At 46.3% G+C, this 144,179-nt stretch overlaps 2 protein-coding genes and 1 long non-coding RNA gene across 3 annotated transcripts; all 3 read right to left on the bottom strand.

Moving 5' to 3' along the window:
* Positions 1–35,211: 35,211 nt before the first annotated feature.
* On the bottom strand, positions 35,212–42,057 carry LOC143963865 (olfactory receptor 10AG1-like). The gene is made up of 2 exons (XM_077473601.1): positions 42,039–42,057; positions 35,212–37,245 (listed from the first exon to the last, which is right to left on the bottom strand). The coding sequence occupies exon 2, from the start codon at positions 37,237–37,239 to the stop codon at positions 36,268–36,270; it is 972 nt and encodes a 323-aa protein (XP_077329727.1). The 5' UTR covers positions 37,240–37,245; positions 42,039–42,057; the 3' UTR covers positions 35,212–36,267.
* A 16,504-nt stretch (positions 42,058–58,561) lies between these two features.
* LOC143962362 (uncharacterized) lies at positions 58,562–141,768 on the bottom strand. Its single transcript, XM_077471655.1, has 11 exons — positions 141,599–141,768; positions 138,720–138,766; positions 137,136–137,236; positions 131,413–131,440; positions 119,811–119,968; positions 114,934–115,092; positions 112,932–113,072; positions 96,952–97,087; positions 89,375–89,403; positions 69,903–70,043; positions 58,562–58,903 (listed from the first exon to the last, which is right to left on the bottom strand). The coding sequence occupies exons 2-11, from the start codon at positions 138,727–138,729 to the stop codon at positions 58,562–58,564; spliced, it is 1,245 nt and encodes a 414-aa protein (XP_077327781.1). The 5' UTR covers positions 138,730–138,766; positions 141,599–141,768.
* On the bottom strand, positions 73,395–86,288 carry LOC143961457 (uncharacterized). The gene is made up of 3 exons (XR_013270473.1): positions 86,180–86,288; positions 78,548–78,575; positions 73,395–73,556 (listed from the first exon to the last, which is right to left on the bottom strand). It is a non-coding gene; the product is annotated as an uncharacterized LOC143961457 (long non-coding RNA).
* Positions 141,769–144,179: the final 2,411 nt, after the last annotated feature.

Below are 144,179 nucleotides of genomic sequence, written 5' to 3'. Positions count from 1 at the left end.
CTGGGGGGGAGCCAAAAAGAACAGGGGTGGAGAGCACGGACAGTAGAGAGAACTGGGGGGGCTGGAGAGCACCAGGGGGGCAGAAAGAACAGGGGTGGGGAGAATGGGGGGCTGCAGAGCACTGGGGTGGGGGCTGGAGAGTGATGGGGAGAGCTGAAGAGCACTGGGGGGGAGAAAGAACAGGGGGGAGAGCACTGGGGGGAGTGGAGAGCACTGAGGGGAGAGCACTGGGGGGGAAAGAACAGGGGGAGAGAGAGCACTGGGGGGGAGAAAGAACGGGGGGAGAGCACTGGAGGGAGCGGAGAGCACTGGGGGAGAAAGAACAGGGGGAGAGAGAGCACTGGGGAGGAGAATGGGGGGAGAGCACGGAGGGGAGAGGACTGGGGGGAGTGGAGAGCACTGTAGGGGGGAGAACAGGGGGGGAGCACTGGGCGGAGTGGAGAGCACTGGGGGAAATAGGGAGGGAGAGAACTGGAGAGTGTGGTGGTGGAGGAGAGCACTGTGGGGGGGGGGGCAGGAGGGTGTGGTAGTGGAGGAGAGCACTGGAGGGGGGCAGGAGAGTGTGGTGGTGAAGGAGAGCACTGGGGGGGCAGGAGAGTGCGGTGGTGGAGGGGAGCACTGGGGGGGCAGGAGAGTGCGTGGTGGAGGAGAGCAGGGTGGTGGAGGAGAGCACGGGGGGGCAGGAGAGTACGGTGGTGGAGGAGAGCACTGGGGGGCAGGAGAGTGCGGTGGTGGAGGAGAGCACGGTGGTGGAGGAGAGCACAGGGGGAGCAGGAGAGTGTGGTGGTGGAGGGGAGCACAGTGGTGGAGGAGAGCACGGGGGGCAGGAGAGTGTGGTGGTGGAGGAGAGCACTGGGGGGGCAGGAGAGTGTGGTGGTGGAGGAGAGCACGGTGGTGGAGGAGAGCACGGGGGGGGGGGGCAGGAGAGTGTGGTGGTGGAGGAGAGCACTGGGGGGGCAGGAGAGTGTGGTGGTGGAGGAGAGCACTGGGGGGGCAGGAGAGTGCGTGGTGGAGGAGAGCATGGTGGTGGAGGAGAGCACTGGGGGGGCAGGAGAGTGTGGTGGTGGAGGAGAGCACGGTGGTGGAGGAGAGCACGGGGGGGGGCAGGAGAGTGTGGTGGTGGAGGAGAGCACTGGGGGGGCAGGAGAGTGTGGTGGTGGAGGAGAGCACTGGGGGGGCAGGAGAGTGCGGTGGTGGAGGGGAGCACTGGGGGGGCAGGAGAGTGCGTGGTGGAGGAGAGCAGGGTGGTGGAGGAGAGCACGGAGGGGCAGGAGAGTGCAGTGGTGGAGGAGAGCACTGGGGGGGCAGGAGAGTACGGTGGTGGAGGAGAGCACTGGGGGGCAGGAGTGTGCGGTGGTGGAGGAGAGCACGGTGGTGGAGGAGAGCACAGGGGGAGCAGGAGAGTGTGGTGGTGGAGGGGAGCACAGTGGTGGAGGAGAGCACAGGGGGCAGGAGAGTGTGGTGGTGGAGGAGAGCACTGGGGGGGCAGGAGAGTGTGGTGGTGGAGGAGAGCACGGTGGTGGAGGAGAGCACGGGGGGGGCAGGAGAGTGTGGTGGTGGAGGAGAGCACTGGGGGGGCAGGAGAGTGTGGTGGTGGAGGAGAGCACTGGGGGGGCAGGAGAGTGCGTGGTGGAGGAGAGCATGGTGGTGGAGGAGAGCACTGGGGGGCAGGAGAGTGTGGTGGTGGAGGAGAGCACGGTGGTGGAGGAGAGCACGGGGGGGGGGGGGCAGGAGAGTGTGGTGGTGGAGGAGAGCACTGGGGGGGCAGGAGAGTGTGGTGGTGGAGGAGAGCACTGGGGGGGCAGGAGAGTGCGTGGTGGAGGAGAGCATGGTGGTGGAGGAGAGCACGGGGGGCAGGAGAGTGCAGTGGTGGAGGAGAGCACTGGGGGGGGCAGGAGAGTACGGTGGTGGAGGAGAGCACTGGGGGGGCAGGAGAGTGCGGTGGTGGAGGAGAGCACGGTGGTGGAGGAGAGCACAGGGGGAGCAGGAGAGTGTGGTGGTGGAGGGGAGCACGGTGGTGGAGGAGAGCACGGGGGGGCAGGAGAGTGTGGTGGTGGAGGAGAGCACTGGGGGGGCAGGAGAGTGTGGTGGTGGAGGAGAGCACGGAAGGAGCAGGAGAGTATGGTGGTGGAGGAGAGCACTGGGGGGGCAGGAGAGTGTGGTGGTGGAGGAGAGCACGGTGGTGGAGGAGAGCACTGGGGGGGGCAGGAGAGTGTGGTGGTGGAGGAGAGCACGGAAGGAGCAGGAGAGTGTGGTGGTGGAGGAGAGCACTGGGGGGGCAGGAGAGTGTGGTGGAGGAGAGCACTGGGGGGGCAGGAGAGTATGGTGGTGGAGGAGAGCACTGGGGGGGCAGGAGAGTGTGGTGGTGGAGGAGAGCACTGGGGGGGCAGGAGAGTGTGGTGGTGGAAGAGAGCACTGGGGGGGGGGGCAGGAGAGTGCAGTGGTGGAAGAGAGCACTGGGGGGGCAGGAGAGTGTGGTGGTGGTGGTGGTGGTGGAGAGCAAGGGGGGGGGGCAGGAGAGTGCTGTGGTGGAAGAGAGCACTGGGGGGGGGCAGGAGAGTGCGGTGGTGGAGGAGAGCACTGGGGGGGGGCAGGAGAGTGTGGTGGTGGAGGAGAGCACTGGGGGGGGCAGGAGAGTGAGGTGGTGGAGGGAGCACTGGGGGGGGCAGGAGAGTGTGGTGGTGGAGGAGAGCACTGGGGGGGGGGCAGGAGAGTGAGATGGTGGAGGGAGCACTGGGGGGGCAGGAGAGTGTGGTGGTGGAGGGAGCACTGGGGGGGCAGGAGAGTGCGATGGTGGAGGGAGCACTGGGGGGGGCAGGAGAGTGTGGTGGTGGAGGGAGCACTGGGGGGGGCAGGAGAGTGCGGTGGTGAAGGAGAGCACTGGGGGGGGCAGGAGAGTGTGGTGGTGGAGGGAGCACTGGGGGGGCAGGAGAGTGTGGTGGTGGAGGAGAGCACTGGGGGGGGGGCAGGAGAGTGTGATAGTGGAGGCAGCACTGGGGGGGGGCAGGAGAGTGTGGTGGTGGAGGGAGCACTGGGGGGGCAGGAGAGTGCGGTGGTGGAGGGAGCACTGGGGGGGCAGGAGAGTGCGGTGGTGGAGGAGAGCACTGCAGTCCCCCCTCCCCTCGATCCTCCTATCCAGGCACTGTGGCACGGATGGGCATCTACTCCTCTGAATCACAGCGCTGGATGGCTCTGTGTTCGGCGGCCGCTCTGTAACACAGTCCAGGCCCCCCCAGACCGGCTCATGTGATTGGCAGAACGTGATTCTATCTACTATCACACGAGCAGGTCTCGGGGGGGGCGGGACTGTGTTACAGAGCGGCCGCCGAACACAGAGCCATCCAGCACTGTCATTCAGAGGAGAGAGCGGAGGATGCAGCCGCCAGCGGACTCAGAAAAAAAAATGCAGCATGGCGGCAACACCTTGGGGTTTCCAGGGGGGGGGCACTTGACCCCCCTTGCCCCCTGCTGCGGACGCCCATGGCTGGTACTAACACCTGTGTATCCAGCGACTCTTGCCTGTGATCCCATATCTCTAATAGGAACATCTGCAGTGGCCGAAAATGTAGACTTGCCCACTGTACCGCTGGGATTGCAGACATTAGCAACCCCAGTGTTATTAAACATGGTAGATTGGTCTGCATAGTTCTTATTTCTTTTAGAATTTTCCCTATTTTCTCCTTGGGTAAAAAAAACTCTGTTGGACTAAGTCTATTCTATATCCCAAATACTTTATTTGTTGGGTGGGTTGTAAGTTTGATTTGTCTACATTTACCAATCAACCTAGACTTTCTAAGAATGTATTTGAGGTTTTCTAATAACCTCCTGGGAGTTTTTGCAAACAGGAGAAGGTCGTCTAAATAGGCAATGATGGATATGCCCTTTAGTCGCAATGGTGCCAGAGCTTCCGCTAGAATTTTTGTAAAAATTCTGGGCGAAGATGATAGGCCGAAGGGTAGAGCCTGGAATTGAAGGTGTATGGTCTCCTTTCCTGTTTCTATTGCTAACCTTAGAAACTTCTGACAACTTTGATGTATTGATATGTGTAGGTACACGTCTTTTAAATCTAGTGACGCCATATAACAGTCTGGGGGTAACAGAGGCCGCATGGCGGACAGCAGGGTCAGGACGGTCCCCCAGCAGCTCTGCACGGGCTGAGAGGGAGGATTGGTGGCAAGCACAAGGACAAAGGCTCCGGCGCTGGGAGGGTCCGGGGGGAGGCAGAGGATTGCAGCGGCACGTCTAGGGGGGTCATGGCCGGGGGTCCGCTCAGGCGGGGGGGTGGGGGATTGGGAAAACGACAGGCGCATGCTACGGAGGGCCGGGGGGGGCGCTTTGGGGGGACTACTGCATGGCTCGGGCTCCCCTGCAGCCCTGCACGGGGCAGGGGGGCAGACAGAAGGACGTCGGCGCCTCCGGCCGCAGCTGGTCCTGTGGGCTGGGTCACAGGAGTCGCGGCGGGGAGGCGGACGCCCCCGGGCAGTAGCCGACGAGGGTCACGTGTGCAGAGTGGTGCCGAGGACGGCCCTTCTGTGCGAAAACCCAGGAGCAGAGGGACCCCTACGAGGAGTGGTGCACTGTCGGTGCGCCACAGAAGTGAGAGAGGTCGCACGGCGTCCAGGTCTCCATCACCTGGGGGGCTGCAGTCGGCAAGCGGTCCGGAGGAGGAAGGACGTTCCGAAGGAGAGCTGTCGGAGGAAGACGAAGTGTCCGGACAGTCGGTTCCTGCGCAGGCGGTCGGCGTAACGGCTGTGGGGACGGCTCCCAGTCAGCCCGGTAAGTCTTGTGACAACACTGCTTTTACTACTGCATTACAGTGTCTGTTAGGAGTAGTGTCGGGGAGTGGGGGCCAGGGAGTCCCCCCTGCTTCGCAGGTGGCCGCCACGTGCCAACCGCGGGTTGGGACTGGGAACACGGGGTCTGGGGGTCAGTTGCAGGATTTGCTGGAGGGGTTGAGAATGCTGGTGGGCCGATTTGATGGGGGTACGGGGCAGTCCGCAGGGGTGGTGCCGGGGGGAGGGCCTGCTTTGGGTGTTACAGGGGCTCCCTCTGGGGAAACGGGGGTTTCGCCTCCACTGGGGGCAACAGCTGCTCCCTCGGGGGTGTCGGCGGTTGCTGATGTGGGGGTGGGTACAAAGGGGGCCGCGGAGATGACCGCTAGGTCGGACATAGTGCGGACCGCGGACGTGGCCAAGTGTGAGGTGTATGTGTGCTTCGAGGGGCCACTGGGAGCACATCTGAAGCAGGAGGTTAGGGACAAAATTGTCAAGGGGGAATATGTGGAGATTTTTTCACTATTGCCCCTGGAGAAGTTCAACTTGGATTGGGTGAAGCCGGACGATTCCAAGAAAGAAGATAAGGGGAAGAGGCGATATAGGTTGATACCGCAAACGTTTGCCAACTGGTTGCAGGCGTTCGCGATCATGGCCAGTGTCATAGGAGAAAAGATATTATTATTTATTATTTTGTTATATGGATGCTATCGGGGAGGCTTATAGGGTTTATGGGGGTACTGCTTGGTTGAGGTACGACGAGCAGTTCCGCCAACGTAGGGCGGTCCGACCCACGCTGCGGTGGGACCATAAAGACATTAGCCTCTGGATGAGGCTCATGGCTTCGGCGAGGGCGCCAACACAGTTATTTCCAGGGGGGGCTGGGGGTATCCACTCCTCAGGATCGTCGGCCTGAAAAAAATTGGGAGTGTGCTGGCAATTTAATGAAGGCTCGTGCAAATTTGGGGGAACATGTAAGTTTAAGCACGAGTGCTCGGGGTGTGGGGGAACCCACACCCTCGCCAGGTGTTTCAAGAAGGGAAGACGTACCGGGGATCCTGCTCACAAGAGGGACGACGCCGGTGATATGGGAAAGGATGCAGCCTTTCCTAAATAGATACCCGGACCGGGCAGTGGCGGGGTTGCTGGGGGCGGTCTTCCGTCACGGTTTTAGGATTCCTTGTGGTTTGAAGGTGGTGCCCTTGCAGTCTGGGAACTTGCGGTCGGCGTTACAACATCCCGAGGTGGTGACAGACGAATTGGCTAAGGAGGTGGCGTTGGGGCACGTTTCGGGGCCATTTGTGAGCAAGCCCATTGGGGATTTGGTAGTGTCGCCATTGGGGGTGGTCCCGAAGAAAGAGCCCAACAAGTTTCGGCTGATACACCACCTGTCTTTCCCAAAAGGGGGGTCGGTGAATGATTTTATTGACCCGGAGGCTTGCGCGGTATCCTACACGTCGTTTGATGCTGCGGTGCGTTGGGCACCGCATTACGGGAAGGGGGCATTGATGGCGAAGTCAGACATTGAGGTGGCATTTCGGTTGCTGCCCGTGCACCCCGAGAGTTTTAGATTGTTGGGTTGCTGCTGGCAGGACCGATTTTATGTCGACAAGTGCCTGCCCATGGGTTGCTCCATTTCGTGCGCGATGTTTGAGGCGTTTAGCTCGTTCTTGGAGTGGGTGGTACGGGACGTGTCGGGTGTGGAGTCACTCATCCATTACCTGGACGATTTCTTGTGCGTTGGCCCTCCCTCTTCGAATGTGTGTGCGATTTTGCTTTCTACGTTGCAGCACATGGCGGAGAGGTTCGGCGTGACATTGGCTGCTGATAAAACTGAGGGTCCTAGGACTGAACTGAGCTTCCTTGGCATCGTAATTGATTCCATGGCTATGGAATGCCGGTTGCCAGAGGATAAGTTGCTGGACTTGCGGAGGGACATCAGGGAGATTCATGGTATGAAAAAGGTTTGGTTACGTTCGTTGCAATCATTGTTGCTTGCCGGATTATTCCCATGGGGAGGGTTTTCTGTAGACGGATGTCTGCGGCGACGGCGGGAGTCACCTCCCCAACTCACTTCATTTGCCTCACCAAGGCACACCGGGAGGATTTGAAAGTGTGGTATCAGTTCCTAGCAGATTACAATGGCAGGGCAATGTGGATGTCGGGCCCAGTGAGCAATTTCGACGTGGAATTGGTCACCGATGCAGCGGGGTCCACGGGGTACGGGGCCTTTTTCCAAGGACAGTGGAGTGCTGAACCTTGGCCGCGCTCCTGGGTCACAGCAGGCCTCGTGCGGAATCTGGTACTGCTGGAACTTTTTATGGTAGTGCTGGCTCTGGAACTGTGGGGGGAGGCATGTCGGAACCTTAAGCTGAGGCTGAACTGTGACAATATGGGGGTGGTGCAGGTCATCAATAGTATGTCGGCGTCTTCACAACCTGTCGTTCGGCTGCTGCGGCAGTTGGTGTTGCGTTGCATGCGATTGAATGTGTTTCTTTACGCTGTGCACATCCCGGGGGTGGATAACACACTGGCTGATGCTTTGTCTCGCCTTCAGTGGGACAAGTTCAGGGCCTTGGCTCCGGAGGCGGACGAAGAAGGCAGGTCTTGCCCGGGCTGGATGTGGGAACTGGTTTTGGAATCGCCGCAGGATGGATCAGAAGGTCGGTGAGTGGCGTGATGTGGGGGGCTTATACGAAGGTGTGGAAGGAATGGTCGAATTTGGTGCAGGAGGCGGGAGTGGAGCCGGATGGGTCAGCCACGCAGTTGTTGGTTTTGTATTTTGCGTCCAGAAACATGGAAGAGGGGCGCTCGGTGTCGTCTATCGAGAAGAAGATGGCAGGTTTGGCGTTTTTGTTTAAATTGAGCGGGCATGAGGATTGGACGAAGTGTTTTTGGGTACGGCAAGCGCTCAAGGGTTACCGGAAGGTGCATCGGTGGCAGGAAAAGCACAGGCCTATTACGTTTGCTAATTTGCTGGCCTTGATGCAACAACTGGGGTCGGTGTGTTCATCTTCTTATGAGGTGTCGCTGTTTTCGGCGGCTTTTTCGTTAGCGTTTTTTAGGGCATTTCGGGTAGGGGAACTGGTTAGCCCATCTAGGGCTGTGGCGGGGGGTGTTTTGATGGAGGATGTACACCTCAGGGAAGATAGGTTGTCGGTTACGCTGCGGAAATCGAAAACGGATCAACAAGGGAAGGGAGTACAGGTGTGTTTGTTTGCGTTGCCAGGGTGTGCAGCGTGCCCAGTGGAGGTGGTGGGGTGTTTTCTCAAAAGGAGGGTGGTTGGTGGAGGGCCTTTGTTGGTACACGAGGATAGGTCTTATTTGTCTAGATTTCAATTCGTGGCGGTCTTGCGAAAATGACTTGGTAACCTGGGGATGGACGGTTCGGCATATGCCTCGCACTCCTTCCGGACTGGGGCAGCCACGGAGGCTGCCAGGTGCGGGTTGGACGAGGCGGCAGTGTGTAAGTTGGGGAGATGGGAATCGAAACGATTCCGCAGTTACATTAGGCCAGGTTTGGTTTGGGAATGATTTTTCTGTTTAAAAAAAAAAAAAAGGAAAAGAAAAACAGGGGACATTTGCTGTGGTGGGGGAATTGCCTTGTTGTGTTAATTTTGGGTTGTCTGTTATTTTGTTTGGTCTTTTCGTTTCAGATGGAGGTTACCCATGTCTTGTCTGGATCGTGGGACATTCTTATGTCTCCTGGGGAGCCAGGAGAGGGGATGCCAGACCTGAGGGGAGACAGTTGGGGATATCCCGGATGGAGGCTCAGATAAGGTGGCTGGGTAGACCTGGGATGATGTGGGGAGGGGTGGTCCCGGAGGTTAAAAGGTATGTGAGGTTTGACGGCCGCCAGATGTGTTGGTGGTACACGCAGGGGGTAATGATTTAGGGGTGAGGACAGTCAGGGATCTGATCACGGACGTAAAGTCGGATCTGGTGTATCTGCGTTCGGCATTTCTGAACACATTACTGGTATGGTCGGATATGGTGGCTAGGACCGCATGGCGCATGGGCAGGTCAGTAGACAGGCTCAACAAAGCTAGGATTCGGGTGAACAAGGTGGTCGGGAGGTTTATGGTCCGTGAGGGGGGTTTGATAGTACGTCACTGGGAACTGGATAAGAATGTCGGCCTTTACCTAAGGAGGGATGGAGTGCACCTTACTGATGTGGGACTTGATTTATGGTCCCTGGGATTGCAAGGGGGAATATAGCAGGCCCTGCAGGTGTGGAGGGGCCCTCTAGGTTGAGGTGTCATCCTATCAGGCTGTGGCGGTGTTTTTGTCTGTTGGTCAGTGACGGGAGCGATAACGGAGGTGACTAAATGGGGTGGGGGGCTCATCAGTAGTATGGCCCTTCCGGTGTGTTCTTCAAATGATTGGTGAATACCGGTGGTTGCACTGCGGGAAAAGGGGGTGTCTCCGAGCGGCACAGCTGGAGGCCTATGATGGTTGATAAAGGTCCTGCAGTGTACTGGTGTGATTTATATGGATATATATATATATATATATATATATATATATATATATATATATATATCCGATGAAAGAGGAGATAGCTACGTCACTGACCAATAAACAGGGGTTGAAACATGTTGTTTCTCATGGTTGTAATTACTTTGTTTTATAAAGTTATTTTGGAGTTTTTTATGTTATTTGGTTAATAAAAGGCTGTTATGGCCATTTATACTCCATAAGAACGGTGTGGTCTCTTATTCAAAGAAGGTAAAAAAGGGGTATGATGGGTCTGTAACAGTTGGAAGGAAGTTTATCTGGGTTACACTAGTCAAGAGAAGCCCGGAGCGTGGTGACACGCAGGGGAACCTTAGAGCAGGGCTGGGCATGACAAGGTGCCCAGTTACGCCCAGGGGAGGAGTTCTGGGAGGAGCTCGGGGGGGATCGGCCGTATAAAAGAGGGGTGGAGCCGAAGGAAAGCCAGTCGGCAGTACTGTGTGCGAGGAGGCAGTTTTTTCCACCCACCCTCCCGTGTGTTATGCCGCGTACACACGAGCGGATTGTATGGCGTACTTAGTCCGTCTAAACACATTTCAGCGGACAATCCGCTCGTGTGTGGGCTTCAGCGGACTTTTTCAGCGTGCAGTCCGGAGTACTAAGAATTTCGGTTTTTCCGAAATTCTGTCCGTCGTACTTTGGTTTCAGCGGACAATACGGTCGTCAGTATGCTAGTTCGACGGACTAAAAATGGTGCATGCCCAGAAAGGATTTACACGGCGGAAGGGTGCTTTGCTGTGTCTTGGACTTCCTATTTCTAGTCCCATCGTACGTGCTGTACACGTCATCGCGCAAGCTTTCGATGGACTGTTTGTGCATCCGTGTGTGGTCAAGTCCATTCAGTGGAAAGTACGACGGACTGACGAACTAAGTGCACCATACAATCCACTCGTGTGTACGCGGCATTAGGCTGTTTAACCTTTATGTTTTGTATTGTTCTTACAGGTACAGGTACGGAAGGTCGTCATGACAGCTGGGGGGGAGCTTTGGCGGTGTTTTTGTTTGTTGGTCAGTGACGGGAGCGGTAACGGAGGTGACTAAATGGGGTGGGGGGCTCATCGGTACTATGGCCCCTCCGGTGTATTCATCAAATGGTTGGTGAATACCGGTGGTTGCACTGCGGGAAAAGGGGGTGTCTCCGAGCGGCACAGCTGGAGGCCTATGATGGTTGATAAAGGTCCCGCAGTGTACTGGTGTGATTTATATGGATATATATATATATATATATATATATATATATATATCCGGTGAAAGAGGAGATAGCTACGTCACTGACCAATAAACAGGGGTTGAAACATGTTGTTTCTCATGGTTGCAATTACTTTGTTTTATAAAGTTATTTTGGAGTTTTTTATGTTATTTGGCTAATAAAAGGCTGTTATGGCCATTTATACTCCAAAAGAACGGTGTGGTCTCTTATTCAAAGAAGGAAAAAAGGGGTATGATGGGTCTGTAACAGTTAGAAGGAAGTTTATCTGGGTTACACTAGTCATGACCTTTCCTGAGGGTTTCTGTACTCCAAATATGTGGGAGTAGAAGCCCTGTCCTCTTTCTTCTTTTGGTACTTTTATGATTACACCCTGTTTCCTGAGATCCTTTATGGACCTCATTAACCCTCTGGCTTTTTCTCCGTTTTTTGGAAGTTTGGTGGTGTAAAGTCTGTTTGGGGATGATTCTGAGAACTCTAGAAAATACCCTTCTCTTATTGTCCTTAAAAATAAACTGGCTGGACAATATGTTTTCCCATTGTGAGATGAAGGCCCCCAGTCTTCCTCCCACAGAGATGGCTTCATTGTTTATTACGGGTTTGCTCAGGAGGACGAAAAATCGCTCCTCCTTTGCTTTTCCCTCTCTGGACCCAAGGTTTTCTTTGGTTATCTGCCTTGGGTGTTGAGAAACGGGCTTTTGTGTCCCCTCTTTGCCTCTTTTTATTTTGTTGAGGTTGACTCCAAGCTGCTTTCCGCTTTAGCGGAAACGCTTTCTTTTTGTCCACTGTACGGTCCAGTACCTTTTCTAATCCTGGCCCGAACAGCAGGTCCCCTGTAAACGGGATCCAGCACAATTTGGCTTTGGATGCGCAGTCCCCCTGCCATGTCTTTAACCATAGGGCCCGTCTGGTAGAATTGGCTAGAGCCGAAGATCTGGCTGCCATGCGTACCAGCTCTGGCGATGCATCTGCGATATACACAATGCCTCGTAGAAGAGTGAGAAATGAGGAGAAAATCTGCTCCTTTGCAGTTCCTTCCTCGATATGTGCCTGAATACGATTTAACCAGAACTCTACATTCCTGGCCACCACTGTGACTGCCATTGCTGGTTTTAGGCTTCCCACTGTGGAGTCCCAAGATTTCTTTAACCCTTTCATGACTAAGCCTATTTTTGGAATTTGGTGTTTACAAGTTAAAATCCATATTTTCTACTAGAAAATTACTTGGAACCCCCAAACATTATATATATTTTTTTAACAGAGACTCTACAGAATAAAACGGCGATTGTTGCAATATTTTATGTCACACGGTATTTGCGCAGCGGTGTTTTAAATGCAACTTTTTGGGAAAAGGGACACTTTCATGAATTAAAAAAAAAAAAAACAGTAAAATTATCCCATTTTTTTTGCATAATGTGAAAGATAATGTTACGCCGAGTAAATAGATACCAAACATGTCACACTTTATAATTGCACGCACTTGTGGATTGACGACAAAGTACGGTACCTAAAAATCTCAATAGGCGACATTTTAAACATTTTTTACGGTTACCAGGTTAGCGTTACAGAGGAGGTCTAGTGCTAGAATTATTGCTCTCGCTCTGTCGATCGCGGCGATACCTCACATGTGTGATTTGAACACCGTTTACATACGCGGGCGCGACTTCCATATGCGTTTTCTTTGCTTTGCGAGCTCGCGGGGACGGCGGGCGCTTTAAAAAAATTTTTTTTATTTTTTTATTTATTTTATTTATTTTAAAATGACTAAATTGTTTAAAAAAAAAAAAAAAAAATTTGATCACTTTTATTGCTGTCACAAGGAATGTAAACATCCCTTGTGACAGTAATAGGCGGTGACAGGTACTCTTTATGGAGGGATCGGGGGTCTAAAAGACCCCCCACCCCTCCTTTACACTTCAGTGTATTCAGATCGCCAAAAACGGCGATTCTGAATACCGGATATTTTTTAAAAACCGGCGCCATTGGCAGCCGAGTAAACGGGAAGTGACGTCATGACGTCGCTTCCGTGTTTACTATGAGGAGACTGGAACGAAGCCGTTTACGGCTTCGTTCCAGTTCCTCCCCAGCGGCCGGAGGCAGCACAGAAGGAATCGGTGCTCCCGATCAAGCGGGAGCACCGTTAGCAGCGGCGGGAGGCGGCGGGAGGGGGGGACGTCCCCTCCCGCTCCTCCGGCATAACAGCCGAGCGGCCTTTAGCCGCATCGGTTGTTATGGCTGGATAGCCAATCACCCGCTGATCAAAACGGTACCGGGATGATGCCTGCAGGTGCGGGCATCATCCCGGTATACCCCCCGGAAGCCGAGTACGCAGATGTGCGTACGCTCGGCGGGAAAGGGTTAATAGAGAGTCCATTCTCTTATCCATTGCTTCTGATAAGACCCCCATATCCGCAAAAGCTAAATCTGTGTGCCGGGAGACTTGTGAAAAGGCTGCATCTAGCTTTGGGGTTTTGTTCCATACTGATGATTCGTCATCTGCAAATGAAAACCGTCTCTTTAAGGCTTTAGAAAAAAAAAATGGTTCTCTTTCTGGTTCCTGCCATTCTTTTTTAATTACCTCTATTAGGACCTTGTGCACAGGAAAATTCTTCTTTTCCTGTTCTCCTAAACCCTCATACATTTGATCGTGTAGGGATAAAGGTTTCTTTTCCGTTTGTATATCTAATGTACATCGAGTGGGGTAAGAACCATAAATGTATTTTGTGGTGTTTACTTTTCCCCTCCTACCTTCTATTTTGTACCCTAAATGTTTTTTCTTGTCATCTTATTCATGTACATTTATACTTCCTTACTAGTGATGGACGAACGTTTCGCCCGGCGGTCGTTTCGCGGCGAATTTCCGACATTCGCGGTCCGCACGTTCGAACGCCTTTTTCCGTCGTTCGCCGCGGCGGACTTACGTGTTTAATGTATACAAGAACTTTAACCTTTGGTGACACGTTTATCATGTGATACAGGACAGCCAATTGAGACATGACAGCACATGGACACTTGGACATTCCCCCTAACCTATAAATACACCCGATCCGGTGGCCATTTTACATTCTTTCTTCTGTTACGATAGGGACAGGTTCCTGTGTGGAGTAGGGAGAGATAAACCACTAGCTATTTGGTACACAAAAGTTCTTTTCAGGACTGGTATAGGTGTTAGGTGTTGATAGGTTTGCTGTGCTGCTGATTCTTGCAGCAGCCTGAGTGTCTTTTGTTAGTTTAGAGAAAGGGAAAGGACGGTGTATGCTACAGGGACAGCCAGATTAGTCTTTCATCATCATCATCATCATCATCATCATTAGCTGTTACTATCAAGGTCCACAAAAGAGCTGTTCCAGTAACCACTAATCGTTCTCTTTTTTTGCCAATTTGTATAGGGACAGGAAGGAAGCAGTGTTGTCAGGCAGTGAGGGTAATTTTAAAGACTTGCTGTTATTATTAGTTCCACAAAGGTTCTTTTCAGGACTGGTATCAGTGGTACAGTAATAGGCTTGTACATGTATAATATTCTTTCTTCCAAATATAGAAAGGATATTATACTTGACTGCTGCCCTTCTGCTGCAGTCTGCTAAACATTCACAACTCACTTGTTCCACAAAAGTTCTTATAAGGACTGGTAACTTGGTATAGGGTGCTACGGTACATAGGCTTGAGTGCGGTACAGTCTGCTGTTCTGTAAGGACCGCTATCGGTCCACAATAGATAGGGTTGACGTGCACCACTGCTGACCGCTGCCCTATACTGCAGCAGTCCTTCAGCGGTATAGGGACTGACGTACAGTCTGCTAATCACTAACACACAACCTGCTTGTTCCACAAAAGTTCTTATAAGGACTGGTAACTTGGTATAGGGTGCTACGGTACATAGGCTTGAGTGCGGTACAGTCTGCTGTTCTGTAAGGACCGCTATCGGTCCACAATAGATAGGGTTGACGTGCACCACTGCTGACCGCTGCCCTATACTGCAGCAGTCCTTCAGCGGTATAGGGACTGACGTACAGTCTGCTAAACACTAATACACAACCTGCTTGGTCCACAAAAGTTCTTATAAGGACTGGTAACTTGGTATAGGGTGCTACGGTACATAGGCTTGAGTGCGGTACAGTCTGCTGTTCTGTAAGGACCGCTATCGGTCCACAATAGATAGGGTTGACGTGCACCACTGCTGACCGCTGCCCTATACTGCAGCAGTCCTTCAGCGGTATAGGGACTGACGTACAGTCTGCTAAACACTAATACACAACCTGCTTGGTCCACAAAAGTTCTTATAAGGACTGGTAACTTGGTATAGGGTGCTACGGTACATAGGCTTGAGTGCGGTACAGTCTGCTGTTCTGTAAGGACCGCTATCGGTCCACAATAGATAGGGTTGACGTGCACCACTGCTGACCGCTGCCCTATACTGCAGCAGTCCTTCAGCGGTATAGGGACTGACGTACAGTCTGCTAAACACTAATACACAACCTGCTTGGTCCACAAAAGTTCTTATAAGGACTGGTAACTTGGTATAGGGTGCTACGGTACATAGGCTTGAGTGCGGTACAGTCTGCTGTTCTGTAAGGACCGCTATCGGTCCACAATAGATAGGGTTGACGTGCACCACTGCTGACCGCTGCCCTATACTGCAGCAGTCCTTCAGCGGTATAGGGACTGACGTACAGTCTGCTAAACACTAATACACAACCTGCTTGGTCCACAAAAGTTCTTATAAGGACTGGTAACTTGGTATAGGGTGCTACGGTACATAGGCTTGAGTGCGGTACAGTCTGCTGTTCTGTAAGGACCGCTATAGGTCCACAATAGATAGGGTTGACGTGCACCACTGCTGACCGCTGCCCTATACTGCAGCAGTCCTTCAGCGGTATAGGGACTGACGTACAGTCTGCTCACTTCCTTGACCCAAAAAAGCACACCGTACTATATGCCCCTACCCTCCTCTTTGAAGAGGTTGAGCGGTGTCATATTTCTACTGGGGCTGCTTATGATATCCCTGTGCTGTGCTGACTTCCTCCTGGGGGTTCTTATTATGAAGGGATCACACTATCCCTGTGCTGTGCTGACTTCCTCCTGGGGGTTCTTATTATGAGGGGATCACACCATCCCTGTGCTGTGCTGACTTCCTCCTGGGGCTGCTTACGGTGCTGCTGTCAGTGCTGTATGTCACGGTGCTGCTGTCAGCGCTGTATGTCACGGTGCTGCTGTCAGCGCTGTATGTCACGGTGCTGCTGTCAGCGCTGTATGTCACGGTGCTGCTGTCAGCGCTGTATGTCACGGTGCTGCTGTCAGCGCTGTATGTCACGGTGCTGCTGTCAGCGCTGTATGTCACGGTGCTGCTGTCAGTGCTCTGTATTACGGTGCTGCTGTCAGATGCCTCTATCACGGTGCATGTGTCATTCCGGTATGTCACGCTGCTGGTGATCATCTCCTGCACCCTCTTCTTTGCCTACCCTGGTCCCTGACCTTCCCTCTCCTCCATTGCCTTCATTAGCTCCATAGTCCTGAATTGTTAGAACAATTTCCCAAATAAAATAAAAATGCTTGTAGTTATCGATCCCAAATTCACCTCATACATGTATTATGTCATTGTCCAGATGGTGGGACTACGTTTTACCCCCTAATAATTACCACGTGGCCGCAAATTCGACATGAAGGTTTGCAAAGTTCGCCTCCCATTGAAGTCAATGGGGCCCGCGGCGAACGTTCGGTTTCGCGAACGTTTGGGTCCGTTCGCATTTCGCTTTCGCGAAACGTCCCGTCGGAAGTTCGTCCATCACTATTCCTTACAGACATATGTATTTCCTGAAGAAGCTCATTTAGAGCGAAACTAGTAGAAATACGTCACCACCTGTACCAGTCCATATATTGTTCAATGATTTTATTACTTGAATAAACTTTGTCTGTTTTTTAACTTTGGTTTAACCACTTCAGCCCCGGACCAATTTTCAGCCTAAGGACCAGAGGTCTTTTTACAATTTGGCACTGCACTGCTTTAACTGGTAATTGCGCGGTCATGCAATGTTGTACCAAAACGAAATTTGCGTCCTTTTCTTCCCACAAATAGAGCTTTCTTTTGATGGTATTTGATTGCCTCTGCAATTTTTATTTTTTGCGATATAAATGGAAAAAGACCGAAAATTTTGAGAAAAAAATCTATTTTCTACTTTTTGTTATAGGAAAAATCGAATAAACTCAATTTTAGTCAGGCCGCGTACACACGCGGGGACTGTTCGCTCAACTTTGTCCGCTGAACAGTGTGTGGGCTTTCAGCGGACAGTTTCAGCGGACAGTTTGACGAACAAAGTTTTTCGGAAATTCCGAAAAACTGTCCGCTGAAACTTGGTTTGAGCGAACAGTCCGCCCGTGTGTAGGCAACTTTCGAAATGAACAAACTGTTCCCGCTCTGAGGAAAGTCTGCTCATTTCGAGCGCGTCTCCAGGTAGGCGGGGCCCGCGAAGGAGACGTCGCGGGCCCCGCCGCCTGGTATGGACTTAAAGGGGAACCCCAACGCCGAAGAAAATCGGCGTGGGGGTCCCCCCAAAGTCCACAACAGACCCTTGTCCGAGCACGCTACCCGGCCGGCCAGGAAAGGGGGGCGAGCGAGCGCGCCCCCTCCTGAGCCGTACCAGGCCGCGTGCCCTCAACATGGGGGGTGCCTTGGGGAAGGGGGGGCCGCGCGGCCCCCCCACCCCAAAGCACCTTGTCCCCATGTTGATGAGGACAAGGGCCTCTTCCCGACAACCCTGGCCGTTGGTTGTCGGGGTCTGCGGGCGGGGGGCTTTAATAAGGGGGCCCCCGGATACCGGCCCCCCACCCTATGTGAATGAGTATGGGGTACAATGTACCCCTACCCATTCACCTGTAAAATAAAAGTACCCCAAAAAAAAACACAACACACGAGATAAAATATTTTATTGCACAGCTCCGGGGGTCTTCCGTCTTCGGGGGTCTTGTCCCCCTCTTCGGTTCTTCTGCCGGGCCACCGCACCTTCTTATAGCTCTTTTGAAGGCGGTGGCCCGGTCTTCTGTCGCCGCCGCCTTCCGTTCTTCTGTCGCCGCCTTCCGTTCTTCTGCCGGGCCACCGCGCCTTCTTATAGCTCTTTTAGAGGCGGTGGCCCGGTCTTCTGTCGCCGCTGTTGCCGCCGCCTTCCGTTCTTGTTCTTCTTCTTGTTCTTCTTCTTCTTCTCTAGGAGATGTTGACACGTCGCTCTCTCCGGCCGGAATGCCAGAGCCGCGCTGAGCGGCCACTTATATAGTGACAATGGGGCGGTGTCACATGGTATATGTCACATGGGTTGGTCACATGGGTTGATGTCACATGGGGACTATGACATCGTAAGGGGGCGGGGTCACCATGTGACCAACCCATGTGACATATACCATGTGACACCGCCCCATTGTCACTATATAAGTGGCCGCTCAGCGCGGCTCTGGCATTCCGGCCGGAGAGAGCGACGTGTTAACATCTCCTAGAGAAGAAGAAGAACAACAAGAAGAAGAACAAGAACGGAAGGCGGCGGCGACAGCGGCGACAGAAGACCGGGCCACCGCCTCTAAAAGAGCTATAAGAAGGCGCGGTGGCCCGGCAGAAGAAAGGAAGGCGGCGACAGAAGAACGGAAGGTGGCGGCGACAGAAGACCGGGCCACCGCCTGCAAAAGAGCTATAAGAAGGCGCGGTGGCCCGGCAGAAGAACCGAAGAGGGGGACAAGACCCCCGAAGACGGAAGACCCCCGGAGCTGTGCAATAAAATATTTTATCTCGTGTGTTGTGGGTTTTTTTTGGGTACTTTTATTTTACAGGTGAATGGGTAGGGGTACATTGTACCCCATACTCATTCACATAGGGTGGGGGGCCGGTATCCGGGGGCCCCCTTATCCCGATAAGCCCCCCGCCCGCAGACCCCGACAACCAACGGCCAGGGTTGTCGGGAAGAGGCCCTTGTCCTCATCAACATGGGGACAAGGTGCTTTGGGGTGGGGGGGCCGCACGGCCCCCCCTTCCCCAAGGCACCCCCCATGTTGAGGGCACGCGGCCTGGTACGGCTCAGGAGGGGGGGCGCGCTCGCTCGCCCCCCTTTCCTGGCCGGCCGGGTAGCGTGCTCGTTCCCCTTTAAGTTCATTCCAGGCGGCGGCCCCGCCTACCTTGACACGCGCTCGAAATGAGCGGACTGTTGCTTCGTGTGTGGGCGAGTCCGCTCATTTCAAAAGTTGCGCGGACTTAGTACGACGAACAAAGTTTGCCGTATTTGTCCGCTCAAAAAGTGCCGTGTGTGGGCGTGTTCGTTCATTCAAAAGTTTGAGCGGACTGTTTGACGAACTTAGTTTCGGCAGACAGTCCCCGCGTGTGTACGCCGCCTCATACATTTAGGGCAAAATTTATTCAGCCACATGTCTTTAGTAAAAAAAATGTCAATACGCGTATATTTATTGGTTTGCGCAAAAGTTATAGTGTCTACAAACTAGAGCACATTTTCTGGAATTTACACAGCTTTCAATTTACGACTGCCTATCTCATTTCTTGAGGTGCTAAAATGGCAGGGCAGTACAACCCCCCCCCCCCAAACGACCCCATTTTGGAAAGTAGACACCCCAAGGAAATTGCTGAGGGGCATGTTGAGCCCATTGAATATTTTTTTTTTGGCCCAAGTGATTGAATAATGACACAAAAAAAAAAAGTTTACAAAAAGTTGTCACTAAATGATATATTGCTCACACATGCCATAGTTATATGTGGAATTGCACCCCAAAATATATTCTGCTGCTTCCCCTGAGTACGGGGATACCACATATGTGGGACTTTTTGGGAGTCTAGCTGCGTACGGCACCCCTAAATCCAATCACTGCCTTCAGGGTTTCTGAAGCCCCGTACACACGACCGGACTTTTCAACATCCAAAGTCTGACGGAATGATTCCGGCAGACTATTCGATCGTGTGTGGGCTGCAACAAACTTTTGATTCGCAAAAGTCTGACAGACTTTAGAAATGGAACATGCTTCAAATTTTTCCGCCAGAACTCTGCCGGACCCAGTTCCTACCGAAAAATTCGCTCGTGTGTATGCTATTCCGACGGACTAAAACCAACGCTAGGGCAGCTATTGGCTACTGGCTATGAACTTCCTTATTCTAGTCCAGTCGTACGTCATCACGTTCGAATCCGTCGGAGTTTGGTGTGATTGTGTGAAGTCCACTCATTCGGAAAGTCCGTCAGAATTCTGCCAGAACTCCGTCAGAACTCCTTCGAAAGTCTGTCGGACTTAATCCCTCGAAAAGTCTGGTCGTGTGTACGCGGCATAAGGGTGCAAATTTCACTCCTCACTACCTATCACAGTTTCGAAGGCCATAAAATGCCAAAATAGCACAAAACCCCCCCAAATTACCCCATTTTGGAAAGTAGACACCCCAAGCTATTTACTGAGAGGCATGTTGAGTCCATGAAATATTTTATATTTTGCCACAAGTTGCAGGAATTTTACAATTTATTTATTTTTTTTGCACAAAGTTGTCACTAAATGATATATTTCTAACACATGCTATGGGCATAAGTGAAATTACACCCCAAAATAAATTCTGCTGCTTCTCCCGAGTACAGGGATACCACATGCGGGGGACTTTTTGGGAGCCTAGCCACGTACGGGACCCCGAAAACCAAGCACTGCCTTCCGGATTTAAATATAAAACGCTACCAAAAAAAACTGTTAGCGATCGCAGGGATCAGGCCTGACTCTGCGAACGCTGCAGTTATGTGTTTAGTGTTTTGTAAGTGACAGTGATCAATCGATACTGCACTTGGGTGGGCTGGGCAGAGGGGCAAAACGCAGGTGCCAGCAGGTATCTGGGCTGATCCCACTAACAATGCGTTTTTTTGGAACCCTAAACTGCTGGGGACGCTAGTATAGATCTGATCAGATCAGATATTGATCTGATCAGATTCTATACCACTATGGGAGGTTTATGCTTTGCGTGTGGGTGTTAGTGGTACTGGCACTAACCAAGCGCTGCCTGGGGTGACGCAGACCCTGACCCTAAAACCTAATTGATATCACCCGCCGGGTGATCAGGGAGTTAAACCTTTATTGGGTAATAAATGGTGGGTGCCCTGATGCTATAAAAAGCAAACTAACCAGAGTCACCCGTAACACTTATACGGTGATCACTGGTGAAAGGGTTAACTAGGGGCAATCAGGGGGTTCAAATTTTTATTAGGTAGTATATGGGGGTCCCTGGCGCTATATAAAAACCTGACGGGGAACCTAAATAACAAACTGGCTAACCAGCGTCACCAGTGACACTTATACGGTGATCGCTGGTGAAAGGGTTAACTAGGGGCAATCAAGGGGTTAAAACCATTATTGGGTAGTATATGGGAGTACCTAGCGCTATAAAAACCTGGCGGTGAACCTAAAAAAATAACTAGCTTCCTAGTGACACTAATGCAGCGATCTGAAAAATGATCGCTTAGTGACACTGGCAAAAGGGGGTGAAAGGGTTTGTGTGCCTATGTGTGCCTACATGTCAGCGTAGTGTTGGTGCACACTTACTTTTAGTCTTTTCCTCGTAGTCCGGTCAAAAAAAACGCCCTGAGGAGAATGACATCACTTCCTCCCTGCCTGTGTTTACTATACACAGTGGGGAAAGCTTCTCATTCGCCAGGAGCGATCGAGAGGGGATGGCCAGAAACCAACAGCCATCCCCTCATCCCGGATCGCTTCTGTAGCGAAACGGACAGCCGAATCCAGCGAGAGGGGGTCCGATCGGACCCCCCACCCGCTGGAAGGCAAGCACGTACATGTACGTGCTTGTGCCTGTACATGCCATTGTGATGACGTACAATGGCATGCGGCGGTCGTTAAGTGGTTACACTGGAGATAGTTCTTAAATTGGCTGTATGTTTGGGTTTGTCCTGCTGCAGAATAAATGTGGGGCCAATCATACCCCTCCCTGATGGTATGGCATGATGGAGAAGTATCTTCAGTGTAAAGAAGAAGAACAAGGAGTCCTGGAAGTGATGGGTTGGCCCCCACAGAGCCCTGATAGCAACATTATGGAGTCTGTCTACAATTATATGAAGAGATAGAAGGATCTGAGGCAGCCTACATCCACAGAAGATCTGCTGTCAGTCCTCCAAGATGTTTTTGAACAACCTACCTGCTGAGTTCCTTCAAAAACTGTGTGCAGGGGGCGTGGCTTAGCTATGGCGGCGTAAGGAAGCACAGACAGGAGCTCTGCACGGGACCGAGCCGAGAACCGCCCGCAGCATGCACGTAGCCGAGCCAGTTTCACATGCCAGGGGACCGCAAACACGCGCTGGCCACGGAGGATCGGAGGGGACCTGAAATTTCGCAATACTTTCTGCGGCAGGACCCGATCTCCTCGCCGGCCGCGCGGACCAAGATGGCGCCGCCGCGAGCTCCCCGGACGAGCGTTGCAAACACAGGCAAGAAGGGAGCTGCAGCAGGGGCCGCGACATCGGAGGAGGACTTCCCCCCTCTTGTTCCCCAGGCACACTCTCCTATTCAATCCCCATCTATCCTGGCCACTGACTCGCAGCTGCACACTGAGCATGCAGGGGAGGTGAGTGGCCTCTCAGAGGGATCCATTAGGGAGCTGGTCTCCGGCCTACCTACCAAACAGGACTTAAATGCCATGGCGGCTTCCATTGTTAATGCTCTCACGAGGGAACTACATGACCTCAAGCAGCAAGTTGATACAGTGGAGGAGAGGGTTAATGTTATTGAACACTCCAATGCCTCCACCGAGGCCCGCCTCACCACCCTGGAGACTGAACACAGGGCGTTCCGCCGCCATCTTGTGGATGTCCAGCTTCGCCTGGACGATGGCGAGAACAGAAGTAGGCGAAACAATCTGCGCCTCCGAGGTATCCCCGAGGCCACAGCGGGCCCAGATCTCCGCGCCACTGTTACGGCTATCCTGAACCAGGTTCTTGACAAGCCACCTACCGCGACGCTGGAATTGGACAGGGTCCATCGTGTGCCGGGCCCCAGGGCCCCCCCTGCAGCATCAGCGCCCTCGGCTCCTCTGGACTACCCGCGAGATGTCCTCTGCAGGGTGCATTTCTTCACCATTAAAGAAGAGATCCTGCGCCTGGCCTGGGACAAGGGCGCAATTGACTTCGACGGTGCCTCCATACGAATCTTCCCTGATGTCTCTAGGCAGACCCGAGTCATGCGTGGTATGTTGAGGCCGCTCCTGGATCTGATACGGGAAGCTGACGCCACGTAACGTTTGGGCCATCCCTTCCACTTGATTGTTCGGAACCGTGGTGCGGAGTTCCATCTTCACTCGCCTGACCAACTACCTGATTTGTTTGGCTTCATCGACAGGGCGGCCATCACTGTTCCGAATTGGTTTGAATATCTACTCACTCAGGATTCATCTGGCCCACCCTTGCCCAGGCGACAGCGGGTACGGCGGTCTCGTTCCCGTGCACCGAATCGAGAGGTCACCAGGCCGCATCCAACATCCTCTGAGGCCTGAACGTGATGTCGACCTTGTGGACTGGTAAGACTTTGCCTTACCCCCCCTTGATGGCCTGCCTGCGACATCCTGGCCCTCTCTCCGGACCCCATCTACCCAAGCCCTCCTGACTGTCAGGTTCGCCAGGCCTCGGAATGTGGCGGACCCCCTCGACCTACCAAGAACTCTGCCAGGGTGGCTGTATGTATCTCTCCCTCAATGTACTTTTTTTATTATCTCAGTTGGGCCGGTGCTGGCTCTCACACATGGGCACCCCCCTCCTCTCTCGGCCTGCACTTCTCCGTGTTAGGGGATGGGCGCTTTGCCCGGCGGGCCGGGGGAGGACGGGCCTCTTGCTTTGGGTAGCACCCCTTGGCCAGTACCCCCTGTCTGGATGATCATGTCTCTTTGGGGGGTGGGGGGGACTGTTGTATTGGTTGCGGGTGTATCCGCTGGGTCGTGCCCTCCCCCCCCCGTCCTGCGGGGCTTGTGCCGCCGGCCTCCCCGTGGTGGGGGGTGGTGGGGCTGGTTAGGCGGATGGGCCCTCTGCGGGATGACGGACGGTGTTATGTTTCTGTACTCAGATATGTTTTTACGTCCGTGACCCTATAGCCTCCCCGTATATGGTGAGTGTGGACATTACAGAGGGGGCCGCGCTCGGGCCCTGGCACCGGGTGGGTGGGGCGGAGAGGTTCTGGGTCTGTCTAGATGATGGGTGTGGGTCATGTGGGAGGGGCTTGTCCTGCTTGCTCGCAACGCGGGCACTTGATCTCGGTCACCGTGGATCTCTCTTTTTGTATAGCTAGATAAAACGATGGCACATATGTCCTCTCTCTATGTTACTGTTTTTTTTATGGTTCTCCTTGCTCTTATCCTGTGCATCTCCTGACATGTTTTTTGCATTTACTTGTATTTATATGTTATATTGTTGTTTAGTCTGTAGCTACATTAGTTCTGTTGCCCACCCCCAATTAGGGCGACTCCCTGCTTGGGCACCGCCGGTGCTTAACGGGGGTTTATTGAGCTTTAGCACTTGGTACTCAGTTTTCCCCATCCTTCCTTCCTTTTTACCCTTCCCTCCCTCTCCCCTCTTATCTTCCCTCCCTGCCTCTCTCTTCCCCTCCCTCTCTTCCTCTACTCCCCCTCCCCTGGGTGGTGGTGCCTCTTGGTGGGGTCTCTGGTGAGGTCGGGCCATCTTTTCTGTCCGTTACTTAGCGGTCGCAGCCGCATTTGACGGCACTATGGGTCTCCTGAAGGTCACCTCCCTCAATGCACGTGGCCTTAACGTCCCGGAAAAGCGCTCGCAGCTCCTGACTAGCTTGTGCAAAAGTGGAACCCACGTTGCCTTCCTACAGGAAACGCATTTCCATGGAGAGCGTATTCCGAAACTGACGAACGGGGCCTTCCCGACGGCATACCACAGCATATCGCCTATCTCCAAGTCCAAGGGGGTTAGCATCCTCCTGGCCAAGTCGCTGCCGTGGGTCTATGAGGCACAGCGGGTGGACTCCCAGGGCCGTTTCCTCCTTCTGAAGGGAAGGGTGTGCGATGTGCAGGTCACTTTCGCCAATGTCTATTTCCCTAATGTTGACCACCCGCAATTTCTACGGAAGTTGTTACCCCAACTGTTAGAGTTTTCGGAGGGTATACTCATCTTTGGGGGTGATCTTAACTTTGCTATGGACCCTTTGTTGGATGCTTCTCGTGGCGCCTCCCATCTCTCATACGCTCGGCTTAAGCGGATGAAAGCGGATCTACATACCCTACGCTTGGTAGATCCCTGGCGTCTACTACATCCGCAGGCCCGAGATTATTCCTATTTTTCCCACGTCCATCACTCCTACACGCGGTTGGACTACTTGCTGCTATCCCACAAGGATCTGCCTCGGGTAGTTTCGACTGCCATAGATGTTATCTCCTTCTCGGACCATGCTCCGATCCATCTGATGCTTCAGTTGGGCCCTGTGACTCAGACCCCCCCGTCGTGGAGACTAAACGAGGCCCTGTTGCAATCGGAGGAGATCCGCGCAGAGGTCTTGGCCTCGATACGGGAGTACTTCTCTGTCAACGTGGCCTCAGTTGCCAACCCGCTGACGGTGTGGGAGGCTCACAAGACGGTGGTAAGGGGCACCTTAATCCGCATAGGGGCTCGATTAAAACGGGAGAGGACACGTCGAGTGAATGAGCTTTTCGCCCTGATCTGCTCTTTAGAATGTGCCCACAAAGCCAGTCTTGCGCGATCCACCTATCAGGTCCTTTTTAAAGCACGCGAAGAGCTTCGCTTACTTATGTTCCATAAAACAAAGCAAAAATTGGCTTGGGCTCACCGCTCGATGTACGAATTTAGCAATAAACCCGGCTCCATGCTGGCTAGGGCTCTGCGAGGTCCTCGCACCAAAACTTACATTCCCCATATCCTGACGTCTACTGGCCAAAAAGCGACCACATCTTCTGGCATAGCATCGGAGTTCCGATCGTTTTTTGAAGGCCTTTACAATTTGGGCACCCCACAGTCCTATGTGGCCACGTCCGGCATGCCCTCACTCCCGGCTGAGGTTCAGATGGAACTGGAGGAGCCTATTACGATCACGGAGTTGGGGGCTGCGCTAGCTAGCTCGAAGCCGAAGAAGGCCCCTGGCCCTGACGGCTTCACTCCAACCTATTATAAAACGTTTTTTGAGACGCTTTCTCACCCGTTGGTCTCGGCTCTTAACTCGATTACGGATGGTAATTCCTTTCCGGTAGACACACTGCGAGCCTACATATCTCTCATTCCTAAAGAGGGGAAGGATCCACTTCAGTGCGGTAGTTACCGTCCGATAGCCCTCCTGAACACCGACCTTAAATTGTTCGCCAAGATATTGGCCAATAGGCTGCTCCCACATATCCCGGCTTTGATTCACAGGGACCAAGCGGGTTTTGTCCCACATCGGGAACCCCGGGATAACACCATTCGGGTGTTGAACCTAGTCCACGCGGCCAGGTCCTCGGCACGACCCCTTCTCCTGCTGTCCACTGACGCGGAGAAGGCTTTTGACCGCGTGGACTGGTCCTTTATACAGGCCACCCTGGAACACATAGGTCTTCGTCCCTCGATGCTTGGGTGGATCCTTTCCCTCTACTCTCATCCCACAGCTGCGGTCAAAGTGAATGAAACAAGGTCCGGTTTCTTTGACATCAGCAACGGCACTCGGCAGGGCTGTCCCTTGTCCCCACTGATTTTCATACTTTCGCTGGAACCCCTCCTGTGCAGGATTCGGGAGGACTCTGGCATTGCAGGTTTTCATAAATCCTCTGGGTCCCACAAGGTGGCCGCCTTCGCGGATGACCTAATCTTTTTCCTAACAGATCCTCTGAATTCGCTCCCCAACCTTCTCCAGTCCCTGCAGTACTACGGAGCCCTCTCTATGTTTTCGATTAATTTGACTAAATCATCCCTCCTGAACATTACGGTAGACAAGGCCATTGTCGGCCGCTTGCGCGCAGCTCCTCAGCTGCGCTGGGCGACCGATACTATTCATTACTTGGGTGTCGACATCAGTGCGGATCCCTCTAACTTCTACCAGGCGAACTTTACTCCACTTCTTCTCCAACTCAAATCCGATCTTCAACAATGGCATTCTCTTACTTTAACCTGGTTCGGCCGCTGCAACGCCATTAAGATGACCGTATTGCCTAGGATATTGTACTTGTTACAAGCCCTCCCCATCCGTCTCCCTCCGTCTTTCTTCAAGCGAGTTGACTCGCTGTTTCGTGACTTCATTTGGTCCCATCAAAAACCGCGCATCAGACTGCAGATCCTTCATATGGCTAAGCACAGGGGAGGAGTCGGTCTCCCAGACATCAAGGCGTATTACAGGGCGGCCCACCTTACTAGACTGGTCGACTGGTACTGCCATGCGGAGGCCAAGCAGTGGGTGGCGATGGAACTGGAAGACTCTGAGGGTATGGCCGGGTGCTGGCCATGGGTCGCTACCCCGTTACCGAGGGACCTAATTGACCATCCTACGCTAGGCAGTACCCTACGGGTGATCAGGGACGCCTTTCGCCGTTCCTCGATCTCCCCGATGCCCTCCCCATGGTGCCCATTTTGGGTAATCCTGACTTTCCGCCTGGCAGGCAGAACCCCGCTTTTGGGCGGTTGGCATCAGCGGGGCGCTCTCATTTTTATGACTTCTTGGATCCGGACGGCACACTTGCACTAGAAGCAAGGCTATCCACTTTAGACCCCCCATTGGACTTCTGGAGCAGTCTCCAACTCCGCAATTTCCTGCGCAGATGTGCAAGGACACCCGGCATATCACGCCCGCTCACGGAGCTGGAGCGCATCTGCTACCGCAGGGAACCGACTCGTCACTGTTTATCTCTGATTTACTCCTCGCTGATCTCTCCGGCTGCAGGGTTTGTCCCCCCTTATCTCGCCAAATGGGAGCTGGACCTCGGTGTCCAATTTACTAGCTCACAGCGGGAGAAGATCCTCTACTTCGCCCAGAAGTCCTCTATTGCCACTAGGGTTCAGGAATCCTGCTATAAAATTTTGACCCGTTGGTATAGGGTGCCCACCTCTCTACACCGTTTCTTCCCGCAGGTCCCCAGTCTATGTTGGCGGTGCAATGTGGGGGAGGGGACGATGCTGCACATTTTCTGGGACTGCCCCAAAATTCAACCTTACTGGGCGGAGGTGGCACGCACGAACGAACACCTGACTGGTGCTGCCCTGGAGGGAGACCCCGCGGCTTGTCTACTGCACCTCTCTAAGCGATCGATAAAGAAGTACAAAGCTTCTCTTACCATTCATCTCTTGAATGCCGCCAAGGCATGCATTCCCTTGTGTTGGAGATCGGAGATTCCGCCAACTAAATCCCTGTGGTATGCCAAGGTGAATGAAATCAGAAACATGGAAGATCTTACTGCCACTCTGCGTGGGGGGGAGGAGGCCTTCCGGGAGATATGGCGACCATGGCTACAATACATCTACACGGAAGCCTACCTCCGCGAGGTTGCTATACCTGATCAGTCTTTGTAGTGTACTCCGTTCTCTGATCAGGAGGCGCCACCACTCCACTTTCCTTTGCTTTGCTTCTCTGTTTTCTCTCCCATCCCTACCTTCCTGCTTCTTCACTCCCTTTGTTCCCCTTTCCTTTACCTGACTCGCCCCCCACCCTAGGCCGGCCCATCCAGATACTTTGAATATCCTATTTTTCTTTCTAGCTGGTGGTGGGTCAGTTTTCCGTGACAGGTATCAGTGAGTCTACTACAGTTTAGCCCTGGTGACTCAACTGGCGGTAGGAGATTGCTAAGATAACGGTCGGATGGTTCCCCCCGGGGCGGTGCACTGCTAGCCGTTATTCGTAATCATAACCACTTATGCTTATTACTGGGTGCACAGCCTCGGGATTTGAGATTTGATGTTTGATATCTGCTGTCTGATATTTGATGATGCTGTTGTTACGCCACACTGAATCCGGTTCCTGTCTCTGTTTCTTATCTTAACTACTGTCATTTTTTGTTATGGTATGTGAAATTGTTTCATTTTGGAAAATAATAAAGGAATTACAAAAAACAAAAACTGTGTGCAAGTGTACCTAGAAGAATTGATGCTGGTTTGAAGCCAAAGGGTGGTCACACCAAATATTGATTTGATTGAGATTTTTCTTCTGTTCACTCACTTTCCATTTTTGTAAATTGATAAAAAATAAACAATTAAAATATACATTTTTAAAGCATTCTTACTTTACAGCACTTCTTCACACCTGCCAAAAACTTTTGCACAGTAGTGTATAGCAATTTATTATCCATATTTCAAAAGGAAGACACATATTTGAAAACCATGGGGGAAAAAACACCCTTTAAGTCCACCCCATGCTAACTCCATAGGCAGTAATCTCATTTTCAAATGAGGACTATACAGGTGATGATAAAGCTGACCCTGATGGCCCCCCCACCAAATATCATGGACAGTGAATGCAACATTAACACATATTTATTTATTTATTAACAACGTGCCAACAATTTACTAAGCAATTTACATATTGTACATTCACACCAGTCCCTGTCCTCAAAAAGCTAACAATCGAAGGTCCCTAACTTACAGATAAAGACATGGATAAGCAAGTTTGGAGTGGAGGAACTTGACTGGCCTGCACAGAGTTCTGACCTCAAGCCAATAGAATACCTTTGGGATGAATTATGCCACGTACACACGATCAAACAAGCGGGTGAAAAAGTCTGGCAAACTCAAGTCTGCCAAACAATCCCCCCGTGTGTAGCCTCCGGCACACTTTTTTGACCCAAAAGTACGGCAGACTTAGAATGTAGTTTTACACTCCAATCTTCCCGCCGGACTCGCATTTCGGCGGACAATCCGGCCGTGTGTATACCAGCCCGCCGTACTTTTGAAATGAATGGACTTTTCCCGCCCGGAGAAAAGTCCGCTCATTTTGAGCGGGTCTCCAGGTAGGCGGGGCCCGCGAAGGAGACGTTGCTGGCCCCGCCGCCTGGTATGAACTTAAAGGGGAACCCCAACGCCGAAAAAAATCGGCGTGGGGGTCCCCCCAAAGTCCACAACAGACCCTTGTCCGAGCACACTACCCGGCCGGCCAGGAAAGGAGGGGCGAGTGAGCCCCCCCCTCCTGAGCCGTACCAGGCCGCGTGCCCTCAACATGGGGGGTGCCTTGGGGAAGGGGGGCCGCACGGCCCCCCCACCCCAAAACACCTTGTCCCCATGTTGATGAGGACAAGGGCCTCTTCCCGACAACCCTGGCCGTTGGTTGTCGGGGTCTGCGCGGGGGGGCTTATCGGAATCCGGGAGCCCCCTTTAATAAGGGCGCCCCCGGATACTGGCCCCCCACCCTATGTGAATGAGTATGGGGTACAATGTAAAATAAAGTACAAAAAAAAACACAACACACAAGATAAAATAATTTATTGCACAGCTCCGGGGGTCTTCCGTCTTCGGGGGTCTTCTCGCCAAACTCCTCCGCTATCTTCTTGTAGCTCTTTTACTAGCGGAGGAGCCCGGCATTCTTCTTCGTCGCTGCGAGCGCCCCCTCCCCCCTCCTGGTACGGCTCAGGAGGGGGGGGGGGGGGGGCGCTCGCTCGCCCCTCCTTTCCTGGCTGGCCGGGTAGCGTGCTCGGACAAGGGTCTGTTGTGGACTTTGGGGGGACCCCCACGCCGATTTTTTTCGCCGTTGGGGTTCCCCTTTAAGTCCATACCAGGCGGCGGGGCCAGCGGCGTATCCTTCGTGGGCCCCGCCTACCTGGAGACGCGCTCGAAATGAGCGGACTTTCCTCCGCGTGTGTAGGCGAGTCCGTTCATTTCAAAAGTAGGGCGGATAGTACGGCGGACTTAGTACACCGTATTAGTCCACTGAAAAAGTGACGTGTGTGGGCAAGTAGCCCGTTCGGAAAGTCCGACGGACAGTCTGGCGGGAAGTCCGCCAGACTAAGTACGTCGGACAGACGGCTACGTGTGTACGTGGCTTTAGAGTGAAAACTGCAAGGCAGGTCTTCTCATCCAACATCAGTGCCTGACCTGATATAGCTGCAAAGTGTGGGCCAACGCAATATTGAACCCTACAGACTAAGGCTGGATTCACACCTATGCATTTTAGTGCTTTTCACATTTTTCAGATTTGCACTACAGAATGAGTTCCATAGAAAAGAGTATTAAATGGACTGTAGTACAAATCTGCAAAATGCACTAAAACTGCATAAGGGTGAATCCAGCCTAAGACTGGGTTGCCATTAAAGTTCATGTGTCTGTAAAGGCAGGTGTCCCAATACTTTTGAGAATATAGTGTATATATGTATATACTCACCGGACACTTTATTAGTACCTAAACTTTATTAGGTGCTAGTATTGGGTCGGAGCCCCTTTTGCCTTTAGAACTGCCTTAATTCTTCATGGCATAGATTCAACAAGGTGTTGGAAACATTCCTCAGAGATTTTGGTCCATAGTGACATGATAGCATCACTCAGTTTCTGAAGATTTTTTGGCTGCACATCCATGATGCATATCTGCTGTTCCACCACATCCCAAAGGTGCTCTATTGGATGAGATGTGGTGAGTGTGAAGGCCATTGGAGTACAGGGACCTCATTGTCCAGTGGTGAGATGATTGGAGGTTTGTGACATGGGGCATTATCCTGCTGGAAGGAGCCATCAGAAGATGGGCACACTGTAGTCATAAAGGGATGGACATGGTCAGCAACAATACTCAGGTAGGCCGTAGCGTTTAAACAATGCTCAATTGGTACTAAGGAGCCCAAAGTGTGCCAAGAAAATGTCCTCCACACCATTACACCACCACCACCAGCCTGAACCATTGATACAAAGTAGGATGGATCCACACTTTTTTTATGTTGTGTCCTCCAAATTCTGACCCCACCATCTGAATGACACAGATGAAATCGAGACTCATCAGACAGGGCAATGTTTTCCAATCCTCTATTGTTCAAATTTGGTGAGCCTGTGTCAATTGTAGCCTCAATTTCCTGTTCTTAGCTCACAGGAGTATCACCCGGAGTGATCTTCTGCTGGTGTAGCTCACCTGCTTCAAGGTTTGATGTGTTGTGCATTCAGAGATGGTATTCTGAATACCTTTGGGTGTAATGAGTGGTTATTTGAGTTTCTGTTATCATACTATCATCTCGAACCAGTCTGCCCATTCTGATATCAACAAGGCATTTTCCTCCACAAAACTGCCCCTCACTAGATATTTTTTCTTTTTTGAACCATTCTCTGTAAACCCGAGAGATGGTTGTGCATGAAAATCCCAGTAGATCAGCAGTTTTTGAAATACTCAGACCCTCTGGCACCAACAACCATGCCACAGTCAAAGTCACTTAAATCCCCTTTCTTCCCTATTCTGATGCTCGGTTTGAAGCCTAAATGCATTAAAGTGGTTGTAAACCCTTACAAACCACTTTGACCTACAGGTAAGCCTAGATTAAGGCTTACCTGTAGGTCCAAGAAATATCTCCTAAACCTACACTTATTTACAAAAAGACAGGCACCGCTGTCTACGGCGCATACGCCGCAGACAGCGGCACACAGGCACACTGAGCAGGCCGCAGATCACGGCGATATGCTGCTCGTGACGGCTCCCGTGCACATGCGCAGGAGTGACATCATGCGCCGGAGCAGCGAGACCCGGAAGTCACTCTGGGATACATGGCAGCGGTGAAGATGAAGAAGGAGGACCGCTTCAGGGGCTTCGTTCTCAGGTAAGTTATTCATAATGAGCTAGTATGCTATGCATACAAGCTCATTATGCCTTTGCCTTGCAGGTTGCATTTAAAAAAAAAAAATTATAAAGTGCCTTTACTTCCTCTTTAAGTTTCTGCCATGGGATTGGCTGATTAGCAATTTGTGTTACCGAGCAAATGAACAGGTGTTCCTAATAAAGTGGCTGGTGAGTATACTGTATATACACACTATATAGTGGGGTTGATTTACTAAAACTGAAGAGTGCAACATCTGGTGCAGCTCTGCATAGAAACCAAACACCTTTTGTTTTTCTTTTGTTTTTTTTTGTCAAAGCTTAAAGGGGTTGTAAAGGTTTGTTTTTTATTTTCTAAATAGGTTCCTTTAAGCTAATGCATTGTTGGTTCACTTATCTTTTCCTTCGATTTCCCTTCTAAATGTTTTTTTTCTTTGTTTTCTTTGTCTGAATTTCTCACTTCCTGTTCCTCCTCAGTAAGCTGTTCAGTAAGCTGTTCTGGCTGACTAACCACCACTCGGATGATGGTGTGAAGTTTACTGAGGAGAAACAGGAAGTGAGATATTCAGACAAAGAAAAAAAACATTTAGAAGGGAAATCGAAGGAAAAGGTAAGTGAACCAACAATGCACTAGCTTAACCACTTACAGACCGGACCATTTTGCTGGTCAAAGGCCAGACCACTTTTTGCGATTCGGCACTGCGTCGCTTTAACTGACAATTGCGCGGTCGTGCGACGTGGCTCCCAAACAAAATTGACGTCCTTTTTTTCCCACAAATAGAGCTTTCTTTTGGTGGTATTTGATCACCTCTGTGGTTTTTATTTTTTGCGCTATAAACAAAAATAGAGCGACAATTTTGAAAAAAACGCATTATTTTTTACTTTTTGTTATAATAAATATCCCCCAAAAATATATATAAAAACTTTTTTTTCCCTCAGTTTAGGCCGATGTGTATTCTTCTACATATTCTTGGTAAAAAAAATCGCAATAAGCGATTATTGATTGGTTTGCGCAAAAGTTATAGCGTTTACAAAATAGGGATAGTTTTATAGCATTTTTATTAATAATTTTTTATTATTTTTTTTTTACTAGTAATGGCAGCGGTCAGCGATTTTTATTGTGACTGCGACATTGTGGGGGACCCATCGGACATTTTTGGGACCATTGTCATTTATACAGTAATCACTGCTATATAAATGCAGTGATTCCTGTGTAAATGACACTGGCAGTGTAGGGGTTAAGTGTTCCTAGAGGTGTGTTACTAACTGTGGGGGGGTTGGGCTTTCATTTAGTGAACACTGATCTCTGCTCCAATCACATGGAGCAGAGATCAGTGTCACTAGTTGCTAGGCAGAATGGAGAATGCTGTTTACACGGCATTTCCTCCATTCAGCCGTCCCGTGAGATGATCGCGGGTATGCCCGCGGCGATCGAGTCCGTGGGTCCCGCGACCGGACTCACGGGGGTCCTGACCAGTGCGGGAGCGCGCCGCCGTTGGCGCGCTCCCGATGGCAGGGCGGCATTGAAGATTGGACGTACATGTACGCCAATATGCCTGTCCATGCCATTCTGTCGACGTACATCGTCGTGCGCTGGTCGGGAACCGGTTAAAGGAACCTATGTAGAAAATAAAAAAATGAACCTTTACAACCCCTTTAATTGAATAAGCTGAAGTTAGAAGCTGATTGGCTACCATGCACAGTTGCACCAGATTTTTCACTCTCCGGGTTTAGTAAATCCTGCCAAGTGTCTTCCCATGGGTGAATCTCCATATGAACAATGGGTCCCTCAGATTGTTGGACTCATGAGACAAGTCTCCTATTGCATACAACCATATGCACCACACACTGTTACAAGGCTGTAAGGCCGTGTACACACGGGCGGACTGTTCGCCCAACTAAGTTCGTCAGACAATCCGACAAACAGTCCGTTCAAAATTTGCATGAACGGACTTGACCACACACGATGAGCAGACAGTCCGCTGAAAGTGTGCACGATGACGTGAACGGCACGTACGACGGGACGAGAAATTCAGCGTCCAATACACTGCAATGCAACCTTCGCCGTGTAAATCCTTTCTGAGCATGCGCCAAACTTAGTCTGTCGAACAAGCCTACACACGAGCGGACTGTCCGCTGAACCAAGTTTGGACGGACTGTCTTACGGAAATTCCGTAAGACTTTGTTCGTCAGACTGTCCGCTGAAACAGTCCGCTGAAGCCCACACACGAGCGGATTGGCCGCTGAAACACTGTTCAGCGGACTAAGTTGGGCGAACAGTCCGCCCATGTGTACGCGGCCTAAGGATTCCAATGACATAGTAAAGAACTTAGAGCCCATGGCTGAGAGAGGGGGACACAACAGACACACCAAGGCCAGTATCTGCCAGTATGTGTCCTTCTGTATTTAGAGGCTCGATCCCCACAATGAATCGAACTGTGGCACAAAATCAATCTAAACTCACACTTCAATGTATGGTTGTAATTAACTGAGTTCCCAGTATTCACAAAGTATATGGCAGCCACACTCTACTGGTACCATCCATACAGGGCCCTTATTACATGTCCGAGTAGTGAAAAAACTGTGGTGATCATGCACACATTAATACACATATATCTCCAAGTTGCCTATATAACCATATGGGATTTAAACTCTTGGTTGTGACCAAATATGTCAATCCCCATCACTATGCGTCCAAATCCCAAAATAATTTGTTCTTCCAGCACCATCCACCTCCATTTATTTAGGATCTCTTCACACTGCCCCCTTTAACCTCCTTGGCGGTAATCCCGAGTCTGGCTCGGGTTGGGATTTTACTATCATAAGCGGTAACCCCGAGCCAGACTCGGGATCGCATCGCTGGATACAGGGAGGACACAGGGAGAGTTACTTACCTTGTCCCCTGGATCCAACTATGTCCTCCGCGCTGTGTGATCGAGCCATCCTCTGCTCGATTCACACAGTGCCCAAATGCCGCCGAGCTCCGTTCCCTGCGACGTTACGGCACACGGGAGCGGAGAATGGCGCCAAATTCAAAAAAGTCAAAACACACACAGTACTGTAATCTTACAGATTACAGTACTGTATAAAAAAATGACACACCCCCTTTGTCCCTAGTGGTCTGTGCAGTGCCCTGCATGCACTTTTATATTATAAATACAGTTTTTTCTGCCTGGAATTTGGAGATTGTCCATAGCAACCAAAAAGTGTTTTCAGTGTTTTTGGATTTGATTACATTATTGAATAATTTTTATTATTATTTATTATATTATAAACTTTATCATACTCGGGATGTCTGCTAGACTCTGGTTTGAGCAGATTTAAGAGAGTTATTCCTAAAGCCTTGTACACACGGTCGGAAGAATCCGTCAGAATGTGTCCTATTGGACCGTGTTGTCGGATAATCCGACTGTGTGCGGTATGCATCGGACTGATTCCGTCGGAATATCCGTCGGACCCAATTTTCCAACTTGTTGGAAATATTTTCCGACCAACTGGTTAGATCGGACATACTCCGATCATGTGTAGAGAATTTTGATCGGACAAAGTGCCACGCATGCTCAGATCAAATTCCTACATCAAAGCTATTGGCTACTAGCCTGAATGTAGTCCCATCGTAACGAAATTACGTCATCACGTTCTGAATGATCGGATTTTTCGACGACTTAGTCCGGCCGTGTGTATGCAACAGTTTCGGACAAGATCCGACGGAAAAAATCAGACGGACAAAATCCGACGGATTTGGTTTTCGAAATCTCCGACCGTGTGTACAGGGGCTAAGAATTACAGGCCTATGATATAAAACGCCAAATTTCCATGCAAAATAATTGTACCGCTTTCAGCACCTAAAACCAGAACTAATCATACCGCCAGGGAGGTTAATAGGACTGAATTCTTCAAAAAAGTGTATGTGTCAAACACAAAATAAAAAATAATACTTGCATAATTAAAATGGGATTTAATTTTGGTTGGAATCGTTTTCATGGCATTATATAGATATCTATATAATATCAGGAGGAGATTGATCCCGGTATGATCAGCCTTGGTTGATTATAATGTCTTCCATTTAATCTTTAGGCTTCCGATTTCCATAAATCCTTTTTACCGCCAGAAAACACCTGAGACTTAATGTCCACAGCGCCTCTTTAATTTCTGTATTTCTCAGGCTGTATATTATGGGGTTAAGCAGTGGCGTGCCCATGGTATTAAGAAGTGATAAAGCTTTATTTACGTTCAAAGAATAATTTTTGGCCGATGACAAATAGACAACAGTGAGAGACCCATAGAAAAGACAGACAATGGAGAGGTGGGAACTACACGTGGAGAAGGCTTTCTGCCTCCCGGAGACAGAGGAGATCTTCAGAATAGAGAGAATGATACACACATAAGTCACACAAATGAAGAAAAATGGAACGGACACCAAAATAAAAGAAAAAACATTGGACTGTATCTCCAAAACCAAGACGTCAGAACAGGAGAGATCCAACAAAGGGTAAAAATCGCAAAAGTAATAGTCAATGACATAGGAACCGCAGAAAATTATCTGGGAAACTTTGATGGAAAAATTCAATGTTATGATAAAGCCCGACAACCAAGAGAAAAGGGCCAATTGATACTGAAGTCGGATGTTCATAATCATGGAATAGTGCAATGGCCTGCAAATAGCAATGTATCGGTCGTAGGACATCATCCCTAACAGGATAGCACTTACTGCCAATGATTCTCCATAGATCTGAAATTGGGTGAGGCAAGCGACCAGAGTTATGGAACCACCATTATTCAAGACCACGTACAACATGTTGGGCACTATTCCTGTACAGTACAAAATATCTGACACTGACAAGTTACAAAGGAAAAAGTACATTGATGAACGAAGACTTGGAGTGATCAACACTAAGACGATGGTCAATACATTTCCTGCTAGTATCAGAATGTAGATCACAAGGAAGAAGCCGAAAAGCAAAAATCTGAAATTCGTCAAACCCCTGAAGCCAACAAGAATAAAACTGGCAACTGAAGTTGAATTTTGTTTGAACATCTTTGCCTACAACACAAAAAAAAAGTTAAATTAGGAGCTTTTTTCCTCTGGTAATTCAAATTTTTTTTAATTTTCAGGTGTGTTTTTGTTCCCACATGTGGAACTTCCTAATCTTCGGAAAGCAATATCCTGCCTTCTGCAAGTACTGAGAATTCTGTGTTCAGATTGTAAAACTGGGTTTAGTGCTGTAAAGGTCAGCTACCCTTGAACCTGATATTTTTGGTTCTGGTTGAAATTGTTACTGGAAAATTGAACCAATGTAGAAAGTGTGGTGTATTATACAGGTGACCAAAATATAGACAACAGGTTACTTGCTTTATTCTTCAGCCAGGCAATACATGAAGTGAACCACAATGTGGGAAAACTGAGATGAGTTATGCAAATTTCACAATATGTGCTACTCGCAGTCTAACATAATCAAAGAATTCTAAACACTTGCTGACTTTTATAAATAATTTCTATAACTTTTAATAACTTTTGTACATTTTAATTAAGGGTTTATATAACCCTTTATAATAAATATAGTACATGTAATTATATATATATATATATATATATATATATATATATATATATATATATATATATATATATATATATATATATATACAGTACCTGTATTATTGAATTTTTATTTGGTTCATTTGACTTGACTGATCACTTTTGCTTTTCTATATTCTTTATGAAAAAAAGTATCTCCCAAAAGTGATTACACCCCTCACATTTTTGTAAATATTTTATTCTATCTTTTCATATGACAACACTGAAGAAATTACACTTTGCTACAATGTAAAGTAGTGAGTGTACAGCTTGTATAACAGTGTAAATTTGCTGTCCCCTCAAAATAACTCAACACACAGCCATTTATGTATAAACCGCAGGCAACAAAAGTGAGTAAACCCCTAAGTGAAAATGTCCAAATTGGGCACTAAATGTTAATATTTTGTGTGGCCACCATTATTTTCCAGCACTACCTTAACCCTTTTGGGCATGGAGTTCACCAGAGCTTCACGGGTTGCCACTGGAGTCCTCTTCCACTCCTCCATGATGACATCACAGAGCTGGTGGATGTTAGAGACCTTGCACTCCTCCACCTTCCATTTGAGGATGTCCCACAGATGCTCAATAGGGTTTAGGTCTGGAGACATGCTTGGCCATTCCATCACCTTTACCCTCAGCTTCTTTAGCAAGGCAGTGGTCATCTTGGAGGTGTGTTTGGGGTTGTTATAATGTTGGAATACTGCCCTGCGGACCAGTCTCCGAAGAGAGGGGATCATTATCTGCTTCAGTATGTTACAGTACATGTTGGCATTCATGGTTCCCTCAATGAACTGTAGCTCCCCAATGCCAGCAGCACTCATGCATCCCCATACCATAACACCCCCACCACCATGCTTGACTGGAGGCAAGACACACTTGTCTTTGTACTCCTCACCTGGTTGCCGCCCCACATAATTGACACCATCTGAACCAAATAAGTTTAACTTGGTGTCATCAGACCACAGGACATGGTTCCAGTAATCCACGTCCTTAGTCTGCTTGCCTTCAGCAAACTGTTTGCGGGCTTACTTGTGCCTCACCTTTAGAAGAGGCTTCCTTCTGGGACGACAGCCATGCAGACCAATTTGATGCAGTGTGCGGCATATGGTCTGAGCACTGACAGGCTGACCCCCCACCCCTTCATTCTCTGCAACAATGCTATCAGCACTCATACATCTATTTCCCAAAGACAACCTCTGGATATGACGCTGAGCACGTGTACTCAACTTTTTTGGTCAACCATGGTGAGGTCTGTTCTGAGTGGAACCCGTCCTGTTAAACTGATGTATGGTCTTTGCCATCATGCTGCAGCTCATTTTCAGGGTCTTGGTAATTTTCTTTTAGCCTATGTCATCTTTATGTAGAGCAACATTTCTTTTTTTTTTGCAGACTCTCAGAGAGTTCTTTGCCATGAGGTGCCATGTTGAACTTCCAGTGACCAGTATGAGAGAGTGAGAGCAATAAAACCAAATTTAACACATCTGCTCCCAATTCACACCTGAGACCTTGTAACACTAATGAGTCACATGACAATGGGGAGGGAAAATGGCTAATTGGGCCCATTTTGGAAATTTTCACCATTTCATTAATGGCTGTGTGTTGAGTTATTTTGAGGGGACAGCAAACTGACACTGTTATACAAGCTGTACACTCACTACTTTACATTGTAGAAAATTGTAATTTCTTCACTGTTGTCACATGAAAAAATATAATAAAATATTTACAAAAATGTGAGTGGTGTACATACTTTTGTGAGATACTGTATATATACATTTTTATAAAGAATACAGAAAAGCAAAAGTGATAAGTCAAGTCAAATGAACCATATAAAATTCAATAATACAGACCAAGTATAGTATTTGGGGAATCCAGCTGTCAAATAATAGAACCCTATAATTCAAGAATCAGTCCTGCAAGAATAATATTTTAGTAATTTTTGCAACCCGGCGAGCTGAATACAATATATCCATGACTTATTATAAGGCTTGGATACTCCAAATAAACTCAAAGGTCATTCTTACCTGCAAAAGAGAATAACAGCAGTTCATACATTTCCCGGTTTGTCTTTTGTCTTTAACCCATTCACCACCTATGTATAAATATGCTCTGCCCCTAGATCTTTAGCTTCTGTACCAGGTATTATAAAAAAACAAAGTGCACCATTTGCAAAATTCAAATACCATTTGCATTTTCAACATCCGCAGCTAGCTTTGCACGTCTTGTTTTTCAGGCCAAGTTTTTTGTATGGCCTCTCCTTCTATCCTAGTCAACTGGCTTGCCTTAATAATTCACTAATAAGATTGGCTTCACTTAATATCAGATTATAACATTGGCTTGCCTTAATATTACACTAATAAGATTGGCTTCCCTTAAAATCACATTAATAACATTGGCTTGCCTTAATATTACACTAATAAGTCTATAGATATCATGGCTAAACAATGCAAGTTGAGGTTGAGTCGGTAACTGAAGAACTGGCAAATCGTCACTCTACTAGATGTTCGGGGATAAAATAATGTGGGCACCCCTTAAAATAACTGCGTTTAGGTTTTTCCAGGAAAGGGTACTGTTAACACTACAGCATTTAAAGACATATTGGACAGTTGTATCCAGTAGCCATTGGTCACATTCAGCTGAATTTGTTCTGCAATGTTGAAGACATTTCATAACTTACCAAGCCACTTTTTCAGTTACAGTATATAAGAAATTAAGAAGTGGCTTGAAAAGCTACAAACATATAACAAGCCCAGTTGTATGTAAACAACTGCTACTAAATGTGGGGGTACTTATATCTGAAGATTTCAAAATTAGCAGTCTTGTCATGCAGTGTTAAAAGTGAACAGAATTCAAGATTGCATAACTAGAGGTGTTACCAGCAGGATGAAGGAGGGCCTGATTCCTCTATATAGATCTATCACTAGAGGGTTTACCAGCAGGAGGAAAGGGGTCCTTTTTCCTCTATATATATCTTTAGTTATCACTAGAGGGGTCATCAGCAGAAGGAAGGAGGTCCTGGTTCCTCTATATAGATCTTTAGTTATCATTAGAGGGTTTACCAGAAGCAGGAATGGGGTCCTGGTTCCTATATATAGATCTTTAGTTATCGCTAGAGGGGTCACCAGCAGAAGGAAATAGGTTCTGATTCTCCTACATAGATATTTCCTTATCACTAGGGGGATCACCAGCAGGAGGACAGAGGTACTGATTCCTCTATATAGATCTTTAGTTATCACTAGAGGGATCACCAGCAGGAGGAAACAGGTCCTGGTTCCTTTATACAGCTATATAGTTAAACCTAAATTATAATATTGTGCCCAGTTCTGGAGAATTCACTTACAGAAAGTTATTGCTAAGACAGAACGAGCAACAAAAATTATTAAAGATCTGATAGCTAAAATATTTCAGGTAAGATGTCAGCAACATATATCACCATGTGAAGGAAAGTCGGGAAAGAGGAGATGTGATTGAAACCTTTAAGTACATCAAGGGTCTGAATAAGTTTCCTTTTTGTATGCACAGCAATTTGTTACTGACAGTCAGCACCTTGGTAGTTTCATAGTTTCTAAGGTTGAATAAAGACACCAGTCCATCGAGTTCAACCTGAGTGTCTACAATTGTCCCTGTACATTGCACACTCACATTGGTCCCTACCCTCAAGGAGCCCACTATCCAAGATCCCCATTCATATACTAGGGCCAATTTTGGACAGAAGTCAATTAACCTACCTGCATGTCTTTGGATTGTGGGAGGAAACCAGAGTACCTGGAGGAAACCCACACAGGCACAGGGAGAACATGCAAACTCCAGGCAGGTAGTGTCGTGGTTGGGATTTGAACCAGTGACCCCTCTTACTGCTAGGTGAGAGTGCTAACCACTACCCCAGTAGTCTTGGTGCCCTTTGCTGGCTACACATAAACCCGGCCAGAGTTGTAATTACCCATCTGTAGGAGAGCAGGTCTGTATGTTATCAGCCCCACTTGGCTTCAGAAAAACATGAGTTATATATTTTTTGGAAACCAGAAACAGCTTTCTAGAGGTTTTAGTGGAAAAAGATGAGGAAGGGTCCATCAATAGAGGAGAAAGCTGCAAATGAACCAAACTGACCAACCTGGGAGAGGTTTAGAGAAAAGGTTTTGGAGTTGCTCCATGGAAGCTCCAAAAGAATCAAGACTTTTCTACAAAAGCCCCCCCCCCCCCCCCATTGACAAAATGCTATTTATTTCAGAAATAAAAAATAAAAAAAACATACCAGTACTTACTAGTATAGCACATGTCTCCAAATTGTGTCACGTAACTGTATACAACATGCTATATTTATATAAGATGGTAAGAGAAATAACAAAACATTTCACAAAGGACTTTATTTTTATCTGTCCCATGAGCCAAGCAGCATTGGGAGTGATAAATCTTCAGAGCCAATTAATATTGTATATTCATAGATGGTTTTGACCTCCAGAGCAAAGGCTAATCAACACGAAAACCAAATCATCTTTTTTTTTTAACCTTTGCAATCAATGTTTGTCAGTTTAAGTATGTGTTAGTGTTTTTTATAGATTTTTTTTTTCCTTATTCTGTTCACAAACAAAAGTTGAAATTCCGTTTTTAAAACTTTTTTTTTTTCTTGTCTTATTATTGTACACAGTGTCAGCCAACAGGTTGAACTCTAAGCTAATTTTCAAAGTGTTTTCCATGCTTTTCTGAAAAAACAAGGTCTGTTGTGTATAGAGCTCAATAGCACAGTCTGAGTTTTTTTTTACAAGCGGAAGTGTATGGGTCAGATCAATGATTCCTCACCTTTCCTACATGCCTGGTTAGGTGTATATAAAGCCAAATTATTTTCCTTAAATTACGATAGAGAAAAGAAGGGTCACTGTGTAGGTCACACTAGGAGGAACTACCTGCACTTTCCACCACAGAGGGGTGAGGGGAAATCCCCTCTTTGACAATTGTCACTGGAACAAATGTTCATATGGTAAGATTGCCCCTTATTTTTTGCACTATAAACAAAAAAAGAGCGACAATTTTGAAGAAAAAGCAATATTGTGTACATTTTGCTATAATAAATATCCCAATTCTTTTTTTTTTAAAAGCTATTTTTTTCTCAGTTTAGGCTGATATGTATTCTTCTACATATTTTTGTTAAAAAAAATCGCAATAAGCGTATATTGATTGGTTTGCACAAAAGTTATAGCATCTACAAGATAGGGGATAGATTTATAGCATTTTTATTATTTTTACTAGTAATGGCAGCGATCTGCGATTTTTATTGTGACTGCAACATTATGGCAGACACATCGGACAATTTTTGGAAGTTTTTGGCATTAATACAGCAATCAGTGCAATTAAAAAAGCATTGATTACTGTAAAAATTGTCACTGGCAGTGAATGGGGTTAACACTAGGGGGGCATTGAAGGGGTTACCTGTGTTCCCTGGGAGGTGATTCTAACTGAAGGGGAAGGGGACTAACTATAGGAAGTGACAGATCATGGTTCCTAGCCAATAGGAACACACAATCTATCACTTCTGTCAGAACAGAACAGGGAAGTGTGTGTTTACACACACTCGTCCCTGTTCTATGTCTCCGGCTCCTGATCGCTCGTAGCCCAACGGTCATCGCGACCGTCAGCCACGAGCATTGGCACCCCCACAGCACGCAGCATGCACGTGAGCACCTCCGGCGGCACACGCGCCTGCTATCCGGACCCCGCCGTAGGCTCTAATAGAAGTCAAAAAAGGTAAACAGCAGTTCACCCAGCTGTGTTAGAAAAGCAAATAAATATTGAACTGCCTCGCTGCCAATCAGGTGCTACCTGATTGGCTAAAACAACAAGCGCTGCGATTGGATGCCCATCAAGCATCCGATCATAGCAGAGGATGGGAAATTTTCAGTTTACATGCACCCCCCCCCCCCCTCCCAAAAAAAAAGTTTGAGCCCCAGCCGCCACTGCTTTTTGGTTGATAATCTACCCTTTTGGGGAAAAGGAAATGGTGAGCAGGTGACCTCCTGTGTTCACAATGCAGCAGGGAAGGTACTTGGGACGGGACTCTGAAGCTAGTGAAGACTACTGTATATTATTGGTGTCTACTACAGTGATTTCCTTTTTTTTTGCCTTGGCATACATTTTATGTTTGGAAGGTATGGGATCTACTGGCCTTGAGCTCTCTCTAGTCTCCTGGCAGCTTTATTAGTGTGTTTTACCTTGTCAGCATATTAACGCCATTTGTTTCATGCCATGTGGACATTTGGTTACTTGGTTGTCAGTCCAGTCTTTGTTTTTGCTGTTGAAAAGACATGAATATGATGTTTTTTTAACTCCAATAAAGCCTTGGCTTTGCCCTTTCCAAAATAATTAGTCTCTTATGCTTTTTTGGGCAAGGCTCTCTATTGGTTTGGGACTCTAATTCATGTCTACTTTTCACAGTCATGACTCCTCTGACAAAAATATCTTTACTTTTCTGCTGTTTTTACATGCGCAGTGCGGTGTACATTCTTTGAGTTCTGATCATTGAAGTATAATCAAATATTTCCTACATCCCAACCCTTTGCTCTTTTGATTGGCTAGGAGCTTGCTCAGTCAAACCTACTGGAAGTCCAAGAAAAAAACTGTTGTGTTTACAGCTCCCTTATTCCTCAAAACGACGCACGTACCCTCTATATCATTTTGAGGGCCAGTGACTCTGATGCACCATATTGGACTTGGGCAGGCCATATGTTATGCAACTTTCTTTCCTTCAACCGCAGGTTGAAGCAAATAATATTGCTTGATTTCCCCATCGACTGTGATTTACCCCGGTAGTACTATTGTATTCTGGCAATGGGGAGCATGGGGAACCTTCCCTACAATGATCACTGCTGGCAGCTATAGCCGCCAGTAGTTAACCGGGTGAAAAAAAAAAAAACGGGCTGGTTGCACTGAAGTTTATCAATGGATTGACTTCAATACAACCAATCTGCCCATAAATGGATCAAAATTTGTCTGCTTCCTGTTGGTCTGGCCTATTTTCCATCTGTCTACTGCCAGCCTTAGGCTACATTGAACTAGACCTGAACAAAAGATCAGGAAAACCTTGTTACTTATTTTTCCTTTTTACTCCCTTTTATTTTATGCAGCTTATTATTTATTTTGTATTATTGCTGAGTGTACTTGGGATTGCAGAATCGCGCAAAAACACAGGACGCGTTTGCAAAGCTATTATTTCTTAATGGCACCCTAAACACGGTTCAATTTTGCTGCGATTATTGAGTGACAAAACTGCACAAAAATAACACCGCCAAACGCTCCTGGTTCTGTGCCAAAATTTGGTACATGAGCTTCTTTGGAGTGAAGGGAGGCCTAGCCAAAAACGCGCCAAAAAAACATACGGAAACAAATGCATTGCAGCACATGTCCCCGCACTATTCTTAGGTGTAAATGGAGCCTTAAGCCGCGTACACACGGGCGGACTGTATGGCCAACTTAGTCCGCCAAAACACATTTCAGCGGACAGTCCGCTCGTGTGTGGGCTTCAGCGGACTTTTTCAGCGTGCAGTCTGGCGTACTAAGTATTTCGGAATTTCCGTGATACTGTCCGTCATACTTTGGTTTCAGCGGACAATCCGCTCGTGAGTAGGCTAGTTCGACGGACTAAGAATGGCGCATGCTCAGAAAGGATTTACACGGCGGAAGGTTGCATTGCTGTGTATTGGACTTCCTATTTCTAGTCCCGTCGTACGTGCTGTACACGTCATCGCGCAAGCTTTCAACGGACTGTTTGTGCATCCGTGTGTGGTCAAGTCCGTTCATTCGAAAGTATGACGGACTGTCCGTCGGATTGTATGACGGACTAAGTAGGCCATACAATCCGCCCGTGTGTACACGGCTTTAATGCTCTAAACCAAAACGTAACTAATCCCTGTCCCTTTGAGGTGCTAATGTATTTTACCTCTGTCGTATTCCTGTCTGGTGTGACAGTGTGTATTACAGCCTTTTTCTTAAAAGGCAGAATTTCTACAGCAGACACTGTGAACGGTGAATGTTTCCGATGAAATACGTGGTGGCAGCTACTGTGTGTGAAGAAAGGGTTAGCTGTGGAGTTAACCAACCCCAATGATCAGTGCTTTCAGTCTCCTGGTACTTAGATTGTTGCCCTGCATGCTGGAGAATCTCGGTGCAGGGTGAGGCTGACTGTGCCAACAGGTTAGTGACCCGACATTCGTCACATATTCAGGCTGGGATCTGACACCTTTGCCATCACAAGCAAACATTGCATTGCTATTAATTGGAAATGTGGGTGAGATTACTGCCCTTACCAAAATAGTATACAATAAAAAGCACACAAAAATCTACAAAATTGAAGCAAAAGGTGAAGCAAAGTGTAGCGCTAAAATTACAACATTATAGTTCATGTGCAATATATCATCTAATGCATATGGGTCATACAACAGTGATGAAAATTAAAGTGCTATGTGCAAATGAGTAAAAAATTCCACTGGACGGAACCAGATGAAATAACAAAACTGGAAGGTGAAATGAGTTCAAATGAAATGGGAATTGATGATAGAGTATGCCTGGAACAGTTCACACTGGGAGATAGACTCAGTAATACAATCCAATTCGGAAGCAAATGGGATAACCACAACCACAGTAAAATCATTAGGGATGGTTCATCCTCCACCCGGGGTAGGGGGTAAACACTCTTACCAGACGTTGTGGACTCACATGCCAGTGGCAATGGGTCAACCAAGCGGAGGAAACCAGGAAATGGAACTCAGGTGATGGACACTGGAACTCTAAAACCTATGGACTCACCTGCCAGTGGCAGTGGGTCTATGGAACTCAGGTAGAGGTAACTCAAGGTGCAGATAGTGTTTGAAAACACTCTCATCCGGTAAAAATATGGGGATCATGAAAAGAAAAAAAGCCTCCATATAGTGTAGGTCAAACAGATGGATTTAATAAAATAAGTACAAACATGAAGGTAAAGATGTGTTTGTGTATCTGTGACCACAATTTAAAAGCAATGTGAGGGGTTAGGCAAGCAAACTGACGCGTTTCGTCCCACTGGACTTCAACTGGGGCATTCGCCAGCTCCCCCACATTGCCTATATTTATAGAAAAGATGCAAATGAATAAGCCTATAGGAGTGGTGTATCTCCGCTTGTGGCATCAAGGTCCAAAAACATGGCCACTGGTGTGAGCTGCAGGCCTCATTCTGAGAGCCAATGGGCAGAACATAGTCTATCACATGAATCCATGCGTGACGTCCAAGCCTCATTCTGGTCAACACGCAGTAACGTCTGCTGGGTCTATGGCTGCGTGCGCACCAAACCTCAAATCAAACTGTACCAAGCCTCGTTTTAGACATAACACCACGATGGCTGCTCGCAACTAACTGCGTGAACTTCATGGCCTCAACATGAAAGCAACCGGAGCCAAAATAGGCAGGAATAAAATAAAGGGAATAGCCAAATTAGAATAAATTAAATGTCCTTATGTCCTCCACTGTATAAAGGCCTATGAATGCCATAATAGGATGGCAGATTTTATGACTGCTGGGACATTGGTATGAAGCGGTACCGGCTTTTTACATGGGCCAATAGCAGCAATCCCAATCACAGTTAGAAATGAAGACTCCATCCCAATGGTTATTAGCTTAACCGCTTCAACACTGGGAACTTTTTCCCCCTTCCTGTCCAGGCCAATTTTCAGCTTTTAGAGCTGTCACACTTTGAATGACAATTGTGCGGTCATGCAACACTGTACCCATAATACATTTTTAAAATGTTTTTAAACAAATAGAGCTTTCTTTTGGTGGTATGTAATCTCAACAGTTTTTTTTTTTTTTTTTGGCAAAAAAAGAGAAAAAATACAAAAATTTAAAAAAAAAGTTTTACTTTGTCAGAAATGTTTTCTCTTTCACTATTGTGCGCTGATGAGGTAGCACTGATGGGCACTGATGAGCACTGATAGGCAGCACTTATGGCCAATGATGGTGGCATGGATAGGCGGAACTGATGGACACTGAAAGGCAGCACTGACTTGCATCACTAATGGGCACAAATTGGCATCACTGTTGGGCACTGTTGAGCTGTCAGTGTGAGGCGAGGAGAGCCGATTACTGGAACTTCCTTGTTTACGTGATTGGACACAGCTGATCACATGGGTAAAGAGCCACGTCATCAGCTCTTACCAAGATCAGGGTAACGCCATGTCCCAGGGACACAGCAAGCCTGGGATCGCTTTGCTGCATGCCCCCTGCCAGCCACCTGCGCGGTGAGACTGGGGCGACGTCATATGATGTCGTCCCAGAATGAGTGAGGATTACATCTATATGGTGGGTGGGAGGTATATTGTTGATTGATATTGTTGATTGATATTGTTGATTATCCTGCACGCTGCTATGTAAAACAACAAAACCCCAATATGTGAATTGCATGCACCCACACAGGGGTGATGCTAGGTCTACAAAATATCTCGGGCTAGAGCCCATAACAGCGATGTCAAGAAAGTCATACACTTGGCGGGCATACACATGTATATATTATACATATACATTACATTATATATCATAAATTATCATTACATCAGGATCCCCAGAGCCCCTTTCATTACATCAGGGTCCCCAGAGAGCCTCCCCCTTACATCAGGGTCCCCAGAGAGCCTCCCCCTTACATCAGGGTCCCAGAGAGCCTCCTCTTATATTAGGGTCCCCAGAGAGCCACCCCTTACATCAGGGTCCCCAGAGAGCCTCCCCTTACATCAGGGTCCCCAGAGAGCCTCCCCTTACATCAGGGTCCCCAGAGAACCCCCCTACATCAGGGTCCCCAGAGAGCCTCCTCTTACATCGGGGTCCCCAGAGAACATCCCCCTTACATCATGGTCCCCAGAGAACCCCCCCCTTACATCAGGGTCCCCAGAGAGCCTCCTCTTACATCAGGGTCCCCAGAGAGCCCTCCCTTACATCAGGGTCCCCAGAGAGCCTCCCCCACACATCAGGGTCCCCAGAGAGCCTCCCCTTTACCTCAGGGTCCCCAGAGAGCTTCCCTACTTACATAAGGATCCCCCAGAGAGTGCAGGCAGTGAAAGATGATGTAATCACTCTGCTGCCCGCAGCTGCACAGTGAGGGTGGAACAGTGGTGAGAGATGATGTCATCTCTGTGCTCTCTTGCTCGACCGCCGGCTGGCTCTCGCATGATGCCTGTCTGCTCTCCGACTCTCCTGTGCTGCCGGTCAGCTGGTCCTGCCCGCAGGCTCTGTCATGCGGCCCGTCCGCTCTCCAGCTCTCCCGTTCTACCCGTCAGCTCTGTCATGCAGCCTGGCTGAAAAGAGGCCATGGCCCGGTGGTTGGGGACCCCTGCATGGACTCGGGGGTATAGGTCCCAGATTCGGGACTATAGCCCCAGAAGCCACCCCCTAGTGATGCCACTGCCACAGTGATATAAATTGCTTGGTGTTCTTCTTATCACACTTCACTAATCAGTGTCAAAAACATGCTCCACACTGTGTTAAAACCCCTTTGCCGGGTTTACTCTCATCTGGGCTATTTGACCACAGACACACAATGATATGGTCTAGTTGTCCCACCAGAAGGGACTTAAAGTAATCTTTCCCTATATCAAGGCAGCACAGATACTTCCTCCTCCTTCTTACTCGCTCCAGCACTCATCCACATAAATATAAAGAAACACCATACAATGTAAAAAACACTCAGACTGTGCACCAGACTATAATTGCACGTATCCACATATAGTAAAACTATTGCATCCACCAGTACAAATTTCCACGGTATGTGTAAATTCCTGGTGTTCGATGTTCGAGCTTTGTGACATCTAGCCCCTCCCCTATGTGTTATGCCACAGGGCCACATGGCTTCCTCAGGGTGATATGAGTGGCAGCCATGTTGCTCTCTAATTTATATGCAATCAGCCGGTGCCATTTTTTTGTAGTCCCGCTTATGTTTGTTGGTGTACAGCGCCATTTTTCTGTGTTCCTTATTCAGTTCTACTGTGTTACCAGGTGTCATTTTCCTTTGGCTTTAAATGATACATATACAGTTCCTTGCAAACGTATTCACAGCCCTTGGCTTTTTACCTATGTTGTTACATTAAAGCCTTTAGTTCAATGTTTTTTAATCTGAATTATATGTGATGGATCAGAACACAATAGTCTAAGTTGGTGAAGTAAAATAAAAAAATATATACATAAAACTATATTTCAGGAAAAAAAAAAAAAGATAATTGGCATGTGCGTATGTATTCACCCCCTTTGTTATGAAGCCCATAAAAAGCTCTGGTGCAACCAATTACCTTCAGAAGTCACATAATTAGAGAAATGATGTCCAGCTTTGTGGACATAATTTTACATCATGTTGCATGATCAGTCATTTTTGAAAGGCCCTAGAGGCTGCAACACCTAAGCAAGAGGCACCACTAAACAAATACTGCCATGAAGACCAAGGAACTCTCCAAACAAGTAAGGAACAATGTTTTTGAGAAGTACAAGTCATGGTTAAGTTATAAAAAAATCTTTGATGATACCTAGGAGCACCATCAAATCTATCCTAACCAAATGGAAAGAACATGGCACAACAGAAAACCTGCCAAGAGACGGCCACACACCAAAACTCACGGACAGGGCAAGGAGGGCATTAATCAGAGGGGCAGCATAGAGACTTAAGTTAACCCTGGAGGAGCTGCAGAGTTCCACAGCAGAGACTGGAGTATCTGTACATAGGACGACAATAAGTTGTACGCTTTATAGAGTCGGGCTTTATGGCAGAGTGGCCATAAGGAAGCCATTACTTATTTACAAAAACAAAATGGCACGTTTTGAGTTTGCGAAAGGCATGTGGGAGACTCACAAAATGTATGGTGGAAGGTGCTCTGGTCTGATGAGACTAAAATTTAACTTTTTGGCCATCAAAGAAAACACTATGTCTGGCACAAATCCAGCACATCACATCACCCAAAGAACACCACCTCCACAGTGAAACATGGTGGTGACAGCATCATGCTGTGGGGATGTTTTTCAGCAGTCGGGACAGGGAAACTGATCAGAGTTGAGGGAAAAAAGGATGGTGCTAAATACAGGGATATTCTTGAGAAAAACCTGTACCACTCTGTGTGTGATTTGAGGCTAGGATGAAGGTTCACTTTCCAGCAGGACAATGACCCCCAAACAGTCTATGCCCAGCCAAGGCCTGAGTTGACCTTGTGGGCTCGTTATATAGACGACATCCTCCTCCTATGGGAGGGCAGTGAGTCTGACCTCTCAACCTCTATGAATTCCCTTAATGGCAATGATAGGGGTATACATCTTAATTATGACGCCAGCCAGGAGACAATTCATTTCTTGGACCTTACGATTTCTGTCAGTGGAGAGCGTTTTGTCACCTCTACTTATTTCAAGCCCACTGACAGAAATTTGTTTATTCCCCAACAATAGTTGTCATCATGCCTCCTGGCTCAAGGCATTGGCAAAAAGTCAATATTTGAGACTTAGGCTCAAGTGCACTGAACACAGTGTGTTCTTGGCACAAGCTCAAAGAATTGTGTATAAGGGTTACTCACTTGAGTCTCTTACCAACACTTTAGAGCGTGTTGATAGAATTGATTTATTGAAAAAGAACACGGGAGGGTGTGTGAATGAAGCATTCCGCAACCCATTTATTACTAACTATTTATGTCAACATTCTAACATCAAACATATAGTGAATAAGCATTGGCACATTCTCAAGAATGACTCAGTCCTCAAGTCAATTTTGCCTGACAGACCTCAAGTGGTTTTTAGGGGTGCACCTTCTTTGAAGGACAAGTTAACTCCCAATATTCTGAATCCTCCCAGCATAAGACCCACCTTTTGTGGGATGTCAGATCTGCTCCATCAATGGGTGTAGGACTAGAAGGACTACTAGGTTTAGTTCCAGTTGTACCTCCAAGAGCTACACCATCGAGCCCTTTATCACTTGCTCCACTGTGGGAGATTTTTTATATGCTTCAATGTCCATGCGGCCTGCAGTATGTAGGCTGGACTAAGCGACCATTGCAGGTACGCTTGAATGAACATATTAACAACATACCCAATGGTTTTACCAAACACTTGGTATCAAAGCATTACCTTACAGTGCACAATAGGGATCCATCCAACACCATATTTTTGGGTATAGACAAATATAGGTCCCACTGGAGGAGTAGCTGTTTAGTCAAGAGCATCTCCAAGTTAGAGATGGCATGGGTGCATAAGTTGAAATGTTATACCCCTTTTGGTTTAAACATTGAGGTGGATGTCAATTCCTTCATTTTTAACTCCTAGTGACTTTCATTTTATTTTTATTTTTTAGCTTTATTGTAATTTTTATTATTTTTATTAATTTATTTTTCTCATTTTTACATCCATGATTAAGTGTATTGTTTGGATAAAATTGTGATTATGTTTTTTACAATTTTTTGTGACATTAATATGTGAACTTGATCTAAGTCCCGATAGCCGAGTGTTACTTCTCTGGTAGAAGAATCATTCATATTTTTGTCTATTTCATTTTCACTTTTAGGAAGTGTTAATTTCATTTTTACATATAGATATGCATCGTGCCATTTTAGGTATGGATTTATGAAACCACTTGGTTTTTATTATTATTGTAACTTATTCTGTAACTCAATTATCCGAAGTCCTTTTCCCATAGGGCCGTTATGTTTTGGCTTGGAGGTGTGTATTATCCTATAGGGTTGCACGCCTTTCCGCCTCGTATTATTAGCCCAGTACATTCATGTTTGTATTAATCGTATTATTATTGTTTTTCTTTGTAAGTAGGCCTGTATCTAACTGTGATTTTATGTATTTGAGATTTTATGCCCCCATAAGTGGATGCTCAGTCTTTGCCCTTTCTTTAACCACCTCAATACAGTGCAGTTACACCCCCTTCCTGACCAGACCAATTTTCAGCTTTCAGCGCTCTCACAGTTTGAATGACACTCTGTCATGCAACACTGTATCCATATGAAACTTGCGTCCTTTTTTCAACACAAATATAGCTTTCTTTTAGTGGTATTTAATCACTAGTGAGTTTTTTATTTTTTGTGCTATAAATAAAATAAAACGTAAATTTTGTGAAAAAAATGCCTTTTTCTTTGTTTTTGTCATAAATTTTTGCTAATTAGTAATTTTTCTTCATACATTTTGGCCAAAATTTATACTGCTACATATCTTTGGTAAAAATAACCCACATTAGTACATATTATTTGGTCTTTGTGAAAGTTAGAGAGTCTACAAACTATGGTGCCAATCGCTGAAAATTGATTACATCTGATCAGGCCTTCAGTACATCAGGTGTATCTCATTTCTTGAGACATTAACAAGTCAGGAAAGTACAAATACCCCCCAAATGACCCCTTTTTACAAAGTAGACATTCCAAGGTATTAAGTAAGTATCATGGTGAGTTTTTTTAAGTTGTCATTTTTTCCCACAATTCTTTGCAAAATTAAGATTTTTTTTTATTATTTTTTTTTACAAAATTGTCATATTATCAGGTTATTTCTCACATACAACATATGCATACAACAAATTACACCCCAAAATACATTCTGCTACTCTTCCCGAGTACGGCGATACCACATGTGTGAGACTTTTACACAGCCTGGCCACATACAGAGCACTAACATTGATGTACAGTAGGATCTTCAGACGTTCTACGAGCAAAAATGACGCATCTCATTTCTCAACCACCTATTACACTTTTGAAGGCCCTGGAGTACCAGGACAATGGAATTTCCCATAAAATGACCCCATTTTGGAAAGAAAACACCCCAACGTATAATCTGTGAGGCATAATGAGTCTTTTGAATGGTTAATTTTTTTCCAGAAGTTTTTGGAATATGTGGAAAAAAATGTAAACGCTTTTTTTTTTTACACAAAATTGTCAATTTATGAGATATTTCTAACACATAGCATGTATATAGCAAAAATTACAACCCAAATCACATTCTGCTACTCCTCCCGAGTATGGCGATACCACATGTGTAGGACTTTTACACAGCCTGGCCACATAGAGAGGCCGAACATTGAAGTAGTACGTTCAGGCGTTCTAGGAGCATAAATGACACATCTCATTTCATTCCTGCCCATCACACTTTTGAAGGTCCTGGACCACCAGGACAGTGAAATTACCCACAAAATGACCCCATTTTGGAAAGCAAACACCCCAACCTATATTTTATGAGACATGGGCTGCAAATAGGTACTGGGGTACTCTGATGGCCTGGTGACAGGTACTCGGGTACTCTGATGGCCTGGCGACAGGTACTCGGGTACTCTGATGGCCTGGCGACAGGTACTCGGGTACTCTGATGGCCTGGTGACAAGTACTCGGGTACTCTGATGGCCTGGTGACAGGTACTCGGGTACTCTGATGGCCTGGTGACAGGTACTGGGGTACTCTGATGGCCTGGTGACAGGTACTGGGGTACTCTGATGGCCTGGTGACAGGTACTCGGGTACTCTGATGGCCTGGTGACATGTACTCTGATGGCTTGGTGACTGGTATTTGGGTACTCTGAAGGGCAGTGACAGGTACTCATATGGACTGTGACAGGTACTCGGGTACTCAGATGAACTGTGACAGGTACTCGGGTACTCAGATGAACTGTGACAGGTACTCAGGTACTCAGATGAACTGTGACAGGTACTCGGGTACTCAGATGAACTGTGACAGGTACTCGGGTACTCAGATGAACTGTGACAGGTACTCAGGTACTCAGATGGATTGGGACAGGTACTTGGGTACTCAGATGGACTGGGACAGGTACTCGGGTACTCAGATGGGCTGGGACAGGTACTCGGGTACTCAGATGGGCTGTGACAGGTACTCGGGTACTCAGATGAACTGTGACAGGTACTCGGGTACTCAGATGAACTGTGACAGGTACTCGGGTACTCAGATGGGCTGTGACAGGTACTCGGGTACTCTGATGGGCTGTGACAGGTACTCTGATGGGCTGTGACAGGTACTCGGGTACTCTGATGGGCTGTGACAGCTACTCGGGTACTTTGATGGGCTGTGACAGGTACTCTGGTAGTCTGATGGGCTGTGACAGCTACTCGGGTACTCTGATGGGCTGTGACAGCTACTCGGGTACTTTGATGGGCTGTGACAGGTACTCGGGTACTTTGATGGACTGTGACAGGTACTCGGGTACCCTGATGGACTGTGACAGGTAGTCGGGTACTCTGATGGACTGTGACAGGTACTCGGGTACTCTGATGGACCGTGACAGGTACTCGGGTACCCTGATGTGCCGTGACAGGTACTCGGGTACCCTGATGTGCCGTGACAGGTACTCGGGTACCCTGATGTGCCGTGACAGGTACTCGGGTACCCTGATGTGCCGTGACAGGTACTCGGGTACCCTGATGTGCCGTGACAGGTACTCGGGTACCCTGATGTGCCGTGACAGGTACTCGGGTACCCTGATGTGCCGTGACAGGTACTCGGGTACCCTGATGTGCCGTGACAGGTACTCGGGTACTCTGATGGGCTGGGACAGGTACTCGGGTACTCTGATGGGCTGGGACAGGTACTCGGGTACTCTGATGAGCTGGGACAGGTACTCAAATACTCTGATGGACTGTGACAGGTACTCTGATGGACTGTGATTGACAGGTACTATGAGGGGTGGTGACAGGTCCTATTTATTGGGGGGGGCAATCAGTGTGATTGGTGTACACTAGGCGGTAACGGGATGTTACCGCAATCTCCTCCTCACACACGATCGGTGTGTGAGGAGAACAACCCGGTAACATCTCGTTACCGCGGTTTGTTTACATTTTAGTGATCGGCTGTGAAAGGATCACAGCCGATCACGTGGGTAAACAGCCGGCCAATGCTCGTGTTTGCGCGCATGTGCCGTGCACAGGCGGGGTGACCATCTGTGATCGGCCGTGATTTCATCACGGCCGATCACGTGGTAAACAGCCATAACCAATGGCTGTTCACCCCCTTCGGTGGCGAGAGGTGTCTCCGTGACACGCCGCCACCGAAGAAACAGGGATGCGCATGCACGATCGCGCGCATTCCCTGTTTAAATGGGAGGTCGTCATATGACGGCCTCCCGCCACAATAGGTGCGCCGCCTGGCTGTCATTTGACGGCCGGTGGTCAGCAACTAGTTAAAGGCATTTACATATGCACATTTAGTGTTCCTTTCCCACAGCCAAGATGGCGCTGTCTGACAACAATACGGACTCAGACTAAGCTTTGGCTAGGTGTGTTTTGTTATTTAAACTGTATGTAAGGATGCTGCCCATAGCCTGTGATGATATCCTTTGTAGTGACGAAACGCGTAGGGAGTAGCGGCGTGCTGACGTTAGTTCCGGAAGTAACAGACTGCTGTCGTGAGCCAGCCAGCTCGATCGTTCTCTGTTTACTGCTTTTAACCAACCATTTTGTAAGTGTGCAGTTGTCTTTTTGATTAATACATTTATAAAGGTTTTACACTATGCAAGCCTTCTTTTATCTTTATGGGGATTCAACCATCTGGCTTCATTGATATGATGATTATCGCTGCTGGGATTGAGGAGCTTTGTGCCTGCCATTGAGACCTAAGGCTGGGTTATAAGCCACTCACGCTCCTGGGTCCCCTGTAATAAGGGACCTTAAGGGACCACTCTGGTAAGCTGCAGTGTGTCTGTAGGTGGAGGCATCTTTCTCACTCTCTGCACGTAGTTTATGGTGTCAAGTTTTTCACATATTGTGTATGGACAGTATGGACTTATTTTGGATCTGTCTTTCTTTATTTGTTTTTTCATCAGATATTATATGTCATATGGACTCGCTTTTTTTTTTGTTAATTAGGACTCACTTGTTTATTATTACATTTTGTCATTAATGTTTTTATATTATTACATCTTTTGACATCACTGTGTCACTTTGAGATTGGGTTTCATTAACCCATCTATATATACACATAGTGTTTTTGCATTTTTATTGTTTTATATAATTCATTTTATTTTATTTTTTGTATTTGTATTCACATGATATTTGCATTGGATTTCATCTGTCTTTATTATTTGCATTTACCGTTTGCTGTTGGGAAACGTATTGGCCCAATTCCTTTGGTTTGGGATTTTTTATTATTGATCCTTAGCGCAGCTTCATTTCATGCAATGACCCCAAACACACTGCTAAAGCAACACTTGAGTGGTTTAAGGGAAAATGTGTTGGAATTGTCTAGTCAAAGCCCAGATCTCAATCCAATAGAAAATCTGTGGTCAGACTTAAAGATTGCTGTTCACAAGTGCAATCCTAGATTAGGGACTGGTATAGATGTTAACGGAGGACACCATACAAAAAATGGTGTAGGGTTCCCCTTAAACATATGTAGCACCCTCTAGGTATGTGAGTTCTAGAAGTAGGATTTTTGTAGGACAGGTAAATGTAGGCAGGCCTGGCTGTTTTGATCTGATCTGGGCTGGGAGTAGCTCTGGGTAGCAGCTGTGGACTCACAGGAAACATCCCTAAGACCTCCCTCTTCTTTCTAGAGTTTTTTGGAAAGTTCTGGAAAGAAAGGAGGAGAGGAGACGTGGAGCCGCCCGGTGTGTTTTAGGGAGCCCTGACCAATCCCCAACCTGGATTGGCAGGGGGTAGGCCTCCTTAAATATCCAGGGTCAGCCCAGCTGGGGAAGAGTTGTTCGGGTGGAAGAGCTGGAGATGGAGTGCTACTCTGTCTGGGCCTTTGAGGGAGCTCCCCAGTCTAGAGGAGGGGGTGACTTTAGGCCTGGGCTCAGGTATGGACAGGGCCCTCCAAGAAATCATGGGTGTGTCTTGGACAGGAGGAGCAAGAGAGGACAGCAGGAGAGAGCACTGTCGGGAAAGTCTCCAGGGAGAGGAACAACTGGTCATAGCCAGGAGGGCTGGTGAGTGACATGCACAGGCCTGAGAGGACTGGGAGAATGCAGTCTGGGATGAGTGCACAACCAGAGGAGTGGACTGTGGTGTTACGGCCAGAGCAGAAGGGCAGTTGCTGCCAGGAGGACTGGCGGGGCCTGAAGATGGGTTACTGGGCTCAGTAGCTGCATGTAGGACAGCTAGAATCAGAAACTTTCTATTTTGTTGCTACATTATAGGGGCCTGCGGTCCTTCCCTGCAAAGGGCAATTGCTAAGGCCTGGCGGAGCCAGTGTCAGGCCTAACCACTTTGTGCTAGCTGTGCCTGAAACTTCAAGGAGTGAAGATTAGAGAGGAAGCGATGTGCAGGAGGAGAAAGGAAAGAAGATTAGATTGGAAGTGATGTGTAGATGGAGAAATGGAGTGTATATACCGGGTATATAGCAAGTTCTACTAATTCTAATGGACATCCCATACTTCCCTTACCCCATTCAAGTTTAATCCCCTCAATAAAAATACAAAACAAAGTACATGGACTGTTCTATGTCTCAGAGTGTCTAAGAGGTGAATGCTGGGCTGGGCAGGGTGACTACAATACTCAGCAGCTCAAACCGGGGTGCCGCTACAAATACATACCAGACCCTTATCCTTGGAGGCTAAATGTTGTTACTGTATATGGATAAGCTGTATACACCATTATAGATAGGTCTTCAACATTAAAATCAGTTGACTGTTACTAACTACTATTAGATATACCATGAACTGGATAAATGAGAATCTACACAGCTAATGCCAACAATAAAAGTTTAATATTTGTAAACTGATATTACAATAATTACATTGTACTACAGTATATAGTGCCTTCAAAGTGATAATACATTTATTGTAATAAACATAGAACCAAACTGGGCACGAAATGTTACATCAATAGTCATCACAACCCCCAGAGTGTCCGCCCCCTCCACAATCTCCTCTGCCAACATCTCCTCCCCCACAGGCTCCTCCTCCAGAGTCTCCTCCCCCACAGGCTCCTCCTCCAGAGTCTCCTCCCCCACAAACCCCTCCACCTCCAAAATCACCTCCTCCGCCAATGTCCCAATACAATTCAGAACCTCCTCCATCGTTTCCTCCCCTCCTGTATCCACCACCGCTGAACCGGCTTCTTCCTCCATGATTCCCAGAAGAAGTGGTCTTGGTCCTTGAAACATCACCATGTCGTTCATTACTGTACTCTCTAAAAATAATTTTGCTGATCATAAGGAAGTCCTTGGGGAATAAATAAAAATAATAAATAGCCAGTACATTTAGTATACTGAAAGAGAAAAAATACATGAGAAAGCAGTGGGAGCAGAAAAAATGCTACATTTACTCCAAATAGCAAGTGATAGGCAGGAGAATATATACTGTACACACACATACACTCTCTTGGATGGTTAACCACTTTCTACCGGGTGGCAATCCATGGACGTTCTTGGCTTTCTTTAGTTATACCGGGATGATGCCTGCAGATTTTTTTTGAGCCAGAGATTCCCTCTGATGTAAAAGCCATCCTAGCAGCCCACTGGCGCCTCTCTCCGGGCTCTCCCATGTGACCAGATGGTCCACGACTATCTCAATGGTCGTGGGAGGCTGGAAGTGATGTCATGACTTCACTTCCAGTTTTGGCAAATGTAACCACTGCCATTTTTTGTTCTGGAAAGCATAAAATCTTTTTTTTTTTTTTAATCTTATGCTTTCCAGTGCAGAAGAGAGATCAGGTGGCTCCATAAAGAGGACCTGTCATGCCTTATTTCTATCACAAGGGATGTGTTTATGTTTTTTGTGAATCGGAATAAAAGTGATAAAAAAAAATTATAGGGACCTTTTAAAAAACAATATCATGCTAAAGCACTCAGAAGCGATTGCACACATAGGTCCTGTACACATATGTAAATGGTGTTCGCACCACATGTGAGGTATCGCCGTGAACTTTATAGCAAGAACAATAATTCCAGTGCTAGACCTCCTGTGCAGCTCTAAACTGGTAACCTGTAAACATTTGTCTCCTATGGAGATTTTTAGGCATCAGAGTTTGTTGCTATCTCACGAGTGTGCGCAATTTTAAAGCAGGGCATGTTAGGTATCTATTTACTTACCATAAGATCACCTTTTATACTTTACACAAAATTGGGTTATATATTGTGTTTTGTTTTAAAATAAAATTAATTTAAGTGTATTTCTTTTAACCACAAAATTACTTTTGCAAATTCCCTGCGCAAATACTGTTACATAAAAAATTGCAACACCTGCCATTTCTCTAGGGCCACAAACAAAGAATCATGAATCTCTAAGGTGCTCAGGGGCTTCCTATGATGCCATCTGCTGAGCTCTGTTGAGAGGTCTGGTGGGCTGGGTCAAAAATGCAGAATGGGCTGATCTTGAATATGTGTTACCTAGCCAATCATTGATGTTCTTTTCGTTGGTTGGCTGTGCCAATCTTTGGCACACATCCCAAGCAGACCTCTGAAAGAGTCTTTTGCTTAACCCCCTAACGTTCTGCTCCACCGTTTGGTTGCACACATTTTGAGTCACGCTAACTCATTGAAAAATGTGGACTTTAAAGGGTTAAAGGCTGTTGACTGAGATTTAAGTTCTGCACTGAAGCCCACACCTGAGGGTCTCAGTCCTTTGGGGCCACCAAATGCTACCTGAATAGGAAGACATTACCCATGCTGATCTGGCTGCTAAATGGATATCAGTGGATATACTGGAGCCACATTAGAATATCCACTGGTCTCGGACCTCACCCATGTTGATCCAGAAGCTGAAATTTTATCGATTGGGGCAATGGAGTAAAACCTGAATCACTACTGGTCTGATGCAATAGTCACCCAATCACCTACCTGGTACCTCTGTTGTATTGGATGGAACTACTGTCTACTGTATACAGAAGACATCTTGAGTTCCACCCAGGGATTGTCAACTTTGAGAAGATGTACTACTCTAAGTATTTCACCTATCCCTGTTCTCCTTTGTTGTACATAAAACCTTTAGGCTGGTTTCACATCTCCGACCGGAGCAGCTCACAGCAGGGGTCCCTGTTCTCCACTTCAGGTCTGATTTCGGTCCAAATTTTTGGCTGAATTCAGACCTGAAATGGACCAGACGACGCACAGGACTCTTGTGCAATTTGCTCCGCAGCCACCCTGGAGCTGTGTGAACTGGCTCCATAGAGAGCCAGGCACAGGCTCCTGACATGTGAATTGGATGCGGAGAAACATCCAATGCGCAATAGTGTGAACCCAGCCTTAAAAGATATCCACAGACTGGATATCGAGCGTTACAAGGGAGTGAGTATGTCTTACAACTTTAGTCGCTTCCTATGATGCCATCTGCTGAGCTCTGTTGAGAGGTCTGGTGGGCTGGGTCAAAAATGCAGAATGGGCTGATCTTGAATATGTGTTACCTAGCCAATCATTGATGTTCTTTTCGTTGGTTGGCTGTGCCAATCTTTGGCACACATCCCAAGCAGACCTCTGAAAGAGTCTTTTGCTTAACCCCCTAACGTTCTGCTCCACCGTTTGGTTGCACACATTTTGAGTCACGCTAACTCATTGAAAAATGTGGACTTTAAAGGGTTAAAGGCTGTTGACTGAGATTTAAGTTCTGCACTGAAGCCCACACCTGAGGGTCTCAGTCCTTTGGGGCCACCAAATGCTACCTGAATAGGAAGACATTACCCATGCTGATCTGGCTGCTAAATGGATATCAGTGGATATACTGGAGCCACATTAGAATATCCACTGGTCTCGGACCTCACCCATGTTGATCCAGAAGCTGAAATTTTATCGATTGGGGCAATGGAGTAAAACCTGAATCACTACTGGTCTGATGCAATAGTCACCCAATCACCTACCTGGTACCTCTGTTGTATTGGATGGAACTACTGTCTACTGTATACAGAAGACATCTTGAGTTCCACCCAGGGATTGTCAACTTTGAGAAGATGTACTACTCTAAGTATTTCACCTATCCCTGTTCTCCTTTGTTGTACATAAAACCTTTAGGCTGGTTTCACATCTCCGACCGGAGCAGCTCACAGCAGGGGTCCCTGTTCTCCACTTCAGGTCTGATTTCGGTCCAAATTTTTGGCTGAATTCAGACCTGAAATGGACCAGACGACGCACAGGACTCTTGTGCAATTTGCTCCGCAGCCACCCTGGAGCTGTGTGAACTGGCTCCATAGAGAGCCAGGCACAGGCTCCTGACATGTGAATTGGATGCGGGGAAACATCCAATGCGCAATAGTGTGAACCCAGCCTTAAAAGATATCCACAGACTGGATATCGAGCGTTACAAGGGAGTGAGTATGTCTTACAACTTTAGTCACATCACTTATCTGAAATGGAGGATGTCCCATGTTGTGCAGACAAGTGGATCCAGGAGTAACCTTCTGTGCACGGATGTCCCATCCAATTCCTGCTGATGAACTTTCAGTAGACATGTGCGATTCGTTTTGTACGAATCTCAAATTCGTATGAATTTCCCAAAATTCGTACGTTCGGGAGGATCCGAAATACGAATTGCCATGCGTCCTAATTCTGTACGCAATACGAACTTTTGTTTACGAATTTCGGATTTCGGATCAGTTGTCGTCGCATCGACGACTCAGTCATTATGCTTATTATGAGGGGCTCCTACCATCCCTGTGCTATGCTGACTTCCTCCTGGGGCTGTACCTCAGCTGTGCTTATTATGAGGGGCTCCCACCATCCCTGTGCTATGCTGACTTCCTCCTGGGGCTGCTTATTATGAGGGGCTCCCACCATCCCTATGCTATGCTGACTTCCTCCTGGGGCTGTACCTCTACTGTGCATATTATGAGGGGCTCCCACCATCCCCGTGCTGTGCTGACTTCCTCCTGGGGCTGCTTATTATGAGGGGCTCCCACCATCCCTGTGCTATGCTGACTTCCTCCTGGGGCTATACCTCTGCTGTGCTCATTATGGGGGGCTCCCACCATCCCTGTGCTATGCTGACTTCCTCCTGGGGCTATACCTCTGCTGTGCTCATTATGAGGGGCTCCCACCATCCCTGTGCTATGCTGACTTCCTCCTGGGGCTGATTATTATGAGGGGCTCCCACCATCCCTGTGCTATGCTGACTTCCTCCTGGGGCTGTACCTCTGCTGTTCTTATTATGAGGGGCTCCCACCATCCCTGTGCTATGCTGACTTCCTCCTGGGGCTGCTTATTATGAGGGGCTCCCACCATCCCTGTGCTATGCTGACTTCCTCCTGGGGCTATACCTCTGCTGTGCTCATTATGGGGGGCTCCCACCATCCCTGTGCTATGCTGACTTCCTCCTGGGGCTATACCTCTGCTGTGCTCATTATGAGGGGCTCCCACCATCCCTGTGCTATGCTGACTTCCTCCTGGGGCTGATTATTATGAGGGGCTCCCACCATCCCTGTGCTATGCTGACTTCCTCCTGGGGATGCTTATTTTTAGGGGCTCCCACCATCCCTGTGCTGTGCTGACTTCCTCCTGGGGCTGTACCCCTGTTGTGCTCATTATGAGGGGCTTCCACCATCCCTGTGCTATGCTGACTTCCTCCTGGGGCTGCTAATTATGAGGGGCTCCCACCATCCCTGTGCTATGCTGACTTCCTCCTGGGGCTGTACCTCTGCTGTGCTCATTATGAGGGGCTCCCACCATCCCTGTGCTATGCTGACTTCCTCTTGGGGCTGCTTATTATGAGGGGCTCCCACCATCCCTGTGCTATGCTGACTTCCTCCTGGGGCTGCTTATTATGAGGGGCTCCCACCATCCCTGTGCTATGCTGACTTCCTCCTGGGGCTGATTATTATGAGGGGCTCCCACCATCCCTGTGCTATGCTGACTTCCTCCTGGGGATGCTTATTATGAGGGGCTCCCACCATCCCTGTGCTGTGCTGACTTCCTCCTGGGGATGTACCCCTGCTGTGCTCATTATGAGGGGCTCCCACCATCCCTGTGCTATGCTGACTTCCTCCTGGGGCTGCTTATTATGATGGGCTCCCACCATCCCTGTGCTATGCTGACTTCCTCCTGGGGCTGTACCTCTGCTGTGCTCATTATGAGGGGCTCCCACCATCCCTGTGCTATGCTGACTTCCTCCTTGGGCTGCTTATTATGAGGGGCTCCCACCATCCCTGTGCTATGCTGACTTCCTCCTGGGGCTGCTTATTATGAGGGGCTCCCACCATCCCTGTGCTATGCTGACTTCCTCCTGGGGCTATACTCCTGCTGTGCTCATTATGAGGGGCTCCCACCATCCCTGTGCTATGCTGACTTCCTCCTGGGGCTGCTAATTATGAGGGGCTCCCACCATCCCTGTGCTATGCTGACTTCCTCCTGGGGCTGCTTATTATGAGGGGCTCCCACCATCCCTGTGCTATGCTGACTTCCTCCTGGGGCTGATTATTATGAGGGGCTCCCACCATCCCTGTGCTATGCTGACTTCCTCCTGGGGCTGTACCTCTGCTGTTCTTATTATGAGGGGCTCCCACCATCCCTGTGCTATGCTGACTTCCTCCTGGGGCTGCTTATTATGAGGGGCTCCCACCATCCCTGTGCTATGCTGACTTCCTCCTGGGGCTATACCTCTGCTGTGCTCATTATGGGGGGCTCCCACCATCCCTGTGCTATGCTGACTTCCTCCTGGGGCTGATTATTATGAGGGGCTCCCACCATCCCTGTGCTATGCTGACTTCCTCCTGGGGATGCTTATTTTGAGGGGCTCCCACCATCCCTGTGCTGTGCTGACTTCCTCCTGGGGCTGTACCCCTGCTGTGCTCATTATGAGGGGCTTCCACCATCCCTGTGCTATGCTGACTTCCTCCTGGGGCTGCTAATTATGAGGGGCTCCCACCATCCCTGTGCTATGCTGACTTCCTCCTGGGGCTGTACCTCTGCTGTGCTCATTATGAGGGGCTCCCACCATCCCTGTGCTATGCTGACTTCCTGCTGGGGCTGCTTATTATGAGGGGCTCCCACCATCCCTGTGCTATGCTGACTTCCTCCTGGGGCTGCTTATTATGAGGGGCTCCCACCATCCCTGTGCTATGCTGACTTCCTCCTGGGGCTGATTATTATGAGGGGCTCCCACCATCCCTGTGCTATGCTGACTTCCTCCTGGGGCTGTACCTCTGCTGTTCTTATTATGAGGGGCTCCCACCATCCCTGTGCTATGCTGACTTCCTCCTGGGGCTGCTTATTATGAGGGGCTCCCACCATCCCTGTGCTATGCTGACTTCCTCCTGGGGCTATACCTCTGATGTGCTCATTATGGGGGGCTCCCACCATCCCTGTGCTATGCTGACTTCCTCCTGGGGCTGATTATTATGAGGGGCTCCCACCATCCCTGTGCTATGCTGACTTCCTCCTGGGGATGCTTATTTTGAGGGGCTCCCACCATCCCTGTGCTGTGCTGACTTCCTCCTGGGGCTGTACCCCTGCTGTGCTCATTATGAGGGGCTTCCACCATCCCTGTGCTATGCTGACTTCCTCCTGGGGCTGCTAATTATGAGGGGCTCCCACCATCCCTGTGCTATGCTGACTTCCTCCTGGGGCTGTACCTCTGCTGTGCTCATTATGAGGGGCTCCCACCATCCCTGTGCTATGCTGACTTCCTCCTGGGGCTGCTTATTATGAGGGGCTCCCACCATCCCTGTGCTATGCTGACTTCCTCCTGGGGCTGCTTATTATGAGGGGCTCCCACCATCCCTGTGCTATGCTGACTTCCTCCTGGGGCTGATTATTATGAGGGGCTCCCACCATCCCTGTGCTATGCTGACTTCCTCCTGGGGATGCTTATTATGAGGGGCTCCCACCATCCCTGTGCTGTGCTGACTTCCTCCTGGGGATGTACCCCTGCTGTGCTCATTATGAGGGGCTCCCACCATCCCTGTGCTATGCTGACTTCCTCCTGGGGCTGCTTATTATGATGGGCTCCCACCATCCCTGTGCTATGCTGACTTCCTCCTGGGGCTGTACCTCTGCTGTGCTCATTATGAGGGGCTCCCACCATCCCTGTGCTATGCTGACTTCCTCCTTGGGCTGCTTATTATGAGGGGCTCCCACCATCCCTGTGCTATGCTGACTTCCTCCTGGGGCTGCTTATTATGAGGGGCTACCACCATCCCTGTGCTATGCTGACTTCCTCCTGGGGCTATACTCCTGCTGTGCTCATTATGAGGGGCTCCCACCATCCCTGTGCTATGCTGACTTCCTCCTGGGGCTGCTAATTATGAGGGGCTCCCACCATCCCTGTGCTATGCTGACTTCCTCCTGGGGCTGCTTATTATGAGGGGCTCCCACCATCCCTGTGCTATGCTGACTTCCTCCTGGGGCTGTACTCCTGCTGTGCTCATTATGAGGGGCTCCCACCATCCCTGTGCTATGCTGACTTCCTCCTGGGGCTGCTAATTATGAGGGGCTCCCGCCATCCCTGTGCTATTCTGACTTCCTCCTGGGGCTGTACCTCTGCTGTGCTCATTATGAGGGGCTCCCACCATCCCTGTGCTATGCTGACTTCCTCCTTGGGCTGCTTATTATGAGGGGCTCCCACCATCCCTGTGCTATGCTGACTTCCTCCTGGGGCTATACCTCTGCTGTGCTCATTATGAGGGGCTCCCACCATCCCTGTGCTATGCTGACTTCCTCCTGGGGTTGATTATTATGAGGGGCTCCCACCATCCCTGTGCTATGCTGACTTCCTCCTGGGGCTGTACCCCTGCTGTGCTCATTATGAGGGGCTCCCACCATCCCTGTGCTATGCTGACTTCCTCCTGGGGCTGTTAATTATGAGGGGCTCCCACCATCCCTGTGCAATGCTGACTTCCTCCTGGGGCTGTACCACTGCTGTGCTCATTATGAGGGGCTCCCACCATCCCTGTCCTATGCTGACTTCCTCCTGGGGCTGCTTATTATGAGGGGCTCCCACCATCCCTGTGCTATGCTGACTTCCTCCTGGGGCTGCTTATTATGAGGGGCTCCCACCATCCCTGTGCTATGCTGACTTCCTCCTGGGGCTGTACCTCTGCTGTGCATATTATGAGGGGCTCCCACCATCCCTGTGCTATGCTGACTTCCTCCTGGGGCTGCTTATTATGAGGGGCTCCCACCATCCCTGTGCTATGCTGACTTCCTCCTGGGGCTGTACCTCTGCTGTGCATATTATAAGGGGCTCCCACCATCCCTGTGCTATGCTGACGTCCTCCTGGGGCTGCTTATTATGAGGGGCTCCCACCATCCCTGTGCTGTGCTGACTTCCTCCTGGGGCTGCTTATTATGAGGGGCTCCCAGCCCAGCAGAGGTACAGCCCCAGGAGGAAGTCAGCACAGCACAGGGATGGTGGGAGCCCCTCATAATAAGCAGCCCCAGGAGGAGGTCAGCACAGCACAGGGATGGTGGGAGCCCCTCCTAATAAGCAGCCCCAGGAGGAAGTCAGCATAGCACAGGGATGGTGGGAGCCCCTCATAATGAGCACAGCAGAGGTACAGCCCCAGGAGGAAGTCAGCACAGCACAGGGATGGTGGGAGCCCCTCATAATAAGCAGCCCCAGGAGGAAGTCAGCACAGCACAGGGATGGTGGGAGCCCCTCATAATATGCACAGCAGAGGTACAGCCCCAGGAGGAAGTCAGCATAGCACAGGGATGGTGGGAGCCCCTCATAATAAGCAGCCCCAGGAGGAGAAGGCGCAAACTGGACCAGCGGTGCATGGCAGACAATCCGCTTCTCTCTTTCTCATCTAATGAAAATTCGTATTTCGGATAGGAAATTCTTCAACGGAATTTCGTATTTTGGATAAAAACCAAACTTCCATCAGCATCGACTGTCATATTGAGGTATATTTTTTGCCTTTAAATTCATCGTAACGAACGTTCATACAAGTTAACGAACCTGACGACAATTCGTATTTCGTACCAAACGGAAACGGAATTTCGAACACGAAATACGAATTACGAATTAATTTTAATACGAACCTTAACGGAACAGAATGAAATGAATTTATTGACGGTGCCCATGTCTAACTTTCAGGGCTGCAATGAGTGACAGCTTCAGGTCTTAAAGCAGAACAGCAGAAGAAATGATCCGAAGGGACCGGCCTCCTCTTCCTTCTTCCATTGAGAAAAGTTCTTCCATTGATTACATTGCTTGTAACAGTAACTTTTATCAATAGAGGAAGGAAGGGGTGTGTCAGACCATCTGTACTGCTGTTCTGTCTGAAGAACTGTTAGTCACTGCAGTGCAAAAAGTGCAGATACAGGAAGAGGACAGGAAATCCATGGACCGATTTCTCCAGAAATCAATATGTGGAAGGCTGCTGTGGCACCTCACTGACAGGAGTGATGGCAGGAGCCCTTCTATCAAAAGGAGCAGGGGCCTTGATGCTGCTGGGGGGATGCTGCTCTCTGCCATCCAATAGCAACCTACTGCGGGCAGAAGAGAGCAAACAGAACACACCTTCATCTCAACATAATGCTGCTGGGGAAGTGAGGAAGGACTGCCCTTCTATCTTCCCTTGTTTAGTAACAGATCACATGCCCAGAGATGGAAAGTACACAGAAGTTAAGGGGACAACTCAGCCCTAGACCTCCCCTCTCTCCTCCAAAGAGCCCCTTAACCTGCTTCCACCCTCAGAGCCCTTCAGCCCCCCTTTCTCGCTCAGAGCCCCCCTAGATCGCTTTAGTTACATGCACCCCTCAGAGCCTACCTTTCCTCCCCTCTACATTCCACTGACATAAATACCAAAGCAGTCCTCCTAAGACAGACACCACTGATGTAGGGACATTTTCCCCTCTATTAATATTGGTATTACATTGTGTTATATTATATTTTATTCAAAGAGATATTTTTTTCTAGCCCCAATGAAGGGAGTGTTTTTGAACCTCCGACACCTGTTGACTACTCTTTAGATTGTCCCCCTGACTTTTATTGATATAAAAGTTACATCTGGACATTTCAGCAGTGGTGTGTCGCATCAGTTTGCTTTTTTGTTCATCACTGACACTGACGCAGCACTAGTTTCCAATAAGCAAAATCATCAATGCAGGGACACTTTTTCCTTCCAGTGACACTACTGACACAGGGCCATTTTTCCTTCCAGTGACACCACCAACACAAGGCTATTTTTCCTTCCAGTGACACCACCAACACAAGGCTATTTTTCCTTTCAGTAACCCCACCGACACATGGCCATTTTTCCTTTCATTGACATCACCAACACATGGCCATTTTTCCTCCCAGTAGCCCCACTGACAAATGGCTAATTTTGCTCCCAGTAGCCCAACCGCCACATGGCCATTTTTCCTTCCATTGACATACACCAGCACAGGGCTATGTTTCCTTCCAGTAACCCCACCGACACATGGCCATTTTTCCTTCCAGTAACCCCACCGACATGTGGCCATTTTTCCTTCCAGTGACCCCACCGACATGTGGCCATTTTTACTTCCAGTAACCCCACCGGCACATGGCCATTTTTCCTTCCAGTAACCCCATCGACATGTGGCCATTTTTCCTTCCAGTAACCCCACCGACACATGGCCATTTTTCCTTCCAGTAACCCCACCGGCACATGGCCATTTTTCCTTCCAGTAACCCCATCGACATGTGGCCATTTTTCCTTCCAGTAACCCCACCGACACATGGCCATTTTTCCTTCCAGTAACCCCACCGACACATGGCCATTTTTTCTTCCAGTAACCCCATTGACACATGGCTATTTTTCCTTCCATTGACACCACGGACACACGGCCATTTTTCCTTCCATTGACACCACGGACACAGAGGCATTTTTCCTCCCAGTGACACCACCAATGCAGGGCCATTTTTCCTTCCAGTGACACCACCAAAACATGACTATTTTTCCTCCCAGTAGCCCCACCGACACATGACACAAATTTCCTTCAAGTGGCCCCACTGACGCAGGGCTATTTTTCCTTTGCATTTACACAACCAACACAGGGCCATTTTTCCTTCCAGTAACCCCATTGACACATGGCAAATTTTCCTTCCATTGACACCACCAACAGAGGGCCATTTTTACTTCCAGTATCCCCACCAACACTTGCCCATATTTTCTTCCAGTAACCCCACCAACACATGGCCATTTTTCCTTCCATTGACACCACCAACGCAGGGCCATTTTTCCTTCCAATAATCCCACGATACAGGGCCAATTTTCCTTCCAGTGACACCACTAAACATGAAATACTTGTGGAAGTGTTGTCACACTCACCATGTACAGGTAGGCACTCAGGATGAGCCCTTTCAGAACGGCCTCCATGTCTGATGGAAACTGGAAGACAAATTGTGAGGAATTTTTCTTCTTCACCTTGTTTATTTGGACACCAGGAGCAGATCCATACATACTACGTATCTAAGGGAGAGCGAAACCAAAATGAATTAATTTCCTTAAAATCCATGGATGGACAGAATAATATGCAACAGGAACTCAGAAACACTTTTTCATATTTAGCTGCCAGCAGTGTCAGCATGTGATTATTAAATTGGAAAATTGGCATTTTTAAGGAAGTTGGTGGGAGGAGCTGCTGAGCACTATCAGGGACCAGGAGAGTGACATTTCCGGAAGGGTTGGGTATTCTTTGATTTGAAAACTCAGGGAGAATATTCTTTACTGTTGTACCTTTTTATTACAGTGACATCTGCACCATTTCTTTTCTTGTCCTGGTGCCATCAGAACAGGAAAAAGGGGACATCTCCCCAGTGTAGACATAGCCATTGAAACTTGACCGATTTCTGACTCTTACCCACTCTGTCTCAAACTAACATCCCTTCCAAATATAGCCAGATTATGCACAAGGAAAACTAGGCAGACGACTAGGGCCAGGTGGATGCCCAAGTGGCCCAGCTACAACCTCCATGCTCCTGCAGTACAATAGGCACAGTGCATTTGGTGAAGGCTGTGCACCTGGGGGGGATACACTTGGCCTCAGATGGGGGCCATGACAATACAAATGGAACAGTTTCTCTGTGCCTATTATAACACTTGCCTACAGCCCAATTTACCTTAAAATGGATCTTCACTGCATCTGAGCACCACAAACCCAAAAATGCTATTTCCCTCTTTTTAAATATTCAAAGCAACCCCCCCCCCCCCTCCATGTCTCCATGCTTTACTTTGCTGAGAAATCATTTTGAAAAACACCCCCCCCAGCATTTCTGTCTGCGGCCATCTTGGGTAAGGGCAGATGATTCACGAAGCATTTACTTCCTGGATCCATCTGCCCTCAGCAGGGTGCTTAGCTGAGAAAACACCTCCTCCCCTCCTGAAGACTCCTGGGATGTATGACATCACCTGCCAAGGCCTGAAAGCCAGGAAGTGACTGAAGAAATGTAAAAAAAAAAAAAGTTTAAAACAAGTAAATATAATATAAATTCCTATTTATTAATGCTAGCAGCATAAGGATTAAAAATTGATAGAGTGAAGTTCCGCTTGAATCCACTTCTGATCCCTAACTTAATTAGAAGTTTTGGATATTTTGAATTTATTTTTTTTGCTCACGTCTCATGTTGTCAGGTCTCTGTTTCAGCCTACAAAACCCAACAAATAAAACATTTTATACATACAGTATGTTGAGAAACGTGACCCACCTTTATGGAGTTGTTCCATGCAGTTGTGTTGGACACTGGTAGACTTACGGTACACACAGGTTCATCCATTTTCCGCTAAATGCCAACGTTGAAGTTTACCAATGTGGAATTAATTTTAACATAACCAATTGTCTGTTCTGGGAGGGTGACCACTTTTAACTGTAAAGAAAGAGGAGAGGAACCATGGGGAAAAAAAAAAGAAAGCTGCACATTAAAGCACAGTTCCAGGACACAAAGAGAAGGAACACAATGCAATGCAAAAGTATTAATACCCCTTGACATTTTCCACATTTTGTCACGTTACAACCAAAAACATAAATGTATTTTATTGGGATTTTATGTGATAGACCAACACAAAGTGGAACATAATTGTGAATTATTTTACAAATAAATATCTGAAAAGTGTGGTGTACATTTGTATTCAGCCCCATTTACTCTCATACCCCTAACTAAAATCTAGTGGAACCAATTGCCTTCAGGAGTCACCTAATTCGTAGATAGAGTCCATCTGCGTGTAATTTATTCTCCCTATAAACACAGCTTTTCTGTGAAGCCCTTAGAGCTTTATTAGAGAACTTAAGTGAACAAACGGCATCATGAAGGCCAAGGAACACACCAGACAGGTCAGGAATAAAGTTGTGGAGAAGTTTAAAGCACGGTTTGGTTATAAAAAATATCCCAAGCTTTGAACATCTCACGGAGCACTGTTTAATGCGTCATCTGAAAATGTAAAGAGTATGGCATAACTGCAAACCTACCAAGACAACGCCGTCCACCTAAACTGACCGGCCGGGCAAGGAGAGCATTCATCAGAAAAGCAGCCAAGAGGCCCATGGTAACACTGCAGAGATGCACAGCTCAGGTGGGAGAATCTGTCCACAGGACAATTATTAGTCGTGCATTTCACAAATCTGACCTTTATGGAAGAGTGACAAGAAGAAAGCCATTGTTGAATGAAAACCATAAGAAGTCCCGTTTTCAGTTTGCGAGAAGCCATGTGGGGGACACAGCAAACACGTCGAAGAAGGTGCTCTGATCAGATGAGACCAAACATTAACTTTTTGGCCTAAAAGCAAAACGCTATGTGTGGCGGAAAACTAACACTGCACATCACCCTGAACACACCATCCCAACTGTGAAACATGGTGGTGGCAACATCATGTTGTGGAGATGCTTTTCTTCAGCAGGCAGAGGGAAGCTGGTCAGGGTTGATGGGAAGATGGATGGAGCCAAATACAGGGCAATTGTAGAAGAAAACCTGTTAGAGTCTGCAAAAGAATTGAGACTGGGGTGGAGGTTCACCTTCCAGCAGGACAGCGACCCTAAACATACAGCCAGAGCTACAATGGAATGGTTTAGATCAAAGTATATTCATGTGTTAGAATGGCCCAGTCACAGTCCAGACCTAAATCCAATTGAGAATCGGTGGCAAGACTTGTAAATTGCTGTTCACAGAAGTTCTCCATTCAATCTGACAGAGCTTTAGCTATTTTATGGGCAAAAATGTCCCTCTCTAGATGTGCAAAGCTGGTAGAGACATCCCCAAAAAAGACTTGCAGCTGTAATTGCAGTGAAAGGTGGTTCTACAAAGTACTGACTCCAAGGGGCACCATACAAATGCACCCCACACTTTTCACATATTTATTTGTAAAAAGGGTCGAAAACCATTTATCATTTTCCTTCCACTTCACTATTATGTGCCACTTTGTGTTGGTAGCACCTGCGACGTGTCCCAGAAGATTGCTGGCAGGGAGGGGTCGCCTAGGCAGCCAAGAAAAGGAAGAAGGAAGTGGGACAGGAAGTCCCACTAAAAAGAAGTTACCCACTCCCCCCCTCCAAAAAAATTACATGCCAATTGTGGCATGTAAGGGGGGCGAGGAGTGCTTAAAGCAGCAGTTCCACTTTTGGGTGGAACTCCGCTTTAAATTGACACAGGTAGTGCCTATTAGTTTTTGGGGGGTTTTTTTGCCCCATTCACACAGAATGAATTCCCATGCACTTTCACTGGGAAAACTGCCATGCAAATGTTTCCCGTGCGCAGTTTGCTTGCTTCCCATTGGTCACTTTGCTGTATATTAAATACTTTATTTTGGTGGTTTAGAAATTGGACTTACATTGTAATTACAAGAGGACAATTTTTCGCCAGAATGCAGCCATATCACCTCCTTCTTAAATTGGTCTCTGAGCTTTATGTTTGGGAACGGTCCACGACAACAGTCACAACTCCGGGGTTCCCGGTGCACCGTGAACAGAGTCTCCCCACTACAAATTTGAAAATCTGAACAGTAATTCATTATGAGAGGTTTGAAAGGTTTTTTCAAAGGTTTTCTCAGATCTACATAAACAATGAAACTAACAATCTTTGGATGTGTCATTGGATGCATTGTTTCTATTTGCATATTTATTCTGTATTGTACCTTGTTGCAATCATGAGTCTTGAGATGTGATACCTGGTGGTGTCTACTGTCCATTGTAGCAGTTCCATAGAATGGTTAACGACCCATTTAGAGTATTCTTATAGGGTAGGGCATGGGTGTGGTCTGTGATAGTTGCCCTGACATGCCACTAGAAGTCCCTATGGGGACTTTAGGGAAGCCACTGTGAATAAACATATATATATATATATATATATATATATATATATATATATATATACAGTTTCTCACAAAAGTGAGTACACCCCACACATTTTTGTAAATATTTTATTATATCTTTTCCTGTGACAACACTGAAGAAATGACACTTTGCTACAATGTAAAGTAGTGAGTGTACAGCTTGTATAACAGTGTAAATTTTCTGTCCCTTCAAAATAACTCAACACACAGGCATTTATGTATAAACCGCTGGAAACAAAAGTGAGTACACCCCTAAGTGAAAATGTCCAAATTGGGCCCAATTAGCCATTTCCCCCATGTGACTCGTTAGTTTTACAAGGTCTCAGGTGTGAATGTGGAGCAGGTGTGTTAAGTTTGGTGTTATTGCTCTCACTCTATCATACTGGTCACTGGAAGTTCAACATGGCACCTCATGGCAAAGAACTCTCTGAGGATCTGAAAAAAAGAATTGTTGCTCTACATAAAGATGGCCTAGGCTATAAGAAGATTGCCAAGACCCTGAAACAGAGCTGCAGCATGGTGGTCAAAACCATACAGCTGTTTAACAGGACAGGTTCCACTCAGAACAGGCCTTGCCATGGTTGACCAAAAAAGTTGAGGTTGCGTGCTCAGCATCATATCCAGAGGTTGTTTTTGGGAAACAGACGTATGAGTGCTGCCAGCATTACTGCAGAGGTTAAAGGGGTGGGAGGTCAGCCTGTCAGAGGTCAGACCATACGTCATACGCTGCATCAAATCAGTCTGCATGGCTGTCATCCCAGAAGTAAGCCACTTCTAAAGATGAAGCACAAGAAGGCCTACAAACAGTTTGCTGAAGACATGCAGACTAAGGACATGGATTACTTGAACCATGTCCTGTGGTCTGATGAGACCAAGATAAACTTATTTGGTTCAGATGGTGTCAAGCGTGTGTGGAGGCAACCAGGTAAGGAGTACAGTCAAGTGTGTTTTGCCTACAGTCAAGCATGGTGATGAGAGTGTCATGATCTGGGGCTGCATGAGTGCTGCCGGCACTGGGGAGCTACAGTTCATTGAGGGAACCAAGAATGCCAACATGTACTGTGACATACTGAATCAGAGCATGATCCCCTCCCTTTGGAGACTGGGCCTCAGGGCAGCATTCCAACATGATAACGACCCCACACACACCTCCAAGATGACCACTGCCTTGCTAAAGAAGCTGAGGGTAAAGGTGATGGACTGGCCAAGCATGCATCAAGCACTAAACACTATTGAGCATCTCTGGGGTGGAGGAGAGCAAGGTCTCTAACATCCGCCAGCTCCATGATGTCATCATGGAAAAGTGGAAGAGGACTCTAGTGGCAACCTATGAAGCTCTGGTGAACTCCATGCCCAAGAGGGTTAAGGCAGTGCTGGAAAATAATGGTGGCCACACAAAATATTGACACTTTGGGCCCAATTTGTACATTTTCACTTAGGGGTGTACTCACTTTTGTTTCCAGCGGTTTAGACATTAATGGCTGTGTGTTGAGTTATTTTGAGGGGACAGCAAATTTACACTGTTATACAAGCTGTACACTCACTACTTTACGTTGTAGACAAGTGTAATTTCTTCAGTGTTGTCACATGAAAAGATATAATAAAATATTTACAAAAATGTGAGGGGTGTACTCACTTTTGTGAGATATTGTGAGTATATATAATTAGGTTCTTATCACCACAATACACAGTGTTTAAACAGAAGCAGATAAGTGCTTAGCTCCAGCCCATTTCAAAGGACAACAGACCAGGCTCACCAACTAGCAAGGTAAGTAAAAAACATGCAAGGCTTTCAGCGAGCTCTGTGTCTTCTTTCACTGGGATCCAGCCTGTGAAGAACAGTTCTTTTCTCTTTAGACACTACCACCCCTTGAGCTAGCAATTTGTTGCCATTACTGGAGAAATGGTCACCTGTATGCTCTCTGTTGGACTATCAAGACTCAGTATGTAGCTGGTGCTTTCCCTCTGGAGAAGCCAGGCAGTGCATGGACTTTGCCCTTTAGGACTACCCATATTCCTTATTTGGAGATGCTGGACTCTGGGACGTTGATCTTGTAGGTATGGTACTTTCTGCTTAACTCTACACTCTCTGGATTCTACTATAGACTTGTGGTAGCCTTGAATCTGTGTGCCTTCACCCATCATGAGAGGCTGACCTGCATGTAAGCAAGATGCACTACAAGTTAGGCAATAGCGATATATTATAGGAAATTCCAAAACAATACAACTAGGCCCAGCTGGTAGGCACAACCATCCGGTTCCACTTATAAACTGTAATAGTGGTTTGAAGACTTGAAAGATGCTGATAGCATCTGCAACGAGGAGCGGAATGCGGCCTGGCCCGTCCACACCCAAAGTGAAGGCTTCCAAAAGCAAGGTAGATGTAGAGTAGTCACTTGCATAAAGCATGCCAAACCTGGGAGCCACAGTCTTAAATAGACTCTGCCTGACCCAAGATGGCCACTGAAGTCACATGGGGCACCAGCGTCCAATCGGACAGCTGTCTCCTTGTGACCACAGGAAGTCATAGAGCAACCAAGTTCCTCACAACTTCCTTCCCTTTTCTTCACTACTGCTTCTGTCATGCATCACCTGCAGTAGGGAGTACAGACTGCACCTGCCTACATGCACTTCACATGACTGAATTATAAACTGTTATAAAGACACTTCCTGGTGTGGACTGCTACTTCTAATCTACATAGGGACATCTCCTGGAAATAGTCCCTTTATTGGGGGTCACAGTTGGGTTCATTACCAGCTAAGCCAGGAAGGGTGTAATGCCGCGTACACATGACCAGACTTTTCAACATCAAAAGTCTGACGGAATGATTCCGGCAGACTATTCGATCGTGTGTGGGCTGCAGCGGACTTTTGATTTGCAAAAGTCTGACAGACTTTAGAAATGGAACATGTTTCAAATTTTTCCGCCAGAACTCCGCCGGACCCAGTTCCTACCGAGAAATCCGCTTGTGTGTATGCTAGTCCGACGGACAAAAACTGACGCTAGGGCAGCTATTGGCTACTGGCTATGAACTTCCTTATTCTAGTCCAGTCGTACGTCATCACGTTCGAATCCGTCGGACTTTGGTGTGATTGTGTGTGGCCAAGTCCGTGCATTCGGAAAGTCCGTCAGAACTCTGTCAGAACTCCGTCGAAAGTCTGTCGGACCTAAGTCCGGTGGTGTGTACGCGGCATTAGCCCTTGTACACACGGTCGGACATTCCGACAACCAAATCCGTCGGATTTTGTCGGATGGATTTTGTCCGAAACAGTTGCATACACACGGTTGGACAAAGTTGTTGGAAAATCCGTTCGTTCAGAACGTGATGACGATATTTCGTTACGACGGGACTACGTTCAGGCTAGTAGCCAATAGCTTTGATGTAGGAATTTGATCTGGGCATGCGTGGCACTTTGTCCGATCGGAATTCTCTACACATGATCGGAGTATGTCCGATCGGAGCATTTTGTCGGAAAATTTTACCAACAAGTTGGAAAACTTGGTCCGTCGGATACTCAGACGTAAACAGTCCGATGGAGACCATACACAGTCGGAATATCCGACAAAACGGTCCGATCGGACACATTCCATCAGAATCTCCTACCGTGTGTACAAGGGCTAAAAGCTTCCGGGGAGTGCTGCTTGTTGCCTGGCTGGGTTTCCCTGCAGGAGTTCCCTAAGTGAACAGTGCTGAAATCCTGAAGACATCATACCAAATCCATGGAAACCTAGGGTTGGGCAGGAATGGATTAAAGGATAGAATGGAATGGATTAAAGGATGTGTTTCCCGACTCCACAAAACTCTGAAGTTCCACCCAGTGCCTGATCAACAGATTTATTTTTTTCTGTGTTTGCCGAATACTCAATTTTTATTTGCTCTCATATAATCCTACCTAGTTTTGTATTTCACGTCTTTCTGCCTCATCCCCTTGACGGTTCAACCACTTTTTTTCCCAACCTCTTCATTCCTGACTACACTTTGCCTCTCATGTCTATCTGAGGATTTGCATGAATCCAACACCGATCTTGTTGGCTGTAGCCTCTGCCAACATTGAACATCTAGTGAACTCCGTGACTGCAGAAAGACTTCCAGCTCACCTAATTTCTATAAATGCACAAAATATAAATGGATACTAACATGTAAAGGCAATAACACCAGGGCTAGCTGATTCAGGGAATTCCCATTGGTCTCATGGGGAGTCCACCCAGTCAGCATTATGGACAACAGAGATACTGTAGGTTGTCTTCTTTAAAAGCTTCAATTAATTGTAATTAGGCTCTGACTGATTTTTTATTTTTTTGGAGCACTTTGCAAAACTTTACATGGTATGTAATAAAACGCCATCTCCGGGTATAACAATCACATATTGGCCTTTCTTTTGTGCTCTTCTATCTTCTCCAAGGTTTGCCTGAGGTTAAACATCAGGTCCTGGATACCTTGACCACTTTTGGACCCACGCCAATGCTTTCTTCTTAATGAATGGTTTCCATTTTTATTTTTTTTGTTAAATTTTATTGGGACACAAGTACTGAGTTGTCATGTGACTTCAGCCTTTTCTATTGTCTCTCTTTAAGCACTGGGAAATATGGGTCTCACGTTAACAAAAATTATGGCTAAGGCAAGGCCAATGTATTTTGCATTACTTCACTTACCTTCTCCTTTTAAAATAACCTCTTTCACCTAAAATAAGAAATCAAGGGCTTAGGCTTCTTTACAAGACATAGCAGAGCAATACATAAATACAGTTTTAACCTGTTGGCGCTGGCCGCACACAAATATGCGTCCTCTCTGTAGGTGGGCCTTGGCGCCAAGCAGCCACATATTTGCATGAATTGGTGTATACTGCCACACACAATTACGGCTGCTAACGGAAAGCTCAGTTTTGCTACTTGCGATTAAGAGCTTTCCTATCATGTTACCGCTATGACAGCCAATCACAGCTGTCACATGATCATAAACCCAGCTCCCCCGCCCGGCATCTGAAACTTCTTAAAGGGCTAGGAGGCAGCGGGTTATGTTCAACTAATGAAAAGTTTATACTGTATTGTAAACTTTTATTTTTGTATTCGTTCAATTGAACAGTGGCGGTGCGTCCATTAAGGGTGCACGGGTGCTGTCCCGTCTCTCCAGCCACCCCCCTCTATGACTAATGGATAGATTCATGCATTGCATGAATCTATCACTGCCCGCCGGCACCACACCCTATTCAGGCCTCCAGCCCCTTTTAAAATGCAGAGCATCTGAATTACAGTGGCGGGTGGTGTTTTTGAAACACCTGATTAGAGCCATAGGCTCTTATGGGCTTTAAAAAAGGTAAAAATGCGAGCGCAGAGCATTGCGCTTACAGTTTACCCAGGAGTGTTAGAACAGCGAATGAATATTCGCTTTCTTAACACTGAACCTCCTCTCAGCCAATCAGGTGCATGGGTCTGTTACTCATTCCTTGATTGGCTGAATGGACAGGTGCTGTGATTGGACACCTATCAGGAAGAGGGGAGGAGACGCATGGAGTACACAGGAGCTGCTGTCTGACCCGCTGCAAGGTCCCGCTGCTCGCCGCCATCACCCAAATGCTTGACCCGCCACTAAGACAGGGTAAGTGCAGGGCAGAGGGCGAGCGGGCGGGGGTCACAATGGCAAGATTTGATGGGGCACAGTGACACTATTTGATGAGTACAGTGACAGCATTTGATGGGGCACAGTGGCACTATTTAATGGGCACAGTGGCACTATTTGATGGGGCACAGTGGCACTATTTGATGGGCACAGTGGCACTATTTGATGGGCACAGTGACTGCGTTTGATGGCATAGTGGCTGTGTTTGATGGGCACAGTGGCTGCGTTTGATGGGCACAGTGGCTGCGTTTGATGGGCACAGTGGCTGCGTTTGTTGGGCATAGTGAGGGTGCAATTGATGTTTTTTTTCAGTTTGTTTGCGCCACCCCCAAAAAAAAATTTGAGCACCAGCCGCCCCTGTAATTGAAAAATACTAAAATAATTATTAAAAGAAGAAATTTGTTGCGCTATAAAGCTTAAGGTCAAGAAGGTAGCTGCTAACACAATATTGTTGGATACAATACAAAATAATCAAAAGGTTCAGTGTAACGCTTAAATAAATATGATAAACAATATAAAGAAAAAGTTCATAAACATTATTGCATGGTGAAATCTGTGCTTGTCCAAAAGATGAGAGAAGGAGACCATCACCAGCACCAATCACACTGACTCTTACCATCAGTACATTTAAAGGGATTGTAAAGTAAAAATAAAATAAAAATAACAAACATGTTATACTTACCTCCACTATGCAGCTCGTTTTGCACAGAGTGGCCCCGAACCTGCTCTTCTGGGGTCCCTCGGCAGCTGTCTCTGCTTCCTCCCGCAGGTACTTCTCACGTTCATACGAGCTCCCTCGCATGGTGAGAAGCACCTGCGGGCGTGCTCCCGTGGTACAGCCAGCAGCTATAGCCGCTCACTGTATCACACGGCCCTGCACCCTGTGTCATTGGATGTGATTGACAGCAGCGTGAGCCAATGGCTGCGCTGCTTTCAATCCATCCACTCCAGCCAATCAGCAGCCAGGCTGAGTGGTGAAGAGGACGGCGGGGGCGAGCGTGGGACTTTCGAGGGGTCAGTTAAGTAAAACGGGGGGACTGGGGGTGGCGGCAGTGTGAGATGTTTTTTCACCTTAATGCATAGAATGCATTAAGGTGAAAAAACATTTACCTTTACAACCCCTTTAATCATGCACATAAAGCACAACCATATACGTTTAAGTTCTGGATTTCCTCCTATTCTCAGACCGACTCAACAGTCCAATCTCTTCCAAATATATCATCAAATGGCACGTATGTGGATCTCAGCTCAATCACATCCCAAAAGATATATACCAAGGAAATAATATAATGGCCATATGCAAAAATGAAACAAAAATGGGGGGGCGGAGCCAGCAGCCGGAGCGCATTGTGGTGTGAGAGGAGAGCTCCGACACAGCGGGGATTCTAACGCGGCACACAGCGAACCTACAAGCCTCAAAATAGCATCCTCTGAATGGGGAACCTACCAGGCACACGCCGATCACCATGAGCAAGAGGAAGGAATGAGAAGGGCCACGAAAACTGACCGATTTCTTCCCTCCAGTAGCAGGCAGAGAGATCCAAGATGGCGCCCGCGATGCACACAGCGCTGCGGCCTCCCCTGGACACACAGCCCATGCAGCTCAGACGGACCTGGGTGAGTCATGCTCATTACTCCCCCCAATGCCCCCCTCCCCATTTGTGAGCCCAGTCAAACAGAAAAGAAGGATAGGGGAGGGTGAGGACACCCAGGCAGCAGAGGGGGATGGAATGGAGGAATCCTCCATATCTGCACAGCAGCTGGATACTTTCCCCACATCAGGGCAACCCATATTAGACACCACTATGAAGGAGATGCTACAAACACTGAGGGGGGCCCTGCAGCAAGACATGGCTTCGTTTGTACACACCACTAAAGCAGAGCTGTCTGCAGTTAAAGCTAGAGTGACATATGTGGAACGCAAAATGGAGCAATTCACTTTTGCACATAATGAACTAGTTGATGCTCATTTTGATGTTGAAGATTAAATAAAATCTATGCGCCTTAAAATGGCGGATATTGAAGACAGGGCACGCAGGAACAATGTGAAGTTTAGAGGAGTCCCGGAAACTGTTAAACCAGCTGAACTTACTGCCTATCTACAAAAGCTTATGACCACTGCTCTTCCAATGCTGGGACCTGCAGATGTTATCATTGACAGAGCACACAGACTGCCTAAACCCCCATTCTTATCTGAGCAAGTCCCCAGAGATGTTATAGCAAGAATCCACTTCTACCACGTGAAAGATCAGCTAATGCGATATGCTAGACAACAGCCGTAACTCCCGGATCCCTTTACAGGGATCGCTCTATATGCTGACCTGTCACAAGCTACTCTCACGGCTAGACATAATCTAGTCCCCATCACCAAGATCCTGCGTAACCATAAGATATTGTATAAGTGGGGCTTACCAGCTAAGCTCCTTCTGGAAATTAATAATGAATCGCATGTGATTGCTTCTGTAGAAAAAGGCATGGAACTACTCAAGAAGTGGCGTCTTCTACCGACCAATGGAGAAGCGGCGGACCCTGACCCCCTGCAGGACCGGCGGAACTACCACCGGCACCACAGACGGAACAGATAAGTACACGACTAGCACAACAGTGCTTTATTGCTGAGACCTCCTCTCCCAGCCTTTCCGCACTTTATCACCCAAGTGCCTATATTATAGTTGACTATCCAGGCATTGGTTCAACTAAGCACCCGCTGAACGGCTAATTGTGAACATTTATTTTCCCCCTTTAAGCATTTACAGGATGAACCCTGTATTCTGTTCATTGGACCTCCATACGGATGATCCTACCCAGTTATTTGTTGACCGCTCATGGTCTTGTTCCCAGTTCCTCGTTCCCCTACCATCTCTGTCAAACATGCTGTCATTTACTACTCACCTGATCATCTGTAATGACTACCTGGTCTCACGTCTAACTCTTACACCTGGATGGCAATGGATAGCTCACCTACCTTGGAATGAACATTAAACTCATGTCTCACAATGTGAGAGGCCTTAATAGCCCCCACAAACGTAGGGCGCTCTGGAAATCTGCTTCTGACATGCACTGTGATATTCTATGTGTGCAAGAAACTCACTTTGCCAGTTCTAATCCACCTAGATGCACACATAGGAAATTCCCACATGTATTTTCTGCAAACGATCAGACGAAAAAGAATGGAGTAATGATCGCCATAAGGGACACTGTAACCTTCTCTTTATTGCAGGAACACACTGACCCTCGCGGTCAATATATTATCCTGATTGCTGAAATTAATAATTCTGTGTATACACTGGTAAACCTCTATGCACCAAATGTGAAGTCTATACACTTTATACGTAAAGTGGTGCATAAGGCTAAAGCAATGCAGAAAGGTTACTTAATAATATGTGGTGATTTTAATGTAGTGCTTAATGCTGAACTTGACTCCTCCTCTGTGGCCCTCAAGCAGCGACCTTGCCTAGGTAACTTTTGCCATGAGGAAAGACTTTTTGATCCCTGGCGCTGCACGAGGGGCACTGAGAAGGACTATACGTATTACTCTACAGTACTTGATAGCTATTCAAGGATTGATTTTTTTCTCACGGATATGTATATCTTACAAAATGTTGTTAGAACTGATGTCCATAACATCACATGGTCGGACCATGCTTCAGTGACAATTGAAGTTGTGGACATCAACAAAACTGCTAGTAGACCTCTCTGGCGTAACAATACCTTTCTTCTGTCTCGTCCCCTTATTAGAGACGAGATAGAAGCAAAGATCAAGGAGTTCTTTCATCTCAATACTAGTGAGGAGTGCTCCCCGACTATGATATGGTGCGCTCACAAGGCCTTTACCAGAGGCGTCCTTATACAGATAGCCTCGAGAGAACGTAAGAAAAAAAAACAACGTATAACACAGCTCCACAAAACGATTGCTGAATTGGAGAGTCTACACAAAAACCCAAATACCACCTCCCCTAGCATACTCCAGCACCTTACTAAATGTCGTGAAGAGCTACGACAAGAACTTAAAGTAGACCGCGACATTTACTTCAAGAGAATGAAACTATCCTACTATTCACAAAATAACAGAGCAAGCAAACTCATGGCTCACCAGCTAAAAAAACGTCAGGCTAAAACTAACCTACCCCTCATCCGACATCACAGCTCACATCAGGTCTTCCGCAACCCTAAAGATATAGCGAACACATTCAAAGATTATTATCACTCACTATACAATCTTAGTCAGGACCCTGACACTCATCAGCCCTCTGAAATGGAAATTGACAAATTTCTTCAAGATCTTAAATTGCCCAAGATAGATGCTTCCACACTGCTCACATTAAATTCCCCCATTACTTGCGAGGAAGTGGCCACAGTAATCAAGTCGCTACCCATGCACAAATCCCCAGGGGCAGACGGCTTCTCGGCCGAATACTACAAGGCATTCACGACGGTCCTAACCCCTAAACTAACAGATATCTTTAACTCAGCTACTATCACGGGTTCCTTCCCAAAGGAAATGCTACAGGCTATCATAGTCACGATCCCGAAGCCAGGCAAAGATAGCTCCCTCCCCCAGAACTTTAGGCCGATCTCACTTTTGAACTCGGATCTTAAAATTTATGCTAAAGTGCTCGCCAACAGACTAATGGATGTTACCCCCTCCCTTCTAGGATTAGATCAAGTGGGCTTTGTTAAAGGCAGGCAAGCACCGGATGGGACAAGAAGGATGCTCAACCTTCTACGATACACTGAACTTAACAAACTCCCCAGCGCTTTCTTATGCCGCGTACACATGAGCGGATTGTATGGCGTACTTAGTTCGTCATACAATCCGACGGACAATCCGTCGTACTTTCCACTGAACGGACTTGACCACACACGGATGCACAAACAGTCCGTCGAAAGCTTGCGTGATGACGTGTACAGCACGTACGACGGGACTAGAAATAGGAAGTCCAAGACACAGCAAAGCACCCTTCCGCCGTGTAAATCCTTTCTGGGCATGCGCCATTCTTAGTCCGTTCAACTAGCATACTGACGACCGTATTGTCCGCTGAAACCAAAGTACGACGGACAGATTTTCGGAAAAACCGAAATACTTAGTACTCCGGACTGCACGCTAAAAAAGTCCGCTGAAGCCCACACACGAGCGGACTGTCCGCTGAAATGTGTTTCGACGGACTAAGTACGCCATACAGTCCGCTCGTGTGTACGCGGCATTAGCCTAAAGCCCCATACACACTATCAGTTTTTCTGCTGAGTTTTTCCTTCAGATTTACCAAAACCATATAATATGAGGTCAAACTTTAGAAGTTTCAATGTGTATGCAATCAGGCAGGCCCTTGCACTACATGGTTTTGGTAAATCTGAAGGAAAAACTCAGCAGACAAACTGATAGTGTGTATGGGGCTTTAGATGCAGAAAAGGCCTTTGATAGGGTGAACTGGCCATACCTATCTAAGACCCTACAAAAATTTGGACTGACATGCCAAATACATACGGCTATAATGTCTTTGTATTCCTAACTGTCTGCAAGAGTTTACAACTCAGGCCTTCTCTCTGACCCCTTCAACCTTACTAACGGCACTAGGCAAGGATGCCCGCTATCCCCTATTATATTCTCGCTCGTCATAGAACCCTTAGCAGAGAGTATTAGAAACACTGAATCCATACAGGGCATTAGAGTAGGATCGGAGATACATAAAATAGGCCTCTTTACTGACGATGTCATCCTCACCGTCACAGACCCTGTGTCATCCCTTACATCCATTCAAACCCTGATAAACAATTTCGGGAAAGTATCCTTCTATAAGGTTATAAGGTCAATACAAATAAATGCTATGCACTGGCGCTCAATATGCCAATCAGCACTCAAAAATGAAAAAAAATGTTCTCTTTGTGCAGATATCATAAAACTCAAAAATGTATTCCATAAACCCAATACATGTAAACTCACATTTCATGAATAAGTTACAAGCATAAAGATAAGAAAGTGACCGGCACTTCCTACGACCAAAATGAAGGCCACTCCCGAACTCCTCAGCTCACTCTCAGCATGTCATTAGTCCCTCATACAACCCAACGTTTCGTCACCATTGTGCATCTTCAGGGGCGTCCCTGAGTTCGGGAGTGGCCTTCATCTTGGGGGTAGGAAGTGCCGATCACTTTCTTATCTTCATGCCTGTAACTTATTCATGAAATGTGAGTTTACATGTATTGGGTTTATGGAATACATTTTTGTGAATCACTGAGATTTCACTGTGCAATATTTATGAACTTTTTCTTTATATTGTTTAAAATAATTATTGCACGTTTGGGGTCCATGTTCTTCTTAAACAGGAAACCTACTCATGCACTTTTAAGTGTCTAAAGCAAAAAAAGTAATTTTAGCAGGTAGGAAAAAAATTATCTGGCAATTAAAGTCAATCTATGGTTATAACGCCCAATGATAAAACTAAAAATGCATCCAAAATACAGAGGGCTAGACTTCAATTCACTCAAGATTCTGCTTTAGAAAAATTTGCCCCCCAAGTGTTTAGCAAAAATAAACTGGAGTACTAAAGTAAAAGATTGAAGATTCAGTCCACCAGACTCCATATATAATAATCACATTGCAGTAGACTGACAAATCAAAGATAATTTATTGAATGAATGAATGAAATTCTTTGGTGTGTTTTTCTTACCCCATCAAGACAATGCAATGCCTGAGGAACAACCGCTGATGGCGTGCCACCTTTGGTGTCTTCCGCTTCCTGAGGCTGGGATTGGACTACATCCATGGCACCCTATGGAAGACACAAGAAGGAATGGATCAGTCACAAGGCCACCTAGCCAGTCCTATCTGATTCCTACACTGACCTACCCGATTCCTATACTGACTACTACATTGACCTCCCTGAGTTCTATACTGACCACTACACCGATCTACCTGATTCCTGTACTACTCACACCCCCCCCCCCCCCCCTACATGAACAGCATATATTGATTGATTTTGCTCACCTCTCCATGGCCTCTATGATAATCTATCTGAGCAGGTCTCTCCCTAGCACCAGGTACTGTTCACAACACCCAGCTGCTCCTCAGTTTCCCCTGCCAAGAGCTTCTCCAATAGCCATCGTATGCTCTGTACTGCCCCTCTCCTCCACTGTTCTCACACACACACACGGGCCACCCTCACCAGAGGGATCATGGGGGACAGGCTATACTACAGGAGTGCCTGGGCAGGGGGGGCAACACAGCACACTTGGGGGGGTGCAGTAATGATTGTGGGCCCCCGCCAAATGTTTCACCCAGGGCAAGAGTAGCAGATGCCCCCCTCCATACCACTGCAATCCGGGGACAGACTGTCTCTGGGGCCAGCGCCCTCAATCCGGGGACTGTCCCCAGAAACCGGGGATGTCTGGTCCCTAGCATAAGGTAGCTTCCTTCCTCCCTCTCTTTCTCTCTCTTTTCTTCCACTTCCTCTCTCTTTTTTCTTTTTCTTTCTTTCTCTCTCTCTGTCCCCCCCCCCCCCGTTCTTTTTCTTTCTCTCTCTCTGGCCCACACTTTTTACCCTCTCTCTCCCCCTCCCCCCCGTCTTTCTCTTTCTCTCTCTCTCCTTTCTCTCTTTCTTCCCCTACTTTCTCTATTTCTTCCTCTCTCCCCTCCCTCTCACCCTTTCTCTCTTTCTCTCCCTCTCTTCTCCCCTCTCTCTTACTCTTTCTTTATCTCTTTCTTTTTCTGTCCCCCCTCTCTCTTTCTTCCTCTCTCTCCTTCTTTCTCTCCTCTCTCTCCTTTCTCTATTTCTTCATCTTTCTCTCTCTCTCCTCTCTCTCTCTCTCCTTCTCTCTCTCTCTTTCCTTCTCTCTTTCTCTCCATCTTTCTCTCTCTCCTCTCTCTCTTTCCTCCGCTCTCTCTCTTTCCATCTTTCTCTCTCTCCATCTTCCCCCTCTCTTTCTCTATCCCTCTCCTCTCTCTCCTTTCTCTATTTCTTCATCTTTCTCTCTCTCTCTCCCTCTCTCTCCTCTCTCTCCTTCTCTCTCTCTCTTCTCTCTATTTCTTCCGCTCTCTCTCTCCATCTTTCTCTCTCTCTCTTTCCTTCTCTCTCTTTTTCCTTCTCTCTCTCTCTCCTTTCTCTTACTTATGCCCTCTCGTTCCTTCTCTTTCTCTCTCTCTCTCTCTTACTTCCGCTCTCTCTTTCCTTCTCTCTCTCTCTTTCCTTCTCTCTTTCTCTCCATCTTTCTCTCTCTCCTCTCTCTCTTTCTTCCGCTCTCTCTCTTTCCATCTTTCTCTCTCTTCATCTTCCCCCCTCTCTTTCTCTATCCCTCTCCTCTCTCTATTTCTTCCGCTCTCTCCCTCCATCTCTCTCTCTCTTCTCCCCTCTCTCTCACTCTTTCTACCTCTCTTTCTTTTTCTGTCTCCTCTCTCTCTCTCTCCCCTTCTCCCTCTCTCTCTCTCCACTTCTCCCTCTCTCTCTCCATCTTTCCCTCTCTCTTTCTCTCCATCTTTCCCTCTCTCTCTCTCTCTCTCTCTCCCCTTCTCCCTCTCTCTCTCTCCATCTTTCTCTCTCCTCCCCTCTCTCTCACTCACTCTTTCTTCCTCTCTTTTTCTGTCCCCCCTCTCTCTTACTTCCTCTCTCTCTCCTTTCTCTATTTTTTCATCTCTCTCTCTCCTCTTTCCGTCTCCTTTCTCTCTCCTCTCTCTTTCTTCCGCTCCCTCTCTCTCCTTCTCCCCCCCTCTCTCTTCCGCTCTCGCTCTCCATCTATCTCTCTCTCTCCATCTTTCTCTCTCTCTCCATCTTTCTCTCTCCCTCCATCTCTCTCGCTCCCCTTCTCTCTCTCCATCTTTCTCTCTCTCTCTCCATCTCTCTCTCTCTCTCGCTCCCCTTCTCTCTCTCCTCTCTCTCCATCCTCTCTCTCTCTTCTCCCTTCTCTCTCTCTCTTCTCCCTTCTCTCTCACTTTCTTTTTCTGTCCCCTCTCTCTCCTTTCTCTATTTCTTCATCTCCCTCTCTCTCTATTTCTTCAGCCCCCTCTCTCTCATCTCTATTTCTTCCGCTCTCTCTATCTTTCTCTCTCGCTCTCTCCTCTCTCTCCATCTCCTTTCTCTATTTCTTCCACTCTCTCTCACCATCTTTCTCTCTCTCTCCTCTCTCTTTCTTCTGCTCCCTCTCTCCATCTTTCTCTCTCTCCTCTTCTCTCTCTTCCACTCTCTCTCCATCTTTCTCTCTCTCCTCTTCTCTCTCTTCCGTTCCCTCTCTTCCACTCTCTCTCTCAATCTTCTTTCTCTTCCGTTCCCTCTCTTCCACTTTCTCTCTCCATCTTTCTCTCTCCCTCTCTCTCCTTCTCTCCTCTCTCGCTCCATTTCTTCCGTTCTCTCTCTCCCCATCTTCTCTCTCTTCCCTCTTTCACTCTCTCTCCATCTTCTCTCTCTTCCGTTCCCTCTCTTCCACTTTCTCTCTCCTCGCTCGCTCTCTTCCGTTCCCTCTCTCTCCTCTCCTCTCTCTCTCTCCATCTTTCTTTCTCTCTCTATTTCGTCCGTTCTCTCTCCATCTCTCTCTCCTTTCTCCATTTATTCCGCTCTCTCCATCTTTCTCTCTCCTTTATTTCTCCTGCTCTCTCTCCATCTTTCTCTCCTCTCTTTCTTCCTCTCTCTCTCTCTCCTTTCTCTTTTTCTTCCATTCTCTCTCCATCTATCTCTTTCTTCCATAACATCCTAAAAATATAGTAAAAAAATAAAAATAAATAAAAATTTTAAAAAATAAAGTGTCAAAAATAATAACTAAACTAATAAAAATAAAAACAACCGACACCATCCACTTCCCTACTGACACCATCCAAGAGAGAGTTGTCTAAATCATTGCTTCACCCCATTGCCCAGGTACAACACAAAGACACTTACCTGTAGATCACTGTACTGTCCTGTGTGACCTGCTTTGAGATGCAACACCTTACCTTATATACTCCAACCACTCCTGTAGATTTCATTAGGGAAGTTCCAGTCTTTATGAGCACTTCAGAGATAAAAAAAAAAAAAAAAAAAAGAAGGAGCAGTCCCAAGTTTGTTTTTTTTTGCCTGTATTCCTGAAGGCAATCTAAGATCTTGATTTGCAGGCTACAAATTTCAGAATGATGTTCTAGCTATGATTGAGTAACCAAAGTCCCATTCTCCAGTTGGAGCGGGACAACAATATTTACAGAAGATCTGTAAAAAAAAAAAAAAAAAAAAAAAAAAAACACATGGGCTTCTACTGTTCTAATGTATTGGAGTGTGGACACAAAATATATGACCAAAAGTTTTTGGACCCCTTACCATAACACCTATATGAGCCGGTTGGAAATCCCATTAAAAATCCAGGGGCATTAATATAGATTTACTTCATATTCCCATTGCACACGTTCCTGGCTGCACTCTCAGATTTGGGTGCTGTAGCAACAACCAGCTGGATACTGGTTCAAGTCCCGGTGAAGATATTTGCCAACACACCATGGAATGACAAGTAGCGTCCAAACGGGTGATTTATTGCATGATCACAACACAAAGATAGTGCAACAGTATTTAAATGAATAAGGATGTGTATCTATCACAGGGTGGTGTCTGTGGATACACTAAAAAAATTAAACAAAATGCCACGTCCTGGTTATCACTTTGTAAATATAGACATATAGGAAATGGGGGGGATTAGGGAGAAAAAAATAAAAAATATATGGATGAAAGAACCTTCACATAAAAGACCTCAAGAGAAAAAATGTGGGTTCAGTTGGACTTTTTAGGCATAAAAGAAGTTGTAAACACAACCGATATATTCAAGAGAACTTATCTCTATTTATTATCAAAACAGAAAATATAAACAACCAAAAATAAAAAAAAATTTTTTACTAACACAAAGAAGTTTTTTCCTCCTTATACATACACATTTAAGACCTAATAGATATCCTGTCAGAGGTAATATAGTCCACTCAAAATTTCCAAAAAGGAAAAACAAAATACATATTTATATAGATATAAAATAGAGGATATCAACCATACAATCGGAAATTACATATGTTCTGGTGCTCTACATGTTTCGCGTCTAATAGATAACGCTTCTTCAGGAGCTGATAAAAGTGTTCTATATTGTAAGGAGAAAAAATAAAATAAGATAAAAGGAAACCATATATATGTATATATATAAAATAATAAAAACACATTAAAGCATAAACATAAATTATATGTATCCGAATGAACATAGCATATTTCATTATGCCACCTGTCCAAATGCTAAGGTGTTTCATGGGATTGGAAGGCAGGAAAAAAAAAAAAGGGGGGGGGGGGAAGGGGAGAGGGGGGGAGGGGGGGAAAAGGGGAGGGAAGTGGGGGAGGGGGAGAAAGGGGGAAGGGGAGGAGGGGGGGGCGGCACAGTGTGGGGGCGGATACAACATTCTTATTTTATATCTTCTAATATTCATCCATAATGACTTACATTTCTTCATAAGGTATATCCCAAACAGGGAACCCAAGCCAACGAGGAAGGCAGAGAAGTTGACAAAATTTCAAACACCCATTTTTCCAAAAAAAAAAGGAAAAAAGGGGGGGGGTAGAGATTGGATGGTAAATGAAAATATAGGTTTACAATTGGTGGGATCACTTCAACATTGTGTTGAGCCCTAGAGCTTCAAACATACGGTTTTAGTAGGTGTTCATAATATGTAGGTAGCCGGGAGATAAGTGATGATAAATACTCTGGGTATCCCCTGAGCTGTATGAAAAAAGCATAATGGGAAGGGTATTTTAGAATTTAATATAAGAAAAATCCAAATATAGAATGTGTGTATAGGGTGGAACAGATTAGAACTTGTTGATAGAGTGAATTATTAATTGTTTAGACCTCACCAAAGACGATGACCTCACCAGAGACGTTGGCTTGGGTTCCCTGTTTGGGATATACCTTATGAAGAAATGTAAGTAATTATGGATGAATATTAGAAGATATAAAATAAGAATGTTGTATCCGCCCCCACACTGTGCCGCCCCCCCCTCCTCTTCCTCCCCCTCCCCCTCCCCCACTTCCCTCCCCTTTCCCCCCCCTCCCCCCTCTCCCCTTCCCCCCCCTTTTTTTTTTTTTCCTGCCTTCCAATCCCATGAAACATCTTAGCATTTGGACAGGTGGCATAATGAAATAAGCTATGTTCATTCGGATACATATAATTTATGTTTATGCTTTAATGTGTTTTTATTATTTTATATATATACATATGTTTTCCTTTTATCTTATTTTATTTTTTCTCCTTACAATATAGAACACTTTTATCAGCTCCTGAAGAAGCGTTATCTATTAGACGCGAAACATGTAGAGCACCAGAACATATGTAATTTCCGACTGTATGGTTGATATCCTCTATTTTATATCTATATAAATATGTATTTTGTTTTTCCTTTTTGGAAATTTTGAGTGGACTATATTACCTCTGACAGGATATCTATTAGGTCTTAAATGTGTATGTATAAGGAGGAAAAAACTTCTTTGTGTTTTTTAAAAAAAAAATTTTTATTTTTGGTTGTTTATATTTTCTGTTTTGATAATAAATAGAGATAAGTTCTCTTGAATATATCGGTTGTGTTTACAACTTCTTTTATGCCTAAAAAGTCCAACTGAACCCACATTTTTTTCTCTTGAGGTCTTTTATGTGAAGGTTCTTTCATCCATATATTTTTTATTTTTTTCTCCCTAATCCCCCCCATTTCCTATATGTCTATATTTACAAAAAGATAGTGCAACGTTTCGGAGCCGTGCAGGGCCCCTTCATCAGGCATGTGAAGGGGCCCTGCGCGGCTCCGAAACATTGCACTATCTTTGTGTTGTGATCATGCAATAAATCACCCGTTCGGACTCTACTTGTGTCTTTTCATGGTGTGCTGGCAAATATCTTCACCATTAATATAGATTTGACCCTCCCATGCAGCTTTAATATTCTCCACTATTCACGGATGGGTTTTTACCAGATTTTGGCATGCATCTAAGGACATTTTATGGGAAGACCTGGTGCACAATCCCAAAGGTGATCAGTAGAGTTGAGGTCAGGGCTCTGTGTAGGACACTCAAGTTCCTCACCAAACCATTGTCATTTTGGACATGGCTTTGTACACAGGGGTACAGTCACCCTGAAACAGGAAAGTTCCTTACCTAAACTGTTAACACAAGGTTGGAAGAACACAATTGTTTAAAATGTCTTTGTGATCTGTAGCATTAACAATATCCTCAATGGAAACCCCTGAAACCTAATAATTTGGAGGGATGTGATCATTTGTACGCAATATTTTGTCCATAAAGTGTACACGAAGACCAGTTTGATTAACAGTGCTACACGATTGTAGGAGCATTAATATAGATTTGACCCTCCTATGCGGCTATAATATTCTCCACTCTTTGAGGAAGGCTTTCCAGAAGATTTTGGAGTGTCTGAGTGAATTTGTGTCCATTCAGCACACGCAACATTTGTGAGGTTAGATACTGATGTTAAATGACCAGCCTCACAGTTGGTATTCTAATGGCAGGACTCTGTGCAGACTCATCAAACCATGTCTTTATGGAGCTGGTTTTGTTCACCGGAGCGAACGGTTACCACAAGGTTGGAAGCACACAATTATCTACATTGTTTTGTAATCTTTAGCAATACCAATACCCTTGAACTTAATATTTTGGAGGGATGTGATGCTCAGGTTTCCACAAAATTTAGGTTGGTAACATGTAAATTAAGACCAGTTTAAGGGTGCCACAAAAGTGTAAATGCTGAGTGACAGCGCTTGTTTTTCTATTTTGTGTGCTGTGATCACTCGGGGGTTCACTGACAATCATGTACTAATTACTACATTGTAAACCAGTGGTGGCCAGTTCATTAGGGGTGCAGGGGCACCCCCCCAATCCATGCGTCTAGCCTCCTGATCTACATACAAGACACCGGATGCATGGATTCCAATGGGATAGCGTGTTTTTTGAAGCACGTGATTAGAATCAGAGCGGAGGCGGACTGACCATTCGGGCACTGCCCGAGGGCCCCATGCCGCTAAGGGGCCCCATGCCGCTAAGGGGCCCCATCAGGGTTGCCAGCCTCAAAACCAGGGAGAGTATGTAAAAATTAGTTTTTTTTTTTTTTAAATCCCAAGATTATAGCTGCCCCACCTCTCCAGTACCTTTTCAGTGTGTGTATACTGTGTGTCCCCATAATCTCCTATTGCCCAGGGGCCCTTAAGTTGTCAGTCCACCCCTGAATCAGAAGCTCTAATTGGCAAAAAAAAATAAAAAAAGGGTGGGCTCGGTGCAGAGAGCACTTGCGCTCCGAGCCCACCCAGTTGTGTGACAGTAGCGAGTGAACATTCTATTTTTACACTTACTCTCCTCCCAATTGACCAAAACGTCAGGCGATCTTATCGGAAGCCTAGGAGAAGGAGAGGGGACACGCATGATGGAAGCCATGGAGGAAAAGGACACCAGAGCTCGCAGCCCACCGCCACGACACCTAGATGCAGGTAGTGGGTAGACAGGGCCACCTGGCGCGGGGGTGGTGTTTGTTTACTGCCCCCTCCCCCCCAGAAAACAAATAATAAATAAAATCACAAGCCATCACTGTTGTAAGCTATTGTTTTAGAAGTAGAAAAAAATAAAAAAAAATCAGTTTATGGCAGAACTGATATGAAATCAGGAAGGCTCCTTACTAACTGGGGTTCCCCATGATCTTGCTGCCATAATAGGAAAAAAATAGACCACCTTTTTGGCATAGCACTAAAAAATGTGAGCATTTGAAAATGGAGTAATGAACAACTTGTTTATGTTATGGAGAAGAAAGGAGGGGGATGTGTTCTGTAGTCCCCAATGAGGGTGACAATGCTGCTCCTCTATACAATGGAGTGAGTATTGCACCTCTAGGCCAGGAATTGTGTTACTGAGAGGATCACCTGGTCTAAAGGAAAAAGAAATCTGAAAAAAAGAAAATAAAATGCAGCCATCACATCAAAGGATTGTTAAGCTGTAATACATTACATTTTTGTTCTTTAGTGTTTAGATACACTAACTACTTATTTTTACCAAAATAGTTTGTCATTATAGTGCCGTTTTATGTTTTTGTTCATTTTGCTTATTTCTAGAATTTTGTAAAATATGTAAAAAAAAAAAAGAAAAGAAACAGCTTTATAAAAAAAATGCTTTTAATTTCATTTGGCATGACATCTCAGAACAACTTCAATGCATTAAAAATGAATATACTGCTTTTACAATATGTTTTATTACATTACAAGTGGCAGTGAGTAGTTTTCCAGACACAACATACATAGAGTCATTATGACAGCTCAGTGCATAGCAGACATTTTACCATTAAAAGGCACGGGTTTAGAAAAAAGCAGACATAACAAGTTTGATATTACACCGGAAATCCACCTGGAAGTACTGGCATTGTTAATTTTGTGTGTGTGGTGCCAGGCAGTTGGACTATCAAAATATGCACTTGAGTACCCGAGCTTATGAAGTCAAGTGAGTGGAGTTATGCCCTGTACACACGGTCGGAATTTCCGACAGAAAAAGTGCGATCGGATCTTGTTGTCGGAAAATCCGATCATGTGTGGTCTCCATCGGACCATTTCTGTTGGAATTTCCGACACAAAGTTTGAGAGAGAGTTTTCCCGACAACAAAATCCGATCATTTAAATTCCGATCATGTGTAGACAATTCCGACGGACAAAGTGCCATGCATGCTCAGAATAAATTACGAGACGAAAGCTATTGGCTACTTGCCCGTTTATAGTCTCGACGTATGTGTTTGATGTCACCTCGTTAAGAACGATCTGATTTTCCGACTACTTTGTCCGACCGAGTGTATGCAAGACAAGTTTGGCACAAACTGTCGGAAAAAATCCAATGGATTTTGTTGTCGGAATGTCCGACCGTGTGTACAAGGCATAAGTCAGAGAGGAAGTAAAGAAGAGGAAAGACAAATGACGCTAAATAACATATACAGGTGTTCAATCTTCTTCCAAGGGGTACTACCATCATCAGCTTTCTGTCACTTTAAAATAGTTTGTTTGGACCTAGCTGGTCCAAATGAATTACCTTTACGAACAGATGCACTCACTGTCGCCGCTGTATTTAGTATCAGCTCCTGCAACAAAATCAAGTTGAGCTCAGCCATTCACAGGAAGCTTTGTATTTTCGGAATAGGTAAAAAGCTTCCTCTGATTGGCTGAGGTGGTGAGATGGGTGGATGAAGTCACAACCAGAGGATGCATTGTACTATTTCAGAAAATACAACAGGTTTCTGTTAGTATGAGTAACAATGCATTTCGTTCTAAATATGTATCTGCTTTGGCCAATCACTGAGGCCGTTTATTCCAGTGATGTGAGCTGAGGGGGAGAGGACATTTGGGTTGACTGTCTAGAAGGGTTCTTCCAACCCAAACTGATGCTTGAAGAGGATGCCAGGGTGGGAATCCTCGTATTTCCTCCCAGGCTTTGCCTGGAGACAACGATACAGTAGAGAAGGTCTTTGTCTGAGGCCCAAGCCAAGTCTCATGGAATCTAAGATGGCCTGTGTTCGGGCCTGGGGAATAAAGCAGATTGCTGCCCATTTGGAGCATCTTCAGGGGAGTCTGAACAATGTAAATGAGAGCTTCAGGAAAGAGGCTGCATAATGGACATTGCATGGAGACCTCATGACACAGATCTTACCTATGACTACTCTCATAGGGTCAGAGGACCAACTCCTATTGGGAGTCTGCTGTTGATTAAACTTGGGCCACGGACAGAGGTACTTAAAGAATCTATTGTCTTTGGGAAGCTGCCACTGAAAATCCCCAACATAAGAAATTGGAGCCAGCATCAATTTTTATGGTTGATATAAGAAGGCCTGTGCAATTTTGCCGTTTTGAGTTATCCTAGATCCCTAACCCTCTCTCCACAAATACATTGGTCCATGGAGCACATAAACTACAAAAAAAAAACTAGATACTGAAGCCTAATTATCACTACTGGTGTGTCAGTGTGTTGACCAGGTCCAGCGACATGAAAGTATCACCAATATGTAGGGTTGGAGAGCCCATTATAAACCTGCAGCCCCTGCAGATTGCTGGTTTATAAAAGGTACTCTTTAGATAATCACAAAAACTTGAAAAATATAATACAATACAGCACAATATAACAACATCTAAACATTCAAGAAATGCAACAACGTCACTTGTCATCAAGTTCACATACCTAAAGGTTCAACTGAATTTTCTCACAATTTCTTGGTGTTTTGTAATAGTGTTTTTTTTTTTAGGTACAGATACAGATAAAAAGCATACAGATAAAAGTACAGATAAAAGCAGCTTTAGTACAAAAATCAATAACCGTCAGTCCCCACCACCACCGTCCCCACCACCACCGTCCCCACCGCCACAGTCCCCACCGCCACAGTCCCCACCGCCACAGTCCCCACCGCCACAGTCCCCACCACCACCACCACAGTCCTCACCTCCACCACCCCCCCAGTCACTGCCTCCAAAGTGCCCATGAGACATATCAGCAAAGTCTACCCCACCAGCATCGGCCCAACTGAAGTCGGTATCATCAGAGCGGCGACTGCGAGACATTTCCCGTATGTGCAAACTCTGCAAAAAAAATAAAATATACAGCTATGATAAAGGCAAATCCCATCTTATCCACTTTGCAGGCGGGCAAGTTCTAACATTTCTCTCATACATGTAAAAAAAATTTGGGGGTATTTTGGCTAGAAATTTACTTCGAACCCCCAAGTATTATATGTTTTCTAAAAGCAAAGCCGCCCGTGTGAGAGGGGCATAGAGAGCCATTGAACTTGTGAGAATGATTGACACATTTGCCAGCAAAGTTTTCATATATGGACCCCTCAATGTTAACCTGCACAAACACATTACAACCAGACTCTACAATCTACTAAGCTTTAGGTTACAGTGGAGGGGTCGTAAGATTTATTTTATATAAGAATAATAAGTATTATAAAGGGTTGGATGTGACAGTGAGTGGATTAATTGGAAAGTTTTCCGATACATCTGTATGGTGTGACTGTACAGTTTGTATAATACAGGGATCTCTAAACTTTCTAAACAAAAAAGGGCCAGTTTGCTGTCCTTCAGACTTTAGGAGGGCTGCACTGTGGCCAGTGGGAGTAGAAAAGGGCCAGACGCCAGTGGGGAAAAAAAACACCATTGTTTCAGTGAGAGTATATGCTCACCATTATTGGTGTAAGTGGGAGGAATTGTGCCCAATCATTTATGTCATTGGGCCCTATCAATGTCAATGGGTGGAATTGTGCCCCAACCTTGATGTCATTGGACCCCATTGTTGGTGTCATTGGGAGGAATTGTGCCTCATCATTGGCAAGGAACTGTGTCACCTCATTGGTGTCAGTGGGGGAAGATTATGCTACTTTGTTGGTATCAATGGATGAAATAGTGCCCCAAGGGCCAGAAACATGCAAGAAAGGGCCGCATCTGGCCCCCGGGCCTCAGTTTGGAGACCACAGGTATAATATGTTCTCTGCTGATACCCTAACATGATGCAGTCTGGCTGCTCATTCAGATTATTCAATATGTAATTTCAAGATTATTTGAAATCACACCAGACAACATTCAAACAAGTCTCCCATCAAACCATTGATAAGAGTAATTCTCGCATTTCCCATAAATTCTACCTTGATTTCATAGTCACGTGACCACACAGGATTTTCTTAGCAGGTTTTATGACATGTGGGTGAGATGTGGATGCATTTCTAGGGCAGACAGACATGACGCATGGGTTGGCGAGGAACATACTGTAGTTCCCCGTCTACTAATGTGGAGTTCAACCCTACAGCTGCTTGTTCCGACTCAGAAGTTCCTGCTAAGATCCAATGCCAATAGGAGTTAGGCAGGAGATGTCTAAACCAGGCTGACTACAGAGTTAGACACACAACACGTTGGAATCTTGTAGCTCTGAGTTGTACTGAGGGGCATAAACCGACCACACCAGAACAGATCTGCTTCCATGATTGGTGTGGTCAGAATTCTGGAGGAACACAAAGACTGGCAGGATCTGCAGATATTTGCTCATAACTACCAGACTTGCATTAAAAATAAAGATACATACCCAATAGTTACTATGGACAAATTAATGAGTTATTTTATCGAATTTCATTGTTAAGGTTTACAAACACTTCAAATAAAAAGTTGGTCACAATCAGAAGATATCCCAGATTCAATTTGTTAGAGCAAAAACATTCCCCAGCAGCTATGTAGGGTGGGGAACCGTCTAATCCTAAATATCACAAGGTACAGATGTTGAGATGTTGATGTTGAGAAATCTTCCTTACCTGGTCGATCAGACCTGAAACTAAGCATGACTGTGTGTAGGCAAGATCATTAAAACCAATCCATGTACGGCATTTTTTCCGATATCTTTTGGTAAATTTAAATATTAAAGATTGAAAGTGTGTGCTGCATCTATTTTTTTATTCATTATTTAAAGCTGAACTTCAGTCAACTTACGAAATTCACATTTGGGTAATGTCCAAATGGACTAATAAGAAAAAGAACAAATAAGGATGAGTAAAGATGAATAAGGACAAGTAAAGACAAGAAAGAATGAGTAAGGACAAATACGGACAAGTGGCCCATATTTTGTTGACATGGTCACCAATATTCTTATTCCATTCTGTGACTCCATCTTGGAAATTTACACTCAAATTCCATACAGTTTGTGTACTCATGGAGTGACAGAAGAAGTTATGGCTGATTCACCCCAATGTGGACACAGACCACAAATAAGAACCTAAAAGAAGAACAGCTTTGGCTGAAGTTGGGGGATTTAGCCTGAGTATACTTAATATCCAGAGGAAAATAATACCCTTAGGCCTAGTTCACACTGGATGCCGATGCGGCTCTCAGCAGGAGTCCTGTGCATCCTGTTTCACCGTTTCAGGTCCGATTGCACAGGTGGCTCCTGTGCAAATTTGCACCCCAGCCACATCTGAGATAGTGAACCCCATCAGGGTTTACTTCCTCTTTAAAGTGGTTGTAAACCGCAGGTGATTAAAAAAAAAAAAAAAAAAAACCCACTAGCACATTATGATAGACTTACCTGAGATGGCTGACATCTTCCCCGGTCTTCATTTTAGGTTCATAACCTCTGGCTACATGAGTGGCCAAGGGCACAATGACACGCAGGAGCTGCCGTTTCTGGTACAGGCTCTGAAGATCCGGCACTGTAAGCCGGACCTTTAGAGGGCATGCCCCGGTGATGTCATCAGCTGCATGCACCCGGAATATCTCCTAAACTGTACAAGTTTAGGAGATATTCACAGTCTGCGGTGGCCCGTCCGTTGTGGGCGCTGCCCCCATATCCATGCGGCGGCCCCCCTATTCATGCACCTGGCCCCTTTCGGGGTGCAGGGCACATGAATTCCTATGATGGGGATTGGTGTGTTTTTTGAAGCACTGATTAGAGCTAGAGGCTCTAAGACTTCAAAATAGGGTAGGCTCAGGTGTGTTGCAACAGCAAATGAACATTCACTGTTACAACACTAATCCTCCTCGTGGCCAATCGGAAAGTGGGTCTGATACCCATCAGCTGACTGGCTGAAAGGACAGGCCATCCTAGACGCCTAGGAGAAGGAAGGAGCCACACAGAAAAAACAGGAGTCCGCCCTCTGTTCATAGAAGCCCGGTGCTGAAGCCAGCTGCTGCCTGCCAGAGCATGCAACCCTCTGGAGCCTACAACCCGCTACTGCCGCCAAAGCCCGCAGCCCACAGATCCGCTGCTGCCTGCCAGAGCCTGCAGCCCAACCCCCAGGGGTAGGTGCAGGTGTTTGAGATGCCACCGACCAACGGAGGGGTTGCTTGCCAGCGACCCCCCCCCCCCCCCCAAAAAAAACAAAAACAAAAAAACAAAAACAAACAAACACCAGCCACCAATGTTCACAGTACCTACTGGTAATCCTTAATATAGGCTTACCTGTAGGAATAAATGGTAGAACAGAGTTTATTACCACTTTAAGGATCTCCAACCACACCTATAGCATGTCCACCGTCTGACCATCTCCAGATGTATGTTGGCCATCTGTCAATCTGATGTAGCACTACATATACTCAATATTATGTGAGACCATCTGGGGAAGTCAGGGTGCTCATTAAGGACCCCTCTTATCTAGTTGCCCACCACTGCTGTAATCCATTTTAAATTGTTAATGGTAAAAAGCCCTGCCTAAGATCAGACCCCACAAACTTACTGTGCCATTACCCATGTACGCCTCTCTGAAAATAGTTTCACTTTGATACTAAGGATCTGACTTTCCTGTCCCCCCAGGCTCATGCTCTCCTCTCACCATTCCCTAGTGCAGGGGTCTCCAAACTTTTGGATCAAAAAGCCAGTTTATTGTCCTTTAGACTTTAGGGGGGCTGGACTGTGACCAATGGGAGTAGAAAGTGGCCCAGTGTCAGTAGGAGTATAATATATATATATATATATATATATATATATATATATATATATATATATATATATATATATATATATATATATATATATATATATATATATATATATATATATATATATATATATATATCCTATGGTCAGTAGGAGGAAAAATAGTGCCCCATCATTGGTGTCAGCGGGAGGAATAGTGCCCTACCCATCATTGGCGCACAGGTGTGTCAGGAGGAAGGCGTCTCTGGAGTTCCTCCAGGTGATCGGTGTGAGAGGGGAGTGGTGGTGAAATCTCTCCCAGCTCTCCTGGCTCCTTTCTGGGGAAGCCATGGAGGCCAGCGGTAGACATGTGCAAAAGGAAAAAATTTGTTTAGTTTCGTTTCGTTTTAATTCATTAATTTTGTTTAGTTATATTCATTAACTTCCTTAAATTCGTTTTCGGATTTCGTTTAGTTTTTTACCGAATTCGAAAAATCGGCCACATTCGAAAATATTTCAACGAAATTCGAAAATATTTCTACCGGATTCGAAATGATTTTAACATGATTCGACATTATTTTAACCACATTCGAAAATATTTTGTGACCCGACTTTAGGGCCATGTATCTCGGGGTCACTTGGTGCTAGAAACTCCAAATTTGGATATGTTGTAGTGCTAGTACTATTGTGTTTGCATACCAAATTTGGGGTTTCTAGCTATAAGTGACCCAGAGATATGTGGCCCCAAAATTGATATGCAAACACAATAGTACTAGCTCTACAACATATCCAAATTTGAAGTGTCTAGCACCAAGTGACCCCGAGATACATGGCCCTAAAGTCGGGTCACAAAATATTTTCGAATGCGGTTGAAATAATGTTGAATCATGTTGAAATCATTTCGAATGCAGTTGAAATAATTTCGAATCATGTTGAAATAATTTCGAATGCATTCGAAATTATTTCAACATGATTCAACATTATTTCAACTGCATTCGAAAATATTTTGTGACCCGACTTTAGGGCCATGTATCTCGGGGTTACTTTGTGCTAGACACTTCAAATTTGGATATGTTGTAGTGCTAGTACCATTGTGTTTTCATACCAAATTTGGGGTTTCTAACTATAAGTGACCCCGAGATATGTGGCCCCAAAATCGGGTCGCAAAATGTCATTCTCTGCTCTAATAACTAATAACATTTTGCGACCCGATTTTTGGGCCACATATCTCGGGGTCACTTATAGCTAGAAACCCCAAATTTGGTATGCAAACACAATAATACTAGTACTACAACATATCCAAATTTGAAGTGTCTAGCACCAAGTGACCCCGAGATACGTGGCCCTAAATTTGGGTCACAAAATATTTTCGAATGCAGTTGAAATAATGTCGAATCACGTTGAAATAATTTCGAATGCGGTTGAAATAATTTCGAATCATGTCGAATTCATTCAAATTCATTCGTTATATTTCTTTTGTATTCGTTGTAATTTGTTATTTTTTATTCGGACATTCGGATGCATCCGAATGTCCGAAAGATGCAAAATTCGGCCGAATTTCGATTCGTTATGAAACGAATTGCACAAGCCTAGCCAGCGGGGCCTCTCCTGCTGGGAGTTCTCAGCCATCTCCTGGGCCATCGGGTGACATGCCTTCCTGTGTACAAGCCGATCTCTGCTCCTGGTGAGGATGAAGGCTCGCAAGCCATTCGGGAGTGAGTGGTGGCAGGGATAAAGGTCCTAAAATCGGGAGAGGGATAAGCTTTACAAGCTACGAGCGGAGCTGAAGTGTCTCTGAAGGCAGCGTGAAGGCTTACACAGCCAGAAACGAGGATCCAGAGATCCAATTGCTCAAAGTCTGCGTGGATCATCGAGAGACCATCATGGCCATGATTGAAGGCAGAGATGGGCCCTTCAAGGAGAAATTTGGAAAATGACAGGAGGTTTGGAAGGATGACAAAGATGGAGGTGGAGGAGACCCCCAATTCTGCCCCCCTGGCCACCCAGGGAGAGGTAAGCAGCCCCATGCCTTCCCAGGACTCAGGAGGCATGCTGAGGGCCATCCAGGTAATGGAGTCTCCTATGCGGGGGGGGGGGGGGGAGAGATCAGTTAGTATTTAAGGAGGACATCACAGATGATGTTCCTGATAAGGTAAAGCCTGCCAATTCCCATGTTGTGGATAATAGGATTTTTAAAACAGCTTACCTGTAAAATCCTTTTCTTGGAGTACATCATAGGACACAGAGTCTCAAGTAATTACTTGGTGGGTTATAGGATTACCTTCAGGTGTTGACACTGTTATAACCAATACAGGAAGTTGACTCCCCCTATATAACCCCTCCTCCCTCCAGGAGCACAGTTTTTGTAGCCAAGCAATGTAAGGCCTCTGTGTCCTATGATGTACGCCAAGAAAAGGATTTTACAGGTAAGCAGTTTTAAAAATCCTAATTTTCTTTATCATACATCATAGGACACAGAGTCTCAAGTAATTACTTGGTGGGATGTCCCATAGCAATGCTACTTGAGGGGAGGGAGACAACCTGTAGGGTAACCCCCAGACCTGAGGACTTATACTGCTGCCTGCTGCACACTGCACCCGAAGACGATATCCTCATTCCATCTTACATGCACTTGATAAAATTTAGCAAATGTACTGAAGGCCAAGTCGCGAGCTTGCAGATTTGAGACCTGGAGGCCTGGTGACGCACTGCCCAAGAAGCACCAACCGCTCTGGTAGAGTGCGCCTTAACTTGAAAAGGGGGCATCTTTCCCTTTAAATCACAAGTTTGAATTATAACTTGCCAAATGCACTTAGTGACAGTGGATTTTGACGCTGCCTGTCCCATCTTAGGACCCTCTGGCAAAGAAATAAGACATCAGTCTTACGAATCGGAGCAGTTTTCTTAAATACATTTTCACTGCTCTCACTATATCAAGACAATGCAGTGACCTTTCTTCCCTGGAACAAAGTCTTGGGAAAAACCCTGGCAGGACAATATCTTCATTCAGATGAAAGCCTGAAAGCACTTTTGGCAAAAACCTGGACGAGGGCGTAACACCACTCTGTCCTCATGAATAATCAAATATGAATCCTTACAAGAAAGAGCAGCCAATTCTGAAATCCTCCTTGCTGAGGATATAGCAAACGAAAATATCAGCTTCCTAGTCAGGACTAAGGGAACATGCTGCAATGGTTCGAATGGCTGTTTCTGTAACACTGACAAAGCTAAAGTCCCAAGGGCTTAAGAGTGATTTAACTGGCGGATTAATCTGCAGCGCTCCTTGCATGAAACCTTGGACTAAAGAAAGCATAGCAAGCAGTATTTGAAATAAAAATTGATAAGGCTGAGACTTGGCCCTTAATAGTACTCAGGGCCAATTTCCTCTCTATGCTTAATTGTAGAAAGGTAAGAATTCTGCCTATGATATATCTCCGAGGGTACCAACCCTTGGACTCACACCAGGAAACATAAGCTTTCTATATAGCTCTAGAAGCTGGCTTCCTAGCATTAATCAAAGTAGAGATAACTGACTTGGAAAGCCCACGTTTATTCAGAATGTGGGTCTCAATAGCCAAGCCGTTAAATTTAGTGTTCATAAAGTAGGATGGAATATTGGCCCCTGAGATAGCAGGTCTGACCTTAGTGGGAAGAGCCCTGGACCCTCCACTGCCATCCTTTACGATCTCTGCGTACCATGACCTTCTGGGCCATGCTGGTGCTACCAGTATTACCGATCATTTTCTTTACTCCTTATCTGTTGGATATTTAAGCATAAGCACATTGTCCCCTGGGTAAGTTAAAAAAAAATTTTTTTTTTCTCACATTGGAAATCGCAGCGTCAACTGTTGGAACTTTCCATCTTTTAGTGAATCCTTCTTCCATAGGATAGAGCTTTGCGAGTCTCTTTGGAAGGGAAAAAATACTTATCCGGATGATCCCATTTGGTATAAATAAGATTTTTTTAGTAATGCGTGGACGGGAAACGCATGCAAAGGCTGTAAAGGCTTCAAAGAACCCAAGGAAGAGACCGGCCCTTCAGTTAACTCTGTTAGGGGTAGCATGCAAGTAGAGCGAACCATCTTTGCAAGCCTCTGTACTTCAGATTGTGAAGTAGGGACCCTTGGGAACTTCAAGTATTGTTTCCTCCACAGAGAAATAATGACATGTCTTTGCTCCCGATCATCTGACGGCAATACCCCATCCTGTCCCCATAATTCTATTGGACCCACCACTGGACTGTAAAGAGTCTAAGGTGGGGGAGGGGGATCTAGGACACTTCCTATACACTGGAGGATGCGATTAAAGCCGCTAATCTTCCTTCTAAGCCTTGCAAGGCAGAGGAAAATGCATCTTCAGTCACCTCTACAGGGGCTGAAGTGTGTGAAGCAGTTGCACCACCGCTAGCTTCCAATGACTCACCCTGGCTTGCCATGTCTGATCTCTCTGAAGAGGAAGACAGTATGGAGGCATAACTGGGATTCCCAGAGCCTGGGGGAGGGGGGGGGGTGACACCTTAGGTACCTTTACGGTAGGTCTGGAAGACATAGTGCAAAGTATAAGCAGAGGTACACACAAAATAACAGTTCTTTTGCTGCTAAGTAACAATAATTTTTCCTGTCTGGAAATGCTCGTTTACACCCTTACGTGTCCAGCGCTCTGGTGTCTTAGTGTGACAGACTGCCTCTCTTCAGTTAAAAAGTCTTTCTGAAATGAGAGTGTCTGATATAAAGCCTCAGGTGGAACCTGATTGGCATCCTCAGCGCTTCCCCTCAACTATGCGGCAAGTGCTGTGTGTGGGTGGATGTTACATCCATACACAGTGCCACGTGACCTTGCGGACATGCCCCTCTGCGTTCAGGCCCTGCTAGGGACCTGAATGGCCAACACAAAGAAAGGTGAACCTACTATACACCTCTACAAGGAGGGAGGGAGGGAGGGAGAGAGGGAGGGGGAAGAGGGAGGGAGGTGGAAGAGGGAGGGAGGGAGGGAGGGGGAAGGGAGGGGGAAGAGGGAGGGAGGGAGGGGTTCTGTCAGCAGAAGTATAGGGCAATTCCCAATGTTACTAGGTGGAAGTGCTGGGTTGTAATTAAACCATGCAGCTAAAGCAGCTGCGTCAACCAGCCACCGCCCATATAGAAGTTTATACACATCTCTGTATTAGCAACTGCTGTATTTTTTACCAAATCCCACAAGATCTATTTAAGTAGAACCCCCTCTGCCGCTGGGACCACATATGTTCTGAGACATAGCTGCACTTAGACACATACATAGATAGTGCAAGTTACTCCTTATAGAGGAGACATTTATAAAAGGCATATAAGGTATATTGAAGGAAAAAGCAAAGCCTCTTCCCTTACCTTGTCCTCACTACAGGATACTGCTGATTGAACAGACAGATCCAATTTTCACCCATCGCGGTGGGCTGCGTTTAAGCACTCTCAAAGACTGGGGCCCTTTTAAAGGGTTCCGCTCCTTTGGGCCTTGTATAGCACCCCTCAGGACAGCTTTAGGAAATGTAGCAAGACCAAAAAGCATCCTGGTTCCTAGGGTCCAGCTCTCAAAGAGAAGCATTACAGGCAAAACCTCGTTCTTGCATCGAGGTCCAGGTACCATCCTATAGCCTCAGTGGCGAGGATGGATCTGGACCTCGGATGTGGAGGTTTCTTTAAAACCAGCATGGATCCCTCCTGGAGCTCCTTAGAGCACATCTTCACTCGTGACCAACACCTTTAGACACTGGCGAAAAAACTGAGTGCTTCTGGAAGGAGAAGGGGTTATATAGGGGAGTCAACTTCCAGTATTGGTTATACCAGTGTCAACAACTGAAGGAGGCCTATAACTCACCAAGTAATTACTTGAGACTGTGTCCTATGATGTACGATAGAGAAAAGACTGTTTTTGTGCCTTTCACAGATGCTGACAATGTGCCTAATGACAGTCAGTCTGCTAATTATGTGTGCAGCAATGTTGTGCCTGCTGATGCTGCAATGCAGCAAGAGCTACATTTAAAAAGTGTAATTTCTGTGGATGAATTAAAAGGTGTCAGCATAGCCCATAGCGATTTGCCCCACTGCTTCTGAAGACTCTACAGCACAGCATCAGGAGACAGCTGGTACTGCAGCAGTGACTGACCATTCCTGATGGGAGATTGTTATCAGTCACAGAAATGTTCAATCACCCCAGCACCAGTGTGATGGACAATCGTCCTGCTACGAATTCTGCTAATTCAGTTCAAACTGTTGATAATCCTAATAATAATAATGTACAGACTAATGTGACTTCAGTGTGGGGCCTTGGCCCTGATAAACCTACATTTGCTCAGGTGGTACGCTCAGCTCCTGGTAGCTCCGCTCCCAAGTGGGGTTTTCCCCTACAGCCTACCACTTTGGGCACCTCAGGATCTGGTCTTGGGTCTCTGGCTTCTGCTGAGGGTCCCAGATGTAATGTAGCAATTCTGAAATGGGAAGGTGGTGCAGTCCTTCCAGCGCGTACTGTGGTGGTGGATCAGATTCTGGAAATGGGTTTTGGGGCAAATGACATGTATGCCTTTATATACATGTAGCTGGGACAAAGGATTATACGGTTAGCTTCACCAGGCCAGAGCGTCTTTACCTGTTCTGGGAGCGATAAGAGGCTCGGTGCAGGTCAAGACCTGGCCCCAGTTGCGATTTCCCAGAGGTCAACAGTAAAAAAAAAACAAAAAAACAATTATTCTGACTAATGAGAGCGTCCCCACTCGGGATTTAGAGGTTTGGCTGCGGAACTATGGGGAGGTTTTGATTAAGCCCAGCAAAATCCTCGATGAGCGTAACATCTGGACTGGGGGTTGGTCAGTAACAGTCAGGTTGGCCAGGGATGGGAATGTTGTCCGTCACCTGCCCTCCTCAGCTTTTATAGGGAGGGATAGGAGGACTATTTTCTACCCTGGTCAGCTGAAGCTGTGTCACCGCTGTGGAGAAAAGCGGCATTTGAGCTCCTCCTGTTCAGCCTTGATATGTTCAGTGTGTCGGGGTCAGGGTTATATGGCCAAGGACTGCACCGGTATGATCAGGTGCAACCTGTGCCTGCGCCTTGGCCAACCCTACAGCAGATGTCCTGAAGCCTGGCACAATATGGAGAAGGTAATGGATGACTTGTCAAGGCTAGACAGGATGGAGGTGAGGCTCCTGGTGTACCATCCTTCTCTGCAGTGACTGACTCCCCTGGTTCTGCTCAGGATCCCTCTCCAGTTCCTGTGGCCACCCCTCCTGTAAGTATTCCTTCTGTATCTGTCTCTCCAGCCTACTGTACCCTCTCCCCTTGTGTCAGAACCTTCCAAGTCTGTGCCCCCCGGGTCAGTTATCCCCCAGGTGTCTACCCCTTCTAAGTCTGTCTCAGAGGGAACACCACCCCCACCAGGAGCGGTAGCATGTACTAAAAAGGTCGCTTCTTCCTCTGTAAAGGAGGAGTCTTCTTTGAAGACTCCAAAGGAAAAAAAAAAAAACACAAGAGAGGATGGCATCTCTGAAGCTGACCTGCAGTACCTGGAGGAGAGAAGGAAGGTTGGGAAGCAGAAGCAGGTGGCGAGGACGGAATGGGCTCCAGTGCCTGTCTCCAACCGTCATAGGTCCTCCGAATGGTATATTTCTTCATCTGGAGCTTCTTCGGAGCGAAGTTCCGATTCTAAAATGGAGTTTGAGGCTGCCTCAAGAAAGAGAGAGGCTTCTGGTGATGAGCAGCAGAGGGGAGCTAAGAAGCAATCCACCCAATAACCCAAATGGCGGTTCCCCCTCCGTTAAAAGTGGTGACAATAAATGTCGCCAGAATTAAGTCAGTAAGAGCTCGTTCTATGGCCTTTGTTCAGCCAATTAGACGCTGAAATTTTATTTTTGCAAGAGACTAGGCTCACCTCCTTGGCAGATATTCATATGGCCAAGAGAGTGGAGGTATGGTCCATCTTACTGGTCTCTTGCGGCCGAGCCTTACGGCGGTGTTTAAAACCGGCATGGTAAATGTCCGGTGGGTTATTGAGGTGGAGATTGGGAGATGTATGGTCTTAGATATCCTTGTGCGGGGGCAGGACCTGCGCCTAATTAATGTTTATGGGCCGCACACAAAGTGGGAAAGGAAATGCCTTTTTACAGGGATCAAGCCTTTTTTTACATCCCGGCAAGTGGTCTTTGGAGGTGACTTTAATACAGTAACCAGGCCCAAGGACAGGAAGGACTTCAAGGACAGGCTGGGATATGATAGCTGTTTTTTATAGTATGGTTAGGGATGCTGGTCTTGTGGATGTGCACATTAAGCACCTCCCGGATGACACCAGGTTCACCTTTCATTGAGGTAGTAGTCAGAGTAGGATAGATAGGTTTTTTTTGAAGGAGACCTCTGCTTTCTCACCCCCAGTGGTGCAGGCAGTGGAGTTCTCTGATCACTGTATGCCATCTGTGGTCCTGAATGCTTCAGACGCCCCTCAGAAAGGCAAGGGCATCTGGAGATTGAATTCAACTCTACTCAAGGAAGAACATGTTAGACAATCCTTTGAGGAATTCTTTCAGGCTCAGGTGACCATCCTGGACTTTTGTAGCAGCAAGGCTGAGTGGTGGGAGCTGACCAAAAAGAGGGTCGCTGGATTCTTCAGAGGCCTAGCCAATAGAAAACAGTTTAATAAATACATGACCTACCAACGTTTACGGAGGAAGCTGGATATTCTTGTCTCGAGAGGAGGAGATCCTGGGGCAATCTCCAAAGTGAAACTCCTCCTCAGAAAGTGTCAATATGACCGGTATGCCTCTTTGGTTCTAAAGAGGGACTATGGGAAGTACCACTCGCCTGACCCTTACCAGAACTGCAAACAAGGTGTAGCTGTTAAAAATGGTTGTTGGCCTTAAGGACAGTACAGGTTCCTTGACAAAGTCCAGGTCAGGTATCCTGGAGGTTGTGAGGTCCTTTTATGCTAACCTTCTTGGGAGGAAAGAGCTTGACCGTGACAAGATGGACAGCTTTTTGGACTCTACTCCAGGTCTAAATGGTGGAGATGTTCCATTGATGAATTTGACAGAGGAGATTAGTTGATGAGGTGATGAGGGCAATTGAACAGCTTACCATCAAAAAGTCACCTGGACTGGATGGCTTGACAGCGGAGTTTTACAAAGCCTTCAAGTCTATTCTGGCCCCACATTTGGTAGAGGTTTTTAACAGATGCCTTGCTGAGGGGGCGCTTCCCCCTTCTATGAGGCACTTGGCTGTGGTTCTTTCAAAGGTTAAAGATCCTTTGATGATTGAGAATTGGCGCCCCATCAGCCTTCTTAACGTCGATAGAAAGATACTGGCAAAGATTCTTTTCTGGCGCCTATCGTCAGTAGCAGAGTCTTTGCTTTCTCGCCATCAGCACTGTTCGGTCCAGGGTAGAAGCACCTTCACAGCAGTTTTAGCTGTCCAGGAGGCCTTGGAGCAGTACAGGGCTGCAGGCCGGGGAAAGTATTTGCCGACATTGGATCAGGCAAAAGCTTTTGAACATGTTAACCATGAGTAACTGTGGTTGCCCCTTAGTAAGTATGGTCTGCCGGGTGGTTGTCAATTGGTTAAAAGTCTTGTATAAGGGGCAGAAAGCTTTCCTCTTGATAATGGTTGGGTTGGGCAGTCCTTTAAGGTTGGCTCCGGGGTGCACCAGGGTTGTCACGAGTCCCCTGCCCTATGTTTTTGCAATCGACCTCTTCATCAAGAGGCTATGTTGTGTGGGGTGCCAGTGGGGCTCCCAGGTGAGCCGCCTTCGAGGGTTGTTGCCTATGCGGACGATATGTCAGTGATTGTCACTGGGGCAGATGAAGCAGAGGAGGTGGTCTCTCTGACATCACGGTTTTCTGAAGCATTAGGCTCCAAGATCAATCAGGAAAAGAGTGAAGTTTTCTGGATGGGAAAGGAAGGTGAGGGGTTTGATCTCCCGAACACCTTTCCAGTGCCCCAGGAAAGAATTAAGATTCTAGGCATTGAATTTGGACCCGGTGATTATGGCCTCAAAAACTGGGAAAGCAGACTGGAAATTGCCAATAATAAGGTGGTCAGCTGGAAGAGATGGAAGTTACCTCTGAGGGAAAGGGTTGATCTGATTAAGACTTACCCGATTCCGATCTTGGATGTCAGCTTTGTCTGCATCTTGCCAGTGTCTCTATGCTAGGGTCAGTAGTGTGTTCTTCCAGATGCTGTGGGGGAACAGACTGAACCCCATCAAGAGGAATGTCACCCATCTATCCAGGAGGGAGGGTGGCTTAGGTATGGTAATCCCAGTTATTTTCTTTTCATTGCCATTTCTCAAATTTAACATTGGTAATATGCTTGCAGTGGAACCTCCTGGATGGGTAGGCATATTTAGATCTTGGTTTAGGCCTTTTCTATGACTTTGGGAAGAAGGTGGCCAAGTGAAGAATCTCAGGGGTCATCGTGGTCAGCTACCAGCCTATGTTGCTCCATGCCTGAAGTTACTGCGGCAGTGGCAATTGTCGGCTGAAGATCTCAGATCGGTTCAGAGAAAAGTCCTTATGAGTCGAGTCTTGAGCGAAGTCTTTCATGACCCACTGGCCTTAAGGGATTGCCCAGGCCCAGTTTTGAGGGTGGGGTTAAGATTGATTCATTTGGACAGAGTACCCCCTAAATTTAGGGATCTGGCCTGGTTGTGCTTCCATGGGAGGCTCTATGTTCAGGGCAATTTGAAATTCCGCAGTGGGGTGGATGGTAGCTGTCCTCGGGATAGGTGCGCAGATGAGGAGGAGACTATGGACCATTTTCTGCTTCATTGCCACTTTAACATAGGTGTACAAACAGGTGGGGCGGGCCCTCTGTGTTCCTTTCCTCTCCAGGCTGGGTTATGCTGAGTGGGCGTACGGAGCATTCAATACTGGTGGGGTTTTTTGTTTGTTTTTTTTTTTTCTAGTTAACCTAGTAGTCTGTTATTTCACCTGGAACGCACGGTGTCAGGTCTGCACTCGGCATAAAATCCTTCCTGTTGAGGTGGAAGTGTGACATTCTGCATGAGGTGGAGAAGATTCAGGTGCTTGAGAGAGACAAGCGGAGACAGGGGGCTTGGTTGAAAGCGTGGAGGGGTTTCAAGCCTCCCTGACTGCCATGAGTCTTACCCAAGTGTGGCTGTCTGTTTCTAATCACCCTAGATTTTATAACTTATGATTAATTTTTGATAAATGGCTGCGTACATAGGTGATGGGTTGTGCCTCTTAGGCCCTCTCTACTACTTTATGTAAATGGTTTTCTAAAAACATTTTGGTAATGGACTATGTATATATTGTATATATTCTGAACATGGATGTTTATTCCTTTGTTTTCTGTTGAAGTTTTATACAATTTTTTTGTTTTTTTACTTTTGTATAAAATTGGTTGCTTGATTTTTTAATAAAAGATCAATAGTGACACATTGGTGTCAGTGGGAGGAATAGTTCCCCAATAATGGTGTCAATTGGAGGGATAGTGCCCCATTATTGGTGTCAGTGGAAGGGATAGTACCCCATAGTTGGCATCAATTGGAGGCACAGCCTCCCATCATTGATGTCAGGGGGAGGAATAGTTCCCCATCATTGGTGTCAGAGGAAGAGCACCCTAACATTGGTGTCAGAGGGCGGAACAGTGCCCCATCAATAGTATCAGTAGGAGGAATAGTGCTCCATTGTTGGTGCCAGTGGGAGAAAGTATTTCCAATTGTTGGTGTCATTGAAAGAAATAATGCCCTACCCCTGAATAGGAGTAGAAGGAATTAGGCCCCCTGTTGGTGTCAATTGGAGAAACAGTGCCCGCTTGTTGCTGTCAATGGTGCCTTAAGGCCCCAAGGAAGATCTGCATAGAGCTGCAGTTTGGAGATCAGTGCCCTAGCACCTCAATAGCCTGTAAAGAGCACCGACATTGGACAGGACTATGGCATTTGGAGGAGCCGCTAAAGCCTCAGACTTGTCGTAGAATTCCTTCTACTAGGATTGGATGGACTCTCTGCTCTCTCCATTCTGACCTTCTAGGAGTCCTGGGACCGGCCCGACCCTTTCCACTCACCACATAGAGGAAGGCTGCCAGGATCACGGCTTTCAGAGCGGCCTCCATGTTCAGCAAGAAGTGGAAGATGACTTGAGAAGACTTCCCTTCCTTCTCTTTGGTGATGTAAGCCACTGGCTCTGAGCCATCCATGCCGAGTATCTGAAGGGTAGAAGCAGATTACAATAAAGAGGAACTGCAGGCAGATTGAAAAGACACACATGAATGTCATTGAATTTTGAGTAACTTTAATAAAATATATTTCTTATGAAGCCTATGAATATTTTGTATGCAGGCAGCCAGTTGAAATATTATATTATATTATATCAGGATTCCCACAGTACAATGGGTTATTTAACCACTTAAAGACCAAGCCTCTTTTTCAGACTCTGTTTACAAGTTAACTGTTTTTTCCTAGAAGATTACTTAGAACCCCCAAATATACTTTTTTTTCCTAACGCCCTAGAGAATAAAATGGCGGTCGTTATACTGTCTGTCACACCGTATTTTTGCAGTGGTCTTAAAAGCACATTTAAAAAAAAAAAAAAAAACACACACACATTTTTGAATTGAAACAGTAAAGTTAGCCCAATTTTTTTTTTTATATTGTGAAAGATAATGTTACACCGAGTAAATTGTAACCAACATGTCACGCTTCAAAATTGTGCCCGCTCGTGGAATGGCGACAAACTTATCCTTAAAAATCTCCATAAGCGACATTTAAAAAATTCTATTGGTTGCATATTTCGTGTGCAGAGGAGGTCTAGGCCTAGGATTATTGCTCTCGCTCTACCGATCGCGGTGATACCTCACATGTGTGGTTTGAATACAGTTTTCATATGCGGGCGCTACTCATGTATGCGTTTGCTTCTGCACGTGAGCTCGGCGGGATGGGGCATGTTTTAAAAATCTTATTTTACCTTTTATTTAAGAAGTTTTAAAAAAATAGAAAATGTGTCACTTTTATTCCTATTACAGAGGAATGTAAACCTTGTAATAGAAATAAAGCATGACATGTCCTCTTAAATATGAGATGGGGGGGGGGGGTCAAAGACCTCAGATCTCATATGGAATATATATTTAAAAAAAAAGTAATTTTGAAAAAAAAAATAAAAATAAAAACCAGACAAAAAAAAATAAATAAGCCTTTAAGTATGGGCAAAAGTGAGGTTTTGACATCGCTTCCGCCCTGCTATGGAGACGAGTGGGGGCCATCTTCCCTTCACTCATTTCCATACCCAGCAAGGAGACTGACGCGATCGCCTCTGCGCTGCCGACAGCTCCGGTAAGCGTCAGAGAGAACCTGATTGCAGCGGGAGGAGGGGGGCCCTTACCCACCACCGATAAAAGAGATCTTGCGGCAACTCCACTGCAGAGACCACTTTTATCTTGTAGCAGACCGAGCACGAGGATACCGGGGTTATGGCAGCTAGCTGCTGCCATAACGATATCCATCCCCAAAGTAGGGACGTACATCGGCGTGTAGCGGTCAAGTGGTTAAAGGACCAGCATGGCAGTAGTTGTCTTTCAGACTGTCGGTGAAACCATAGAGTCATACGGAGTGAGGAGGAGGGGGTTGCTGCTCTGACTTTTTGTGTGTTTAAGCTTTAGCTTGAGCCGATGAGCTCTGTAAAACAAGATTTTTTTTTTTACCCAAGAGAAAGTGAGGAGCTGAAAAACATGAATACATAATATTTGTATGTGATATTTCATTACTATATTTACAACCAGCAGGTGGCACTGTACGCTCCTTCTCACATATTTACTTGTCTGTTCTTAGCTGCTGTGTTGTAAAAGCCTGTTGTCTACAAAGCTTAACAGTTCGAGATCAAAAATAAACACAGGAGTGGGTAAGTTAGGGCAGTGCCCTTCAGCATGGCTCAATCCAATTTTAACATGAGATTGCCCGTCCAAGAGGTACAGGGGCGGAGCCGGTGCTCTCACACACTGCCGTATGTATACATTCTAGCTTGAGTTTCTGCTTCCAGTTCCCTTCTGCTGCCCAACCCAGCAAAAACCTCACCTCAATAGTACTGTGATCATTGGAGTCCAGAGATATAGGTAGCTTGGCGTGGAACACCGGCTCTCCATTCCCCCTCTCAATGGAAACATTTATAGTGCGGGAAAAGGTGACTATCTTGACATTCCCGATGTGGTTTGCAGACTGATCGTTAACTTTTAGCTGGGAGGAGACAATAACATAACAATGATATACCAAATATAACAATTTAACATAAAAATATAGTAATGGCATAAAAATAGAACATAATATAGTAATGACATACAGTGTCTTGAAAAAGTATTCACACCCCTTGAAATTTTCCACATTTTGTCGTCACGTTACAACCAAAAACTTAAATTTATTATATATTGGGATTTTATGTGATAGACCAACACAAAGTGTCACATAATTGTGAAGTGGAAGGAAAATGATAAAATGCTTTTCAACATTTTTTACAAATAAATATGTGAAAAGTGTGGGGTACATTTGTATTCAGCCCCCTTTTTTATGATACCCCCAAGTAAAATCTAGTGGAACCAATTGGTAAATGGAGTCCACCTGTGTATAATTTAATCTCAGTATAAATACAGCTGTTCTGTGAAGCCCTTGGGAGGTTTGTTAGAGACCCTTAAGAGCCGGTTTACACAGATGACTTAGCCCCCTGACAAGTCACATCCTGTCCTGTACAATGGAACCATTCTAATAGGAGCGACACAAGTTGCTCCGACTTAGAAAAAGGTTCCTGTACTACTTTTGGGGCGACTTCAGGTGACTTGCATGGACTTCTACACAGAAGTCATTTTGCAAGCCGCCGCTGAAGTCGGATGCAGGTCGCGCTGCCTCAGTGTGAACCGACTCTTAGTGTATAAACAGCATCATGAAGGACAGGGAACACCCCAGACGGGTCAGGGATACATGTGACATCTCACCGTCATCTGAAAAATGGAAAGATTACAACTGCAAACCTACCAAGACATGGCCGTCCATCTAAACTGACAGGCTGGGCAAGGAGAGCATTAATCAGAGAAGCAGCCAAGAGTCTCATGGTAACTCTGGAGGAGCTGTGGAGATCCACAGCTCAGGTGGGAGAATCTCTCCACAGGACAACTATACGTTGTCGGAAATTCCGATCGGAAAGCTCAGATCTGATTATGTTGTCGGAAAATCCAATCGTTTGTGGGCTCTAGCGGACTTTTTCCGTTTGACATTCCGACGGAAAAAGTTTGTGAGCGGAATCTCAAATTTTCCGTCAACAAAATCCAATCAGGCTTTTTCCGATAGTTTGTAGAGAATTCTGACGGACAAAGTGCCAAGCATGCTCAGATTAAATTACGAGACCAAAGCTATTGGCTACTGGCCTCGACATTAGTCCCATCGTGCACAACGAATGTCACCTCGTTCCGAGCTATCGGATTTGTCCGACCATGTGTATGCAACAAAATCCAACAGATTTTGTGGTCGGAATGTCCGACCGTGTGTACAAGGCATTAGTTGTGCACTCCACAAATCTGGTCTTTATGGAAGAGTAGCAAGAAGAAAGACATTTTTGAAAGAAAGCCATAAGAAGTCCTGATTGTAGTTTAGGAGAAGCCATGTGGGGGACACAGCAAACATGTGGAAGAAGATGCTCTGGTGAGATGAGATCAAAAGTGGACTTTTTTGCCTAAAAGCAAAAAAATCTACTCTATAGGCCCATACACACGATCTGACTTTTTGACAACAAACATGCAAATTAGCTGTTTTGAGTCAACATCCGACTGTGTGTACGCTCCATCGGACAAACTTTTTCCGTTTTCATCAGACTTTTGTTGGCTGTGCGAACAGACAAACTTTTTGACAACATAAGTCCGATCGTGTGTACACAAAACCATCGGACTTTTGTACAAAGTACAAACACGCATGCTCAGAACCAATAAAAAAAATGATCAGACAATACAGAAGTTGACCAAAGGTGGCGCAGGAGTGATTGAACGTCCTCTTTTGAAGTGTCGCAGTACATGGAAACGTCACTACATTCGTGTTTGTTGCCTAAAAAGTCTGATTGTGTGTATGAAATACAAACTTACGGCCAACGCCCTTTGTACAAAAGTCCACGGGAAAGTTTGTACAAAGTCTGATCGTGTGCATGAGGCTTAACACACCATGCTTTTCTTCAGCAGGGACAGGGAAGCTGGTCAGAGTTGATGGGAAGATGGATGAGCCAAATACAGGGCAATTTTAAGCCTTACACATGATCGGACTTTGTACAAACGTTCCCGTGGATTTTTGTACAAAGGGCGTTGGCCGAGAACTTGTATTGCATACACACGGCAGGACTTTCAGCCAACTTTCACCAAATCACGTGGTTTTTCTGCTCTTTACCGCCACCTTTGGTCAACTTCTGTATTGTTGTCTGATCTTTTGCATTGGTTCTGAGCATGCGTGTTTGTAAAGTCCTATGGTTTTGTATACACACGATCGGAATTTGCTCCATTTGGACTTATGTTGTCAAAATGTTTGTCCGTTCCCACAGCCAACAAAAGTCAGATGAAAACTGAAAAAAAGTTTGTCCCGATGGAGCGTACACACAGGCGGATGTTGCCTTAAAACAGCCAATTTGCATGTTTGTTGTAAAAAAGTCAGATCGTGTGTATGGGCCTTTAGAAGAAAATCTGTAATGCCGCGTACGGATTTTGACAGCAAAGGTCCGACGGAACGAATCCGTCGGACAATTCGATCGTGTGTGGGCTCCATCGGACCTTTGCCGTCTTACAATCTGACGGACTTTAGAAACAGAACACGTTTCAAAAACATTTTCCCGGAACGCCGCCGGACCCAGTTCCCATCAAGAAATACGTTCATGTGTATGCTAGTCCGGACAAAAACCAAACGCTAGGGCAGCTATTGGCTACCGGCTATGAACTTACTTATTCTAGTCTGGTCCTACGTCATCACGTTCGAATCAGTCAGACTTCCAAAACTCCGCCGAAAGTCCGTACGGATTTTTTGCTGTCAAAATCCGTACTTTTCCTGCAGCCTGCCAGGTTGCGTTGCTCGGATAATGGTCTGGTGTGGATTTTTGGGGGGACCCCACACCATTTTTCACATTTTGGTTCGGGGTTCCCCTGCGGGGAAATTCCATGCCGTTTTTATCAATGTGTATTGCGGACCGACAATTCATTATAGCCGCGAGTAGTTTTAAATGACTTTTTTTCCTTTAGAAATTTAATTTCGCTGTCAGACAGTTCTAAGCACGGGAAACATGCGCCCCATTACAGGCATACTATAGACACACACACACAACCCCCCCCCCCCCCCCCCCCGCAGTAGTGCAGAGAGGAGAGGAAGTCAGGAGAAACTTGGTCAGCTGCGGCCGGTGGAATTTTTTTTTGGGGGGGGGGGTAAACAGTATGCCCATCCCCAACCCTCCCGTTGGTTGGTAGCACCGGGAGCAGCCTTTCGTTCTGTTCCCCATGGGTCATCATGGCGATGGCGGCTTCAGTTTTCTCCCTCCTCGGCGGCCAATCAGGAGTCTTCTCTTTTCGGCCAATCGGAAAACAGGTCTCGTATGAATCTATCCACTGCATATAGGCGGTGGCCTGGAGAGAGGGAGCGGCGCCCAGGCACCCCTAATGGACGGGCTGCCCCTGAACTTGGTTTCTCTATGGTTTCCCCTGCCCCCTGGAGCAGCGTTCTGGCAAGCTACTCTGCATTCAGGTGATCCTGGTGGCCACTTTTTAAGTGCCTGCCTTCAGGTATGGTGGGCATTTCAGAAGTGGCTAGTGCAGGGAGATGTACCCCATCTGTCAGGGACAGCACCAGCGGTAGGGAGAGGTTCCTGAGGAGTAGAGAAAGCATAGGGCCTACGTCTACACTTCTGCAAGCTCCTGATTGGGTCTGACCGCAACTCCACCTCTCTCGCCAGGCGTGGTCTTCAGCTCCGGTCTTCTACTGCTACTCTCCACTGTATTCACTATAGGTTTGCTGGACGGGAGTTCACCAGGTTGTTGTGACCGTTTTGCAAGTTCATCAATATCCTAGTTTTTTCATCTGGGGCTCAGTGTCATTACTAGGGCAGCACTACTCTGTACGTAACCTGACCATCTCCTGTAACATGTTTGCCGCCTCTGACCATCGCCTGTAACATATTTGTAGTCCCTTACCATCTCCTGTAGCATATCCAAAGCTTTTGGCAGCCTTCTAAAGTAAGTCTGCAGTCTCAGAACATCTCCTGCAGCATTGCTAAAGTCTGACAGTTTTCTAACAATGCATTGAATCGCCCATTGGTGATTTCCGAGGCCACACTTGAATCCCTCTATACCAGCCTCTCAACCTTTTCAACACAGAGGAACCCTTGAAGTAGTTCTCCAGTCTCGGGGAACCCCTGCTAAAAAATGTTAAATCTACAACTCATGATATATTAGTGTGAGTGTCAGTGGGAAGAATGGTCCTTATACGTGGTCATTGGGAAGTATTACCTCCTTACAGATAGCTAAAAAGATAAATGGTGTCGGTGGGAACTTATCCGAGAGGCAGAAATGGCCCAATGCTGAAGAAACCCCTAGCAACCTTGAGAAGAACCCTAGGGTTCCACAGAACCCTGGTTGAGAACCACTGCTCTACACTGACAAAGTTGACCACCACTCAAATGTGTCAGGGATGTTTCAGTAGAAAAAAAGGCAGTGCTGGAACCAGAGAACACACTGGGGCATTTATGGAAGCTCACCCTGAGATGATATGAATACCATCAGCTACAGAAATGTAATTAGCGGGCAGACAACATACCCAACATAGAAATCAGACCATCTGATAATTTTATGTCCCCTTAAAGAAACTTTTCATGTTCTTTAAGTTTTAACGAGGGATGAACTCAGCTGATTTATAAAAGTTAGGAAGCTGCACGGAAACAGAATACTTACATAAGTTTGCCCTCTACAGCAGCCACCATTGGAGTTCAGGTAAAGGGAAACCACGTCCCTCTGGTATGGATTACGAAAACGTAGGTCCAGTGAAGGTCCACAGCACTCCGACTTCTGCCATGTAGTGAACAGATCCTGCCCGTTCTTGGTCTGAAAAACTGAATGATGGATAAGGTCAATGGTTTCTAAATAGTTCCTCTAAACATAAAAAAAAGACAGATAAAAATAATATATACAAAATATATTGCGCTGTCCCTTTAAGTTGTATACAAGCAGCCAGCTTTACAAAGGCAGCAACAGTGGCAACAGGGGTACCCCAGATGAAGTCCCATAGGACGAAACGCATCAGGCAGGATTGCTGATGCCACCGTTACTGCCTCTTTGTAAAGCGCTAGATTTTTAATCACAAATGTGAGTGTTATTCCTTTAATGAAAAAAGCTAGATTTTTAATAGAATTACGCTATGTGCCCTTCTATTTTTTTCCTCCTTGGCAATTAAATCTAATATATGCTACTCAGAGTTCTGTAAGGGATGTCTGGAATCTGCGGCTGTGGAACGTTGTCACTATCCAAGCTCAAATTGATCCAGTGGGTATATGCCCATCTGTGTCCAATCGTTCCGGTAAGCCTCTTTATCTACGGTGGAGGATCATCAATTATTTTTCATCCATTGGACAACATTTGTTAGCATATACCATTTTCTCACCGGTTGATTCACTTCTTTGGTCTTTTTTGGAGCTATCCTGGACTTTATTTGCTCATAGGATTTGGGACTTTCAACAGTTCTTCTTTGACACTTTGGTACATAAGGCTCCCAGTATAGTATCTGTCTTTTATATATAATAATGTGACAATCATGAATCAACAAACATGATCTTCCATTGCCGGCAAGGATGAGAAGTCTTCACTAGACTCAGCCAATTACATCCTTCTTGCCTACTCTGCGTCTGCCCCCTACACACATGGTGGTAGGTTAATGGTGTCTGAATTAAGTTGCAGTGTATATACCTGTTACACGTCAAATAAACCATTTTAGGTATCATGTTAAAGTCTAGGTTCACATCTATGCGGTTGTTGTGTTTTCAGGCACCTTTTGCATTTTTAAAACAGCTTGGCAACCAGCCGCCCTCATTTTACCGTGGCAGGTCGGCACGATCCCGAGAACAGTCGTAGCTATACGTCGGCTTGCGGGATCGTGAGAGCAGGCAAGCGCCTGCTGCACTGCGGGGGTGCCGATGCACGTGGCTGATGGTCGTGATGACCGCCAGCCACGAACGACAGAACACTGTAGTGTGTGTAAACACACAAATCCGTGTTCTGAGAGGAGTGACAGATCATGTGTTCCTATTAGCTAGGAACCACGAGCAGTCACTTCCTCTAGGTCAGTCCCCTCCCTCTTCAGTTAGAAACACCTCCCAGGGATCACAGTTAACCCCCTGATCACCCTCTAGTGTTAACCCCTTCCCTGTCAGTGACATTTTTACAGTAATCCATGCATTTTTATACCACTGATCGCTGTATAAATGCCAATGGTCCAAAAAAAAAAAAAAAAAATTGTCAAGTTGTCCGATGCGTCCACCATAATGTCGCAGTCACGTGAAAAAAAAAAAAAGGGGGGGGGGAATATTCTAGCAAAAAGTACAAAATATTATTTTTTTCCCCAAAATGTTTCGCTCTTTTTTGTTTATAGCGCAAAAAACAAACAGCAGATGCAATCAAATACCACCAAAAGAAAGCTCTATTTGTTTGGGTGCAATGTCGCACGACCACGCACTTGTTAAAGCGACAGTGCAGACTCACAAAAAATGGCCTGGTCATTCTACAGCCAAAGGGCTGAAGTGGTTAAACCTGCATTTTTTATGCATTTTTGCTTGCATCATTCATCCATTGTGTCCCCCCCCCCCCCCCCCCTTTTAAAAACATTGGGGTTGATTTACTAAAGGCAAATAGATAATGCACTTTGCAAGTGCAGCTGCTCCAGAGCTTAGTAAATGAGGAAAAGAGTCACTTTGCAATGAATACTCAATCAGGTGCAAGGAAAATAAAACAGCGCTTTTGCTTGCACATGATTGGATGATGGAAGTCAGCAGAGCTTCTGATCATTTACTAATCTCTGGAGTTCTTGTAAATGTTTTTTGGTGAATGGGAAGGGGGCACAAGGTATACTCATTCACATGGGGGGGCGAGATCTGGGGGTCCCCTTGTTAAAGGAGGCTTTCAGATTCTAATAAGCCCTGTGCCTGTAGACCCCTACAACCACTGGCCAGGGTTGTTGGGAAGATGCCCTTGTCCCCGTCAACATGGGGACAAGGTGCTTTGGGACAGGGATGGCAAAGCCCCCCCTTGCCCCAAAGCCCCCACCGCCCCATGTTGAGAGCATGTGGCCTGCTATGGTTCAGGAGGAGGGGCAATCACTCGTCACCTCCCTTTCCTGTGCTGCTGGGTTGCATACTCGAATAAGGATCTGGGGGAACCCAACACAATTTTTTTTTTTTTTTACTTTGGTGTGGGTTTCCCCTCCGAATCCATACCAGACCTGAAGGGCCTGGTATGGATTTGGGGGGTTGACCCCGCGCTGTTTTTTTCTCTTGTATTCTGTAGCTGGTGATTCTTTGTACATTCAGCTGTCAGTGGGGAAACCCGCTGACAGCTGATGACTCATCTGTTAAGGACAAGGCAGCCGACTTCCTGGCATGCTCCTTAGCAACCCACCATATACAGTGTTTTTAAAAAGAAAAAAACCCCCCACACACACACACACACACACACACACACACACACACACAACACTTGCATTTCAGGCGTGACTCCATTGAAGTCTATTACACACAAAATGTAATCTGCTGCAGGAAAAACATCCAACCTTAAAAAAAAAAAAAAAAAAAAAAAAAAAGCCACACACAAACACACACACACAGCAGCTGCAAAATGCATAGATGTGAACGTGTACCATAGAAAAACATGTTAAATGGACTGTAGTGCGTTTCCGCAAAATCTAAAAACGCACAAAAGAGTTCAATAGCTAAGAGCATTGGATGTGATGTCCTTAGTTTACATTAACCTTGGTATGGAGTTGTGAACAATGGCTTCCAAATCGCAGATTACATATTAGGAGTTATGGACGTGGACTTTCATCTGTAATAGAGGGACACTCCGTTCCTTACAGCACGGAGATATCCTTTATATATCATGACTATTATTGTCCTCCTGGGCTGGGCGGGGGGGATTTTTATCATGGTGCAATCTTTTGTATAATAAATCAATATGGAGGACAATGAGAAGAAGCTTTTAGGTACTTTTTGTATACTTATTACCAAAAGTATTGGGACACCTGCCTTTACACGCACATGAACTTTAATGGCATCCCAGTCTTAGTCCGTAGGGTTCAATATTGAGTTGGCCCACCCTTTGCAGCTATAACAGGTTCAACTCTTCTGAGAAGGCTGTGCACAAGGTTTAGGAGTGTGTCTATGGGAATGTTTCACCATTCTTCCAGAAGCATGTGTGAGGTCGGCACTGATGTTGGATTAGAAGGCCTGGCTCACAGTCTCCACACTAATTCGTCCCAAAAGGTGCTCTATCAGGTTAAGGTCAGGCAGGCCAGTCAAACTCACTCATCCATGTCTTTACAGACCTTGCTTTGTGCACTGGTCCAAATCATTTGGTGGAGGGGGGATTATGGTGTGGGGTTGTTCATCAGGGGTTGGGCTTGGCCCCTTCTTTCCAGTGAAAGGAACTCTTAAGATGTCAGCATTCCAAGACGTTTTTGGACAATTTCATGCTCCCAATTTTGTGGGAACAGTTTGGGGATGGACCTTTCCTGTTCCAACATGACTGCGCACCAGTGCACAAAGCAAGGTCCATAAAAACCATGGATGAGCGAGTTTGGGGTGGAGGAACTTGACTGGCTTGCACAGAATCCTGACCTCAACCCGATAGAGCACCTTTGGGGTGAATTAGATCGGAGACTGCGAGCCAGGCCTTCTCATCCAACATAAGTGCCTGACCTCACAAATGCGCTTCTGGAAGAATGATCAAACATTCCAAAGTCACACTCCTAAACCTTGTGGACAGCCTTCCAAGAAGAGTTGAAGCTGTTATAGCTGCAAAGGGTGGGCCAACTCAATATTGAACACTATGGACTGAGACTGGGAGGCCATTAAAAGTTCATGTGCGTGTAAAAGGCAAACGTCCCAAAACCTTTGGTAATATAGTGTATAAACTATATACACTGTATATATTTTTATTCATGGTTCATAGAGTCTAGATTTTTTTTTTTATGTGCACTGATTTTGAGTATCGGGTACTCCGAACCATTATTATTGTTTTTGACCTTTTAGAGAGTAGGTGTGTTTATAAAAAAAAAAAAAATAATAATAATAATAATAAGCCATTCATTCAGTGAATCTACATGCACAATAAGGAAATAAATTATCAGGCCATTTTCTCTCCAGGTTGAAATACATACATACATCTATCTCTAACCACCAGATGTATGGTTTTTAAGGGTAAGGCGTTTAAATTTTATTTCAATCACATTTAGGAGGTAAAAATTTATATTCACAGCACATGTTGAAACCCTTGGTGGCCAATTGAATGGGATTCTGTTCACATGTTAATTCATCAATTAACCAATTAATCATCAAGTCCCTGGGTATGGTCACATGGGCCTCAAAGTATTTATACAATTCTTATTTTTGAGTTAGCTATGATTAAGCACTGTTTGTAGTGTGAAATGCGTCAGTTTTCCTGTTGTGCTGTGGAATGCATTTTTGTTTGTAGTTTAATAAAAGGCATATATTTTTTTCAGAGTGCGGCTGTCCAGAACTACTTCCTATCCATTTGCTATATGCATTGCCAGCACCTGTGGCTTCTAATTTGGTGAAGAGATTTACTTTTGGTTGATTCTCCTGGAGTGGCAATATTCCCCTTCCATATAAAATTTCTTCATGGATACATCAAGTTCATGGAAAAAAACACACCCCAACCTTGTTTGGGATAGGCATGGGAATGGTTGAAAAAAAAAAAAAAAAAAAAAAAAATATATATATATATATATATATATATATATATATATATATATATATATATAAATAAACCTTGGCTAGAATGAGCATTTAAAAATGTCTAGCCAGGACAGTTCATGATAAGCTATAGCTGTCATTTCCTTTTTTCAGAAGTCTAAAAGTGGAAGGAAGTTATTTGCGAAAATTTTGGAAGATGGGATTGTAAATTTAAATTCCTAAGTAATTTAAGGTTTGGAATTCCCAAGAATAATGATACTTATTCCTCGAGTATTGAAGTGAAGAGTTATTAATACAGATAGGAAGAGCCGACAATTTGGTGACATTAACTTTAGAGTAGGATACTTTACTAAAATTTTCCAATTCCAACTGGACAGCCTGCAGAGGAGGGACCGGGTTCTTCAAAGTTAATATGATGTCATCAGTAAATAAACCAATCGTTACCTTTACACTATAGATCCGTGGATTTATTTTTATAGCTGTTGCCAGGGGTTCCATAATTAGTGTAAATATAATGGGAGATATGGCACAAGGCAAGGGTGCTCCCTTCGTAATTTTAATAGGATCAGAGAGGACATTGGAGATATATATATATATATACACACACACACACACACACATATATACATACACACACATACATATACACACACACACACAGGCTGAGGGTTGGGAATATAAAGCCATAATTGTCATTTGTACAAACCCTGAAAAGGTTAAATTTGTCGTCAGGAGCAGCTTGAAGGAATCCCAAGTGAACCCTATCAAATGCCTTTTCAGCGTCAAGAGTTGAAAACACTGAGGGTTCTCTATGGCCTTCAAGTAGGCTTAACAGATCAAGCATCCTTCTAGTGCTGTCAAGAACCTGACACTCCTTTACAAACTCTACCTGATCCTCTTTAATGAGGGAAGGGGTAATATCTGCCAATCTGTTTGCTAGAATCTTGGCATATATTTTAAGGTCTGTGTTTAAAAGGGATATGGGCCTAAAGCTTTTAGGGTGTGAAGGTTCCTTCCCCGGTTTTGGGAGGGTAATAACAGCTCCCAACATATCCTGTGAAAAAGAACCATAGGACGGCACTGCATTGAACACTGAGGTAAGATGAGGGGTTAAAATTTCACTAAACAATTTGTAACACTCCACTGAGAATTCATCCTCTCCCAGAGATTTGTTATTAGCCATGTTTTTTAAAGGACTTTCAGCCAGAGCTAAACCAGGAACCTCCAGCCAAGGCCCCCAAAATTTTACTGAATTTGTTCACACTACCCCTGTGCTGATAAAATGTATTTTTCCAACCTGATAGTATCTCCTATTTGATTCAGCCATTCTTTCACTGTGGGGAGTTCCGTTGACTTCCAATGTCTCCGAATTAATTTCCTAGCTTGGAAATGGGCCCTAGCTACCGCAAGTCTAGAGGCTTCCTCTTCATGGGCGTCATCAATAATGCCCAACAAGCATAGTTTAGGATTTTACTTGAGACGGACCTGAAATACTCAGTTCCCATCATATCCTTCCAATAGATGGGCAATATTGGGCACCACCATAAAATATGGATCAGATCACTGTGGTCTCTCGCATCTTGTACAGGCAGGATCTTGCACACCCATTCTAGTCAGTCTAGCCGACATGTAATGGACACGCAAGAGTAAATATAGGTAGGACAGCCTTTGACACATTTAGGGAATACCGGGGAACTGCGGCAAGTGCCTCCTCCCACTGGTCCTCAAAAGCCCCAATGTAATTTTCCCATTTGGATATGACCCCTGTAATACTGTCAAGGAGGAATTTATTGAGCAGCTTGAAATAGCTGCATGATATAAAGCCTTGAGGTTGCGTCCCTCATAGTTGAAAATGGGTGTTGGACTCCGAGTCCACGCATCAGTTCCCAGTTGGGCCTTGACAGCATGTTGGGAGTTGGAAACAATAAAACCGCATGGAGGCAGGGAGTTCAAATTCCATCTGTAAAAGTATGGAATGAGCGTAATTTGCTGAGGAATGGATTTTAAATATGTAGAAATATAGTACTTGGGGAGTGTTGCTTTCATCTTTTAGATTGTAAAGTGAGAAATAAAATTTTTTGGAAAGCATTTGCAATATCTTTCGGGTGGTAAACTTTAGTGCCATCTATAGGATTATGTATGAAGGGTAAATTTAATCTTGCTTGTCTCTTTTTAAGGTGACCTGCGAGGAGTTTGTCAGCTTTATTACTTTGGGAATAAAAAAAAAAAAAACTTAGCTTTAACTTTTTTCAAGACTTTATGGTTAGATATCAATAAAAGGTGGAGTTCCTGTCTACAGCTAAGGTCAGTGATTTTTTGCAGTAAGGTTTTAATTTTACCCAGTAAGGAATTTACAGTCTGCGTCCTCTGGCAGCAATTTGGATCATTAGACCCCTTACAGCCTTATGTGCACACCAAACATTAAACAGATTAAAATCAGGAATAGAATTAAGCTGAAAGTAGTCTGGTATCTGAGGTTTAAGTTTATGCTGGACTCTTTGAGACAGGACAAACGCGTTGTTGCTCCACAAAGTAGGTGGTCAAACAGCATTATCCTCTCAACATAAGACAGGAGCATAGTCCAACCATGTTATAGAGTGAATGGTGGCACAAAACACTTTATGTAGCAGATGAAGGTCCATTAGACAATAGTAAATTCTTAAAAAAAGATTTATGTGCTGACATAAAAAAAAAAAAAAGTAAAGTCCTTTTCAGTGGGCTCGAGACATCTCCAGACCGGCTTCGTGCATGAAGTAGCACAAATGGCGGTTGCAAGACGATTTAAAATCAGTGGTATCCAAAGTGGGGTCGAGGAGAGAATTAAAGTCTCCACACCATAACACATGCCCTTTTATTTTTGTTTAACTTTTTTTTTACTGTTTTCGTAGAAAATGGGCTTGACCCGTGTTTGGTGCATATGAGTTCACTATGGTGTAGATGGTATTGTTGAGACTACACACAAAGTTCAGATATCGACCCTGAGGGTCCTCAGCAAAGTTATGTCTTACAAACACTACTGAACTATTAACAGATATAAAAACTGCTCTTTTCTTAAGAGCATTAGCCAGGATCATGTGAGGGTAGTTCTTATAAGAACATTTAGGAGGATTGACCTTTAGGATGTCAGAATGTCTTCTAACTTTTTTGCTTCCATCCATAATGCCCTGCGTTTATAGGGGCTGTTGAGCGATACGATTGTAAGCACCATGAGGGATATATTGGTTGCTGATCACAGTCCCCACTGTGTCAAACGGCCAAAGGTGGTAGAAAGTATATGTTGTAGTACCTGGAAGGTGGCTTATTGTAGGCAAAGTCCTTGGGTCACAAAATAGTGGAGAATGCAGAATTATGTTCATAGATGGAAATACACTCATAACCCTGTAACAAAAAGGTGGATAATCCGGTGTTCTTGGAAAAAGGACAAGAAAACGCATAACAAAAAAGTGAAAAAGCAACAGAAATTAAAAAAAAAAAAAAAAAAAAAAAAGCATGAAATATTCCACAGAGCAGCATATGCTGCATCCAACAGTTGTGGGCTGGGAACTTTCAAAGGCCGAACTCCAATGCGGATAGCAGATAAGCCTTTGCAATTAACTATATCTGCTTCATGAAGGAAGAAGGCCCGAAGGCTATATTACATTTGTATCATTGGCAGTTTCCCAATCACCACTCACTCTGGGAGGGGGAATTATTTACCTTTAAATGGAATTAGGTCCCAAATCCTAGCAAGGTGGAGGCCTTCCACTATGGGGCATCTGTGAATTATCCTGCCGCAGTTGAAGGCCATTAGGTCAAAATGCATCGGGCCCATTCCCCACATTGCTTTTACTTTTTATATTTTGCCTGTGATCACATTTTACACAGTCATCTGTAATAGATGTTTGTAAAATTTTTATCAAGATTAAATATTTTTAACTTTATGACCTGTACCATATGGAGCCTTTTTTTCTTTTACATTATGGTTCCAAAGCGATAATGTACCATTTTGTTGCTGGTTTCTGGTGATTACATTTGAAATCCAACGAACTGCTTTGAGGATCCCTTTGAGCTCTGCATAGCTAGTTGTGCCACACCGGGATTCACTCCTGTTGACTGATCGAACGTCTGTAGCAATTCCTCTACAGATTCTATCTACATCAGAGTTGGTTCCTCCGATGACCATCTGGCCTTTGACCAATACAAGCCTGATTGACCCACTGTCGTATGACAGGCAGGTCCACCTTGTCAGGTAAGTAGTATTTAGCTACAGTTTTCCATCAGACGAATGCCTATCCCGTTTTCAATGTGCTTTACAGCTACTTTGTTTGCACCATATCATTTGTCATTGAGGAACTAACAGTCTTCTCATCGGACATATGCCCTATGAAGTTTTTTCACACGTCTTCACTCAGTGACTGGACTTTTATGTCAGTTATTATACATTGTTTTGGCCATTGATTTGATTTGTGTTCATAGCACTTCTAATCACCATTTATTTTAACACATTTACACAGTGTTTTTCTTAGCGCTACAGTTTTGTGATAAGCAACTTGACAGGGAAGCCCTATCTATCCACACACACACACACACACACACACACACACACACACACGATATGATGGTTGCACAGGAGCTTTGCTACAGATTGCATTCATTTGCATACCATTGTGTGTTTGGACAGATCTGTAAATAGCTGGAGATGGGCATAAGGATCAGGCAATGGTGAGTTGGGCCTAGTAAATTGGGTAAAATCATCTTTGATGTGGAAAAAATGAATTTTTGCAATAACATCCCAAGGCACATTATCGGGCAAGAAGGCTGGTTTTGGGAGCCTGTGGGCACAGTCGACCACCAACTCTCTGGGGTATTCAGGAGAAGAGTAGCAATCATCTGGTGTATAGACCAAGATCTGCAGATAACATTGTTTCAGAGATCCCTTGGAATTTCACATTATTCCTGCGAGATCTGTCCTCAAGATCTGCCAGTTTAATCTTAAGAGCTGCAATTTCCTCATCATTTTTGATTATGGGCATCAACTAGCTGATTGTGAGCAGAAGCATGCGCCCCCCCCCCCCCCCCCCCCCATTTTGTTCTCAATATGAAACACTCGGTCCAAGACCTCAGTTTTCACTTGTGCCGAAAAGGAGACCATGTCTGTGTAATGAGCCCTTTAAAGATATCAGCAGATCTTTCAAAGTAGTGTCCATTATTGGCTGACCTCGAGTTGGAAATTCCTCCAGAGTCTCTACCAGCTCCCTTGTGTCATCCCTGGAATTAAACTCCTCTGCCATGTGTTCACCTGCTCTAGGACATGCTACGGCTTGTTCTTTAGAGGGCTTGAGAGAAGTGTGCTGTGGGAGGGAATGAGCGGGCAGATCCTCTCTGTGATCCACTTGGATAGCCGTCTCCTCCTCTCCCTCTGCTTGGAGAGGGAGAGGGAACTCGGCCCCTCATCTTTCTCTTCCCCATGTTGCAACTGGAGGTGCTGGGTCCAGAACAGGCACGGATGGTGGAGATAATGCTACCCCACATTGCTGCAAAGCTCTCCACAATAGGCGGTGGTCCTGAAGCTCGGCTAAACAGTGGCTACAACAGCAGCCAGCTCTGCCCCCTGAATTCAGATTTAAAGGTGGACTCCAGGCAGATAAACACAAAGCAATGCAGCTCTGTAATCAATAATACATCTTTACCAGTTCCCACAGTACATTTACTGCTGGCGGGGTTGCACGGGTAGGCTGGATCGCCGACATTGACACAGCGGATTGCAGCTCCCAGTACCCAACCACTTTGAGCAGCCAGGGTATCACATGGTCGATATGCAATCACATGATCCCAATTAGTTTCATAACAGCTGTGCTTATTGTGATTCTGTGATTGGCCCTCAGCTATCACATGGTATCTGGGTCAATCACATCCCCCTGCACCATGTGATAGATGTGGGCCAATCACAGAACACAATAGTAAGCACAGCTTTTATGAAAGTAACCCATTTATGCCAGATCAAAACACTGCTGTTACAGTGATCAAAGTTTTAAAAAAAAAAATCTCTAAAAAAAATAAAAAATAAAATCCCTAAACACCCCCCTTGTAGTAGCACTTTGGTGACACGTCAAAGTATGGTAAAGTATGTTTAGGAAAAAAAATACACGTTTACAAGAGTTGTTAAAAATGTAAATACATTTTTTTTTTATTTATCCGTCTGTCTTTCACATACTGTCACCAGTGACACTAGTTATATGATGACGCTGTACTGGTAACAATATGAAAAAAATTATATATAATTATATATAAATATAAAATGTGAAGTCCATGGCAGCCTGGGCTCAGAAGTAGTGATTGGCAGCATCATTCATCCCAAAATACAAAAGACATCTTGTAACCAAAGATTTCTGCAGGTCACAGCTCTGGATTAAAGGCGAGTATTGCGTCAAAAGTGTCTTTTCATTTTATCTTTTAATGGGCTTTTCTACTTTTTTGGGGCTGGAGTTCTGCTTTGACTTCTTTTGCAATGCTTTTTGTCAAGAGACATTTATGCTTCTATAAAAACCAGCACAAAGGACAGGAAGCTCTATAATACTCCATTCGTTCCCTTCTCTTACCTCTATCCTTGAAGATCACTTCTTCCAGCTGAAAGTAAATAAAGAAATGTGTTATAAAGTTATTATTTTGGTAATTTTTTTTCCCTGTTTCTGTGTTATGCTTTTATAGATCCTTATATTTTGTGAATGTGTCTCTTATTTTATCTATTTGTAAATTAATCTACCCAAAACCGATGTTCCAGTTATAGTGAACTCTGGGGGTCTGGAGCATCCACAGGCATCTTATATTTTTCCTATAATTTCAAAAAATCAGGGGGGGTTCCCATGACCCCATCATCCCTATGCCGAGTTCCCAGGTCTGTACATCTGCTGTGCCCATTATAAGGGGTTCCCACCATCCCTATTCTGAGTTTCCAGCTCTGTATACCTGCTGTGCCCATTTTGAGGGGTTAATTTTGTTTATTGAAAAATCTTACCAACAACTTATATACAATAAAACCATAATAAAAACCATATTTACAAAATAGAATAGGACTATACAAACCAGAAAGATGGTGCAAACCAAATTGCACACAACATAATCCCTATGGGAGAGCCAGGCTAAGGAACATCACCGTCACCATGCATGGAGCCCTTTATCAAAATTATATTGGACCTGAAAATCTAGGGGAGTGAAAGAAGAATACAAAGAAAAGCCGCACACCCCGAGAACAGGCAGCAGCTACAGAGTCCTGATATTCCTCCACGCCTTTATCCAGGCCTCCTGTCTCTCAAGACCCCGAATCTTCCCAACCTCACCCAGAATGTTCTACACCACCACTTCCACCGGGAGGATGTTACTGGTAATACAGTGTTTGGTGGATGCTGGAGAGATAAATCACCTGCCAGTTTCTTCTTGTCTCAGAGGTGCTACTTATTACTTATATCTCGGATTTCTCAGATCTGCAATGTGCTGTTCCCACCATCCCTGTGCCTAGTTCCCAGGTCTGTACATCTGCTGTGCCCATTATGAGGGGTTCCCACCATCCCTGTGCCGAGTTCCCAGGTCTGCACACCTGCTGTGCCCATTATGAGGGGTTCCCACCATCCCTGTGCAGAGTTCTCAGGTCTGCACACCTGCTGTGCCCATTATGAGGGGTTCCCACCATCCCTGTGCCGAGTTCTCAGGTCTGTACACCTGCTGCGCCCATTATGAGGGGTTCTCACCATGCCTATGCCGAGTTCCCAGGTCTGTACACCTGCTGTGCCCATTATGAGGGGTTCTCACCATGCCTATGCCGAGTTCCCAGGTCTGTACACCTGCTGTGCCCATTTTGAGGGGTTGATTTTGTTTATTGGAAATCTTACAAACAACAACTTATATACAATAAATAAATCATATTTACAAAATTGAATATGACTATACAAAACAAGAAATTAATAAATGGTGCAAACCAAAATGCATACAACATAATCCCTACGGGAGAGCCAGACTGAGGAACACCACCATGCATGGAGCCCTTTATAAAAATGTAATGGGAACTGCCATTAGGGTAGATGAGGCAGCACCCTGGCACTCATCATCCATAGAGGACGCTGAACTTAACGAGTCCTATTCATAGTTATCATCTGACAGGACCTTAAACTTATTTTCTAAATGTAAAACCTTAGGACTTAAGGTAACTGCACCTTTTTCCCCCTTTTATCCTCCAACCACTCCATATCATCCTTGGACAAAACAGAGTCAACAGCCTCCCCACACCTATCCTCCCCTTCACCCCCCTCCCCCCCACTCTCCCTTCCCTACCACCAGGCCAGCCTCTTCACTATCCTCCACTCCTCTGCACCCCATGACCCGTAACAGAGACCCTGCAGCGTCGAGTGAGGGGGACTGGCACCACACTTGATGCACATGCAATTTTAGAAGACACAGAAGGATGGGACACATTCTGGGCAACTGAAACCTTACCTACAGACTGGGAAGACACAGACACATTGGGTATTGGCATAGACTGGGGCACCACAGACATTGGGTATTGGCACAGACTCAGATGGACTCACAGGCCCTCCAGCTGCTGAGCTCTGAGCATCCTCCATGTCCAGATGGAAGAACTCTCTCATGAGCTCAGGTTTGCTGTGCATTACCTCAGGACACTGACTGCAAGGATGTCCCACTGCATTGCACAGATTACACCTTATAATATTATAGTCCTTCGCCAAATGCCCTATACCCTGACACAGAGAGCACTTCATCACTGGGCAGGAGGATGTAAGATGTCCTTTATCACCACACTTGTTGCAGAGCTTTGGCTGGCCGGGGTAGAAGATGGTCAGCCTGTCCCTCCCCAGGAAAGCCGAGGATGGCAGATGCTGGACAACATTGTCAATGACCTTTAATTTTAGCTGCACAGACCAAACCCCTGTCCATATTCCCTGATCGTCTAAAATCTTTCTTAGGGGGCTCAGAACGTCCCCATACAGTTAAAGCCCCTTGGGGTATGGATTAATTACGGACAAAAACTGTCACCATTTTAATGAGGGACTGGCGTGATATAAGCTTGGGGTGAGCCCTCTCCAGTCCGGCAGGCCCACACACACACACACACACACACACACACTTCTCCCAAAATATGTTCAAAGACTCTGGATGGATAAAGGACAAATCATACTCATAGGAACCTGCCGGACTGATCAGGGCGAAGATATCTGCATGCCTAAACCCCATCTGCAGGATTTTATCCACCACTTACAATACGACTTTAAGTTGCCCCAGGCCAGGCGACTTTTGCCGTGGCCAATCAGAGAATGAGCTCTCAAGGGGTAACTCCACGCCAATTTTTATTTATTTTTTTAAACGGCGTGGGTTCCCCCTGCGAGAGCATACCAGGCCCTTAGGTCTGGTATGAATTTTAAGGGGAACCCCCTCCCCATGCTGAAAAAAATGGTGTGGGGGTCCCCCTCAGATCCATACCAGACCATTATCCGAGCACGCTACCCGGCCGGCCAGGAAAAGGGGTGGGGACGAGCGAGCACCCCCCCTCCTGAGCCGTACCAGGCCACGTGCCCTCAACATGGGGGGGTACCTTGGGGAAGGGGGGGGCGTGTGGCCCCCCCCCACCCCAAAGCACCTTGTCCCCATGTTGATGAGGACAAGGGTCTCTTCCCGACAACCCTGGCCGTTGTCGGGGTCTGCGGGCGGGAGGCTTATCGGAATCCGGGAGCCCCTTTAATAAGGGGGCCCCCGGATCCCGGCCCCCCCACCCTATGTGAATGAGTATGGGGTACAATGTACCCCTACCCATTCACCTGTGAATAAAAAAAAAAAAAAAAAAAAAAAAAAAACACAAACACAAACACACACACACGTTAAAATAGTTTATTGCACAGCTCCGGGGGTCTTCTCGTCGGACTCCTCCGCTATCTTCTGCTAGCCCTTTTACTAGCGGAGGAGCCTGGCATTCTTCTTAGCCACCGCCGCCCTCTTCTTCCGACTTCGGGGGTCTTGTCCCCCTTTTTGGTTCTTCTTGCCGGGCCACCGTGCCTTCTTCTAGCCCTTTTACAAGTAGTAAAGCCCGGTTTTCTGTCGCCGTCTTCTGTTCTCTTCAGGAGATGTTGCCTCGTCGCTGTCTCCGTTCACTATGACAGGACACACGGCGTCTTATATAGAGACATCGCCGGATGATGTCCCCGCCCAAGTCGCCGCACCCCTGTCATTGTGAGCAGAGACAGCGACGAGGCAACATCTCCTGAGGAGAAGAACAGAAGACGGCGGCAGAAGACCGGGCCACTGCTTGTAAAAGAGCTAGAAGAACCGAAAAGGGGGACAAGACCCCCGAAGCTGTACAATAAACTATTTTAACCCTTGTGTGTGTTTTTTTATATATTTTTTTCACAGGTGAATGGGTAGGGGTGAGGGCACGCGGCCTGGTACGGCTCGGGGGGGGGGGCTCGTCCCCACCCCCTTTCCTAACCGGCCGGGTAGCGTGCTCGGATAAGGGTGCGGTATGGATCTGGGGGACACCCCCCCACGCCATTTTTCCGGCATAGGGGGTTCCCTTTAAAATCCATACCATACCTAAGGGCCTGGTATGCTCTCGGAGGGGGAACCCACGCCAAATTTTTTTTCATAAATTTGGCGTGGAGTTCCCTCTTGAGAGCTGATAATTCTGTGAGAGTCGCCTCCACATAGACGGAGATCCGACTTGGAGGCGACCTCCATTGAAATCAATGGGTGCCAGTCGCCTACAAGTAGGATTGAAGTAGTACAGGAACCTTTTCTGAAGTCGGAGCGACTTCAGTAGTGTGCATTAAGACGGCTCTCATTCACTTACATTGATTTTTACATGTTGTCCGACCTGAGGTGACTAGGGGCGACCTGAAGTCGGATCTGAGTTGCCCCTGTGTGGACCGGCTCTTAGATACATTCAAACCTGCTGGCAGAGAGTCTGAATCAGCTGGGATAGCAGTCTTCTGATTGGCAGAGGCAGGTCCCACCCCCTCCCCCAAACACGCAGCTTCAATCATGGAATCAACAACAGACTTGGCTGTAGACTCCTGGAGAGTTGTAGCACTACTGCTCCCAGCAACTCTTCCGCCATTCACAGGAACAGCCGCTGTGCCTGGTCCAGGCAAAGTCTCTGCATTGTCCATGGACCTCTGCAGACTGAAGCTGACAGTTATTAGCAGATGTTATTGCTTGCTGTATATTGTCTATGGGTCTGGGCTGACTGTAGTACTACAACCCTCAGCAGGCCCATTGTCATTAAAGTTCACACCATTCTGGACACACTGTACCTGCACCTGCTCTCTCCACAGGTCTTTCTTTCACAGGGATAAGAATGGTGTCCATCTTCTCACCATCCTGGGGTGCTGCATTAGGACTGGTCTCTAGTTTGATGAAATCCAGCATGCCAGAACCTTCAACCTCCTGCTCAGATGTTCCACATTGCTGGGGAGGGAAGGGGACAGAGGCCTCCGCCATTAAGGGCTCAGCAGTCGGAGGTGTTGAAGAGCTGGGCTCATCCTCTGGGCCCACTTTCTCACTCTCTGCCGACTCTGTACCTGCATCGCCTCACTGGTTGGGTCACCTTCAATGCAGGAAGCGGCTCCTCTCCTCATTCCTATATTTTTCTTTAAATATGCCACTGTTCTCCTTCAGAGAGCTCACCAGCTACTTCTGCTTAACAGCTTGCTCCAAGTCCTTCAAATCAGGCCTCAGAGCCGGCCTCTTCTTGCTGTACAATTTGGCACAAACTTGTTTTTTCTTCTGAAATTCAGTCATCGAAATCAGTTTCTCCTCTTCTTCCTCAATCTGCTTCATCACTCCTTTGGCCAGGCCCAGAATCTTCCACAGGCCTAGCCAGGGGACCCCCGCCAGGGTGATCCGCAGGATCCAGCATCCCTCCTGGGGCAGGGAAGCAACTCTAGCCCCTGGTCTCTGGAAGCACAGGATCAAAAGGAACTAGCAGGAGGCGTTGGGGCACATAAAAGGTTGGGAAGAACACCCAAAATCCAGATGTGGTCAAGAACAGTCGGGGATTATGTTCTAGTATGACTGCGCCACTGTGCACAAAGTTACCAACATAAAGACATGGTCTGATGAGTTTGGGGTGGAGGAACTGAACACCTTTAGAATGAATTGGGACACTGATAAAGACCAACAGCAGTCCCTGACCTTACAATGCTCTTTTGGCTGAATTGGCACAAATTCCCACAGCACAAAAAATAAACACACACACACACACACACACACACACACGTCAGCACCCCACCACCACCCTGCTATAGCTTGCCATCTTACCGACCTCCACAAGACACTCTAGTCCTGGTGGCACTATAGCAGTAGATTTGGAGAAGGTGTAGCCATTCTGCCATCGGGGCTGAGACTGGATAGGCGCAGGATATCCTGTAACAAAAATAATACCGTGCAGCAAAAGTATTTGAGGTTTCTACAGAGCAAAAAAAAGGGACACAGCCTAGTAAGGAAGGGTTAGAAGCCCTGACAAGTTTTTTTTTGTTTGCCGTGTCCCTGCTGGGAAGGTTTAAGCTTAATTCCTTCTGACTTGTCAAAAAGTGATGAGAAATCCTAAATTTGACAGCTGGCTCCAGTACAGGAATATAGAGGGGAATCTTCCAGTGGGGACACTTGACTAAGAGGGGGATTTCCACAGCTGGAGTATAAGCTGCTTATAGTTTGCCTTTGTGTTCTCCTGTCCACATTCTGATAAGCCTTGCACCCACAGGCCCCCCACAACCACCGAGCCAGGGTCATGGGGAAAAGGCTCTTCTCCTTATTAACAAGGCGATATGTCTGAGGTACCCCCCCCATGTTGAGGGCATATGGCCTGGTATGATTTGAGGGGGGTGGGCGGACACATTCCCACCTCACTTTCCTAGCCTGCCGTGCTGCAAGCTTAGATAAGGGCCTGGTGTGTCTTGTTTTGGGGGGTGGGCCTCAAGTTCTCTTTATTTTTGTGTGGGGTTCTCCCTTCAAAACGAATTTGGGGAGGACCTCGTGACTTTTTTGTTGCGATATATGCATTACATGCATAATTGTGCGGGAAATGCATTACATGCATAATATAAAAATGGGTATAGAAAAGAATCACCTCCCTTTAAAATCACATTTTGTTGCTTTGCAACCTGAAATGAAGACAGACAGTTGTAGAAAGAAAGAAAAAGTGCGCTTGTAAGACCACTGTGCAAATACGCTGTGACAGAAAGTATTGCAACGACCGCCATTTTTATTCTTTAGGGTGTTAAAAAAAAAAAAAAAAAAAAGGGTTTTTAACTCGTAAACATTGAGTCTCAAAAAGAGGCCTGGTACTTAAAGTGGTTGTAAACCCTTACACCACACTTTGATCCACAGGCAAGCCTAGATTAAGGCTTACCTGTAGGTCCAAGAAATATCTCCCAAACCTACACGGTTTAGAAGATATTTACTCGAAGACGGGCACCGCTGTCTACGGCGCATGCACCGTAGACAGCGGCGCGCAGGTGCACTGAGCGCGGCATTTCCAACGACGAAGCTGCCGCGCTTGTCGGCTCCCGTGCGCATGCGCGGGAGTGACGTCATCGCCGAATGACATCGGCGGAGCTGCGAGACCCACCGAGAAGATGGATGCGGCGGACTACAGGGGACAGCGGCGACTTCGCTGGCTCCTGTGTCAGGTAAGTGATACATAATGGGCTACTATGCGATGCATAGTAGTCCATTATGCTTTGCCTTTGCAGGGAATGAAAGAGGAAGTAAACTCATCAGGGTTTACTTCCTCTTTAAGTGGTTAATAATAGACTCCACTGTGCTTCTAGGCATTGAAGAAGCCTTTGTATGCCCACTATACAGGATATGTATATTTACTATGCAAAACGAAAATTCTAGTCCTTACCTGCAGACATGTTTTCCTGAAGACCAAGTCAGGATCTATTTCTGGCACTAATAAGATAAAATAAAGATGATCAGTGACAAGAAGTATTTACATTTTCAATAAATTCATTCTTAATGACGCCCCCACCCCAATGGCACCAAGTACCATGCTAAAAAAAAAAAAAAAAAATTAAAAAAAAAGGGTCATGCAATTCTGTGTGATCTTTGTGCATAGGCCGGAACATTGAAATGAATGGGCTGCTTTAAACAGAAAACGCAGAATAAAAATGCCATAAATCGATCACCTATTTTGTAAACACTAACTTTTGTGCAAACCAATCAATATACATATCAATATTTTTGCGACAGACAGACAGAGACATTTTTGGGGGGGATATTTATTATAGCAAAAAGTAAAAAACAATGCGTTTTCTTCAAAATTGTCGCCCTTTTTGTTTATAGCGCAAAAGATAAAACCGCAGAGGTGATCAAATACCACCAAAAGAAAGCTCTATTTGTGGGAAAAAAGGACGCCAATTTTGTTTGGGAGCCACGTCGCACAATTGTCAGTTAAAGCGGCGCAGTGCCGAATTGCAAAAAAAAATGGCCTGGTTAGGAAGGGGTGAGGGGGGGGGGGGATCCTTCCAGGGCTGAAGTGGTTATGAAAAGGTGAGAGCTTGCTGGCCGGATTTTCATGTTAGAACATTGTACTTTGGACTGCAATAAAAAGGAAATAAAAGCTACGATCGTCTCACGTCATTTATCTTCCTGCTGGACAAGAAGTGTCTGAAAGAGGCTGCAGGAGATACAATAAGCATGGAAAAAAAAAAAAAAATGGGAGAAAACAGCCTTTTAGAAATTAAAAATGGCAATTTGTGAGTTAAAGTGCTTCAGTAAAACAAAATGACGTCCAGTCAGGGTTTATATCTACTTTAAAGCTAAACTCCAGGGATTTTTTTTTTTTTTTTTAAATAATGGGAGCCTCCAGCCAAACAACAAAATAATAAATAATAAAATAACATAAAATAACAAATGAACCTTGGCACCCCAGATGTTTTGGAATTACATTTCCCATGATGCTCCACTACACTGCAGAGTACAGTGTAGCATCAAGGGAAATGTAGTTCCTAAACATCTGGGGTGCCAAGGTTCACCATCACTGTCCTATAGACTTGCATGGGACAAGCTTAGTAGAATTCCAGCCTAAACCCATCCAGTGTTACTTCATACCCTGCTCATAGTAATATGACGTCCGCAGGAGGGATCTCTCATCATGGGCAGGCGTCATGACGTCCTCGGCTTTCCGGCCGTCTGGGGGGGGGGGGGGGGGTCACTCAGGACCCGGTGTGCGTGACCCCCGCAGCCGCGATTGCTGGTAACAGTGCCTGAGACGTGGATCTGTGCGTGTAAACACACTTCCTGTCAGGCGAGAGGAGAGACCGATGGTGTGTTCCCAGTACAGAGGAACACCAATCGGTCTCCTCCCCAGTTAGAATCACTCACTAGGTAACACTTAACCCTTTGATCGCCCCCTAGTGCTAACCCCTTCCCTGCAGTGACATTTTTACAGCAATCTGTGCATTTTTATAGCACTGATCACTGTAGAAGTGTCAATCGTCCCATAAATGTGTCAAAAGTGTCCGCCGCAATATCGCAGTCCCGAGAAAAAAAAAAAATAAAAAAAAAAACACACACAAAACAAAAATGCAGAGATGATCAAATACCACCAAAAGAAAATCTCTACTTGTGGGGGAAAAAAAAAAGGGGGGGGGGGGATCTATTGCTGTGCTGGCTGTTTTTAGACCATCTTTTCGTAGACAGCCGGCATATTTTTTTTATTTTTTTTTGAATATCGTCGTTATGGTAGCATCTAGCTGCCATAACCCCCGGTATCCTCTTCTTCAGCCGGTGGTCCGGTTTCCGATAAGAGGGGTCTCTGTGGCAGATTCGCCACGAGATCACTTTTAACAGTGGCAAGAGAGGCCCCCCCCCCCTTTGCTCTCCGCCGCTTACCGAAGCTGTCGGTAGCGGTGAAGGTGATCGGATCCTTCTCCTTCCTTGGCATGGAGACGAGTGAGAGGGAAGATGGACCCCACCCATCTCCATATCATTGTAGGGCAAAAGCGACGTCAAACCGTCACTTCTGCCCATAGCTCTTAAAAAGGGTTTTTGTTTTTTGTTTTTATTGCATTTTAGTGTAAATATGATATGTGAGGTCTTTTTGACCCCAGATCTCATTTAAAGAGGACCTGTCATGCTTTTTTTCTATTACAGGGGAGGTTTACATTCCTTGTAACAGGAATAAAAGTGACAATTTTTTTTTTTTAAATAACAGTAAAAATCAAAAAAACCCTTTTTAAACGTGCCCCGTCCCGCCAAGCTTGCGTGCAGAAGCGAACGCATACGTGAGCAGCGCCCGCATATGAAAACGGTGTTCAAACCACACATGTGAGGTATCGCCACGATCGGTAGAACAAGAGCAATAATTATAGCCCTAGAGCTCCTCATGCAACCTGTAGAATTTTTTTTATTTATTTTTTTAAACGTCGCCTATGGAGATTTTTTGAGAGTAAAATTTGTCGCCATTCCACGAGTGAGCAAGCACAAATTTGAAGTGTGACATGTTGGGTATCAATTAACTCGGCATAACATTATCTTTCTATCTACATATTTTATTTTTTATTTTTTTTAAATAATATATAATCTTCCCCTCTGACACCGTCCTCTTCCCTACTGACCCTGTCCACCGCCCCGCTGATGTAGTCCACCGCCCCACTAACGCCGTCCACCACCAGCTCCCTTGGAGTGAAGCGTTGGGCGCTGTGTAGAAATGGGAACAGAGGGGCGCCAGGCTGAGTGCAGTATAAATCATATATTTAATAAAAACAAGTAGTAACTCACAGGTTAAATTAGATGAGTTCAGTATGTGGTGAAAACCGCCAGTCCTGGAGTCTCATAAATGTCTTCCCTTCGCAGCCTGGGGCACTGGTGTGATCTTACAGGGATCCAGAGAATGCTGGGAACCAGGAAGCAGCTGCTGGTGACTTCGCAAGCAATGCAATTACTCACAGAGGCACAGCAGGGCAATGCATTACAGCTTCTTCATCAGACCATGATTGGCTGGCAAACCTGGCAGTCTTAAATACAGAGGAAATAGAAACAGAGAGATCTGATGGGCTGGCCAGCCTGTCAATGAAATAGACAGGTTTAACCACTTTCAGCCCCGGACCATTTTGCTGGCTTAAGACCAAAACACTTTTTGCAATTCGGCACTGCGTCGTTTTAACTGACAATTGCGCGGTCGTGCGACATGGTTCCCAAACAAAATTGACGTCCTTTTTTTTCCCACAAATAGAGCTTTGTTTTGGTGGTATTTGATCACCTCTGCGGTTTTTATTTTTTTGAGCTATAAAGAAAAATAGAGCGACAATTTTGAAAAAAAAACTTATTATTTTTTTACTTTTTGTTATAATAAATATCCCCCAAAAATATATAAAAAAACTATTTTTTTCCTCAGTTTAGGCCGATACGTATTCTTCTACGTATTTTTGGTAAAAAAGTTATAGAGTTTACAAAATAGGGGATAGTTTTATGGCATTTTTATTAATATATATATTTTTTTTACTACTAATGGTGGCGATCAGCGTTTTTTATTGTGACTGCGACATTATGGCGGACATATCGGACATTTTTGACACATTTTTGGGACCATTGTCATTTATACAGCAATCACTGCTATACAAATGCACTGATTCCTGTGTAAATGACACTGGCAGTGAAGGGTTTAACCAGGGGGTGGTAGTGTAGGGGTTAAGTGTTCCTACGGGGGTGTTACTAACAATGGTGCTGTGTTCCTGGCTATGGTGGGGGCGTTCCTAGCTGTGGTGGGGGCGTTCCTGGCCGTGGTGGGGGCGTTCCTGGCCGTGGTGGGGGCGTTCCTGGCCGTGGTGAGTGCGTTCCTGGCCGTGGTGAGTGCGTTCCTGGCTATGGTGAGTGCAGGGGTTAATTGTTCCTACGGGGGTGTTACTAACATAGGTGCTGTGTTCCTGGCTATGGTGCGTGCGTTCCTGGCTGTGGTGGGGGCGTTCCTGGCTGTGGTGAGTGTGTTCCTGGCTATGGTGCGTGCGTTCCTGGCTGTGGTGGGGGCGTTCCTGGCTGTGGTGAGTGTGTTCCTGGCTATGGTGAGTGCAGGGGTTAATTGTTCCTACGGGGGTGTTACTAACATAGGTGCTGTGTTCCTGGCTATGGTGCGTGCGTTCCTGGCTGTGGTGGGGGCGTTCCTGGCTGTGGTGAGTGTGTTCCTGGCTATGGTGAGTGCATTCTTGGCTGTGGTGAGTGTGTTCCTGGCTATGGTGGGGGCGTTCCTGGCTATGGTGCTGCGTTCCTGGCTATGGTAAGGCTACATTCATGGCAATGGTGGGTCTGCAGATGGGTACTGACCATTATTTTGCTTCACAGTTCTTTATTTAAAATTATTATTTTTTTCCTGAAACTTCCCTCTTAAAGTGAGGTGAAGAAAGGTGCGTGCTATACACCAATAAATACGGTATATCCAAATAACACGGCCAAGCTCGCCTCTTCCCCACACACTGCCACAAAGGCAAGGGAATTCTTGTTGGGCAGTGTATTAGAGCTCGAACGAACACACTTAGACCGAATTTTAATGGTTCAAAGAATATCAAGCAAAATGGTCAGCCCTCACGCATGTTCACTTTATCAAATCCGGCCCTCTTTGAAAAAAGTTTGGACACCCCTGCTATAGGCAAATTGTGGCACTGTAGGAATAGTGTTTTTTAGGTGTGGGTCTTGCTGTAGTACAGACCAGTGTTTTTTTAAAAACGCTCTCCATTTTGCAGTGTTTGTTGTGATATTGAGTTATGAATCTTGTTCGTACATTTTCTTGTGATCGCTGTTTTGATTTTGGAAGGTCATTGGTATTGTAAACCATATGAGCCTGATCAATAAGGTCTGGGGGGCAGCCTTTCTCTATAAATTTCTGTTTGAGATTAACCGGCAAAATTGACTTTTGGGGACATTTTTAACCCATCTCGGATGGTGACAGCTGGTGAAATGTAACAAAGAGTTCCCTTATGTGGGCTTGGTGAAACCTTTAGCTATAATTGTGGACTCTTGGTCATTGAGCTCCAAGTCCAAAAAAAATATATATGTATGATTTATACTGCACTCAGTCTGGCGTCCCTCTGTTCCCATTTCTACTGACACCGTCCATTGCCCTACTGACACCGTACATTGCGCTACTGACACCGTCCTCTGCCCTTCTGACACCGTCCTCTGCCCTTCTGACACCGTCCTCTGCCCTTCTGACACCGTCCTCTGCCTTACTGACACCGTCCTCTGCCTTACTGACACCATCCGCTGCCCTACTGACACCGTCCACTGCCCAACTGACACCGTCCACTGCCCAACTGACACCGTCCACTGCCCTACTGACACCTTCCACTGCCCTACTGACACCGTCCTC

This window comes from Lithobates pipiens, unplaced genomic scaffold (assembly GCF_037356315.1).
Source record: "Lithobates pipiens isolate NorthernLeopardFrog02 unplaced genomic scaffold, aLitPip1_a1.2 Scaffold_8, whole genome shotgun sequence".
Lineage (NCBI taxonomy): Eukaryota > Metazoa > Chordata > Amphibia > Anura > Ranidae > Lithobates > Lithobates pipiens.
This window is presented reverse-complemented; position numbering and strand designations above follow the sequence as displayed.

Coding starts and splice junctions, on each gene's coding strand:
- LOC143963865 (XM_077473601.1), bottom strand. CDS start 37,239: ATGTTCAAACAAAATTCAACTTCAGTTGCCAGTTTTATTCTTGTTGGC.
- LOC143962362 (XM_077471655.1), bottom strand. Junction 131,441..137,135: donor GACTAGAGTGTCTTGTGGAG/GTCGGTAAGATG, acceptor ATTTACTTTCAG/CTGGAAGAAGTGATCTTCAA. Junction 58,904..69,902: donor TGAGTGCCTACCTGTACATG/GTGAGTGTGACA, acceptor TTATTCCCCAAG/GACTTCCTTATGATCAGCAA.